This window comes from Saccopteryx bilineata, chromosome 3 (assembly GCF_036850765.1).
Source record: "Saccopteryx bilineata isolate mSacBil1 chromosome 3, mSacBil1_pri_phased_curated, whole genome shotgun sequence".
Classification (NCBI taxonomy): Eukaryota; Metazoa; Chordata; class Mammalia; order Chiroptera; family Emballonuridae; genus Saccopteryx; species Saccopteryx bilineata.
In genome coordinates, this window is record NC_089492.1 from 309,865,163 (window position 1) to 309,994,031 (window position 128,869).

Sequence of the window (128,869 nt, forward strand, 5' to 3'; positions counted from 1 at the left end):
GCCCATCCATCCTGACTTTACTGTGATTGCATGGCGGGCAATGCTACATAAGCAGTGGAGAAAAAGTGATTCCTTCCAAAGATGTGAAAATGACCAACAAGCACATGAAAAGAAATTCAACGTCATTAGTCATTACAGAAATGTAAATCTCATGCACAAGATACCACTTCACACCTATCAGGATATTGATAATCAAAAAGGGGGGGGGAGTAACGTGTTGGTGTGGATTTGAGGAAATTGAATCTCACACAGTGCTGGTGGGGATGGGAAATAGTGCAGCCACTGTGAAAATCATTTCAGCCATTTCCCAAAACTCTAGACAAAGAGCTTTCGGCAGTTCCACTTCTAGGTGTATATCCAAAAGAACTGAAAACAGGTGTTCAAACAAAAACTTGTACGTGAACATTCCTAGCAGCATTATTCATAATTGACAAAAAGTAGAAATCATCCAGATGTCTGTCAAAGGATGAACAGATAAAATGAATGGACATATCCATACTATAGATATTATTCAGCCATAGTAAGGAATGAAGTTCTGATACGACAAGGGTGAGCCTTGAAGAAACTGTGCTCCCCATGTTCATCGCAGCCTTATTCACAGTGGCCAAGACATAGAAACAACCAAAGTGTCCCTTGATAGAGGATTAGATAAAGGAGATGTGGTACATATGCACAATGGAATACTACTCAGCCATGATAAAGGACGAAATATTGCCATTTGTAACAACATGGATGGACCTTGAGAATTTTATCCTAAGTGAAATAAGTAAATCAGAAAAAGCTAGGGATTATATGGTTTTACACATAGGTGGGATATAAAACTAAGACTCATGGGCACTGATAAAAGTGAAGTAGTTACCAGGGGGAGGTGGGTGGAAGAAGGGGAGTAAATGGGCAAAGTATATAGTGATAGAAAATGTTTGAATTTTGGATTATAGGCACGCAATGCAATGAATAGTTCACATGCTATGGAGATGTATACTTGAAACCTGTGTTCCTATGGGTCAGTGTCACCCCATTAAATTTAATTTCTTTTTTTAAAAGATTTTACTTACTGATTTTAGAAAGAGGGGCAGTGAGAAGCACCAACCTGTAGTAGTTCCTTCTCATATGTGCCTTGACCAAGCAAGCCCAGGGTTTTAAACTGGCAAACTCAGCATTACAGGTTTATGCTTTATACACTGTGCTACCACAGGTCAGGCTAAATTTAACTTCTAATAAAAAATATCCCTGGCCAGATAGCTTGGTTGGTTAGAGCATCATCCCGATATGCAAAGGTTGCCAGTTTGATCCCTGGTCAGGGCATATATAGATCATTGTTTCTGTCTCTCTCCCTAACTCTCTCTAAAGTCAATAAAATAAATATTAAAAAATAAGCCTGACCAGGTGGTGACACAATGGATAAAGCATCAGCCTGGGACACTGACCCAGGTTCAAAACCCTAAGATTGCTGGCTTGAGCGCTGGCTCATCCAGCTTGAGTACAGCTCAGCAGCTTGAGTACAGGGTTGCTGGCTTGAGCATAGGATCATAGACATGACCCCATTGTCGCTGGCTTGAGCCCAAAGGTCATTGCCTTGAAGCCCAAGGTTGCTGGCTTGAGCAAAGGGTCACTGGCTCGGCTGCAGCCCCCTGATCAAGGCCCATATGAGAAAGCAATCAATGAACAACTAAGGCACCACAACAAAGAATTGATGCTTCTCATTTTTCTCCTTTCCTGTCTATCTGTCCCTCTGTCTCTGTCTCTCTCTTGCTAAAAATAAAATAAAATTTTAAAAATTCTGCTCTCCAAAAGTGACTATTATTTCTTTTTAGAGTACATTTATTACAGCTGGAGACAATGAAACAAGGAAGGGTTTAGGATAGAAGAAGCAACAGGAAAGCCTAGGTGGAGTTGCTTTGTCTCCCTGGGAAGTCAGAGAAAAGGGGCCTTGGAGACAGGTTCAGGGGGTTAGCCCAGGACAAGCTGCCATTGCCCACTGCTCTCCAATTGCAAGTCTCATAAGGATGCTTACAGTTTGGGAGATACACGCTTATGGGGGGGGGGTATGGGTATACTACTGAAAGGGACAGTGCTAAAAAGACACTAATAAATGAAAAGGTAAGCTACACTAAGGGAAAATATTTTCAAAACACATATAGAATAAAGGAGTAGCCAGAATATATTAAATTTTGTAATTCAATGATAAGAAAACAATCCATTTTTAATTTTTAAAATTATTTATTTTATTATTATTATTTTTTTTACAGAGGCAGGGATAGACAGGGACAGACAGGAACGGAGAGAAATGAGAAGCATCAATCATTAGTTTCTCGTTGCACATTGCGACTTCTTAGTTGTTCATTGATTGCTTTCTCATATGTGCCTTGACTGTGGGCCTTCAGCGGACCGAGTAACCCCTTGCTGGAGCCAGCGACCTCGGGTCCAAGCTGGTGAGCTTTTTGCTCAAACCAGATAAACCCGTGCTCAAGCTGGCGACCTTGGGGTCTCGAACCTGGATCCTTCCGCATCCCAGTCCGACGCTCTATCTATTGCACCACCGCCTGGTCAGGCTAATTTTTTTAATTTAATTTTATTTTTAATGTACATGAGAGAGCCAGACATACAGACAGGAAGGGAGAGAGATAAGAAGAATCAATTCTTTGTTGTGGCACTTTAGTTGTTCATTGATTGCTTCTCATAGTGCCCTGACCAGGGGGGCTCCAGCCAAGCCAGTGACCCCTTGCTCAAAGTAGCAACCTTGGGCTTCAAGCCAGCGACCTTTGGGCTCAAGCCAGCGACCATGGGATCATGATGATGATCCCACACTCAGGCCAGCAACCCTGCACTCAAGCCAGATGAGCCTGCACTCAAGCTGATGACCTCAGGGTTTCAAACTTGGTACCTTGGCATCCCAGGTTGACGCTCTATCCACTGCACCACCACTGGTCCAGCAAATAATCCATTTTTAAAATGGGTATAAGTTTTGAACTGGCACTTCACCAAAGAAGCCATATAGACGGTAATAAGCACTTGAGATGTTCACATCATCAATCATGAGAGAAATGCAAATTAAAAGAAAATGAGGTACCACGATAAACTTATTAAATTGGCTAATTACAACCACTGATAATAGCAAGTGCTACTGAGGATACAGAGCAACTAGAACTCTCGTGCATTGCTAGTGAACATGCAAAATGCAAATGGTGCAACAAGTTAGGAAAAGAGTTGGACTGTTTCATATAAAGTTATGCATACACTTATACAACCCAACCACTGCAATCTTAGGTATTTACCCAAGAGAAACAAAAACGTATGTCCAATACTCACAGTTCTCACAAATCTATTCTGGATTTGAGTGGCAGCTCCTTGGCTTGTCTAAGTTTTTGCTGCACAGAAGGAACCAAATCCGTTTTTCAAGTTTGGGCTGTAGTTTTTTTTGGGTTTTTTGTTTTGTTTTGTTTTGTTTTTAATAGAGAGAGAGTCAGAGAGAGGGATAGCTAGGGACAGACAGACAGGAACGGAGAGAGATGAGAAGCATCAATCATCTGTTTTTTCATTGCGACACCTTAGTTGTTCATTGATTGCTTTCTCATATGTGCCTTGACCGTGGGCCTTCAGCAGACTGAGTAACCAGCGACCTTGGGTCTAAGCTGCTGAGCTTTGCTCACACCAGATGAACCCGCGCTCAAACTGGCGAGCTCAGGGTCTCGAACCTGGGTCCTTCCGCATCCTAGTCCGACGCTCTATCCATTGCGCCACCGCCTGGTCAGGCTTGTTTTTTGTTTTTTGTTTTTTAATTGAATTTATTAGGTGACACTGGTTAACATAACTATGTAGGTTTCAGGTGCCCAATTCTACAACACATCTCTGTACACTGTATTGTGTGTGCACTCCCAAGTCTTCCTCCATTACCATCTATCCCATCTCCCCTGCCCTTGGCTGCAGCTTTGAGCAGCATTCACAGCTCTGTCTCTTCCAACCCCACCTGTCCTTGTAATATATCAGTTCCGCAAACTTCAGTCACAATGCGCATGCGTTCCTGAGTCCTCATTCCACTCTCCTGCCTCCTTTTCTCTGATGACCTGCAGCCTGTATCTGCAGTGTTCTTTTTGTATACACTACGCCTCTCTTTCAAACAACCCCCTAGCTTGGGGTTTTAGTGGTTTACATATTCTCCCGCTGATGGTCACTGGCCCTGACCCACATCTGAAAACCTGGAGCAGACAACTTGGGGGGCCTTCCTGGATCCGAAGCTGGTGGATGCCACAGCTGTTCCACACCCTCAGCAGCCCCTCCAGGGACCATAGATGAGTAGATCATGGCTGCCCACTCCACTGCCCACTCTTGGTTAATAGACACCCAGACAATGGGCTTGCTGCTAACCTGTCATCTCTCCTAAGAGAGAGTATCTTCCACCTTCACAATAACCCAGTTAAATGTGTGGTTTCAAAAACAACAACAAAAATCAGCACCAGGACAGGTGGAGCGGTTTTTTGTTGTTGTTGTTTTTAAGGACAGAGAGAGAGAGTCAGAGAGAGGGACAGACAGGAACGAAAAGAGATGAGAAGCATCAATCATCAGTTTTTCGTTGTGACACCTTAGTTGCTCATTGATTGTTTTCTCATATGTGCCTTTACTGTGGGGCTACAGCAGACTGAGTAACCCCTTGCTGGAGCCAGGGACCTTGGGTTCAAGCTGGTGAGCTTTGCTCAAACCAGATGAGCCCACGCTGAAGCTGGCGACCTCGGGGTCTCGAACCTGGGTCCTCTGCATCCCAGTCGGACGCTCTATCCACTGCGCCACCGCCTGGTCAGGCCAGGTGGAGCATTTTCCTTTGTGGTCACCAACTGTCAGGCGACGGAGTTAGAACACTCATGACTAGGGTCATGGAATGAAATGAAATAGGTGCATAGAGGGCAAACATACAAGTAGTGAAGTTTTTTTGTTTGTTTTGTTTTGTTTTTTTAGTGAGAGAGACAAGAGAGAGGGACAAACAGGAAGGGAGAGAGATGAGAAGCATTAATTCTTTGTTGTGGTGCCTTAGTTGTTCATTGATTGCTTCTCATATGTGCCTTGGTGGGGGGTCAGGGGACTACAGAGCGAGTAACCCCTTGTTCAAACCAGCAACCATGGACTTCAAACTAGCGACCTCATGCTCAAGCTGGTGAGCCCATGCTCAAGCCTGCGACCTTGGGGTTTCGCACCTGGGTCCTCTGTGTCCCAGTCCGACGCTCTATGCACTGTGCCACCGCCTGGTCAGGCCAAGTAGTGAAGACTTAACACAGAAACTTAAGACAGCATTTTAGGGTAATTCCTCAACAGTACTCAGCCTCCTTTTCAGGTAAGGGATGTTTGGTTTCCAAACTGGTTTATGTGTGGAAATGAAGCGAGAGGTTTTAATTCTCTCGTAATTCTCTTTTTTGATGGTTCATGTCAGATTTCTATCCACCAGGCCTGAGTTTTCCTGTTACATAGTTATTTCAACAGAGATAAATTAATACAAGGGCCTCAGAAAACTGGAAAATGAGTAGAAAGAAACAAAGCACAGAAATAGTACGTGTAGGAAGCAGATTTCACCCCAGGACTGGGGAGACAAAAGGAAGAAAATAGTTATCAGAACCTAAGCTCTGGGAGCTGAAAGCCAGACTAGAAAAGGAGGCTGGCTGGTTGCCTGGAGCTGGTATGACCGAGGGCAACACCAAACTGAGTGCAAAAAGCTGCAAGTTGATACCAGCTACTGCTGGCAGAGGAAGCACTGTTCTGGAGCCATGCTCTGTAACCAGAAGCAGACAGGAAGGAGTTCGCTTTCCCCTCCTCTTCCCCCTCCTCTTTCTCCAGTCATCGGTCTCTCTAGCACCCCCTTTAGGCAGAGCCTAGTAGAAACCCAGCAGGCAAAGCAGAACTGGTTGGCCTCAGCCCCACCATCACAGAGCCTCGTTTTAAAGGGCCAGTGTAAAGCTGAGAGACAGTGTGCCACTGAGTTCCTAGGATTTTGTAGCTTTTGACATTTCCAAATAGAAAACTGGTGCTTTCCAAAGGTTTTGGAGTCAGCCCATGTTTCTATTCAAACTCAGCCACTTTGTAGCTGTGTGACCTCGTGTGAGTCACTTATCTGTGCCTCAGTTTGCTTATTTGCCAGATGGAGACAGTAGTACCTACTTACATGGCTGTAGTGAGAATTCATTGATTTTGTATGTGTGGAGCACTAAACACAGTGTCAAACACATAGCGTCCTGTATGTGTTAGCTGTCGTCGTCATTGCTACCATTGTCATTATTATTACAACTTGGGTTAGGGAAAACTACTTCAGAGAAATCTGGTTGCCACACAACACTTGACAATGTTTCAAACTCACTCCATACCCAAAGTGGGAGATAGGTGGAATTCCTCCAATTTGGAGGAAGGATGTTTTGGTTTTGATTTCTGGATGTGTTGGTTATTGGTGGATTTCTTGCTATTTAACTAATAATTGCTGTCAGTACAGCCCTGTCATTACCAGTTTAGTCTGTTATGGGTTGTTTCGTTAAAGTGCATGTATAATGATGCATATTTGCTGCAATTCCATGTGTGCGTGGCCTGTAATTTTCCTCTAATTAGACTTTTTAGAGACACATATGCAGTTATCTACTCAAATTTGCATCATCTGTTCCCCTGTTGCCAAAGCAGATGCACACAGTGCCCACCCATCCCCACTCCAAGAAATAATTTGCTTTCACCAGAGTTCTTTTTCTGCTGTAAAGTGGGAAGTAGAGGGGTGCAGATGGTTCTTGTCCCTCTGAAGTGAGAGCCATCAAAATAGTGTAGACAAGAGGGGCTGGGCCGGAGTCAGATAGGAATAGTGGGGCTGAAAGGAGTTCAAGGACAGACCTCAGGTCCCTGAAATATAGCAGCAAACAGACCAAAGACCTCAAACCACTGCCAGCTTCAGCCCCTATAGCAAAAAGGATCTAGACACCACCATTTTCCCACGAATCGAGCATCGAGAACTGCTCCTCTCAAATGGCTTTATTTCCCCAGTGTGGGGAGCTATTAGTGGGGTCTGTGGTCCCTGTACCCCTAGGACCCTGTGGCCTTCTTCTGCCCAGCAGGCTGTGGTAGAACATTCAGAGGGGCCATGCCTGGGCTCCAGAAGCTGATCCTTCCAGAGTAGAGCTGTTTTTTAAAGGGGCTGGGCTTCCTGTGGTTCAAATGAATAAGACTCCCTGTGGTGGTCCCGACAGCAATCCAGGTGGCAGTCCATGGCACGGGGCCCACCTCAAGACAGGCCACCACTTGCAGGTGTCCAGGAGGCCTTACTCTGGGAGCATAAACTATCCGTGGGGCTCCTTGAAGTCCGCCAACAGGGTTCAATCTAGGGGAGAGAGAGAAGAGAGAACAGGTGGTGGGCTTGAAAGGACAGAAAAAATGTGAGACTGGCAAAAAAGGAGAAAGACCATGGGAAGCCCAAAGGAAACCAAGAGAGTGAACCGAACCAGGGACAAAGAAAGGCAGAGATACGGGAACAGTGACCTGGAAAGCAGGAACACAGAAGCAGGTAGTGAAGAGACCGGAAATACACACAGGTAGACCCTACACACTGACCTTTGGGCCCAGGTGAGGTCGGGGGCTGAGGCCCTCCTGGGGGAAGCAGCGCAGAGCGGCTCAGGGCCTCGGCAACCCAGCCTAGGACTCGGCTACAGTGCTGAACCTGGGAAGCAGATGGAACATCAGGGCACCAAATGGAAATACACTTCCACCCGGCCCACACTTCCCCGTCCTGGGCTGGAGTCCTCACCTCCCTTTCCAGCCCTTTCAGTCGCTGCTCGTACTCGCGGATCTGTCTCAGCTGCTTCAACGCCATGTCCACCCTGGGCATACAGGACTTCAGGCCAGTGGCGGCAGCTCACCAGCCCACCTACCAGAAGCCCCGTCCCCTGGAGCTCCGCCTTCCTTAACATTCCAGGACCCGCCCACTCAAGTTCACCTCTAGCCAGGTGCTTTGCAAACCTCAGCCAGTTCTTCCCTCAATCTCTGTCACGGGACACACCCCCAGAAACTAGAAGTCCCGCCCCTGGCCAGGCCCCGCCCTCACTTGTGAGATGTGCGCTTCAAACGCTCAGAGTCACTTTCCCGCTTGTCCCTGGCACGTGCCAGCAGGAAATTCTCCTTCTGCACCGATTCCCATGTCAACAGCTTCCTCTCATCTTCCTTAGGGAGGTGGACCCCTGGAAGGCAGTCAAGACAGAGTAAAGAGCCCACCGGTCCTCGGGCCACGCCACAGACCCAGCCTCCCCACTCAAAACCCTGAGTGAGCTCTCCCAGACTACACCCCCTGACAGCCTAAGCCTTGCCCACTGGTGCTTCCGGACATCATCCCATCCTATCCATGTCTGTTTTTCTCTCCGGGTCCCACCCCTTGTGTTTCTCTCTTTGGGGCCAAGACCCGCGCTCACAAAAATGCTGGTTGGTGGGGGACGATGGCAAACTGGCTCTGTGCCTGTGCAATCGACGGATGAGGAGGCACACATGAGAGATGATGATGAGAGGTGGGGCCAGCGCAGGCCGAGAGTGAAATTCCCGGATGAGGCTATAGCGCTGCGCCTTCCAGTAGAGGTCACTGTTGCCCTGTACTTTGCCAAAGGTGTAGCTGTGGGGACCAGAGATCAAGGGTCACCAGAGGTCAAAGAAAAGTCAGGGGTGATGGGTCAAGGTTAGATGTCAGGCAATGTGTTTGAACTCCAAAGCAGCAGGCAGATGTCAGGAGCAGTTATGTCAGAGGTTATTATAGGATGCAACTAGTAGTTAGGATAGGCTGACCAAGCATCAGAGGTCAAGCTGGGATGGTGTCATGGATTAGGGCAGAGGTTGCAATCAGGTTCAAAAGTCAGTCTGAACAGCCTGACCTGTGGTGGCACAGTAGGTAAAGCAAAGACCTAAAATGCTGAAGTCATGGTTCAAAATCCCAGGCTTACCCAGTCAAGGCACATACAAAAGAATTAACTTCTATGAGTTGATCCCCCCCTTTCTCTCTCTGTCTCTCTCCTCTAAAATAAATAAAATCTTAAATATGTTTAAAATAAGTTAGTCTGAACACACATATCTAAAGTCAGAAATAAAAATGGGAACATTACTACCAACCTTACAGAAATAAAAAGGATTAGCCCTGGCAGGTTGGCTCAGTGGTACAGCGTCGGCCTGGCGTGCAGGAGTCCCGGGTTCGATTTCCGGCCAGGGCACACAGGAGAAGCGCCCATCTGCTTCTCCACCCCTCCCCCTCTCCTTCCTCTCTGTCTCTCTCTTCCCCTCCCACAGCCAAGGCTCCATTGGAGCAAAGTTGGCCCGGCACTGATGATGGCTCCATGGCCTCTGCCTCAGGCACTAGAATGGCTCTGGCTGCAGCAGAGCAATGCCCCAGATGGGCAGAGCATTGCCCCCTGGTGGGCATGCCAGGTGGATCCTGGTAGGGCGCATGTGGGAGTCTGTCTGGCTGCCTCCCCGTTTCCAACTTCAGAAAAAAAAAAAAGGATTATAAGAGTATACTATTGCCTGACCAGGTGATGGCACAGTGGAGAGCATCAGACTGGGATGCAGAGGACCCAGGTTTGAAACCTTGAGGTCATCGCTTGAGCACGGGTTCACCAGCTTGAGCGCAGGGTCGCTGGCTTGAGGCCAAAGGTCGCTGGCTTGATCCCAAGGTTGCTGGCTTGAGTAAGGGGTCACTCACTCTGCCATAGTCCCCCAGTCAAGGCACAAATGAGAAAGCAACAATAAACAACTAAGGAGCTGCAAGAAGAACTGATGCTTCTCATCTCTCTTCCTGTCTGTCTGTCCCTATCTGTCCCTCTCTCTGCCTCTGTCTCTGTCACACACAAAAAAGAGAGAGACTATTATCAACAAAAGAGATAATTTAAATGAAGTGGAAAAGTTTCTAGAAACACACAAATTACCTAAACTAACACAAGACATAGGAAATCTCGAAAGACTCATAACAAGTACAGAGATAACTAATAAAAAATATACAAAATAAAAAAGTCCAGGACCAGGTTTCACTGGTGAATTCCACCAAACATTTACTTTTTTTTTTTTTTTTTTTTTTTTTACTTTTTTTTGAGAGAGAAAAAGAGAGAGGGATAGACAGGGACAGACAAAAGGAACGGAGAAATGAGAAGCATCAATCATTAGTTTTTCGTTGCACATTGCGACACCTTAGTTGTTCATTGATTGCTTTCTCATATGTGCCTTGACCGCGGGCCTTCAGCAGACCGAGTAACCCCTTGCTCAAGCCAGCGACCTTGGGCTCAAGCTGGTGAGCTTTTGCTCAAACCAGATGAGCTTGCGCTCAAGCTGGCAACCTCAGGGTCTCGAACCTGGGTCCTCCCGCATCCCAGTCCAACGCTCTATCCACTGCGCCACTGTCTGGTCAGACCAAACATTTATTTATTTATTTATTTTTATTGATTTTTAGCAAGAGAGGAAGGGGGACGATGATATCAATCTCTCTGGGGAACAAACCAGCACACTTCCAGACAATGCTCTAACCAACCGAGCTATCTGGCCAGGGTTCCACCAAACATTTAAAAAACACCACCAATCCTTTTCAAACTCTTCCTTAGAGCTGAATAGGAGAGAACACTTTCTGACTTATCCTATGAGGCAAGCATTACCATGCTATCAATACTAAAAGAAAAGAAAATACAGATCAATATTCTTTATGAATATACATGCATATATTCTCAACAAAATACTAGCAAACCTAATTCACAAGCATATTAAAAGGTTTATACACCACGACCAAACAGGATTTACCCCAGGAATGAAAAGGCAGTTCAACATATAAAAATCAACCAATGTAATACACACCTTAATAGAACAAAGGGAAACAATCACATAACCATCTCAATCAACAAGAAAAGGCATTTGACAAAAATCCAACATCCTTTCAAGATTAAAAAAAAGAAAAAACAAGAAAACCTCAGTCCTGACCAAGTGGTGGCACAGTGGATAGAGCATTGATTGACCTGGAACACTGAGGACCCAGGTTTGAAACCCTGAAGTTGTCAGTTTGAGTACAGGCTCATCCGATTTGAGTGTAGGCTCACCAGCTTGAGCTCAGGGTAGCTGGCTTCAGTGTGGGATCATAGACATGACATGGTCGCTGGCTTGAGCACAAAGGTCACTGGCTTGAAGCCCAAGGTTGCTGGGTTGCTGGCCTGAGTCCACTTGAGCAAGGGGTCACTCACTCTGCTGAAGCCCCCCCACCCAGTCAAGGCACATATGAGAAAGCAATCAGTGAACAACTAAGGCACAACAAAGAATCGATGCTTCTCATCTTTCTCTCTTTTTGTCTGTCCCTCTGTGTCCTCTCTCTCTCTCTCTCTCTCTATTTCTCTGTCTCTCTCGCTTAAAAAACAAACAGGCAAAAGACACGAATAGACATTTCTCCAAAGATATACACATCTTTATTATATGCAGCTTAAGTGTCTGTTTGTCGCCGATAGCTTATTGGTTGCTTGTGTAACTGTACTAGCCAATGGGGTGAAGTTGCCATGGCTGAACGCAAATTGAGCGGGTCAGGGGGAAGGTGAACATTTGTTTGCATTGGCAATCATCTATTTTACATAAAAACTACGTCTTAACGTAATTTATTTTAAGAATGCCTCCTAGAAAATACAGCACTGAAGAGGAGAGAAAAGGAGCTAAATCTGCACAAAAACGGCTTTCTCGACAAAAAGAAACCACTGAGCAGAGAAAGACAAGGCTTGCTTCAGTCGCAGAGCAAATGCGTCTTTCAATTGAGACGTAGACAATTTCCTGTAAAACTTGCCTTTGCTATGACCATCAATAAGTCTCAGGGCCAAACGCTTAAGCGTGTTGGCATTTTTTTTACCTGAGCCTGCATTTGGACATGGTCAACTTTATGTTGCCTGTTCAAGAGTTCGTGAAAGAACGGACATAAAATTAAAAATAATTGATGGTACTCTGCAAGGCGAGCTTAAAAATGATGGAAAGATCTACACAAGAAATGTTGTGTACAAATGTTGTGTACATCTTTGACATGTGAATTAACATTTTATTATTTAAATCACCTTTATTTATTGAGCTAGCCGTGGCTCTTAAGAAATGTACCGCCAGTGGTTTCCTTCATTGCACTCTACTTTAAGCAATTAAGCAAGTAGAAGGGGGAAACCCCGTGGGGCACTAAGCAAAGGGGCGTCCTCACCGCCTGCCCTGGGTAATTCAGTTTAAATTAGCAGACACCTTTGCACAAATCATTTTAATTACAATTTATAATATCTAAAACAGCGGTCATTTCGTATGACTGCCGGGCTTTCTAGTGAGATAATAAGCACATGAAAAGATCCTCAACATCATTGGTCATCAGGATATGCAAATCCAAAGCACAATGAAATAACTAGTTAATACCCACAAGGATAACAACTTTTTAAAAAGCAAAGAAAGCCTGACCAGGCAGTAGCGCAGTGGATAGAGCATCAGACTGGAATGCGAAGGACCCAGGCTCAAGACCCCAAGGTCGCTGGCTCAAGCACTCGGTCTGCTGTAGCCCCCAGTTTCGCAACAAAAAACTGATAATTGATGCTCTCATCTCTTTCCGTTCCTGTCTGTCTGTCCTATCTATCCCTCTCTATGACTCTCTTTCTGTCTCTGTAAAAAATAAAATAAAAAGCAAAGAAACTGTTGGCAAAAATGTGGAGAAATCAGAGCCTTCATATATTGTTAGTGGGGATGTAAAATGGTGCAGCTTCTGTAGAAAACAATTTGGTGCTTCCTCAAAAAGCATACACGCCTGACCTGTGGTGGCGCAGTGGATAAAGCATCGACCTGGAAATGCTGAGGTCACCAGTTCGAAACCCTGGGCTTGCCTGGTCAAGGCACATATGGGAGTTGATGCTTCCAGCTCCTCCCCCCTTCTGTCTCTCCTCTCTCTCTCTCTCTCTCTCTCTCTCTCTGTCTCTCCCTCTCCTCGCTAAAATGAATAAATAAAAATTAAAAAAAAAAAAGCAAACACAAAATTACCACATGACCCAACATTCTATTCTAGAAACATACACAAAAGATATAAAAAAAACAAAGACTGCCTGACCAGGCGGTGGCACAGTGGATAGAGCGTCGGACTGGGATGCAGAGGACCTGGGTTCGAGACCCCAAAGTCACCAGCTTGAGTGCGGGCTCATCTGGTTTGAGGAAAAGCCCACCAGCGTGAACCCAAGGTCACTGGCTCCAGCAAGGGGTTGCTCGTTCTGCTGAGGGCCCGCTGTCAGGGCATATGTGAGAGAGCAGTCAATGAGCAACTAAGGTGTCGCAACGCGCAATGAAAAACTGATGATTGATGCTTCTCATCTCTCTCTGTTCCTGTCTGTCTGTCCCTGTCTATCCCTCTCTCTGACTCACTCTCTGTCTCTGTAAAAAATAAATAAAAATGAAAAAAAAAGTGTTTGAAAAACCAAAGACTTAAACAGATACATGAATACCAATATTTATAGCAGCATTATTCACAATAGCCAAAGGTGGATACAACCCCATCTTCCATCAACAGATAAATAAACAAATTGTCTTAGATCAATATAATGGAATATTATTCAGCCAGAAAAAGGGTTGCTGACACATGGCACCAGATGAATGAACATTGAAAATTTTATGCTGGGCCCTGGCCTGTCGTCTCAGTTGTAGAGCATCAGCCTGACATATGGAAGTCCCGGGTTTGATTCCTGGTCAGGGTACATAGGAGAAGCGGCCATCTGCTTCTCTCTCCCTCCCTCTCTCCCTCCTTTCTATCTCTCTCTTCCTCTCCCACAGCCATGGCTCAGTTGGAGCAAATTGACCCTGGGTACTGTGGATGGCTCCATGGTCTCACCTCAGGTGCTAAAATAGCTGTTACCAGCATACGGAGCAATAGTCCTAGATGGGCAAAGCATCACCCCACAGGGGGCTTGTCAGGTGGATCCTGGTTGGGGCACATGCGGGAGTCTCTCTGCCACCCTGCTTCTAACTTTAATGTTTTTTAATTATTATTATTATAGAGACAGAGAGAGGGAAGGATAGGGACAGACAGACAGGAACGGAGAGAGATGAGAAGCATCAATTATTAGTTTTTTGTTGCGACACCTTAGTTGTTCATTGATTGCTTTCTCATATGTGCCTTGACCGTGGGCCTTCAGCAGACCGAGTAACCCCCTGCTTGAGCCAGCGACCTTGGGTGCAAGCTGGTGAGCTTTGCTCAAACCAGATGAGCCTGCGCTCAAGCTGGAAATGCTGGCGACCTCAGGGTCTCGAACCTGGGTCCTCTGCATCCCAGTCTGATGCTCTATCCACTGTGCCACCACCTGGTCAGGCATCCCTGCTTCTCACTTTAGAAAATTTTTTAAAAAAGAAAACATTATGTTGGCTCTGGCTAGATAACTCAGTTGGTTAGAGCATCATCCCAATATGCAAAGATTGCCAGTTTCATCCCCAGTCAGGGCACATACAGAAACGGATTGATGTTTCTGTATGTCTCTCTTTCTTCCTTCCTCTCTCTCTCAAGTCAATAAATACAAATATTTAAAATAAAACTTTAGGCCCTGCTCTGTGGCCTCTGCCCCAGGCGCTAGAGTGGCTCTGGTCGCAACATGGCGACGCCCAGGATGGGCAGAGCATTGCCCCCTGGTGGGCAGAGCGTTGCCCCCTGGTGGGCGTGCCGGGTGGATCCCGGTCGGGCGCATGCGGGAGTCTGTCTGACTGTCTCTCCCTGTTTCCAGCTTCAGAAAAATGCAAAAAAAAAAAAAAAAAAAACTTTAGGCCCTGGCCAGTTGGCTCAGCGGTAGAATGTCGGCCTGGCGTGCAGGAGTCCCGGGTTCGATTCCCGGCCAGGGCACACAGGAGAGGCGCCCATCTGCTTCTCCACCCCTCCCCCTCTCCTTCCTCTCTGTCTCTCTCTTCCCCTCCTGCAGCCAAGGCTCCATTGGAGCAAAGATGGCCCAGGCGCTAAGGATGGCTCTGTGGCCTCTGCCTCAGGTGCTAGAATGGCTCTGGATGCAACAGAGCGATGCCCCAGAAGGGCAAAGCATCGCCCTCTGGTGGGCATGCTGGGTGGATCCCGGTCAGGCGCATGCAGAAGTCTGTCTGACTTCCTCCCCGTTTCCAGCTTCGGAAAAATGAAAAAAAAAAAAAACAAAAACTTTATACTGAGTGAAAAAAGCCTGACACAAAAGGACAAATAATGTATAATTCCACTTATAAGAAACATTTAAAATAGCCAGAGTCGGCCCTGGCCAGTTGGCTTAGCAGTAGAGTGTTGGCCTGGTTTGTGGAAGTCCCTGGTTCAATTCCCGGTCAGGGCACACAGGAGAAGTGACCATCTGCTTCTCTACTCCTCCTCCTTCTCACTATCTCTACTCTCTCTTTCTCTTTTCTCCTCCCACAGCCATGGCTCCAAATGGTTTGAGCAAGTTGGTCCCAGGTGCTGAGGATGGCTCCATGGCCTCACCTCAGGTGCTAAAATGGCTCAATAGCAGAGCAGCGGCCCCAGATGGGCAGAGCATTGCCCTATGGGGGGCTTACTTGGTAGATCCTGGTCAGGGTGCATGTGGGAGTCTGTCTCTGCCTCCCTGCATCTCACTTAATAAAAAATAATAAAATAGGCAAAGTCATAGGGACATAAAGTAGATTAGAGGTTATCAGACTGGAGGGAGGGAAAAATGGAGAGTTATTGCTTGCTTAATGAATACACACTTCTGTTTGGAGTCATGAAAATGTTTTGGAAATAGCTGTGATGGTTGTAAAACATTATAAATGTAATTAATGCCACTGAATTATATACTTAAAATGGCAAAAATGGTTAATTTTATGTTATATCTATTTTGCCACAATAAAAACTTTTTTTTTTTGAAGTTGGAAACGGGGAGTCAGTCAGACAGACTCCCACATGCGCCCGACCAGGATCCACCCAGCATGACCACCAGGGGGTGATGCTCTGACCATCTGTGGCATTGCTCTGTTGCAACCAGAGCCATTCTAGCGTCTGAGGCAGAGGCCACAGAGCCATCCTCAGTGCCCGGGCCATCTTTGCTCCAATGGAGCCTCGGCTGCGGGAGAGGAGAAAGTGACAGAGAGGAAGGAGAGGGGGAGGGGTGGAGAAGCAGATGGGTGCTTCTCCTGTGTGCCCTGGCCGGGAATCAAACCTGGGACTCCTGCACGCCGGGCCGATAATCTACCACTGAGCCAACCGGCCAGGGCCAATAAAAACTATTTTTAAACATTCAGCCTGCCTGACCGGTGGTGATGCAGTGGATAGTGTCAACTTGGAACACTGAGGACCCAAGTTCAAAATCCCAAGGTCACTGGCTTGAGTGCAGGCTCATCCAGCTAGTGTGTGGGCTCACCAGCTTGAGCATGGGGACTGCTTGTATGAGCGCGGGGTCATCAACGTGATCCCATGGTTTCAGACTTGAGTCCACCCCTTCCCCAGTCAAGGCACATATGAGAAGCAACCAATGAACTAAAGTTCTGCAACTACAAGTTAGTGTTTCTCATCTCTCTCCCTTCCAGTCTCTCTCTCTCTCTCTCTCTCTCAAAACCAAAAAACATTCAGCCTGGGCTCAGGGAGAGGATCAGAATCCAAAGTCCAGGTCAGAAGCGGCATCTGGCTAGTTCTAGGGACAAGCCTGCATTAAATCTGAGTCAGAGTTCAGGGCCTAAAAAGGAATTGACTGGGCTGAGAGCAAGAATCATGCTGGGGTCAAGAGTCATGCTAGGGTCAAGGATCATGGAGGGTGACCAGATCAGAGAGGGCAGGGCCTCCTCACCTGAACATGGCAATGAGGAGATTGACCAGTAGAATGTTGGCCACGAGCAGGAAGATGACGAGGAGGAGCACCACCAGCCAGTTGGCATAAAGGGAGACGCAGGAGCCGGCCTGCACCCCTGATGGGCGTGCCCAGAAACCTTTCTCTGATGAGCAGTTGACATGCTCCATGAGGGCCACTGTGAAAGAAGACAGTCAGAGATGGGGACAGAGAGACAGAGAACTAATGAAGACAGACATCCAGAGGGGTGTGGAGGAGTAGAGACCCGGAGAGAGGGAAAGAATCCTAGAAAGCAAGGGGATGAGACCCAAAAAGACACAGGAGGGGTCAGAGTCCTAGAGACAGGGGACAGTGATACAGAGAGAGAAAAGGACAAAGTCCAGTAGGGATGAAAGGGGCAGGGAGACCCACTCAGACCCAGAAAGAGAGACAGAGACTCAGAGATAAGGATATAGAGACCCAGAGATGGGGGAGTAGAGAGGAGGGACTCCCAGGGAGAGTGTCAGCCCCACTCATTCCTTTTTACCGTCCATTTCCTCCTGGGGGATCTGGCCGAAGATCTGTAGGTAGGGCCGGTAGAAGATGCGGCGCAGAATTTTTGGGAGGTCTTGATCCCGAGGCCTAAGGAGACCCTCCGTGGCCACCCCATAAGCAACCAGCCACACGCCCAGGAAGAAGAGGAAGAAGAACACGTCCTTCATCTACAGGAGAGCAGAATAAAACTGAATTAGCCCTGCCCCTCATCTCTATGACCACGCCCCCTCATGCCCCACCCCCCTCACCATCTTGTTCACTATGACGATCTTGGGCCCCAGCTGCTTATTAACCGTGAAGATGTGCAGCAGGCGGAGGGTGAAGACCATGAAGTCGAGGCAGAGGACAGTACGGCCGAGGTCATACAGGCCCGGGATCAGCCTGGATGTGAGGATACAAGACAGTGGTCACTAAAGAGTCACAGGGTTCATAGGAAAACCTGCATCTTCCCAACACTAGGCTTCAGATGAGGCTGTGGCCTTCCCTGGGCTGGAATCTGGGGCCCCCTCCCGTTCACCCGGAATGTACCCAGATTTCACAGTGCCAACTGGGCTGCACCAGCACTGGCAACCATTAAATAGTGGCTGTTTGAACAAGGGCCTTAACAAAAAACTAGGAGGTCCCTGGAACAATCAAGTTGAAAAAACAAAAACTGCTGGAATATAGGTCCAACCTATGAAAGACAAAATATAGAGAGTTCTAGCAAACCAATAATCAGAAGACAAATGACCTAACAGGAAAGTGGATAAAGGCTGACACACTTCACAGAAGAAGGTCAAATGGCTAATCACATCAGCAGTCTCTCCTGGGAAAATAAAAATTATATTCCTATTTTGCATCATCGTGTACTTAAAGTCTGGATGGATAAAAACAAAAAACCTACAGTGAAAGGCACATTAAAATCTTAAAAAGAAAATAAAGAAGAATTTGTTCATGAGCTTGAGATAGGATAAGATGTCATATAAGGGGAAAAAAGTCTTATCTACAGGACACAAAATCACAAAGGAAAAGATTAATGAACTTGACTACTTTGAAATATAAGTTTTTTGTGCATCAGAGATGACATAAATATGATGACTAGAGAAAAGCAAACATTTCTGGCCAAAAATACATAACCTAAATTGGCTCATGAGGGAACATCAGACAATCCCAAATGGGGCAAATTCTACAAAATAACCAGCCTGGAGCACTGAAAAGTGTTAAGGTCATAATAGCAAAGAAGAACTTAACTGTCCCAGATTTGAAAATAAAAAGACATGCCAGACCTGATTGTCGGCTCATTGGATAGAGCTTCAGCCTGGCCTATGGACATCCCGGGTTCAACTCCCAGTAAGAGCACACAAGAAAATCAACCATCTTCTTCTCCTCCCTCTCCCCCTTCTCTTTCTCTCCCACTCTCAAAGCCAGTGGCTCAGTTGGTTCAAGCACTGGCCCCAGGTGCTGAGGATAGCTTGGTTGGTCTGAGCATCAGCTTCAGGCACTAAAAATAGCTCAGTACTCCAGCAGCAGCCCTAGACAGGGTTGCTGGGTGGATTCTGGTTGGATGTATGAGGGAGTCTGTCTATCTCCCCTCCTCTCACTACCTTCCAAAAAGACATGACAACCAAAGGCAATGTGGGGTCCTGAATTGACCCCTGGACCACAAAAAGAACATCAATGAGACTGTAAAATTTGAATATGATTTCCTGGTTTTGATAATGTAAGACGTTAACATTTGGAGGATCTGGGTGAAAAGTGTACAGAAATTCTTTACTATGTCTGCAATAATTTTTGTTTAGGGTTATTTCAAAATGAAAAGTTATACCCCTGGCTGGATAGCTCGGTTGGTCATCATCCCGATTGTAACAGATCAATGTTTTGGTCTCTCTCTCTCTCTCTCTTTAAAATTCAATCAATAATTGCCTGACCAGGCGGTGGCGCAGTGGATAGCATCAGACTGGGATGCAGAGGACCCAGTTTCGAGACCCCGAGGTCACCAGCTTGAGCGCAGGCTCATCTGGTCTGATCAAAAGCTCACCAACTTGGACCCAAGGTCGCTGGCTCGAGCAAGGGGTTAGTCGGTCTGCTGAAGGCCCGCGGTCAAGGCACATATGAGAAAGCAATCAATGAACAACTAAGGTGTCAAAACAAAGAACTGATGCTTCTCATCTCTCCCTTCCTGTCTGTCTGTCCCTATCTGTCCCTCTCTCTGACTCTCTCTGTCTCTGTAAAAAAAATTGATTTCAGAGAGAGAGGAAGAGGAAATGAGAGAACAAGACAGAGACAGAAACATCAGTCTGTTCCTGTGTGTACCCTGACCGAGGATCAAACCAGGAACCTTTGTGTATTGGGACAGTGCACTAACCAACTGAGCTCTCTGGCCAAGTGAGAGCTACAAAATTTTAAAGATTGAAAATATTTTGTCAAGCATGTTTTCAAGAGTATAGGCTCTTACCCTGATGGTGAGTGTTAAACAGGTGAAGCCATTTTACAAGGAAACTTATCCATATCAAGAATATGTACACTTTAGCCTGACCAGGCGGTGGCACAGAGGATAGAGCATCAGACTGGGACATAGAGGACACAGGCTCAAACCCCTGAGGTTGCCAGCTTGAGTGCGGGCTTATCTGGTTTAAGCAAGGCTCACCAGCTTGAGCAAGGGGTCACTTGCTCTGCTGTAGGACTCCTTCCCCATCAAGGCACATATGAGAAAGCAATCAATGAACAACTAAGGTGCGGCAACAAAGAATTGATGCTTCTCATCTCTCTCCCTTCCTGTCTATCTGTCCCTATCTATCGCTCTCTCTGTCTCTGTCACCAAAAGAAAAAAAAAGAGTACACTTTGGCCCTGGCTGGGTGGCTCAGTAGATAGAGCATCATCCCAGCTCTCCCAGGTAATGGGTTCAATCCTTGATTGGGGCACATGTGAGAAGCAACCCATGAGCACACAACTAAATGGAACAACAAAATGGAACAACGAGTTGATACTTTTCTCTCCTCTCCCTTCCTAACCCCTCAAATTGATGGGAAAAAATATATACATATTGACCTACAGAATTTAAAACTGGGGTGTAAACTTTTATTACTTTGGAATAATAAGAAATTAGAAACAACAAAAATATTCATCTGGATGGGATTGGCAGAACAAAATGATTTATTTATGCAATCCTGGAGATCACTGGAAAGTTCTCCACTGTATGCCAAGATCTTTGGATTTTCCCCCCGTGCAGTAATTCGTCTCTCCCCTAGAAGACAATGAGCTTGACAAAAATGTCTAAAATATCACTGGTATTTCTAGAGCATGGTAGCACATGGCATCTTTCATCTCAAAAGATACTTTATACAAAATACAAGAGATAAACACAAGTGTAATATTCTGCAAAACTCCCTTATATTGCTATTGGAATAAATTATTCGTGTCATATTTCTTGGTAGCATTTCTTTTTTTTTTTAAGATTTTATTTTTATTCATTTTAGAGGGGAGAGAGAGAGAGAAGAGGGGAGGAGCAGGAAGCATCAACTCCCATAAGTGTCTTTACCAGGCAAGCCCAGGGTTTTGAACCGGTGACATCAGCATTCCAGGTCAACACTTTATCCACTGTATCACCACAGGTAAGGCTCTTGGTAGCATTTCTAACACAGCATGGAAGAAGCATGCTTCTCAGTGTGTCAACTGAGAAAAGATTGGGGAGCTGGCCAGGTGGCTCAGTGGATAAAGGTTGTCTTGGTGGGTTGAGGTCATGGGTTCTGGCTCATGGCACATGTGAGAAGCAACTAAGGAGTGCACAACTAAGTGGAACAATGAGTTGATGCTTCTCTCTCTCATTCTTTCCCTCCTCCCCTCCTCTCTCTCTACCCTCTCTCTCTCTCTCTCTCTCTCAAATCGATGGTAAAATATTTTTTAAAGATTAGGGGGTATCCCTTGTAAACAGTCTGTATCTACATGCTCTTTGTCTGCTCTCCTCTAAAGGAACAGTGTCCTAACTGCTAGGACTTATAGAAAAAGAAAAAGACATCATCAACAGTGTACTGGACCCAGAGAAGCTAGTATATGATTATTATCTGGAGTAGAAAGTCAAAGAGACTTTGTGAAGAAACTTTAGGTCTAATTTCTATTCTATCTTTTAAAGATCAGAATTTTTGTCCCAATGCCCTATGAAAATAATTTATTCATTCATAAAGTTCTGGCAAGGAGAAGACTGTCTTGTCTGATCTTTAGCCAGTCATTCCCTTCTTCTGGAATCTGATGAAGCATGTTCAAAGAGTATGGCATATTTGCAAATACTGACGGAAAAAATGTAATTGTTGAGAAAAAGGAAAAGTTGCAGAAGAATACATCAAATATTTCATTTGTATATAAAAGATGTATTGTATCTGTGCATGTAAATGCACAGAAAAAGAACAGGCAGGATGTGCACCAAACTGTTGATGGAAATAACTGCTGAGAAACTGGAACACTTGAAAAGACTGAGGAAATCATTGGCTTCTGTTCTCTGTCCTTCATTTGTTTCCTCTTGTTCAATGAGAACATACTTTTGCATTTCTTGGGTAATAAATTATATTTCAAAAATGTTTTAAATTGAGATAGAGATAGAATGACTTCAGGAGAGAGATGGCACAAGCCATACTCAGAGTACCATTTGGAGTAATGTCAGGACATTAGGGGAACACGAAGGAGGGAGCCAGAGTCTGGAAAGGACAAAGGAAGGCTTCTGAGACAGAGACAGCAAAGCTGAGGCCTAAAGGAAGTGTAGGGGTTAGTTTGGCCAAGGACAGGAAGGGAAAGTGTTTCAGGAAGAGGGGACAGAATGTGCCAAGACCCAAAGACAAGATAATTTGTTGCCAAGGACATTTTGATGTGCCCTTTATGCCCTCTCTCTGGGCACCACGCAGTATAATCTGCAAACTATGGAAGAAATGAACTAACATTATACAGCCCATTCCTGGCAACAGACAGTATTTGTTTGAGGGGAATTCCTTACAACTTGTTTTTTATAAATCAGAGAAGAGATAGTAGAAATGGTCAATGTTTTTGTGGATTAAATAACTGGCTCCGTCTTCAAGCCTCCTGGTTCAGTCTGAATCTGGCATCTGCCCCAGGAAAACTGGCTGTGGAAGGAGGAACAGCCACAGAGCAAAACTCACACAGACTTGAAATTTGACAAAATTCAATATAGACAAAAACACGAACAATGAGCCAAATATACTGCTCACAAATATTAGGGGATATTTCAAAACTAATATGAAGGTATAAAATATCCCCTAATTTTTGTGAGCAGTGTATTTGTTGTAAAACTTAACCCAAATAATAATTAACCACATTGAAATAATTTCAGAGACGGAAAATAACTGAAGCTAGTTCAACTGTCCTGTATACAAAATTGATCAAGGAAGTTTCAAAATGCTTCCTTGATAAGAATTTTTCAGTACTGGTAAAATTTTAATTACAAATTTGTTAATTACGCAGATTCAAAATATCTAGGATCACGGTCAAAGCCCCCGGCCCCGTGATGGAGCAGCTTTCAGAGAGGCTGGAATGTAGATGAAAACAAAATAATAAATCAGGAGACAACCCTGCAGAGAGGGTTGGTCCTAGACCAGGCAGGGGCCCAACGCCAGGTCTGGGGGCTGGGGCTCTGTCCAGGGGCGCTGGGGAAGGGAGGGTGGGTCAGCTCGGGGTATGGCAGGACTCTTGTGGGAATGGACTATAGGAGAGAGCCCAGGACCCAGGAGGCTAGAGCGAGGGTCCAGGTGGGAGAGATGGCCATGGAGAGGGGGTGGGACAGAGAGTCAGGGGACAGGAAGACAGGGCCTGGGACTGCAGGCTGTAGAGGAAGAGGAGAGAGGGGGTGAGGGTAGTGCCCAGCGTCTGGTCTGTGTCTGGAAAGATCTCAAGTGCAGTTGGGACAGTGGTATTGATGCAGTGTCAGGTTTCGGGGCTCAGAGAAACTTCTAGTAACCTCTAGATCTAGCATCAACAGCATCAGAAGAAGTGAGGTTCTCACTTTGATCATATCATCCCTGAAGCCAGATACCCATGTGGGAGCAAACTGCTTCTAGACTATCTTCATGCCATATGTTCAATCAAGAAGGGGTTTCTGTGGGGTTTTTTTAAGAATAAGCAGAGTTAGGCCCTGGCCGGTTGGCTCAGCGGTAGAGCACCAGCCCAGTGTGTGGAAGTCCCAGGTTTGATTCCCGGCCAGGGCACACAGGAGAAGCACCCATCTGCTTCTCCACCCTTTCCCCTATTTTTTCTCTATCTCTCTCTTCCCCTCCTGCAGTGAAGGCTCCATTGGAGCAAAGTTTGCCCGGGCGCTGAGGATGGCTCCATGGCTTCCACCTCAGGTGCTAGAATGGCTCTGGTTGCAATGGAGCAAAGCCCCAGATGGGCAGAGCATCACCCCATAGTGCCGGGAGGATCCCTGTCGGGCGTATGCAGGAGTCTGTCTCTCTGCCTCCCCACTTCTCACTTCAGAAAAAAAAAAGAATAAGCAGAGTTAGCTTTAGCTGCTCTAGGGCCAAAGGTCTGAAGGCCACAGGGGCACTCACCGGCAACCCACGCCCAGGAGGAAGCAGGTGAGGGCCACCAAGTCACACTGGTTCCAAGTGTCCATGAGGTAGAGTTGAAGCCGGCGGCGCAGCGGGGTGTGGCAGGGGCCTGGCCCGGGCCCTCCGGCGGCCAGGCTGCCCCAGCCTCCCCCCAGGCCCTGGCGGAACTCCTCGCAGAGCAGAGTAAAGGCCCAGAAGTAGAGCAGCAGCTCCAGGGCGCCGGGCGGCGAGGGCTGGAAGTCGATGAGCAGCACCCGGGCAAACAGCATCAGGAAGAGAAGGTAGCTGACCACGTTTCCCATGAAGGCCGTCACTGGCGCCCCCCAGAACTGGGGCCAGCGCCGCAGGTGTGGGGAGCACCCCCTACGGCCTGGCTGACTCAACACACCCAAGGGCATCTTCTCAGGAGGGTCAGTTGGTCTGAGGGAGAAAGAGAAGGGAGGGAGGGCTCAGCCTGACCTCTGAACCTGACCTACACCATTATCAAGACCACTAACTCCTTAACCTGTGACCTTTGTATCCAACTTCTGACCTCTGTTACCTCCTACCATTAAAACTGCCTACCTTTCACCTCTGGCTCCCACCACCCTTCTGACCACTGGCCCCTAGGATGACACACACACCACTCAATAGCAGTAGTAATACTGACCCCCATTAGCGGAGCGCTTACCATGGGCCAGGCACTATGGTGTGATTTTGTAGACATTATCTCCATGGATCCTCCCAACAGCTCCATCAGGCATTGTGGTATACTGCACTACTGTTCACCAAATATTTTGGTTCCCACCAAAATACTGGGAGACTTAGGATCTAAGGAGTCATCACATGACTTTCTTTTGCCAATAAAATGTATGCAGAAGTGACACCTGTCACTTTCCTGTGGAGGCTTTTAGAGCCAGTACCTGGCTCCCCATGTCTCTTTTCCCTCTGCTGTGAGACCAGGAACAGCTCGGCTAGAAGGGGCGTGCTCACACCAAAGTGGAAGCCACATGGACAGAACCACAACCAACCCAAAAACGGAGTGTGAGTGAGAATGAAACTTCGTTGTTGCCAGCCACTGAGGGTTTTGGATGTTTTGTTGTTGCACCATCACCCAACCTAATCCGACTAACAGAGGGATAACTTTCTATGTACTATCTCTTTACAAAAAAGAACTCTAGGACTCAAAGGTGAAGTCACTTACAAAGTCAGAGTTAGGATTTGAACCCAGGTCTGCTTGACAGAGTCAAGTCCTTTAGCACCTCCACTCTGCCAACTTATCAGAAAATTGATAAATATTTCATTTCATTTCATTAGGCCCCATTTTGAAAATGCCTTTCACAAATACCACAGCAGAGAGATTAAAAGCAAAGGCCCTCGCCTGATTGGTGATGGCACAGTGGATGGAGCATTGACCTTGGATGCTGAGGACCCAGGTTCAAAACCCCAAGGTTGCCAGCTTGAGCATGGACTCATTCATCTTGAGTGCAGGCTTCGCAGCTTGAGGGCAGGGTCGCCAGCTTGAGTACAGGGTCACCAGCTTCAGTATGGGATTATAGACATGATCCCATGGTCACTGGCTTGAAGCCCAAGGTTGCTGGCTTGAGCCCAACAACAATGGCTTGAGCAAGGGGGTCACTGGCTTGGCTGGAGCCCCCCAGTCAAGACACATATGAGAAGCAATCAATGAATAACTAAAGTGATACAACTATGAGTTGATGCTTCTCATCTCTCTCCCTTTCTGTCTCTCCTCCCTCTCTCTCCTTCTCTCGCTTTCTTTCTCTTGCCTGCCTGCATACTAAAATAAATAAATAAATATTTTTTTTAAAGAGCAAAGTCTCGGAGTCAGAAGAAAAAAATAGGCAAAGGATCCCTAAGTGAACCAAATCCACCCAATTCCACTTGCTATATCGAGATGGAAGTACATGTGGATTGAAGCAAATTTATTTCCAATAAGGAACTCCTTGGTGGCAGAACCAAACCTTGAACCAAGCCTGAGCCTGTTCCTTTGGAAATTTCCTCAGCTTCCTCCTAAAGCCCCATTTCTCTGCTCTGGCCTCGCTCCAGGTGCCTGGTGCTCCTGCAGCTGCCGGGGGCCACCCTGCCCCATACAGTGCGGGTGCTTCACTCACCTGACAGGCCCCGCCCCATTGAGCCCGTCTATGTCGAACCCCAGGTCCTTCTGCGAGGATTCCTCATCTGACTTCCTGGCATGGAGGGAAGCACAGAGTGAGAAATAGAGAGAGGGGAGAGAGGGAGAGGAATTCTCCAGAGATACCCAACTTCTTTACCAGAGACATGACAAGGAGACAGAGCGGTGCCCGCCTAGAGTCAAAGGGAACTGCCCCAGAGCCATGCCAGAGGGCAGAAGAATTGCCCCTACAGATACAGAGAACCCCACCCCAATATCTCCCCTCCAAGAACATGCCCCATCTTGGGGAGGAAAAGAAGTGAACAAAGTGGGGAACTGGACAGACGGAAAGTGGACGAGAAGTGAGCAGGAGAAACTGAGCACCTCCCTCCTGGCAATGTAACCCTGGGCGACTGACCTGAAGGTGATGAGGTTGGTGTAGATAAGCGGAGGGCAAAAAAAGGCGAGAACCAGGGCCCAAATGGGTGTGGTGCTGTCCATCTCTCCCCACCACTTCTGCGTCAGCAGAGACTGTGGGGTGTGGGGAGAGCAGGAGCCTGAATCTCTCTACAGCCCCTCCCCAAAGAACCTGGCCAGGAATCAGGCCGCAGCTCCAGAGCTCAGAGCAAGGGCTCAGTGTGGGACCATAACTACTGGGGCAGGGAAAGGTGGTCAAAGGCGAGGCACCTTCCCCCAGGTTCTAGCTAGTAGAGTTAAACAGCCAACATTTATTAACACAACATGCCAGGAACTGGGCTAAGCACTTTGTGTAAGGCAGCTCACCTAACCCTCACCACACACCCCCCAGGAAGACAGGTACTAATATTTTCAACCTTTTCACAGATGGGGCACAGGGAGGTTAAGAAAGGAGCATGAAATAGACTCTATGAGTTTAACCACTATTTGAAGCAAAGAACTCTGGGTAATTTTTTGAAATGCCAATCAAGTCATCCCCACAGCTGAGGATGGGACTTCCTGTCAGGGTAAGCAGGACCTCCTGCCCTGCAGGCAGAAAGTGCCTGTGTGTTCAGGGGGGACTCTCTCTGTCCCTGTCAGATTTAGATTAAGGATACTGAGAAAGTTCTAAATGTTAGGATGGGAAAGACTGTAGGGGCAAGCAGGACTTCCCCCAAAAAAGCAACTCCTACAGGAAGAGTAGGATTTCCTAAACCAGAGTTGTTTTCTTTTCTTTCTTAAGATTTTATTTATTGATTTTTTTTTTTTAAGAGAGGAGAGAGAAGAGGGGCAGGAGCAGGAAGCATCAGTTCATGTTGCTTCTCCTATGTGCCTTGACCAGGCAAAGCCCGGGGATTTGAATCGGCAATCTCAGCATTCCAGGTGGACATGTTATCCACTGCGCCACCACAGGTCAGGCCAGAGTGTTTCTGTGTCCAAAACACTAGGTAATTGTCTGGTAAGGTCATTCTAAGTGTTGAGACCTGAACCCAGGGATCTCTTAAGGAACTGGGAAGGACTTCCTTTGGGTGAGAGTTGGGACTTCTAGGGGATCATCGGGAATTCCTGTATTGGGAGGGAAACTTTTTCGGAGGGCAGGCTTGCATGTGGGAAGGTTGCCTTCCTGGGGCGGGGGTGGGGCTTCTTACAGGAAGCGCAGCCTTTGAGGGAGAGGACTAAGACCTTCTGGAGGAGGGGCGGTCTCCAGGGGGAGGAGCCGGTCAAGACCGCACTGCAGGCAATGGCAGGGGCTTATCCTGCTAGCCCCAGGGTCCAGGTGGGGCTGTCCCAGATGTTGGTGTCTCAGCTGCTCACCTGTACTCCATCCTGGGCGAAGAAGGCACGGGCATCAGCCTGCATGGCAAGCTGCAGGCAGGTGGCATCCCCCCAGAACGGGCAGTGTCGGAGGAGTAGGGAAGCGGCCCGCTTCTCGCTGCTGCGGTAGCATTCGCCAAAGAGGTCTGGGAGCAGGGGATTTATGTGCGAGGGAGAAAAATGAATATGAAGATGATATGAGGGGAAAGATGAGGGGATTTCAGGGTTATGAGAGGAGTGAGGAGATACACACACCCCTTCAACCGCAGCCCTATACCCTGCCCCCAGGTGCCCCTGCCCCACGCACCAACACCCAGCCCCTCAAACTTGGTGGCCAGGTCCTTCCTCCGTGCAGCCTCCTCAGCCTCAGACTCCAGACGGGCCAGCACTCGGAGCAGCAAACAGGCCCCAAGCGCTGAGGCCACAGCGTTGGAACCCTGGAGGGACAATGAGAAAGGTCATGGATGGGGCCAGAGTTTGGAGTGTCACAGAAAGGTGAGGAAGGGGACAGAACGCCTGTGATCAAGAGAAGGAACAGAGCCAGAGGTCCGAAGTTAACCAGGGTCAACAGAAGCCAAGGATAAAGTAATGTTTGTAGATGGCTCTGGAAGAAACTGGATGTGAGGTGAACATGTCAGAAGTCAGAAAATTCTGACCCTGGCCAGGTAGCTCACTTGATTAGAGTGTCCTCCCAATACTCGAAGACTGCAGGTTCAATCCCCAGTCAGGGCACATACAAGAATCAACCAATGAATGCATAAATAAGTAGAAAAATGGATTGATCTTTCTTTCTCTCTCTCTCTCTCTCTCTTCTTTCTTTTCTCTCTCAAAGTCAATTAAAAAAAAAAAGTCAGATAGTTCAGGGGCTGGGCTGGTGTTAGAATAACATTAGAGGTTATTGACAAGCCAAGAAGCAGTTGGAGATGTCACCTAAAATGACAGAGCAGAGAACTTCAAAACTCCATCCCTCCACAAAGCCAACAAATATGCTCACAAAAACAGGCAGAATCAACTTTTTTAGAAATCTGAAATTATATAAACTTCACAACAAATAGGAAAATGCTTAATGAAGAAAGAAACTGCTGCCTGACCAGGCGGTGGTGCAGTGGATAAGAGCATCAGACTGGGATGCGGAAGACCCAGGTTCGAGACCCCTAGGTCGCCAACTTGAGCGCGGGCTCATCTGGTTTGAGTAAAAAGCTCACTGGCTTGAGCCCAAGGTTGCTGGCTCAGCAAGGGGTTACTCGGTCTGCTGAAGGCCTGCGGTCAAGGCACATATGAGAAAGCAATCAATGAACAACTAAGGTGTTGCAACGCTCAACGAAAAACTAATGATTGATGCTTCTCATCTCTCCGTTCCTGTCTGTCTGTCCCTGTCTATCCCTCTCCCTGACTCTCTCCCTGTCTCTGTAAAAAAAAAAAAAAGAAACTGCTAAATTTTTGTAAAAGAGCACTGTAACATTTTAATTAACCTGCTCACCACTGCCAACTCCCCAGAGCAGTGGCAGCCTTGTGGGCTTTTGGTACCAGCCAGAGCAATTCAGATCTTACTCTTAAATAATTGTGGTTGTGGGTCCTGGCCAGTTGGCTCAGCGGTAGAGCGATGGCCCAGCATGTGGAAGTCCTGGGTTCAATTCCAGGTCAGGGCACACAGGAGAAACGACCGTCTGCTTCTCCACCCCTCCCCCTCCCCTTCTCTCTCTCTCTTTCTCTCTCTTCCCCTCCAGCAGTCATAACTCTGTTGATTTGAGTGCATTGCCCGGACGCTGAGGTAGAGCCTCACCTCGGGCACTAAAAATATCTCGGTTGGGAGCATTGTCCCTAGATGGGGAATGCCAGGTAGATCCCAGTCAGGAACATGGGGGAGTCTGTCTCTCTATCTCCCCTCCTCTCACTTAAAAAAAAAAAAATAATAATAATTGTGGTTGTGTGTGTGGACCTAGCTGGTGGCTCCCTGAAGAAACAGTTTACGGGCTTGCCTTTGTTTCACTGTTCTTAGAGCTTCATTCTAAGAAGCTTCACTTCTCCAGGGCAGAAGTGGTTTCCCAGGTGGTGTGTGAAAGCCTTTAAAAATAAAAGTATTGACCTCAGCTGCCTGAAGCAAAGAATAGCAGCCTAGCCTAGTAATAGATCCACGGAGAGGACTGGGAGGGAAGGGGCCGAGGAAGGGACGGGGCACAGGGTATAGGGGTTTGTAAAGCTCCCGTGTGCACCAGGGGACTCAGAAGGCTACATGCATTACCAAGACTGGATGCTTGCTCAGAAAAGACTAGAGACATCCCTGCGCTTTCACTTCTGGCCGATCTTTACACAATGGAGGCAGAAAGTGACAGCTAAGGTAGAATTGTAAACAGCCTGCCCAGGTGTTTGAAGGACAGCTCCAGGACACAGTGAATATGCAAACCGGGCAAGTTTTGGGGTTCCCCCCCAGCTTTAAGGAAATCTCTATCAAGTCACTAGTAGTCCACTAAGCTTAACAGAACAGAATTTGAGTGGCCACACATAACAAAGAATACAGACTTTACAAAAACAGCTTAGAAAGGTCACCAAACAAACAATAACAACCCACAAAAAGCAACAAGAGGCCCTGGCAGGCTGGCTCAGTGGATAGACTGTTGGCTTAGTGTATGGACGTCCCAGATTCGATTCCTGGTCAGGGCACACGAGAGAAGTGACCATCTGCTTCTCTCCTCCCTCTCCTACTTCTCTTCCTTTTCCCCTTCTGCAGCCAGTGGCTCGATTAGTTCGAGCTTCGGCCGCAGGAGCTAAAAATTGCTCAGTTGAGGCCCTGGCTGGTTGGCTCAGCGGTAGAGCATCGGCCTGGCATGCGGGGGACCCGGGTTCGATTCCCGGCCAGGGCACATAGGAGAGGCGCCCATTTGCTTCTCCACCGCCCCCTCCTTCCTCTCTGTCTTTCTCTTCCCCTTCTGCAGCCAAGGCTCCATTGGAGCAAAGATGGCCCGGGCACTGGGGATGGCTCCTTGGCCTCTGCCCCAGGCGCCAGAGTGGCTCTGGTTGCGGGGCAGAGCATTGCCCCCTGGTGGGCAGAGCTTCGCCCCTGGTGGGCATGCCGGGTGGATCCCGGTCGGGCGCATGCGGGAGTCTGTCTGACTGTCTCTCCCCGTTTCCAGCTTCAGAAAAAAAAAAAAATTGCTCAGTTGAGCACTGGCCCATGAGAGAGGTTGCCCGGTGGATCCTGGTCAGGGCACGTGCGGAATCTGTCTCTCTACCTCCCCTCCTCTCACTTAAAAATTAAAAAATAAATAAGTAGCCTGACCAGGCGGTGGCACCATGGATAGAGTTGGACTGGGACACAGAGGACCCAGGTTTGAAACCCCAAGGTCACCAGCTTGAGCGCGGGCTTATCTGGTTTGAGCAAGGCTCACCAGCTTGGACCTAAGGTCGCTGGCTTGAGCAAGGGGTCACTCACTCTGCTGTAGCCCCCCCCCCCCCCGTCAAGGCACATATGAGAAAGCAATCAATGAACAACTAAGGAGCCGCAACAAAGAATTGATGCTTCTCATCTCTCTCCCTTCCTGTCTATCTGTCCCTGTCTGTCCCTCTCTGTTTCTCTCTCTGTCCCTGTCACGCACAAAAAAAATAAAAATAGGTAAGTAAATAAGTAAATAAAATGAAAGGAAATTTTGATACACATAGATAAACCATGAAAACGCTATGCTATGTGAAAGAAGTCAAATTTAAAAGGCCATATATTGCCCTGGCTAGACGGCTTGGTTGGTTGAAGCATCGTCCTGAAGTACAGAAGTTGAGGGTTCAATCCCCAGTCAGAGCACATACAGGAGCAGATCAATGTTCCTGTCTCTCACTGTCTCCTTTCCTCTCGCTAAAATATTAGTTTAAAATAATTTTTTTAAAGGCCATATATTATATGATTTCATTTATATAAAATATCCCAAATAGGCAAATACATAGACACAGAAAGTAGATTAGTGGTTACCAGGGCCTAGAGGGAAGGGGGAAGGGAGTGGCTGCTTAACAGATTCTGGGGTTCCTTTTGGGCAGAGGTAGTGTTTGCACCACATTGAGTGTACTCTAGACTCCTGAATTGTACTATTTTAAATGGTTTAAATGGTGCATTTTATGTTATATGAATTTTATCTCAATGAAAACAAGTCTATGTTTAACCCATGACCTGACAGGCTGAAAACAACCAAAGGCTGAAGGGAGTACTGTCAACGTAATTCTAAAAATAAGCCCTACCTTGGATCCTATTTGAATCCTATAACTTTTTTTTTTAACTTTGTAAATTTCTCAAAGGTGTCCCCACACCTCGATCCTACCTCTGCAGTCCACCCTCGCCCTGGCGGCCTGGAGGACACCAGCCTTACCCTCTAACCTGGCTTCCTGGTCTCTAGTTTTGCCCCTTCCACATGCAGCTGCAACAATGTACTTAAATTGCAAGTGTACCAACGTTTAAATGACTCCCTGCTGGCTGCAGAATAATGTCTAACTTCCTTGTACAGGCAACCATATTGAAAGAATGAGATTGATTCACATATATAAACAAGGGAAAAGGTCCAATATATATTGTTAACAGAAAAGAAATGCATAATATGGGGGGGAGGGGGATAAGAGGAAACAGCAGTAGCTGGAGCATTACATCAGGAACAGAGGACTGCATGGGGGCCAGAGTCTGGTGGGACTAAAGGACAGGGCCTGACCAGGCAATGGCACAGTGGATAGAGCGTCAGACTAGGACTGGGAGGACCCAGGTTCGAAGCCCAGAGGTCGCCAGCTTGAGTGTGGGATCATAGACATGATCCCATGGTCCCTGGCTTGAGCCCAAGGTCACTGGCTTGAGCAAGGGGTCACTTGCTGTGCTGTAGCCCCTCACCCCGTCCCCCCAATCAAGGCACATATGAGCACACAATCACTGAACAACTAAGGAGCTGCAACAAAGAATTTATGCTTCTCATCTCTTTCCCCTCCTGTCTGTCGCTATCTTTCCCTCTCTCTGACTCTCTGTCTCTGTCAAAAAAAAAAAGGACAGGGATGCAAGAGAGTAGAATCAGAGATCAAGTCAGCACTCACTATCTCCCAGAAGTACAAGGCCATCTGAGCCCTGTTCAGTAGCAGTGCCCAAAGGAACAGGTCACTCCAGGGGGTCTGCCCGAGGACAGCGTCCAGCATGAGTTCCGAGGTGGCCCTGACCAAGAGGGGCTGTGACTGCAGGCAAGGGAGGCGTGGTGAGAATTGGCCCCGCCCCAATCATCAGCCCCATCCGGGTTCCATCACACCCCATTCTCCGACCACACCCCCTACCAATGTGGCCCCGCCCCCAGGCCCTTCGGGGTCTCCCCTGCCGAGCATAGTCTGGTGCTTACACTCTCTTTGCCGCCATGGTCTCTCCCCCTGTGGCCATGGTCGAGGTGGGGATCCCCGGCGGCCCAAGCATGCTGCCTTGGCGCGCACATCTCACCGAGAAGCATCCGGAGCACCTGCTCCACGTCAGGGAGTCGGGGCTCCGCAGAGGGTTTAAGGGCTGGGGTTTTGGAGCCCGCACTGTGGGACACCTGGTCCAGAAGGCTGCGGATGAGCGAGCTGGGGGGCGCCGCGCTGTACAGTTGGGCCAGGCGCACCGGGGTCAGGAAGTGACCCAGGCTGAGGCCATGTGAGATCAGCAAGCGCACGAACTCGGGCCTATCACTCAGGAGGGCGTCCATGAGGGAGGCCTCCAGGTGGGCGGACTGGCGGGTGGGATGAATGGGGAAGAGATGAAGGGACACAGACAAAAGGCCAGGTGAGGTCAGAGGTTAAGGACAATAGATTGGGACACAGAGCTATGAGTGACGGATGGATGGATGGGGAGAGAAGGAACAAGATGGGGGCAAATGGACAATATCAGGGGAGAATAAAGAGAAGGCTGGACAGGCCATAATGGAAGGCTGGGCCAAAGGTCAGGGAGGGAGGAGAGTGCATCCCCCTCATCGGGATCCCCAAGCCCTGTACCCAACCCCTCACCCGCCATTGGATGTCACCCCGGAAGAGTTCACTCTGGGCGATGTCCACACGGTTCCAAGCCACAGCCAAACGCAACTCGTCCAGGTATGCAGAGGCCTCAGAGCTCCCACAGGCTGCAAGGGTGAGAGGGAAAGGGGTAAGGGGTAAGGGGGAGGGTGCAAACATTGGATGAATGTCTGTTTTGCTTCTATTTGGGATGCCTGCCATTTCGATTTCATATAAAGGGGGTGATGTTGGGCAGAGTCTGGAGTCTTCAAGAAGTCAGGCAGAAAGTCCCTCAGGGGCAGAATGCAGACTGGCTGTTTAGAGGCCCCAAGAAGGAACGGGAATCATTCATTCACTTAACATTTATTGAGGTAGGTTATGGACCAGGGAAGGGGAGGGATGGAGAGAGGAATTGGATACAGTCCCTGCCCTGAAATGAAGCTCATTCCGCAAAAATATGTCCTGGAACCACATAACTACCCTCAGAGGTGGGCATACCACGTGACTAGGGCCAGGGAAGGCCACAATCACAGAGGTTTGAGTGAACCGAGGAAGCCTTGCCCAGGCCAAGGCAGGGCTTCAGAAAGACCAGCAGGGTTTGAAGGTGAAGTATTTAAAGCAAAAGAAGCTTCAAGGCAGCAGGAGCAGCTTGGGCGAAGGCCAGGGTGCAGGGAGAGACAGGATATAATCAAACACGTACGTCACCCCAAGTGCCTGGAAACTGGGGTATGTGTGAGTGAGAGCAAAGAGGGGACAGTAGCAGAAAATGAGATTGGGGGGTAAATCTGAACAGTAGAAAAACTCCGGAAGACCCCAGGGGACCTTCAAGAGAGCTGGGAAGGTCAAGAGGCCTTTAAAACTTGGATCCGACAACTGAATGGACACAAAGCGCACACCCTCGACAGGGGCTGGGACAGTCTGAAGCATGCGGCGGGTCCAAGTAAAGCCACATCTGGATGCTGCTGGGTCTCAGGGCACTTGGCTGTGGAGTTGCTTTATCCTTCTGTCTCCACTTGCTCCACATCTATCTCCAAAGGACTTTTGTCTCATTTTGGTTGTTCCCAAACTTGGTAGGGCAGGGTGAGGTAGTCTGGTGGAGAGGAAATGAGTGGTGGGCTCTGAGGCCGTTCCAATCCCAGCTCCACCACCACCGGAAGGGCTTCGGGCAGGCCCCTGGACCTCGGGAGCCTGTTTCCTCATCTACGACATGGGAATACTAATGGTACACACTGTGGAGAAACACTATCAATAATAATCATAGGATTCCTGGCCAGGCGGTGGCACAGTGGATAGGGCATTGGCCTGGGATGCTGAGGACTCAGGTTCAAAACCCCAAGGTCACCAGCTTGAGCGCAGGCTCACCAGCTTGAGTGCAGGGTCGCCAGTTTGAGTGTAGGATCATAGACATGACCCCAGGGTCACTGGCTTGAGCCCAAAGGTCACTGGCTTGAGCCCAAGGTCGCTGGTTTGAGCAAAGGGTCATTGACTCAGCTAGAGCACCCTGGTCAAGGCACATAAAAGAAAGCAATCAATGAACAACTAAGGTGCCATTAGTATGAGTTGATGCTTCTCATCTCCCTTCCTGTCTGTCTGTCCCTGTCTATCCCTCTCTCTCTTGCTAAAAAAATAAATAAATAAATAATAGTAGGAAGAAGTTCCAAACTATCGTAGAAAGACTCTGCAGGCTGACTAGTGTAACCCCTAAAGTAGCAATATGTCTGGGACCACACATTATGTTTCTTTTCAAAACCCAGAAGCAAATTCAGAGTGGGATTTTATAAGAGTTGACTCTCCTCTACATTCCTCACAGTTTCAAGAGGAGAAAAAAATAGATGTATAAAATATTGCTTTATATTCTGCCTCAACACGTATCAGCTGGGCCTCCCCAGACCCTTCATGCTCACCCTGTCCCATACTGAGCCCAGGGTATGACTCCAAAACCGGCCTTCCCCGGCCCTCCATCTCAGGGGCAACGCCTTCATCCACCCAGTGAACGGGGCACAGCCCCAGGAGCTGTCTTGGTCCCTCCCCTCCCGTCATGTTCCATACCTCATCCGCCCCCACGCACTCTCTTTCCAGCCCCCTGGCCCTCCCCCAGCCCCCTTCTATACACAGAACTGACCCTGTCCATCCCATGCCTCTCAGGACAAAGTCTCAGTTGAAATCCTGGTGGTCTGATCCTGCCAGCCTCACTGGCTGTCTCATGCCACATGCTTCATACTATCCACGTGGGTCTCCTTCCTCCCCCAAACCCAGCTCATGGCAGTGGGCTTGAGAGTCAGACCTGAGTGAAAGTCTGACACCTATTCCCGTGTGGGTCCCTGGGCAAGTCACGTCCCACCACTCTGGTTCTCAGTTTCTACACCTGCAAAATGGGGAGGCAATCCTTGCAGGCAAGGATGGAGTGTCGGTGGCAAAAGTGCATGCCAGCGGCTCAGCACAGTGCCTGGCTCATACTAGGCTCTTAAGGAGCCTCCTTTCCCTTCTCCTCCCTTCCTCACCTATTGAAACCCCATCCATTCGACTCTGCTATCACCAACCCAGCCAGCCAGCTCGAATTTCGAGCAGAGCACGATCACTTCCATTCCTGCAGGCAGTGAGCTTGCAACACCCCAGCCCCAAACCACATCTTACAGAGCCACTATTTCTCTCCCAAGACGCTCGTACTAATTTCCATGAAGTGAATCAGATTTGCGTACTGTCCATCTCTCTTTAAGGATATGTTCCCACAAGAAATAGCATCACACTAAGAAGAGTTCTCATTCATTGGGCCACTCACTCAGACACCAGGCACTGCCTCATAAGCTGTTTCTCAGGCTCACAACACTCCTGCAAGGTATTATCTCCATCTTCTCAGAGAAAGAAACTAAGGCTCAGAGAGGGAAAGTCTCTTTCTCAAAGTCACACAGCCAGGAAGAAACTGGGGTGAGGGCCTGGGGCTGAAAACACATTATAAATTGATACTATGCCTCTTGGGAGTTTTTATCTAAGTCGGTGTTTTCCCTGTAAGATTCTTCTGACACCAGAAATGACCTTCCCCACACATGACCCCCAGGGAATCCCATTACCACTTATTTATTCCACCTCCCATCTTACTAAGTTCAAATTCTACCGACTCTTCATGCCCAAATTAAATACCACTTCCTCCTTGAATTTTCTCCCTTTACTGACCATGGTTCCTCCCCCAAGCTTTTGTATTAAGTTTTAGATTTTTTAAGGTTGTGTGCAAACAACGCTGGTAGATGCTAGAGTCCTTGAGAGCAGGATATGAACCTACTTTAACCTCAGGAGCCTAGGATGGTGTTTGCTGAATGAATGAATTCAGCTTCTAGCAGGTGGCCATCATGCTCCAGAATGGTTTTCATCATTTATTTCTCTAGTGAAATATCAGGAGTTCCTCACTGGGAGACAGTGCTCTGGTTCATCTCTGATTCCCACACCCTGCAATGCTTGAAACATACTGGAGGCACATAGAAGAGCAGATGGAAGGATGGGTGCATGAATGCATAGAAGGGCGAATGGATGGATGGATAAATGGATGGGTGAAAGATGGATGGGTGGAAGAATAATGAATCCACGGAACTGTCAATAGATGTGTGAATGAACAGGTGAAAGGATGATGGGTGGATGGCAAGATGGATGATTGGATGGATAGAAAAATCAAGAATAAGGGATAGATGGAAAAATCGATGTATAAATGGATGGATGGATAGAAAGAAGGATGATTGGGAGGATGGATGGATCGATGGATGGGCAGGTGGGTGGGTGGAAAGATGGATGGATGGATGGATGGATGGATGGATGGATGGATGGATGGATGGATGCAACGGTGGATGGAAGGGTAGATGGATGGGTGGGTGGATGGATGGAAGGAAGGATGGATGGATGGACAGACAGACGGACGGACGGACGGATGGATGGATAGATAGATGGATAAAGGATGAAAGGGTAGATAAATGCATCCAACAAAAAGAAAGCAATGTTGGAACACAATGAAAGTATCTTGGGAAACTACCCAAAAGTACATATAAAGCCTCAAGAAACAATGCAAAGGGGATTGATAAAAAGAAAGAGATAAAAAGGGACAGAGCCTTAGATTAGAGAGAATAGATAAAGTGCCCAGGTCAGGAAAATTGTCTCAAGTTGAGCAGAGAGTGGGAAAATTTGGGGTCCAAGTCTTACCCTTGACAAGAGCTCTCAAAACGATGGTCTCAAATTCCTCAGGACCATCCTCTGTTGAATAGACTGTCAGCAGCTCCTTTCTGGTCATGATCCTCTCCACCTGCAGAATACCAAATTCCTCATCCCCAGCCCAACTCCACCTGTGCCCTGTCTGCAGGGACACAGGGGCCTTCAGCACCCAGCAATCTCAGTGTCCGGCACCCCCTCCTCCCAGAACCCAGCAGTCCAGACCTCCAGGCCTCTCTTCCCTCCAATCCATGAGTCTGGGTCCCCACTACCCTCTTCCCTCAGATCCAGGATTCCAAGCCCTCAGCAAGTCCCTTCTTCTCTCAAGACCCAGGAGCCCAGGTCCCTAGCTGCCTTTCCATCTCAGGATCCAGAGTCAGGCCCTCAGTGTCATACCTGGGCCTGCAGGACATCGGGGTCCCCTTTGGGGAAGAAACGCCTAATTCGATCTCCGGCATCACCTCGCCTGCCTCCTCCATTCCCTGGAGCGAGAGTGTCTTCCAGGATCTCCGCCAGGCAGTCAGCAGCGCCCCCAGACCCAGCCACCAGAAGGCAGGGGAGCTGAGCCTGGGTGGCATTCTCTATCCGCTACACGATAAACGCGGGGAGCCAGGTCAGGGGAGGCAGTCACCCTGCCTGAAGCACAGATCCGGACCCCCTCCTCCCCTGAAACTCAGGGCCCGTGCCCCAGCCCCTTAGAGCCAAGCATCTGGGCAGCTATACCTTCAACATCTTCTCATCACCTCCAATCAGAAGGAGGAGGACAGGGATGTCGATTCCAGTCCCTGAGGAAAGAGAAGAGTCGTGGGCTTGGTCACCTCCCATCAGTCTTTTTGTTTTACAAGGACAGAGAGAGGGATAGATAGGGACAGACAGACAAGAACGGAAGAGATGAGAAGCATCAATCATCGGTTTTTCGTTGCGACATCTTAGTTGTTAATTGATTTCTTTCTCATATGTGCCTTGACTGCAGGCCTTCAGCAGACTGAGTAATTCCTTGCTTGAGCCAGCAAAGCTGGTGAGCTTTTTTTTTTTTTTTTTTGCTCAAGCCAGATGAGCCCGCGCTCGAGCTGGCAACCTCGGGGTCTCGAACCTGGGTCCTTCCTCATCCCAGGCCGACGCTCTACCCACTGCGCCACCGCCTGGTCAGGCACCTCCCATCAGTCTTTGCCAGGGTGGCAGAGACCCACATTTGCCATGAGTCCCTGGGGCCAGTGTTGGCTTCTGCCTCATCCTGTCTTGAGGCTCCTGGGAATTGTCCTATCTTTGAGCACATTGGGTGGGACCAGCTTTTGAAGACAATAATGCTCAGCTTTCCCCGGAAGGAAAGGGCTGGGGGCCTGGACTTCCGGGTCCTTGAATGAGATGGATGTTTATTCGAGGCATGAGTTAATCCTGTGATTGCTTAACTGCCCAGGAGTGGAGAGGATGAAATTTCAAACAGGAAATGAAGAAAATAAGGAAAAGAACACAATACAGTAAAGCCCAAATACAATAAAGAGCCCTGGCTGGATAGCTTGGTTGGTTAGAGCATCATCCCAAAGCACAGAGGTTACCGGTTTGATCCCCAGTCAGGGCGCATACAGGAACAGATATTCCTGTCTCTCCTGCTCTCTCCCTCTCTCTAAAATCAGTAAAATAAAACATTAAAAAAATACAATAGGCCTGACCAGGTGGTGGCGCAGTGGATAGAGCGTCGGGCTGGGATACGGAAGACCCGGGTTCAAGACCCCGAGGTCACCAGCGTGAGCAAGGGCTCATCTGGTTTGAGCAAAAAGCTCACCAGCTTGAGCCCAAGGTCACTGGCTTGAGCAAGGGGTTACTTGGTCTGCTGAAGGCCTGCGGTCAAGGCACATATGAGAAAGTAATCAATGAACAATTAAGGTGTTGAAACATGCAAGGAAAAACTAATGATTGATGCTTCTCATGTCTCTGCTCCTGTCTGTCTGTCCCAGTCTATCCCTCTCTCTGACTCTCTCTCTGTCTCTGTAAAAAAAAAAAAAAATACAATACAACAGCCTGACCAGGCACTGGTGCAGTGGATAGAGCATCGGAATGGGATGCACAGGACCCAGGTTCAAGACCCCAAGGTCGCCAGCTTGAGTGCAGGCTCATCTGGTCTGAGCAAGGCTCACCAGCTTGGACCCAAGGTCGCTGGCTCGAGCAAGGGGTCACTTGCTCTGCTATAGCCCCCGGTCAAGGCACATATGAGAAAGCAATCAATGAACAACTAAGGAGCCGCAACAAAGAATTGATGCTTCTCATCTCTCTCCCTTCCTTTCTGTTTGTCCCTATCTGGCCCTCTCTCTGACTCTCTCTGTCTCTGTCACCACAAAAAAAAAAAAAAAACCACAATAAAGATATTTACCAAAGCCCAATAGAAAAGTCATATAAGATTGTTTCCTATTAACTCTATTCCTATCAAAATAAGAAGAGATAGCATTACTATCAATCACACTCATTCGGGAGTAAAATAGTGAAGGAAAAAAAAGAAATTAAAATGAAAACTAGTGTTTTTTTATTTTTTAATGCTTTTATTTATTTTTCTTCGTTTTCCAAGTGAGAGGAGGGGAGATAGACAGACTCCCGCCTATGCCCTAACCAGGATCCACCTGGCAAAACCCCTCTGGGGCCAATGCTGTGCCCATCTGGGGCCATGCTCACAACCGAGCTATTTTTAGCATCTGGGGTGCTAAAATTAGTGCCCAGGCCTGACTAGGTGGTGGCGCAATGGAAAGAGCATTGGACTGGGATGCAGAGGACCCAGGTTCGAGACCCCGAGGTCACCAGCTTGAGTGCAGGCTCATCTGGTTTGAGCAAAAGCTCACCAGCTTGGACCGAAGGTCGCTGGCTCCAACAGGGGGCTACTCGGTCTGCTGAAGGCCCGTGGTCAAGGTACATATGAGAAAGCAATCAATGAACAACTAAGGTGTTGCAATGCACAATGAAAAACTAATGATTGATGCTTCTCATCTCTCTCTGTTCCTGTCTGTCTGTCCCTGTCTATCCCTCTCTCTGACTCACTCTGTCTCTGTAAAAAATAAATAAATAAATAAATAAATAAATAAATAAATAAATAAATAAATAAATAAAATTAGTGCCCAGGACTGATGCATTTGAACCAATCAAGCCATGGCTGCAGAAGAGGAAGAGAGAGAGAGAAAGAGAAATGGAAGGAGGAAGAGTGGAGAAGCAGATGGTCTTTCTCCTGTGTGCCCTGACCTGGAATCAAACCTGCGACATCCACACGCCAGGCCAATGCTCTACCACTGAGCCAGCCAACCAGGGCAAAAACTGTTATTTTTTAAATCTAGAAATTACAAAAAATTTATTTGAAAAAAAACACATGATTTATAGTCCCAGAAAGTTGTAAGAGAATTGATACAAGAGCCTGACCAGGATAAGCGTGGCACAGTGGATAAGCGTCAGACAGGGACGTGGAGGACCCAGGTTCAAAACCCCGAGGTCGCCAGCTTGAACACGGGCTCGTCTGGCTTGAGTGCAGGGGTCGCTGGCTTGAGTGTGAGATCATAGATATGACCCAAAGGTCTCTGGCTTGAGCAAGGGGTCACTGACTCTGCTGTAGCCCCCCAGTAAAGGTATATATGAGAAAGCAATCAATGAACAACTAAGGAGCTGCAATGAAGAATTGATGCTTCTCATCTCTCTCCCTTCCTGCCTGTCTCTGTCAAAAAAAAACAAAAAAAAAACTGATACAAGGGAAAAAAATTAAAACCTTTTTCTCAAACTCATTTTTTGATTAAAAAAAAGAAAGAAAGAAGTTGCCTGACCAGGCGGTGGCACAGTGAATAGAGCGTCGGACTGGGGAGCAGAGGACCCAGGTTCAAAACCCCAAGGTCACCAGCTTGAGCATGGGCTCGTCTGACTTGAGCATGGGCTCACCAGCTTGAGTGCAGGGTCGCTGGCTTGAGAGTGGAATCATAGACATGACCTCATGGTTGCTGGCTTGAGCCCAAAGGTTGCTGGCTTGAAACCCAAGGTCGCTGGCTTGAGCAAGTGGTCACTCGCTCTACTGTAGTCCCCAGGTCAAGGCACATGTGAGAAAGCAATCAATGAACAACTAAGATGCCCCAGCTGAGTTGATGCTTCTAATCTCTTTCCCTTCCTGTCTGTATGTCCCTATCTGTCTCTCTCTCTCTCTCTGTCTGTCTTTGTCACACACACACACACACACACACACACACAAGTATAAAACACTTGGGAATTAGTTCATCCAGAGAAATACTGTATCTTTATGAAGAAATTTACACACATTATTTAAAGACAAGGCCTGAATAAATGGAAAAACTGATGCCATGTTAACCTGTCACAAATAACAAATAAATGAAATGCAGTTTGAGGACAGAGGAGAGTTGGAGGAATTTGGAAGCATTTTCTTTTTTCTTTCTTTTTATTACAGAGACAGAGAGAGAGTTAGAGAGAGGGATAGACAGACAGGAACAGAGAGATGAGAAGCATCAATCATCAGTTTTTCTTTTTTCTTTTTTTTTTTTTTGTATTTTTCTGAAGCTGGAAACGGGGAGAGACAGTCATACAGACTCCTGCATGCGCCGGACCGGGATCCACCCGGCACGCCCACCAGGGGCGACGCTCTGCCCACCAGGGGCGACGCTCTGCCCACCAGGGGCGACGCTCTGCCCACCAGGGGGCAATGCTCTGCCCCTCCGGGGCGTCGCTCTGTTGCGACCAGAGCCACTCTAGCACCTGGGGCAGAGGCCAAGGAGCCATCCCCAGCACCCGGGCCATCTTTGCTCCAGTGGAGCCTTGGCTGCGGGAGGGGAAGAGAGAGACAGAGAGGAAGGAGAGGGGGAGGGGTGGAGAAGCAGATGGGTGCTTCTCCTGTGTGCCCTGGCCGGGAATCGAACCCGGGACTTCTACACGCCAGGCCGACGCTCTACCACTGAGCCAACCGGCCAAGGCTAATCATCAGTTTTTCGTTGCGACACCTTAGTTGTTCATTGATTGCGTTCTCATATGTGCCTTGACCGCGGGCCTTCAGCAGACTGAGTAACCCCTTGCTCAAGCCAGCGACCTCGGGTCCAAGCTGGTGAGCTTTTGCTCAAACCAGATGAGTCTGCGCTCAAGCTGGCGACCTCGAGGTCTCAAACCTGGGTCCTCTGCATCCCAGTCCGATGCTCTATCCACTGAGCCACTGCCTGGTCGGGCACTAGAATTAAGAAATTTTTGAGAAAGGACAGTGAGGGGGAACTTTTCCTAATATATATCAAAACATCTTTTAAATTTTTTAAATGTTTATTTTATTGATTTGAGAGAGAGAGGAAGGGAGAGGGAGAAACAGGAACATCGATCTGTTCCTGTATGTGCTCTGACCGGGGATGTAACCTGCAACCTCTGTAGTTCAGGACAATGCTCTTTTTCTTTTTTCCTTTTTCTTTTTCTTTTCCAAGTGAGAGGAGAGTAGAAGCCAAACTCACACATGTGCCCCAACCAGGATCCACCCAGAAACCTCAGTCTGGGGCCAATGCTCTGCCCATTTGGGGCCATGCTTGCAACCAAGCTATTTTAAGCACCTGGGGCAATGTGCTTGAACCAATCAAGCCATGGCTGTGGTAGGGGAAGAGAGAGAAAAGATAGAGAGAGAAGGGGAGGGGGAAGGGTGGAGAAGCAGATGGTTGCTTCTCCTGTGTGTCCTGACCTGGAATCGAACCTGGGACTTCCACACGCAGGGCTGATGCTCTACCGCTGAGTCAACTGGCCAAGGCCAGACGATGCTTTAGCCAACTGAGCTATCCAACCAGTGCAAAACATCTTTAAACTGATGTAATCAACATATTTTGGCATAGGAATAGGGAGGTAGAAGAGTAAAAGGTTCAAAAATAGATTTCAGTGTGTAAGGGAACTAAATATGTAACTGAGGTGGCATTTTAAATCATCTGGAAAAAGATAGTTTATTCATAAGCGTAGACTCCTTACCTCAAAAGATATAAAAATAATTTCCAGATGGATTACATTTTTAAATACAGAAATCTAAGTAAGATATTAAAAACAAGACTTAGGGAGCTTAGGGAGAATGTTTTTATTGAAATGAAGTGGGATGAACCTTTTTTTTTACAGAGACAGAGAGAGAGTCAGAGAGAGGGATAGATAGGGACAGACAGACAGGAACGGAGAGATGAGAAGCATCAATCATTAGTTTTTTTGTTGTGACACCTTAGTTGTTCATTGTTTGCTTTCTCATATGTGCCTTGACTGTGGGGCTACAGCAGAGCAAGTGACCCCTTGCTTAAGCCAGCGACCTTGGGTCCAAGCTGGAGAGCTTTGCTCAAACCAGATGAGCCCGCGCTCAAGCTAGTGACCTTGGGGTCTCGAACCTGGGTCCTTCACATCCTAGTCCGATGCTCTATACACTGTGCCACCGCCTGGTCAGGCTGAACCTTTCTTTTAAAAGCAGAAAACCTAGGGACTACAAAGGAACAATAAATATATCTAACCACATAAAAATGATAGCATTTGTATGGAAATAGAAGCCATATTAAAATATCTCTTAAAAAGTTTGTGATACATCTAATAGTCAAAGAGTTATTACCCATAGGATAAAATCAATTCATACAAAACACAAGAAAAAACACAATTTAATTTTTTTTTATCTTAGCAAAAGACGAAGGTAGAGAAAGAGAAAAAAAAACATTGATTGGTTGTTCTACTTATTTATGCATTCATTGGTTGCTTCTTGTATGTGCGCTGACCAGGGATCTAACCCACAACCTTGGCTTATCAGGACGATGCTCTAACCAACTGAGCAACCTGGCCAGAGCCAGAACCAGTTTAAAAATTTACAGAGGGGCCTGACCGGGCAGTGGCCCAATGAATAGAGCATCGGACTGGGATGCGGAAGACCCAGGTTCGAGACCCCAAGGTCACCAGCTTGAGTGAGGGCTCATCTGGTTTGAGCAAAAGCTCACCAGCTTGAGCCCAAGGTCACTGGCTCGAGCAAGGAGTTACTCGGTCTGCTGAAGGCCCGCGGTCAAGGCACATATGAGAAAGCAATCAATGAACAACTAAGGTGTTGCAATGTACAATGAAAAACTAATGATTGATGCTTCTCATCTCTTCATTCCTGTCTGTCTGTCCCTGTCTATCCCTCTCTCTGACTCTCTGTCTCTGTAAAAAAAAGAAAAAAGAAAGAAAAAAACAATTTACAGAGGGGCCTGACCAGGCAATGGCGTAGTGGATAGAGCGTCGGACTGGGATGTAGAGGACCCAAGGTCGTTGACTCAAGCAAGGGGTTACTCGGTCTGCTGAAGGCCTGCGGTCAAGGCACATATGAGAAAGCAATCAATGAACAACTAAGGTGTCGCAATGAAAAACTGATGATTGATGCTTCTCATCTCTCTTTGTTCCTGTCTGTCTGTCCCTATCTATTCCTCTCTCTGACTGTCTCTCTGTCTATGTAAAAAAAAAAAATCTGCCTGACCTGTGGTGGCGCAGTGGATAAAGCGTCAACCTGGAAATGCTGAGGTCGCTGGTTCGAAACCCTGGGCTCACCTGGTCAAGGCACATATGGGAGTTGATGCTTCCAGCTCCTCCCCCTTCTGTCTCTCTGTCTCTCCTCTCTCTCTCTCTTTCTCTCTCTCTCTCTCTCTTCTCTAAAATGAATAAATTTTAAAAAAAATTTAAAAAAAAATCTGTGATGGAAGTGAAAATTGCTACTTTTAGAAAGTTATCTAGTCTATCTGTTAATATATACATACAATGATACCACTCAGGGCACCTACTACAGAGAATTTAAAACACCTGTATGTAATTCTGTACATTTACACAAAGGTATTTATTCAGCATCGCTTGTCACGCCAAACACTGGTATAACATTACGTGTCCATTAATTTAGAAACATAAATAACAGATGGTACATACATGACCAAGGAATAACATACAACTATTATCAGAAGAAGATACAAGAGAGAGAAGTTGGGATCTAGAGGGATGGCCATAAGAAAGTGTAATGTGTGACCCTGGCTGGATAACTCAGTTGGTTAGAGCATTGTCCCAAAGCACAGAGGTTACAGGTTTAATCCCCAGTCAGGGCACACATAGGAACAGATCACTGTTCCTGTCTCTCTCTCTCTCACTCTCTTCTTTCCTCTCTCTAAAATCAATAGGATAAACATTAAAAAAAAGAAAGTGTAATACATGTATTGTATAAAAAGAAACACCATAAAAGTGGAAATATAATTGCACAGAATTTTATAAGCATAGAGAAAGGTATAAAAGAATAAAGTCCAAATTGTGTAAGACTGATTACCCCAGTAGAGAGGGTTGGAGGTAGATAGGAAAGATAATTAAATCTTTCTTTATATACCTTTGTATAATTTGATTTGTTCCAAAGGGCACACATTGAAGTTGCCATAATATATATGTTGAGTGAAAAGCCAGACTCAAAGGTTATGTATTATATTATTCCATTTATATGTGACCTTCTGGAAAAGAAAGAAATGAGAGGGGTGGTGAAGAGATCAGTGGTTGCCAGGGCCTGAGGGCACACAGGAATGAATGTCTTCAGTGTAACAGGACCGGTCTGTGTCCTGACTGTGGAAATGGTCATATGAATCTGTAATCACAGAATTGCACACCCCCAAAACTTAAGTTTTATGGTATGACAATTTTAAAAATAAAAGATTAAAGTCACTAAGTAAAGTTTAAGAATGAAGCAAAACCTGACCAGGCTGTGGTGCAGGGGATAGAGTGTCGGCCTAGAACACAGAGGACCCAGGTTCAAAACCCCGAGGTTGCTGGCTTGAGCGCAGGCCCATCAGCTTGAAGGCAGGGTCTCTGGGGTTGCTGACCTGAGCGTGGGACAATAGACATGACCCCATGGTCACTGGCTTGAGCCCAAAGGTTGTTGGCTTGAAACCCAAGGTCGCTGGCTTGAGCAAGGGGTCACTCACTCTGCTATAGCCCCCCAGTAAGGCACATATGAGAAAGCAATCAATGAACAACTGAGGTGCTGCAACAAAAAATTGATACTTCTCATGTCTCTCCTTCCTATCTATCTGACCCTCTCTTTCTCTAGCAAAAAAAAAAAAAAAATTTAAACAGAAATGTTTGCAAAAAACCAGATTTTCTTTTTAAGTGAAAGGGGCCTCTCTCTCTCTTCCCTTCCTGCAGCCATGACTCAATTGGAGCGAGTTGGCCCTGGCACTGAGGATGGCTCCATATTGCTTCCACCTTAGGTGCTAAGAAGAGCTCAGTTGCTGAGCAATGGAGCAATGCCCCACATGGGCAGAGCATCGCTCTCTAGTGGGCTTTCTGGGTGGATCTCAGTTGGGGTACATCCAGGAGTCTACCTCCCATCCTCTTACTATTTTTTTTTTTTATTTATACCCAGCAACTCAAGTCTGGGGCTGATGCTGAAATCAACCGCGCTATCCACAGTGCCCAGGGTAACACTCTGACCAATCAAGCCACTGGATGCGGGAGAAGAGGAAGAGGGTGGGGAAGAGAAGCAGATGGTCGCTTCTCCTGTGTACCCTGATAGGGGATTGAACCCGGGATGTCCACACGCCAGGCCAATACTCTATGCATTGAGCCAACTGGCCAGGGCAAAGATTATTTTTAATATTTAAAAAAGAAGCCACTCACCTCCCACACCTGTCTTCTGCTGGGCAACATAGGACTCGAAGCGCAGGCGGAAGCGGTTCTCACCGCCCAGGTGGCCGTGGGTGCCATCATCTACCAGGAAGAAGGCTGAGTAGTTGTAGTCGAGAGGAAACTGGACTCTATCCTCGGGGTCACCACGCCACGGGTACCTTGCAGGGAATGAGCCCTGGGGGACAGAGGGGCCAAACCAGGGAGTTTTTCCACCACAGCTGGGAGGACAGACTCCCACCCCTCCCCCACACACCAGGGATTCCAGGCCCCCGGCCCCTTCCCCCTCAGACCCAGGGGTCCGGGCCCACAAACTCTTCCTTTTCCAAGGCCTTGGGTCCTACCTTGGGGTTAGTGAGGGCCTCTCTATTTCGAACCACACCCCAGGGGGCCACGCCCATGGCCACCACCTTGGTGCCCCCAGTGCTGGCTGTCTGGTGGTCCCGCACAGCTACACCAACGTGACGGCCAATTCCTGTGTGCAGCCCCCCAGTGACAATCCAGGCCCCTACACAGAGACACAGAGTGGTGGCTAGGTCCAGAAACGAGTGTGGAGAGACAGAGAGAGAGGGAGAGGCAGAGGGTAGAGACAGACACAGCTAGAGGGGGGAGAGCACCCAGAGCAGCGGGGCAAGAGCGGCAGCCCCAGCCCAGGAGGCACAGCCCGCACCCAGCCCGGTCACCTGTGCTCTGGGCAGCCCGCACCAGCCCGCTGCGCAGCAGGTCCTGCAGCCAGGTCTGGAGGACAGAGCCCCCCGACCCCCCCAACACTGACACCACCAGGTTCGGAGCCCGGAAGCCCCATGTACGCGTGACCAGATTATAAACTGTAGCTGGATCCGTGCGGTCAGAGAGCCGGAGGAACTGTGGACACATGGGAAAAGGGGACACAGGAGAAGGACAGAGAGCAAGAAGGAAACAGAGACCCAGGGAGAAAGGAACAGAGACACAAAGGGTGGATGACAGAGACCCGGGCGTAGGGACAAAGACCCAGAGAGAGAAGGGTAGGGTGACAACAGAGACACAGAGTAAGGAGAGTGGGGTGAGACAGGGATGGGCAAATGGGGAGACAGAGTGTTCAGCTGGGGCGCCTAGACCCCATCTCTGAGCCCCTTGCATGAGGTCAGCCTCCTGCCGACCGGCCCGCCCAGACATGCAGGTCTCACATTGCTGGCCTTGCGGCTGGTACCCAAGAACTCCAGCTCCCCATAGGCATCGGTGGGCTTCTCTGTGGTGTGTAAGTCACTGTTCCAAACGGTCACCACGGCTGCCCCAAACGCATCCTCCACAGCCACTGACAGGTGGACACTCCGGGGACGCCCACACTGGCACAAGAGCCCTCTGAAGGGGAGCGATAAGGGGGACCATGAAACCCAGAGGTGTCCCCACCAGCCCCAAGCATTCTGGAGAAGTGTCCATTCTTCTGCCTGCCCCCCAGAGGTAGTCACAGTCCCTGCTGACCCTGGCCCTGCCCCTCCTGACTCCAGCCAGCCTAACGGAGACACTTGCAGCAGGAGGAGAGACAGTCAGTCACCTTGCTCACTAGAAAGGAAGCATGAGCAGGCCCTCACTGGACCCACAGGGCCTTCAGGGGTCCTCGCTGCCCCCAGTCCACGCAACCATATTCACCATGAAAAGAAAAACCAGAGACAGAGTTGGAGAGCACGCGTGTGGTGGAGGTGAAGGCAGCTGTGTAACTTTGGGCAAGTGGTTTCACCTCTCTGAGCTAACTTGCCTCCTCAGATGAAAAGACAATAACACAGCCTACTTTGTAGAACTAAGAGGAGCCAATGACATAATGCAAAGTTCCCTGCAATGGGGGCTGCATACCAGACTCTGCATGAACTCCACACAGAGCTTAAAATAACCTTGAATAACAAACACAGTGAGAAAGTTATTCCTTTTCCAGTCTCGATTACTGTCAAGGAGAGAGGCTCAGCTGGTGGCTGAATCTCTTGCTATGCTTTCTTTCTAACACAGAAAAGCCATCTCCAAGCTCAGAAAACTGGGCTGGCAACAGCATCTAGTGAGAAAGAAGGTCAATACTTTCATTTGCTTTTTACTATAATTGTCTTCTACGGCTTGTTTCTTTCTCACTGCGGCAAATGGATCACGTATGACACCATTTTCCCTAAATAAATGTACAAGCAGCCCTTGCTCTCTAAATGCGATCAGCACCCAAGTTTTAAAGAGCAAGGAGCACAGGTTTGGGGATGAGGGATTTAGTTGCAAATGTACCTAAATCTCAGATCCCTGATTCCAGAAAGAATTCAGAGTGAGGGGAGACCTGCACTTATGGAAATGGAGAGCTGTGACTCGCAGACCAGTTTTATGGGAAGGACAGCACAAGTGGCACATGGATTTGGTAAGAGCTGTGAAGACAAATCTTTGGTCAACAAAAGGATGGCTACCTGACCCTGGCCAGTTGGCTCAGTGGTAGAGCATCAGCCGGGCGTGAGGAAGTCCTGGGTTCGATTCCCAGCCAGGGCACACAGGAGAAGCGCCCATCTGCTTCTCCACCCTTCCCCCTCTCCTTTCTCTCTCTCTCTCTTCCCTGTCCGCAGCCAAGGCTCCATTGAAGCAAAGTTGGCCCGGGCACTGAGGATGGCTTCATGGCCTTCGTCTCAGGCACTAGAATGGCTTCTGCTGCAACGGAGCAACGCCCAGATGGGCAGAGCATCGCCCCCTGGTGGGCATGCCGGGTGGATCCTGGTCAGGGGAATGGGGGAGTCCATCTCTCAGCCTCCCAGCTTCTCACTTGAGAAAAACAAAAAACAAAAAACGAATGGCTGCCCAACCCACACGCAGGAAGAGCAGATACACTCAGCCCAGCTCTGGCACAGTGAAGACCACAGCGAAGGACACACTGTGCCTCCTTCCTGAGCCTCCCTCCAGGCTCCTGCCATGCCTCAGTTTACCCACTTGATCCTTTCACCCATCTCGACCCCATCCTTGATCTCCCTCCTTCCCTTCCATTTACTTGCCACTAGCCCTTCCTTGCAAAACTTATTCATGGAATCTTTCAGAACCTGAGCGGTCCAATACAGTAGCCCCTAGCCACACAGGGCTCTTCATAGTCAAATAAGTTAAAATTAAATACAATAAAAAATTCAGTCTGGTGCTCACTTCGGCAGCGCATATACTAAAAAATTCAGCCTGGCCTGATCAGGTAGTGGTGCAGTGGATAGAGCATCGGCTTGGGACGCAAAGGACCCAGGTTCGAAACTCTGAGGTCTCTGGCCTGAGCCCAAGGTTGCTGGCTCAACTGGAGCCTCCCCGCTCCCCCTCCCAGTCAGGGCACATGTGAGAAAGCAATCAATAAACAACTAAGATGCCTCAGCTGAGTTGATGCTTCTCATCTTTCTTCCTTCCTGTCTATCTGTCTATCTGTCCCTCTCTCTGACTCTGTCTCTGTCAAAAAAAAAAAAAAAAAAGAACATTTCCACCTTTCCAGAAAGTTCTGGTGGACAGTGCGGGCCAACTCCCCTCTCCACTTCTCACCTACCCTCCTTCCTCTCAGGGTGGCCACCCCAACTGAAATTGCTCCCGATAAGATCAGCAATTACCTGCATGTCCCCAAACACAACGGCCTCTATTCAGGTCTCATCTGACTATCACCAAGTGGCACTGGTCACAGCTGAAAGGCTCTGGTTCCCGAAAGCCTTTTCCTTGGCTGAGCACCCTTGCCCCCCCAGCGGTTCTGTCCCTCCCTCTGCCATAGCTTTCCTTCCTCCACACCCCACCCCACCCCCCGTGTCAGCGGACCCCAGATCCAGGACGGGTCTGAAACGCAGTGGCCCCAGGGGCCAGATATGCCACTTAAGGGAAAGAAGTATCAGGTGGAGAGTAAGCAGCAGTATCAGAGGCCATGGTGGCTTGAGGCATGTTGGGGGGGGGCGGGGGGAGACATCCAGAGAGAGGTTTTCTCATACTGCCTTTCCATAAAAAAATAAAATTTAGTCCTGGCCGGTTGGCTCAGCGGTAGAGCGTCGGCCTAGCGTGCGGAGGATCCGGGTTCGATTCCCGGCCAGGGCACATAGGAGAAGCGCCCATTTGCTTCCCCACCCCCCCCCTTCCTCTCTGTCTCTCTCTTCCCCTCCCGCAGCCAAGGCTCCATTGGAGCAAAGATGGCCCGGGCGCTGGGCATGGCTCTGTGGCCTCTGCCTCAGGCGCTGGAGTGGCTCTGGTCGCAATATGGCGACGCCCAGGATGGGCAGAGCATCGCCCCCTGGGGGGCAGAGCACCGCCCCTGGTGGGCGTGCCGGGTGGATCCCGGTCGGGCGCATGCGGGAGTCTGTCTGACTGTCTCTCCCTGTTTCCAGCTTCAGAAAAAAAAAAAAAAAAATGAAAAAAAATAAAAATAAAAAATAAATAAATAAAATTTAAAAATCAGTCAGAGAATTGCTAGTTTTCAACCTCCTTGACTTGACACTTTTCCTCGTAACATTTCACCTACTTTCAGTCTCCATGGCCACCGACAGCTAGGACTTCTCACATTCCAATCCCAGACCTTCCTCTGAGTCACCTGGGCCCTTCCAACTCACTAGATCTCTCTCTTTTTTTTTTTTTTTACAAAGACAGAGTCAGAGAGAGGGATAGACAGAGACAGACAGACAGGAACTGAGAGATGAGAAGCATCAATCATTAGTTTTTTGTTTCACATTGCAACACCTTAATTGTTCATTGATTGCCTTCTCATACATGCCTTGACCGCGGGCCTTCAGCAGACCGAGTAACCCCTTGCTTGAGCCAGCGACCTTGGATTCAAGCTGGTGAGCTTTTGCTCAAACCAGATGAGCCCTCGCTCAAGCTGGCGACCTCGGGGTCTCGAACCTGGGTCTTCCTCATCCCAGTCCAACATTCTATCCACTGCACCACCGCCCAGTCAGACCCAACTCACTAGATCTCACACTGTCTCCAAAACTTCCCAAACCTGCTCATCCTCCTGGGTCCCTCATGTTGGGGACAGCCCCACTGTCTCCCAGTCCTTAGGCCAAATGTCCAGGAGCCACTCTTCTACTCCCAAGTCCAGCAGTCTCCAAGCTCCTGCCCTTGTCCCTCTCTCAGTGTCCCCACAGTCCTGACCTGACTCAGGCCTTTTCCCCTCCCACCTGGACCCTTGACCAGCCTCTTCTCTGGCTTCCTGAAATCCTACCCATCCTCCCACAGCCCCGAGAAGGTCCTTCCACACCTAGAGTTGACCCTGCCGTTCCTGTGGCTCCCCAGCACCCCAGGACAAAGTCCCAGACCTTTGGGGTGGCATTTGAAATCCCCTGAGGTCTGGCCCAGCCGATCCCTTCAGCCTCCACTCATGACAACACTCTTGCACCCTGAAACTTGTTCCATTTTCAAGTTGCATCACCTTGTCAATAGAGGGCAATTTGCACATGCTGTTCCCACTCCTGGAATCACTGTCCATGTTCCTCTCTCCAGCCTGCCTTCAACTGTCAAACTCCACCTCATCCTTCAAATGTCATCTCACCAGCCACTCCTCCAAAAGATATTAGTGACACTGTCTCCTGCCTACTCTTAGCCAGATGCCTCCTCTCCACTTCCACGGGGCCTAGGGGCACTGATCTCCCTGCAGTGCCAACACTAGACCAGGGGTTCCGAAACTTTCCTGACCACACTCTAGTGTCCACCGGTAAGTTTTTGAGCACTCACCCCCATAAATATAAACCTGTTTGTTTTTATACATAATTACAAGCCAGACTGCACTAATATAATATGTTCACAACAAAACACACACTAAGGTAGGAATGTTGACATTTCCCACGCCCCAAAGATTGTCTTGAGAATAACTAGAAAGCCAGAACCCACTTGAGAGAGCATCACTGAAGGACAGCAGCTGCTCACAGATGGCAAACAGCCCATTGGTCTCTCGAGAAGTCCCGACACACAGCATGCTGGGCCTGCACGGGCAGTACTTGCGCCCTTCCCATGGGAGTGCAGACATTTCTCAGTGCTTACCCTGTGCTGGGCACAGTTCCAGAATTATCACAAGCATTTAATTCTCATGAAAACCCCAGGAGGTAGGGTCCGTTTTTATGTCCAGATGAAGATAAGGCCCAGAGAGGTGCAATGATTTGCCCAAAGCCACACAGCATGTGTCTTCCAAGCGAAATTTGAATCCCGGCAGGGCTTGTGCTTCTGTAAAGTATGCTGTCTTGGGAGCGCTGAGTGATGGTTTCTTGGATGGGTGGATGGGTGGATGGGTGGATGGATGGATGGATGGATGGATGGATGTATAAAACAAGAGACAGCCAAAAAAGAAAACCAGAAAATGACACAAGAGACAGAGACAGGGAAAGAGAGACAGAACCAAGTCCTGGCGCTTTAACACTGACCCTGAGGGGGAATATGGGAAATTGGAAGTATCTGCCTACACGCAAACCCTCCCCCAGGGACAGCGCCACCAGAGAATGCTCTTGGAAGTGTCCCCAGTGCCAAGAATGGGGGGGGCAAAGGGTGGGATCTGCGGTAGGCGGGGCCAACGGTCTGGGAACCTCCGGGCGGGTCCCCAGGGCGAACTCCTCACCCCGGATCTGTGGGGTCAACGATGAATGTCGTGCACGTCTTCTTCTTGAAGATCTTGGGGATCCAGCTCTGGGGACAGCGACAAGAGGTGGGGTGGGGGACCCCGTTTAGTTCTATGGGACACGAGTTACTCACCCTGTGTTCTGCCCAGCACCAGGAGTCAGCGACCCCAACGTCCTACTTCCCTAGACTCAGCAGTCCCCACCCCCACACACAGCCCCCCTCCTAGCTGCTCCCAGGGACCCAGGAATCCGTGTCTCTCCAAAACCCTTCTTCGTCTGACCCAAGAATCTGGGTCTCCAGCACCCCCCTCTTGGGAACCAAGAGACCTGGCTCCCAGCTTCCTGTTCCCTCAGATCCAGGGGTGCGGCCACTGTACCTGTTCCTTCTCCGGACCCACCATGCTGTCGCAGCCGCCGCAACCTATCCGGCTCCCCACATTCCACCCCACCAGCCCAGACTTCAGGTCCGCCCTGAACAAACCGGATCTGCCACTTCGCAGCCCATCCTGAGGCGGGCCAAGGTCGGGGGGGCGGGGCGTCTCGGACACACGTAAAGCGCGAGGCGGGGCAAAGGGCGGGACAGGACTGTCCGACAGAGAGCCAGAGAGAGACCCAGGGACCGGCGGGGGATGCAGTGCACAGACTTAGAGAGAAGGGCACAAAGACCGGGGTGGGGGGGGGAGAGACTGAGAGAGAGGGTACAGAGACCCAGAGAGGAAATGTCAGGTGAGGGAGGGGACACATTGACTCGGAGAGATCAAGACTTGGGTGGGGGAAGACACTCAGAGTGAGAAAGACAGGCTGAAGAGTGGGGCGGGGGCGGGGGCGGGGGAGGGGGCATAATCCTGAGGAGGGAGGACAGGGACCCTGAGAGAGTGAATGACAGAAACCGAGAGGCGGGAAACCATGAACAGGAATGGGGACCCAAAAAACTATAGTGACAGGATGAAGAGTGGGAGATATAGACACATAGGTAGGCAGCGCCACATGTCTCTTGTTAGCTCTCTCTGACAGGGACAGCTGCGGCCTCCTGGGTAACCTGAGCACCCCTGCTGTATTTATAGCCCTGGTCTGGCCCAGTCCCCTGCCCCCAGATCTGAGTTCCAGGGACAGGAGGTCATGGGTATGTGTGCTGGGGGCCGGTTTCCTCTTGCCCCTCTCTAAGGCCTTCCTGTTGGCATCCGTTCTCCCAGCATAGTACCCTATTCTGGCCAGAACCCTACACACACAGTCTAACCCCCAACCCTCATAGCAGTGGGCTCACCCCACAGATACATCCCTCCTGGTCCCCAGCTTCTCCAGGCTCCACCAACTTGGCCCGTTACAAGTCTAGCTGTTTTCTTTGCAGCTGCCAAACATGAACTTGCTGGTAGTCCAAAGTCAAGTCCCTTGGCCCCCCCTCCTGGCCAAGGAGAGACCCCTTCACCCACACTTTCCCAGCTGGGAGGAGGAGGAGGAGCAGGAGGGGAAGGGCAGAATAACTGACCCAGAATAACTCAGGGCTGAGGGTAAATTTAGCCACAGAGAGCAGAGGGGAGAGACCCTATTGGCTGGGAAGTGGGAGGGAGGGCCCAAGAGGGGGGTCAGGGGGGTCCTGAGACTGCCTCACAGGGGTGTCCAGAGCCGGCAGCAAGAGCTAGGGAAAGGCAGACAGGCAAAGAGAGACAGAGACACAGCAAAGGAAAGACACGGAGAGAAAGAGAAAGACCCAAAAAGAGACAAGGACCCTCAACGTTCATTCACACAGCCGTAAGTGTCAGCCAGGGCCAGCTGGGAGAAGTTCTGCTGCCCGTCCGTCCCTATGGGCCACTGTCGGCCATGGCTGCACACTTCTCTCCTCTGGGCTGCCGTGGCCAGCCTGCTCCTCCCCACCGCTATGACCCAGCAGCTGAGAGGGGATGGGCCTGGCCTCAGCAACTGGAACAGCAATACAGGTGTCTCTGAGCCCTCGGAGGATGTGTCAGGTGAGTTTGGCCACCCCACCCACAGCCATACAGAGGAAAACGAGGGTGTTTTCACAGAGAGTGGACATCAATTCTGGAGCCACAGAGACCATGGAGAAGAGGACGAAGATGTCTCCAGGGAATATGGTCACCAACTCCAAGCCCACAAGTACCAAGGCCGTGAGGTTGGAGACGAGAACATCTCTGATGAGGAGGTCTTCACAGAGCGTGCTCAGCAGGCCCGTGGGCACAGAGGCCATGGGGATGAAGGTGTGGATGATTCAGCAGAGCGTGGGCACCACTTTCACAGCCATGGGAGCCATGGTCATCAAGATGAGGATGAGGACGAAGTTGTGTCCAGTGAGTACCAACATCATATAATCAGGCATATGCACCGAGGCCATGGAGAAGAAAAAGATGATGATGATGATGATGATGATGATGATGATGATGTCTTTAATGAGTATGGACCCCAGGCCCACAGTTACCAAGGCCACAGGAAGGAAGAGGATGACGTGTCAGATGAACACCATCATGTCCCTGGCCATGGACACCAAGCCCACAAAGAAGAAGATGATGATGATGATGACATCTTTAATGAACATGGACCACAGGTCCACATGCACCAAGGCCACAGGAAGGAAGAGGATTACGATGATGATGATGATGATAATGATGATGATGATGATGTCTTTAATAAGTATGGACCCCAAGCCCACAGGCACCGAGATCATGGGAAGGAAGAGGATGATGATGATGATGATGATGTCTTTAATGAGTATGGACCCCAGGCCCACAGGCACCGAGACCATGGGAAGGAAGAGGATGATGATGATGATGATGATGATGATGATGTCTTTAATGAGTATGGACCCCAGGCCCACAGGCACCGAGACCACAGGAAGGAAGAGGATGATATCTCAGATGAACACCATCATGTCCCCAGCCATGGACATCGAGGACATGGAGACAGGGACAATGAGCATGAGGCTGTGTCTACTGAACATTGGCACCAGGTTCCCAGACATACCCACCATAGCTTTGGGGATGAGGAGGAAGAGATCACAGTCAAGTTCAGCCACCATGTTGCAAGCCACCAACCACAAGGCCACAGGAGTGCTGAGAAGGAGGACATCCCGGATGAGTATAAAACAGAAGTCTCTGGCCATCACCACCATGGAGTCCCCAAGGAGGAAGATGAGGACAGTTCTGCCAAGCTTGGTCATCAAGCTCCCAGCCATAGACAGCAAGGTCACAGAGATGAAGGGACTGGCCAGAGAGTGTCCATCAAGGAGGTTAGTCCCCAGCCCCCAGAACACACAGGGGTCAAAGATAAAAGCCATTTGGGAGAAAGAGATTCTGAGGAGGAAGAGGAGAAGAAAGAAGACCACGGCTCCCATGAGGAAGATGAAGATTCAGAGCAGAGAGAAGACACCCAACATGGAAGCCTGGACCAGGAGGATGAGGAAGATGAGGAGGAGGGTCATGGCCTCAGCATGAGCCAGGAAGATGAGGAAGAAGAGGAGGAGGAAGAAGAGGATGAGAGGAGAGAAGAGAGGGCTGAGGTTCAGTCCCCACTGAGCCAAGACCACCGGGAGGAGGAAGACGAGGAGGAGGGGCTAGAAGGAGACCAGCTTCCCTTCACCATTATCCCCAACCCACTGGCCAGGAGGGAGGCGGCAGGAGGTGGCTCCAGAGAGGAGGAAAGCAGTGAAGACACGGGTAGGTGATCTGGTCTGGTGGGAGCGGGAAGGGGCTGAGTCAGTATGGGTCACTGTTGCCCTCCTGTCCCCACAGGTCCACAAGATGCCCAAGTGTACGGGAACTACCAGCCAGGGTCCCTGTGTGGCTACTGCTCCTTCTGCAATGTATGTCCCCAGCCCAGTTCCATCCACCAAGCGGTCCCTGGAATTTGTCCCAGGGCCCTGGGGTGCCTTAGGAGGGCTCTGAGCAAAAGAAGGGCAAAGGCAGTTCCAGGTGAAGAGAGACACTTCTGGGGCATGTGGGGGACGGACTGGAGGCCAGGAGGCCATGGAGGAGGCTGTGGCGATCAATGGTCGGGGAAGGGCGGGTGAGGCCTGAGTTGCACCTGCGGATGTGGAGAGAGGAAGGTCCCTGACAAAGGGGGGGGCCAACCCCTGAGCGGGGAGATTGACAGGCTGTGGGGAAATAGGATAGGGGATGAAGAGTGCATCCTTAGGTCCAGCGTGTGGAGTCCCCCCGCCATAGGAAACCAATCAGGGAGAACTGGGTTTGGGGGAAGATACTGAGCTCAGTGTTGGAAGTAATGAGGGTAGGAGATGGGAGCAGGGCGGAAGACGGGCGGGTAGCCCCCCCCCAAAAGATTAGGGTTTCCATGTAACGAGGCTCCTCCGGTCTCCAGCGATGCACTGAATGTGAGAACTGTCACTGTGACGAGGAGAACATGGGAGAGCACTGCGACCAGTGCCAGGTGGGACATCCCTCGGACTCAGTGCTCCACCCAGCCTCAGGATGGCCCAGGACCGTCTGAGCACCCCCATCCCCAAATCCTGTCTTGTCCTCAAATTGACCAAATCCCCTTACCCCTGACGCAGCCTTGATTCCACACTGGATCCTGCCTCTGACCTTAACCTCCATCTAGCTAGCGTCCTGCCCGAGCCCCCATCCTGACTCTGCCCTTGACCACCTCCTGCCACTGACTCTGTCTCCCATCTCCGTCCCCAGCACTGCCAGTTCTGCTACCTCTGCCCGTTAGTCTGCGAAACTGTGTGCACTCCAGGTGAGCGTGGTGGGCCGGCTCAAGAAAAACCTGAGAAAGGGGCGGGCCCAGAGAGGCGAACTCTGTTGGAGACCGCCCCCCAATCTAAGAGGCGGGACTGGGAGGTTCTGGGGAGAGGTTAGGTGTGGAATCGCAGCCAAGGCTAAAATTCTGTGGGTGGGGCGGGGCGAGCACGGAGGGGCGGGGCCTGGGCCAAGAGAAGGCTGGGGATGGATGCTGAAGCCTGAGAGGCAAGAATGGGTGCAGGTTGAGAGGCTGACCTAGATCCGAGTGGGCGGGGCCAAAGTAAGAAGAATTCGAAGAACCGGGGCTACTGAAAAATGGGGACACCCCGAAGGAGGAATAAACAAGACATGCAAAAGAGTCCCAGTGGAAGGAATTCGATTTGCGGAAGAAATTTTAAAAAGAGGGCGGAGCCTGACCAGGCAGTGGTGCAGTGGATAGTGTCCGACTGGGACGCAGAGGACACAGGTTCGAAACCCCGAGGTCGCGGGCTTGAGCACGGGCTCATCCGGCTTGTGCGCGGACTCACCAGCTTGAGCGGGGGATCATAGACATGACCCCATGGTCGCTTGCTTGAGCCAAAGGTCGCTGTCTTGAAGCCCAAGGTCGCTGTCTTGAGTAAGGGGTCACTCGCTCTGCTATAACCCCCCGTTCAAGGCACATATGAGAAAGCAATCAATTAACAGTTAAGGAGCCACAATGAAGAATTGATGCTTCTCATCTCTCTCCCTTCCTGTCTGTCCCTATCTGTCTGACACACACACACACACACACACACACACACACACACACGGCTGAGCTAGCCTTGATCCCAATCTCAGAGAAAAGTGACTCCCTAATTGCCCGTGGAGTACCCCTCAAGCCTCTCTCTTCTCTCTCACAGGAAGCTACATCGACTACTTCTCCTCGTCCCTGTACCAGTAAGTGTGTAGAGAGGGTAGTTTAAGGGCCCTGTTTAGAGAGACGCTGTCCCGCTGAGTTGGACGAACCTGGGACTCCATTTCTCTGTCGGTAAAATGGGAAGGTTAAAGATCTTTCAGCGCCCTGGGGTGAGCTGTGGACACTTTTGGTATCTAACCTTTGCGTCATCCTCTCCAGGGCCCTGGCGGACATGCTGGAAACTCCGGAACCCTGATTCCACTGCGCGGTTGCGCACAGACATACCTCCCTGGCCCTCCAAACATCTTCCCACAAGCCATATTTATTTCTCTGAATAAATGTGCTCCCCGAAACCTCATTGTCAGGCTTTTCGGGGCACCGGGGAACGCTTGTGGTGGCTGGGGTCTTGGACTCCTGGGTCCTCCTGGTGGTTAGTTTAAGGTCCTGACAAAGAAATCAGTCAACACGGGAGCTTTTTGAAACAGTTCTCTTTACCCGTGATCACTGAGTGACGTCTGGGGCAGGGAGGCCGACCTAGAGTCTGGGGTGAGGGCTCCCCCACTGTCCTCCCTCCCCCCACGCCACGTCGCCCAGTGGCATCATGGAAAGAGGATTCTCCCATGCAAACCCCGGAGCCGAAGGGGAACGGGAAACGCAGTTCTGCGCTCCCTACCCCTGGGGCACGGACACGGCCACAGCACGGGGGGCGGAGGGGCCCCGGGGACAAGAGACACTGAGGAGAGGGACTCCGCCCACAGCTGATCCCCAACAATGGGCGACCGGAGGGGGCAGGGCGGGACTGAGTGGCACAGGGGGCGAGGCTTGTAGCAGCGAGTCCCCCTCCCCTCCTTTCGGATGAAGAAGGAAGACTTGGGCCCCGCGAAGGGGAGAAAGGGGAGGGGGCAACCTCTCCTCGCGAGCGGCCCGGAGGGAAGCCCCGCCCCCTCTCTGCGGGGAATGGGCAACCATCTCCCAACGGAAACTGATCAATAAATTACAAAGTAGAGAAAAGGGAGGTGGAAGTTTGGGGCGGGACTTCTTCCTGCCCTCTTCTTTCCCCCTCTCGGTCCAGTTCATGTGGTTTGGTCCAGGCCCAGTCCATTTGTGAGGCGGAGACGCGCGCTCCCCTCTAGTCCGTACAGATGGTCCAGTCCACTGAGCAAGCTCCCCTGCCCGGGCTACCCCGCGAGACCACACTCTGGGCAGGAGTAACAGCCCAGCCTCTGGAAGATTCTTCCATCCGAGTGAGGTCACCTGCATTGACGCCAGGCAGTACGTGGAGCAGTGAAGATCCATTGTGCTGCCCCGAACCCCCAAGATTGCCCAGTACAGTCCTCACCTGGAGGCCTGCACTAGCAGGAATAGGTCCGGACCGAAACGCCGTCTGCCCGGGAATTCCCAGAAGTGTGGCCTGTAGGGAGAGCGCGCAGTGGTTCAGCCTGGATCGAGCAGCGGTGCAGGGCACGCGCACATTCACACAGACACGTACACGCGCGCCCGCCCGCCCGCCCTCTAGCCCAGCTTCCCCAGGGTTTCTCCGATCGTCAACTCCAAGCGTCCTTCCTTGGAATTCCCCTTCAGAAATGACGACAGCTTGAATTCTCGCTGGCTCCCCCCCCCTTTCCCGCAGCATTGGATTCATCCAAGGTTCCCCAGATGACACTAGGCGAGTTCATTTCCCACCATGGCAAGGGGGTGGGAGATTAATCCATCGCACACTCGGAAGAGAGAGTTGGCATACTGGAGCGGTCCATTTGCCATGAGTGGGGGAGAATGGGCTAGGCCATTTTAGAACCTGCAGAGGGAGGCTTCTAGAATGTTGACCTAGTCCTTTTCCCACCCGAAGAAGGGAAAGAGAGGAAAGGCTGCCGCTTTGGGGAGCCGCCCACCTTCCGACTGCAACTTGCGAAGAGGAAGCCCCGGCGAGCCGAGGGCCCCTGCTGCGGCCGACCGAAAGTTGGGGGGCAACATCTCAGCTGAGTCGGGGGTTACACCTCGGAGGTCCTTCTCTCGGAACATCTTCCGCCAGGATGGAGAGCGGCTGAAGGACTTGGCGCTGTCCTAGGTATATGGGCCGAGCATCCAGTTAAGGGACCAGGGTCCGGTTATGACTCCGCCCCTTCCTTTGGCTCCACCCGTTTCCGTATCTCAGAGCTTCTTCAACCGCGTCCCTATTCTGGCCCCGCCCCCAGCCTCGACTCCTAGCAGTCAAGCCCGACCCCTTCAGCTCCGGCCCTGAGCTGCTGCTGCGCCCACCTCGTCCAGCCGCCTGTCTGTGCCCAAGGAGATGAGGTTACTGAATTCCTTTTCCAGGAGCTGCCGGGCCTGGGAAGGAGAGGTGGGAGATAGGTTGCAGCGTGCAGACTGCAAGGTGAGGATGCCCAGTATGACCCAGGCCAAGAGGCAGCTAGCTCACCTGTGCATTCTGTGTGGGGATTTGCAGGAGCAAGGCCAAGTCGGAGTAGTCAAAAGTCTCGTCCAGGGCCAGCAGCGCCCCATGCACCCCGCTCTCCATGAGGTTCGTGGCAAATTCCTTCAGTCCCAGTCCGGACACCCAACCCATGACCCGTTCATTGGACCACACCATCACGTCTGGGGACCAAAGGGACCCTCAGCTGCAGGACAGTCCAGTTTAGCCCATACGTTCACCCCTCTTTCCTCTTTCCTGGCCACGCCCCCTACCCTGACTCTATGGTAGGGCTCTTCGTCCCTGGCCTCCCTCCCCTCCTCTGATCACTCTCTCTCCAGCCCTGCCCCAAACCTCTCCACCTGCCTCCCAGAGGGACTTTTACTCTTCTACTCACCTCGGATCTGGGTCTGACTTTCTTCCCGCCTCCGCTCCAAGTCTTTCCGGTCATAGTTGAGCCGTTTCAGGCACATGATCCCATAATGCAGACTCACCCTGAGCAGCAGGGGAAGTGGTGTCACAGATGAGCCTCCATAACCTTAATGACTGTTACTCCTATTGGGCCCTCCCCATTGGCTGTGGTCTTCTGGGAGAGGTCAGGGAGTTGTTCCATTGGGTCAGTTCTAGTGATTGCTGACCTTCTCAAAGTTGGGGTACCTGTATTTTCAACAGGCAGTTCCTATTGGCTAACCTGGAAGGGCTGTGGAGTCAACTAGCCAAGCTGTCTCAAAATTTGGACTTTTCCTAGCGGACCATCTTTTCTTTTCTTTTCTTTTTTTTCTTTTAAAGATCTTATTTATTCATTTTGGAAAGGAGAGAGAGAGAAAGAAGAGGGGAGGAGCAGGAAGCATCAACTCCCATATGTGCCTTGACTGGGCAAGCCCAGGGTTTTGAGCCATCAACCTCAACATTCCAGGTTGATGCTTTATCCACTGTGCCACCACAGATCAGGCCCTAGTGGACCATCTTCTTGCTGTAAGGGACACAAGAGTCAATTTCCTGAGAATCCAGGATAAAGGGCCAAGGATAATCCAAAGAATTTCCCATCACCGGTCCCACTGGCAAAAGATTCACTAGAAGTGGGGCTTCCCCTTGGCTTGTCCCTATTGGCCAGGCAGCCCCCACCTGTGGAAGCTGTCCACCATCTTGAGCTGGCCGCGGAGCTCCTTTTTGTTAAGATGATCTAACATGCGGGCATCCACCAGCGACTCCATGAAGTAGCTGCGGTACTGGGGCAGCCCCAGGCTGGGCAGCCAGTCGTTCCCTACCCACTCGTGGTTCATGTCGCCATATGCCAGGATCTGGGGCCATGGGTAGGTGGGGAGGGGTCAGAGGGGTCATGTATGTATGAAAGGGTACAGTCTAATCCCCCAACCCAAGATTGCTCTTTTTCTAGACCATAGCAGGACAATGGTCAATCTCTGCTCAGGACAATGGACCAAACCAAAGTTGTCTCCTACTCCTTCGAAATGACAGAACAGCCCCTTGTTTAGTCAAAGTGTGGTCCTTGGACCCACAGCATCACTACACTATCAGCTGTGAATTTGCTGGAACTGCAGAATCTCAGACCCCGGGCTACTGAATCAGAATCTGCATTCTCACAAGATCCTCAGGGGACGTTATCTGGACATTAAAGTTAGAGAAACACTAATCTAGTATTGTCCCAACTCAAAACAGCAGATCAGTCCAACATGACTGTTCCCCCAAGTCAAGACAATGGGTTGGTTCTTCCAGCATAGTTCTCCCCACAACAGAGAGTAATGGATCCACCCATCTGGATTCCACCCTTGCACTGTCCGGAAAATACTAGTTTAGTGCTGTACCTGGCCCTGGACAATATTCTGAATCAGCCCCAAATCCTTCACTGACTTTAGCATAAAGAAACACTCCGTCCCTCCCCAGACTGGAAACAGAGCCCAGTGCAATACAGTTCTGCCACCCACCACAGAGAAGTTCATGCCTCCCCTTTCTTGAGAACAAAGTGGATCTCCTTCTCCACAGCTTCTCAGCCTCCTGTGCTGCCCCCTCCCAAAATGCTTTCCCTTTAGCCACGTACACTGGAACAGTCCCTTCTCCTCAACCAGCGAGAAAACGGGTGCACAGCAGCTCTAGTTATAGCAATAGAACAACCCCGGGAGCCCCCGCAACCCACGATAATGGAATGGCCGTTGCACCACGCTAACAGCTAACAATGGAACCACCGGGCTTCTACACGGACCCCCACCAAGACATAGTGGGGCAGTACAAAGCCGAGTTTGGGGCAGCGCCCCCGCGCGGTGATGATGGAATGCTTTGGGGAGGGGAGGGGCGGGGCTCGGAGAAGAAGGGGCATCCATGCAGCGTGCACAATCTGTTCATGCGCCCACATCCCGCCCCGCGCCCCCTACCTGCTCCCAGCTGATTTCCTTGGTCTCCTGACCCGTTAGTGGGAAGAGGGAAGAGAAGGGGTGGGTTAAGGGGCAGGCGAAGGAGGGAGGGAGGAACGAACAGACGGACAGACTGCCACAGACTAGCCCTCCCACCTCCTCGCCCCGCCCCTTGGAGAGTTAGTGCCACCCCCACGGCCGCCAGCAGGGGCACTCACAGGCTTGGTTGTGGCTGTAAGGGACTCCATCTCCTCGTGTGTCATCCACACGTTTCCTGTGGACTGAGGGGTGGGGGCTTTATGGAGAGTGAAAAGGCTTCCAGATAGGGAAAGGGAGGGAGGGGGTCGTGCTCCTGGAGGCTTAGGGCAGGTACATTTATATATATTCTACCTTCTGGCTCAGAAAGGCCAGTTGCTGCTGGGGCAAGACAGTGACAGAGAAAATGAATGGTCATTTATTGAGCATTTGCTGTGTACTGGAACTTGGACTTTGGGGTTGTACCAATTCAGGTTTCAATTGGGGGCCTGCTGGGCATTTTGCTGGGTGGCCCTGTGCCAATGGCGTCACCTCTCTGACTTCACAGAAATGTAAAGAAAGGATTCAGAGTGTGGTGGCAGATACAGCAACGGGGCAAATGTTAGGGGGAAGGAAGACAAGTGTTCACATTTTTTGAGTCCTGCTCTCAGCAACCCCAGCAGTTAAGGATTGGTACGTGGATTCAAACATTTATGAAGTGTCTCCTGAAACACAGTTGTAGGGTCTGGAACATGCCAGGGGAAATTTGAGTATAGACTGAATAGTAGATGACATCAACAATAGCATTAATGTTCTTAGGTATGACAAAGGCATGGTGGCTATGTAGGGTAAAGATGCCCAATGAAGTCATTTTTGGGACTAATTTGTTGTTGTCCACAAGTCACATTCGTCTTCAAATACACACATACATGTGTACACAGCAAGTATGGCAAAGGGTTAATTTAACATTGTTGAATTAGGCAGGGTACACATAATTTTCTGTGTGGAATGAAAGAATAAAATATTATTAGACAGTAAATGCTAAAGGGAAAAATAGGGCACTAATGTCCTGGGGTGACGGTCCTGTGACTAGTTTCGCTGTTGAGTTAGGAAGGCCTCTTGGAGGGGGTGACACTTGAGCTGAGACCTCCGAGATGAGAAGGAGCCAGCCTTGGGGAAAACTGGGAGGGACACTCCAGGCAAAAGGACCAGCTGGTGCCAGGAAGCAGAGTAGCGGAAGGAGGGAACAGGGGTCCCTCATCAAGGGCCTTGCAGGGAACCAAATGGAATTGGTTTTCCTCTAGGATGAGGTGCCTCTGGCTGCGGTGTTCAAAACGGACTGAGGGTTAGGGGACGCAGGGAGGCCTGAAGGAAAACTTCCCCCAGAGTTGATCCGGGTGGTTATAGGGGCGAGGTCCACGGGGAGGAGCTGGAGTAAACAGGCCCTGATTGGCTAGTCTGAGGACAAGAGGCGGGGCCTTGAGGCGACGAGGGCTGGGATTGGCCACCAGACGCTCACCGTGCGGGAGGAGGCGGGAGCAGACGGCGAGGTTAGCGAGACCATCTCCTGAATGGCGAGGCGCAGCTTGAGCCGGTGAAGCGGGTTGCTGATGCCGATCTCGCGCTGGATCTCCGTGTCCGACAAGTTGGCCATGATGGCACCACTCTTGACATTGGCCCGGCAGGCGGCCACATACCACGCAGGCATGCCTACCCACAGCTGAACCAGCGAAGAGGGGGGGGAGAGAGACAGAGATGAAGAAGAGACAGAGACAGTATAAACGGAGAAACAGGAGAGATGGGAGAGAGGCAGAAAGATAGGGAGAAACAGAGACAGCGATGGGGAAAGGCAAGTGGGGGAGAAATGGAAAGCCACAGAAAGTCCGCAATGGGAAGAAACAGACAGAGCAAGTCAAAGGGACGTAAGAGCCAGAGGAAGACACAGGGAGAAAAAGTAGGAGCGTAAGAAAGGTAATACCGAACTCAAAAGGGAAGGAGAGGGATGGGGAGAGAAGAGAGATAGACATGGGAAGAGAAAGGAGCAAAGACATGGGGAGAAATATGGGCAATGACAAGACACAGAGGAGGCGTGAGGCAGGCAAAGATACGGAATCAGACAGAAAACGGGAGAGAGAAGCAACAGGCAACCGCGATCAAGGTGGGCGTGGCCAGAGGAACAGGGTGAGGGGCAGAAGAATAAATAAAAAACAACAGAGAAATCAATAGGAAGCCTAACCGGTCCCAGAGCCCCCACCCCCACCCCATCGGGGCTAGGAAGATGGTGCTGGGTGGACCCAGCCAGCCCTGATATTGGGGTTGTCATAGGGGTTGGAGATCAAGAATCGGGGCATTTCTGGACCCCAGTACCTCCAGCCAGGAGACCACGGTGGGGCCGTCCCAGGCTGCAAAGGGCAGGCCCTGGCGACAGGCCTCTTCCAGAAGTTCATGCCTGCAGAGAGTGGGCAAGGGCAGGAGTGCTCAGAGGTGCTAGAGACCCCCATCCCTACTGGATGGCCCCCTCCACTATAACCTCCTCTTAAAACACCTTTTATGAGTAGAAACCATGGCAGAAGATGAAAATAAAAAGCATGTGAATCTTTGTAAGTCCTCCCCCCTCTCACACTCACTTCCTCTTGTTCCTTCGGTCCTTGTCTCCCGGACCTGTCAGCTTGGCTAGCCCCAGAGGGTCAGTAGCCAACGTCTCATCTGAGGGTGTTCCAGCTGCAGACAGGGAGGAACCAAAATTTGAGAGTCTCAAGGTGAAAACAGAATCTTTTGTGCTGGGGCTGGCGAGAAGGATGCCAGGAAAGCAGAGGCCCCAGGGAGTAGTAAATGAGGCCACAGAGAGGGAGTGATAAAGCCAGACAGGGAACAATGTCACCTCCCAGACAATAAATTGGAGACATCCCAAAAATAGAAGGTTCATTGGTCTGGCTTTGTTGGTAGCAGTGCTGTGCCGGTAAATGTTTAACTGGCTCCCTGAGGAGGAAGGATATATTCCTTGATTTGTAGCATTTGCCAATTTCCATGGTGTAAATAGTCCCCCTATGCCAATTTCAAGCTACTAACATGATGTCAAGCAGCTCACAAAATTCCTGAAAATTCAAATGTTGGCTCTCACAAGCCGATATAAGCTGGCTCCAGCACACCAGGTGCCATGCATTTAGGATGCTCCTTCTTTTTTCTGTTTAAAAAAATGCTAAATGGGCCCTGGCCGTTTGCTCAGTGGATAGAGCATCGGCCCAGCTTGCGAACCTCCCAGGTTTGATCCCCAGTCAGGGCACACAAGAGGAGCGATCATCTGCTTCTCTTTCCCTCCTTCTGCCCTTTCTTTCTTTCTTCCCCTCCTGTAGCCAGTGGCTCTACTGGTTTGAGCACTGGCCCTGGGCACTGAGGATAGCTCAGTAGATTTGAGCATCGGCCCCAGATGGGGGTTGCCAGGTAGCCCCAGTTGGGGTGCTTGTGAGAACCTGTCTATCTCCCCTCTTCTCACTTAAAAAAAATAAAGATAAATGAAATAACAAACTGACTCCTCTCTCCAGTCACCCAGGCATGCCACAGAGGGCTATCTCCTTGTCCCTCCTCTTTCTCTGCCAAGTCCTGTCCCTTCTACATTGTAAATGAATTACCAAGTCAATGAAGACCTTAATGCATGTCAAGAGCATATGTAAAGAAGAAGAAGGAAGAAACAAGGAAGGAAGGAAGGAAGGAAGGAAGGAAGGAAGGAAGGAAGGAAGGAAGGAAGAAAAGGAATGGAATCAGAGTATTCACCCAGAGAAGAACTGTCCCGTCCTGGTGGTCCCATTCGCCCCTTTTCTTTCTTGCCAAAGAGACGGCCTATGGATGACTTGATGCTCTTCTTCTTGGGGGCTTTGTGCAGGGAATCTGGGGTGCCCTCACTGGATGAACACGACAGAGTGAGGGCAGACCTCATCTGGGATGCCTCCTAGCAACCCAAGTCTCTGTCCACTCCCACTTCATCCTCCCAAGCAAGCCCATTTCGTTCCTATATCTTGCCCCTGCTGACCTTCCCCGTGAGGGCCCCCCATCTTCCAAGGATCCTGCTTGCAGTGCCAAGGCTTGGGTCATTCTCTCAAGGCGGGCAGAGCGGGGAGTGGGAGGTGGAGTATCTCCTGGGATGGCGGTCCCCTCTCCTCGTGGAGCCCCAGCTTCCTCCTTGGGGATGTGATTCTGGGGATAGAGAGGTAGAGAGGCTGTATTGAGTTAAAGGAGTCATGTTGGGGGCTTCTCATTCATTGAGATGTCTAGTAGGAGGTGTCTGAGATGCTTCTCGCTTGGGGCACTGCTTCTGAAGGTAGCCTAGATCAAGTAGGGGTGAGTTGTAGAAACAGAAAGCCAATGAGTACAGGAAAGCTACTAGGTTACAGGTCCTGAAAGCAGGAAAGATTGAACTTAAGGCAATAAAATAAAGGTAATATCTCTTATGCATCCCTCAAAGGTCAATTCTGAGGATCTAATGGTAGTTCTCAAATGTACGTGTAACCCTTGCCGGCTAGCTCAGCGGTAAAGTGTCAGCCTGGCATATGGAAGTCCAGGGTTTGATTCCCGGCCAGGGCACACAGGAGAAGCACCCATCTGCTTCTTTACCCTTCCTCCTCTCCTTCCTCTCTATCTCTCTCTTCCCCTCCTGCAGTCAAGGCTCCACTGGAGCAAAGTTGGCCTGGGCACTGAGGATGGCTCCATGGCCTCCACCTCAGGTGCTAGAATGGCTCCGGTTGCAATGGAGCAATGCCCCAGATGGGCAGAGCATCACCCCCAGTGGGTATGCTGGGTGGATCCTGGTCCGGCACATTCAGGGGTGTGTCTCTTTGCCTCCCACTTCTCACTTTAGGGGGAAAAAATGTACATTTAGTCACAGAAATATTTTTTTAAATCCCATGCAGAAACTTAATGCCTAAAATTGGTACACATAGACCAGATCTAACTAAAGTACAAGTTAGGATTCAGAAACCCAGTGGCTCAGCCTTCCCTTTGCCCTCTGAGTTGGAACTTTTAGGGAAAGCTAAAATTGCTTTTAAAAAAACCCTGGTAGCCCGACCAGGCGGTGGTGCAGTGGATAGAGCGTCAAACTGGGATGCAGAGGACCCAGGTTCGAGACCTCGAGGTCGCCAGCTTGAGCACGGGCTCATCCGGTTTGAGCAAAAAGCTCACCAGCTTAGACCCAAGGTCGCTGGCTCGAGTAAGGGGTTACTCAGTCTGCTGAAGGCCCATGGTCAAGGAACATATGAGAAAGCAATCAATGAACTAAGGTGTCACAACGAAAAACTGATGATTGATGCTTCTCATCTCTCTCTGTTCCTGTCTATCCTTCTCTCTAACTCTCTCTCTGTCCCTGTAAAACAAACAAACAAAAACAAAAAAATACCTGGTGTGAGGAGTTATTGTTGCTGTCTATTGGGGGACCCTGTTTCTGACCTCTTACCCACCCCACCAAGCTTAGGGGACCTCAGAACACTCACAGCTTTGTCTGTGCCCTCACGGGCAGGACTAGGGGGTGCCAGACGGGGTGTTGAGTGACCGGAGCTGGGAGGGGAAGGGCTGGCAAGAGTCGAGGTGGTGAGGGAGGGGGGCAGTGAGCAGCTACTGCGGTAGCGGCCCAGTGAGTCCAAACCGGAGCCAGACACCCGGCTCTCCAGCTCTTCTGCCCTTTGTTCCGTTGTCTCCTTTTCCTCTTGGATTAGCCTGAGGAGAGAAGGGGGAGGCTATGAGAGGACTGAGACAAAGAATGGAAGGAGTCTGGGATCCCAATGGGCCAAAAAGCTTAGGAACATCAAAAGAATCCTGAGGAACACATAATGAGGTTAAAGGGTCTTGGTGGATTTATGATGGCCTCACAGGTTCAACAGGAGTCAAGGGGTCATGATATGTTCAAGAGGTAATGGAAGTAGATTAGAAAAAGATGATCAGGGTTTGCATCAGGGTGACCCTGGGAAATCATAAAGGGATTTTTATGGTTTAGAGGTCAGGTTTCAAGGGGGACATCAAGAGCAACGTCATGATAAGATCAAGATGAGATCTGGGATTCTGAAGTCAACCTAGGATCTGGGAAGGTCTGAGAGTCATTCCATATGTGAGAGTCAATGACTCAAGTCAGAACAAGATTGAATGGAAGGTGATGATCATGTTGGTGTATTTGATGGGACCCAGGGAGCTATGTTATTAGAAAATTGCTGAATAAGGTAGGGCATCAGGGTGTATATATGATGAGTGATTCTTAATAAGTTGAGGATTCTTGTTATATTAGGTAGAAATTCTTGATATGAAGAGTTGTGGTTCTTTTTTCTTTTTTACAGAGACAGAAAGAGTCAGAGAAGAGGGATAGACAGGGACAGACAGAAACGGAGAGAGATGAGAAGCATCAATCATCAATTTTGTTGCGACACCTTAGTTGTTCATTGATTGCTTTCTCATATGTGCCTTGACCGTGGGCCTTCAGCAGACCGAGTAACCCCTTGCTCAAGCCAGCAACCTTGGGTCCAAGCTGGTGAACTTTGCTCAAACCAGATGAGCCCTCATTCAAGGGGGCGACCTCGGGGTCTCGAACCTGGGTCCTCCACATCCCAGTCCGATGCTCTATCCACTGCGCCACCACCTGGTCAGGCAAGAGTTGTGGTTCTTAATGTGTTAGAGTGAGGTTCTTGGTGATTTGGGATGGGGTGCTTGTGTTGCTGAGATTCTTAGAATTCCAGGAATCTCTGGGTACTGGTTGTGCGAAGCCACAAAATCCATGGTGTCTGGGAGGGTGTTGATGTAATGAATTGAGAATTTTGATGTTTGGAGGTGTAGAGTCTTTGCTGTATCAGGAAATTGAGGAAGATCATAGATGATAGATGGATGGATAGATATATAGATGATAGATAAATAGATAGATAATAGAGATAGAGATATATAACATATAGGAAACTTCTGGGTGTATCCTGGGGGACTCCTGGAAACTGGAGGAAGCATTGGGCTGGGAAAACTCCTTGAGGATGGTGGGAGAGGAGATGGGTTCTGGTCTTCACATCAGACTCCACAGCCAGAGGGCTGTGGAGTCGGCTCGGGTGGGGCAGTGAAGCAGGACTGGGCTGTGCTCACTTGATCTCCTTGTTGATGGCTTCCAGCTGCTCCTGAAGCATGATGGCCAGTGTCTGCACATCGGCCTGCCCACTGGGGGACAGCAGCTCAGCCCCAAACATCCCTTCTGCCTCCTCCTCGTCTGAGCCATCCAGCTCCCCAGGAAACGGGGGCGGCATGGACCCCGCAGGGGCAGATCGTTCCCACTCCTGTCTCTGTGTGAAAACAGAGGGATCACAGTTGGGCGAAGGCTGAGGTAGGCCCTGGGTTGTCCTTCAGCTCTTCTGACCTTGCCCGCCCTTCATGACCTGGCTCATGTCCTCTGACAGTGACTGCAGTCACTATGTGATCAGCCCCCACACTTTTTCCAGCCCACTTTTCTATCTTGACCAAGTCCCTTTTCCTGATCACCCCTCCCGAGTTCACTGCTTCCTTGGACCCAGCCCACTCACTCTCCTCACTTACCCCCGCACACTCAAAGATTCCGCACCCTGCCCACCACCCCCAGACCCCATCCTTCTCCCCATCCCATCATTCCTCTAAAGTTCTCACCAGGCAGCGGGATGTTCACATGAAGAGACATCCAGCAAGCAGGGATGACGGAGTTGTGGGAGAAGAGAGAAGAGAGCATGAGCCCAGGAGACCCTGCTTCTCAACCCAGCCCCCTTGCAGAGCCCTATGAAACACACCCCTTTCCCACTGTTGCCCTCCCGTGCCCTGCTCAGTCCAGGCCCCAGAAGTGGCTGCTGACCTTGGAAGGCTCATCTTTGACCCCTGACCAGCGGCTCCTCTTGCCTGCTCGGCCACTGCCAGCCCCATAAGGGTCCAGGTGGGCTCCAGAAGGTAGTGTAGGCGCCTGGGAATAACGGAGCTCCAGGGCACTGCCAGGGAGAGACCTGTGGGCATGGCAATCAGAGACCAAGGGGTCAGGTAAAGGAAACAGATAAGAGGACACAGGGAAGGGCCCAAGGTCAGAGAACTAAGAGAGGGATCTAAAGTCAACGGTCAGGAAAAAGAACCTGGGGTCAGCTGTCATGAAGTCAGGGGTCAAAAATAAGAGAGAGCAGTAGAAGTATCAGGAAGACAGGCAGTGAGGGGTAGGAAGAATCTGAGGACCAGAAAGAATAAGCTTGGCCAAGGAGGTTTATAGGTAGAGGTGTGAGGTGAGTCAGGAGGGTGACTGTCACCTAGAGTAGGAGGATGGTGGCCTCCCCCGCAACTGGTCAATCTCCATTTGCATTCGCTCCATCTCTGCCAAGAGCTGCTCCTGTGGAGAGGAGAATAGAGGTGTCAGGTCAGAAAATGTGCCCAAAGCCTGACCAGGTGGTGACACAGTGGATAGAGCGTCGGACTGGGATGAGGAGGACCCAGGTTCAAGACCCCGAGGTCGCCAGCTTGAGCGCAGGCTCATCTGGTTTGAGCAAAGCTCACCAGCTTGGACCCAAGGTCGCTGGCTTGAGCGAAGGGTTACTCAGTCTGCTGAAGGCCCACAGTCAAGGCACATATGAGAAAGCAATCAATAAACAACTAAGGTGTCTCAACGAAAACTGTCTGTCACTATCTATCCCTTTCTTTGACTCTCTCTGTCTCTGAAAAAAAAAAAAAAATGAATGTGCCCAAAGAAACAGCCCCTGCCAGCTGATTCCAACCACATCGAATCCCGGCTCCACTGCCCAGGTCCTCCCTGCAAGCTCTTCCCCTTCCAGCCCTGCCCCACCAGGCCCTGCCTCACCAGGCTCTCCCTACCTTGTTGAGCAGCAGCTCGTCCTGAAGCTTCTTCATGTTGGCAATCTCCTCACTCAGTGAGTTCTGTGGAGAACAGGGGAGCAGTGAGTGGGGAGAACCTGAAAGTGACATGCTCTGGGGACCTGAGAGGAGCGGGGTAAATGAGTTCAGCATGACTGATGAGCTGGAGGGCATGGGGGTTGTAGGTCCTAAGATGCAACAGGGTAGGGGAGTCGCTGGGAGCCCCAGAATTCTGCATCCTATGTAATCAGAGCATTCAGTTTGAGGATCTATAGGGTAAAAGGGATCAAGAACTCAAGGCACTGGTGCCCCAGAATTCAGCTCATGGGGTATTTAAGTGAAAGAGTTGTCCCTGCAATACTGCAGGAAGGTCTGTCGGATTCAGGATGGCCAGGTTTAGGGAGATATCAGGTAACGGATCTGGGAGAAAGATCTGGGGCCCAGGGATCTGGGCAAGAGGTGGTCCAGGATGCAGGGTATTCAGAGTGCTGGCTTGGAGCGCACCTTCTCCTCCAGTGCCCCCATCCGCTCCTTGAGGTGAAGCTGTAACCGTTCATTGGACTCACTCAGCAGTTTGTCTACTGTCTCAGACAGCCGCTTATTGTGGTCATCGTTCATCTTCTCCCGCTGCCGGGCCTGCCCAAAGGAGAGGGGATTAGGGGAATTCAAGCCCACCTGGTACATAGCACAGCCTGTGTTGTAAGCCCCCGCCCCTAGTCCACACTCTCAGCTAAGCCCCTCTCCCAGACTCAAAGCCCCGCCTTCGCTGCAGTCATCCACTCCCTCACCCGCTGCAGTTCTTGGTTCTTCTCCTCCAACTGTGCCTCCAGCTGCCGAAGCCGCTCCTCAAAATTCCCATGACGTTCCTCAGCCTAGAGGATGGAACCCATGACATCTGAGTTTGCCCCACTAGGACCCAGTCAGGCTCCAGTCCTGGCCCCCAGAGCTCCAGACTCCTCTTGGGCAGGACTCCAGACCTTGCAGCTGTCATTCAGGCCCTGCCCCCATCTACAAGCCCTGTTCCTTTCTCAGTTGATGTTCCAGCCCACTCATCCTTTCAGTCTAAACTAGAGAACTCTCCCATAAACCTCCAGGCCCTGTCCTCATTCCAAGTCCCATCTCTACCCTAGACTCCAGGCACCGCCTTTTTACCCAGAATCCGGGCTGCAGGTCTCCTATCCCTCCAGACTCAAGGCCCGGCTCCTTCAGGCCCCGCCCCTGTCACGCCCCCAAAGCTCAAGGCCCCGCCTCAGGCCTCTTCTCACTTTATTAAGCGCTGCCACGCGCTGGGCCAGCTGCGCCTCTATCTCGGGCAAGGTCTCAGCCTTCTGCAGCGTTTGCTGCAGCTTCTGCTTGGCGTCGTCCAGCCACTCAGCCAGCTGACGGCTCTTCTCTTCACTCTAGAGGTAGGACAGAGACAGGGGAGAGGAGGAGCCAGGTCATTTAGGCCACGACCACGTCTCCTTCGCCCCTTTCTGGCTGCGCCCCCACCTGTCGGTACAGCGACTCCTTGCTGGCCAATTCGTTCTCCAGCTTGTCGTTGGCGTCGTGCAGAGACGTGGCCTCGCGCTGGGCACTCAGGTAGCGCTTCTCCAGCGTTGTGATCCGCTCCTCCATATCCTCCCGCTGCGCCAACGCCTGCAGAAGTAGCGAAGTGACAAAGGGCCGTATGGACTACAGCTCCCAAAAGGCCGTGGGGGTAGTCTAGGCTTAGAACCCCAGATCAGGCACCCCAGGGTATCCTGGGAAATAAAGTCAGGGCGTCAGAATGGTGGAACCAAACCTGCCAAAGGCTCCCAGGAATAGCCACTGTTAGGTACTATGCCACTTGAGAGTTAAAATAGTAGTACCATACTTTCCTGAGTTTCTAGGGCATTACTGGTTTAGACCCTCCCCATATGGATGGACCTGAGGCTTATGGGACAGGAAGTCTCCTCCACTCTTCTTGGACCACTTGCCTCAAAACTCCAGGACTTAGATGTTTCAGCAACTTCTGGCACAGCTCAGGCTTAGAATCACAGAGCAAGTGCCCTAGAGTCTTCTGGGTAACAAAGGTTCATTCCATTTGGGAGGCAACATATCTCCCAAGATCCTTCGGGTACCACAGGCCCAATAATATGCTCTAGAGTCTTATGAAAGATGGACTTCCATCTGGGAGCCCTCGTGGTGGTAGACCACATTTCCAAACAAACCCCATTCAGGTTTAAAATGTGAGGTAAAGGCCCTAGCAGATGATGAAAACTTAGTGCTCTCTCTTCTTTCTCATCCAGGGCCTTCAAGAATCTATGCCTAGCCTGACCAGGCGGTGGTGCAGTGGATAGAGCGTCGGACTGGGATGCAGAGGACCTGGGTTCAAGACCCCGAGGTCGCCAGCTTGAGCTCATCTGGTTTGAGCAAAAGCCCACCAGCTTGAACCCAAGGTCGCTGGCTCCAGCAAGGGGTTACTCGGTTTCTGAAGGCCCGTGTTCAAGGCACATATGAGAAATCAATGAACAACTAAGATGTTGCAACACGCAGTGAAAAACTAATGGTTGATGCTTCTCATCTCTCTCTGTCCCTGTCTATCCCTCTCTCTGACTCACTCTCTGTCTCTGTAAAAAAATAAATAAATAAATAAATAAAACTTAAAAAAAAAAAAAAGAATCTATGCCTACATTTCCCAGCAGTCCCTGGGGTGTGGGAGTTAGGATCAAGGGGCCTAAGCCAGAATGGGGTGAAATGCAAAGAAATTCAATTTAGAGGCACAAGAGAATTTCCCAATGATAACATAACTACAAACAGTTACTGAAAGCCTACCATGTATGTTCCTGGTGCCAACCCTCAAACAAAAGTCATGTCCCATTTTACAGGTGAGGAAACTGAGGTTCAGAGAGGGAGAGAATCTACAGAGCTTACTAACTGAATCCAGGTTCCACCATTCACGAGCTCTGTGACTTTGGGCAAAGCAAAGGGAGGTAGAGAGGGTTAGGGGGAGGGAAGGACAGAGGGCAACCCACCAGGGTCTCTGGCCTCACCTCCTTGAGGTCGCGCTGGAGCTTGGCATTAGCTTCCTCAGCCTTACCCAGCTCACGGTGGGCGGTGCCCAACTCGTCCTCCAGCTGGCTCATCTGGCGGCACAACACCGCCAGGCGCTCGCGCAGCTGGCACACCTCCGCACGCTGCCGCTCCAGGGCCTCCTCCAGTTCAGCCGTGCGCCGGTTGGAATCCCCGCCAGGACCCAGGCCATTGGCAAGGGTCTGGAATGGGAACAGTGAAGAAGGAAGGGACAGAATCCAGAGCAGGGAAACAAAGATATAGAGAAAATGCAAGGAGAAAGCTGATGGGGGGATGAGTTGGTGGACGAGTGAATCAAAGATCAGTAAGGGTCATGGAAGTCACAGAAGTTAGCTAGAATGTAGCTGCTACATGACCTTAGGAGTCTAAGAAGTTCAGATGTCCTAGGATCAGTGAGGATCATATCAAACATTAAAAGGACCGTCACAGAGTTAAAGGACAGAGTGGTGGCCATAGGGATGAGGATTGATGAAAAGCAAGCGGAGTGAAGGACTTCTACCTCTCACCTGCCCGTCCCCATCCTTGCCAGGCTCCTCCAGCCCTGACCGGCGCCTAGACAGCTGTTCTCGAAGGCTCAGAGTCTGGGAGCGGGAAAGGGAGATCAGGGCAAAAGGAAGATTACTTCCTTCCCACTGGCACCAACCCTCTAATGAGAGGTTTTAGGCACCCCCAGTTCTGCTGGGGTGACCATTAGACCCTGTGCTTTCATTACAACTTTCCTTAGCTGCCCCGCAGGGAGAGAGTCCAGCCTTACTTCTGTCCTCGTTAGCCCCGACTTTTCCCACCCAACCACGTCCTCAGGAGTGGGTTCCTGTTAGCCCCAGCCCCTGGTTCTCATCCTTATTCTCACTTTCCCTGGACAGTTCTCCTCTAGCCTTGCTCAGTGAGTTCCTCCGTAGGAACCCCACTAGTTCTCTCCAGAGTCCAACCCCATTGGCCCTCTGCTGTATCCGGCCCCCAATAGATTCTGAAACCAAGAATCAGCTCCACTCCTTTGGGAGCTCCTAAGGGCCTCCCTTCCATGCTTGGCCCCACCTCCTGGTTGCTCATCTCCAGCTCCTCCTCTAGCACTGCCACCCGCTCCAGTGCCATCCGCAGCCGCTCCCGGACCTGGGAATGGGGCAGGACAGGAGTGAGATGGCGATCAGATCCAATCTAGGACAGTTGGCGATGAAGCAGGACACCCCTGGAACGAGCCTTACACGGCCACGTTAGAATTCCACTATCTATAATGGATGTGCATCCTCAACCCGCCACCAAAGCAGCCCCACCCACTGATAGCCCCACCTCGTTTATTTTTCCATCATCAACTAGTCAGGTCTCAGTCTGCATTGCCAGTCAATCAGAGTCAACTTTTTTTCCCCCCATTTAGCCACCACGGGTTTCCCTTCTGTACGCAGGCTCTTCCATTCTCATACCTTCTCATCCAGGGCCTTGTGGTGCTCGAAGAGGGATTTTAGAGCCTTGAGCACTTCGACCTCGGAAGAGACCCCACCCGGGGACTGGGCCTGGCGCTTCACCACGGTCATGCGCAGTGACCTCTCGTGCCTGGACACCAGGCACTCCAGGTGTTCCAGTAGAAGCTACAAGGATAGAGCACCCGGCCAAAGAGGCAAGGGAAGAGAGGTAGGGAAGAGGGAAAGTGAGAGGGTTTTTTTTTTTAGATTTTTAAATTTATTTTTTAGAGAGAGGAAACAGAGAGAAAGAGAGACAGAGAGAGAGAGAGAAGGGGGGAGGAGCAGAAAGCATCAACTCCCATCTGTGCCTTGACCAGGTGAGCCTGGGGTTTTGAACCAGCGACCTCAACGTTCCAGGTCAACGCTTTTACCCACTGCACCACCACAGGTCAGGCGAGAAAATGAGGTTCAGACATGTGGGTCGGATACATGGATAAAGTGGAGCCAGCCTAGGAGTAAGAAACCAAGACAGGTCAGGAAAAGAGAGAGGGATATCTAGTAGGCGCGGGGTCAAGGAAAGAGTGGTACAGGAATAGACACCATTATGGAGATAGGGGAAGGACATGAAGGAAAGAGGGGACCAGAGGACACCACCCAAGAAGTGGGAGCAGGCAGAAGACAGGAAGGCGAGATGGGTCAGACAGAAACACCACTTAGGACCCGCCGGCACCACTTGGGCCCCGCCTTCAACAGCCCTCACCCGTGTGTTGTTCCGCTCCGCCTTCAGCTCGGCAATCTCTTCCTCCCGCTCCAGCAGCTGCTCCCGACATAAGTTCAGTTCCTTTGTCAGAGCCGCAAACTCCTGTCCAGGTATGGGTATGATCAGGACAATCAGATCAATCTTTTCTTCGTTTCCCTCGTTGCACAAGACTAAATTTGAAGGTCCCGCCCTCCCAGATAAGCCCCGCCCCTTCTAGGACTCAGGTCCCGCCCGTTATCGGCAAAGCCAGCCCCCTGACTCCTCCCTCCCAACCGCTACGTGCTGCCCATTCCGGACCGCCCTCTCCACGCCTTCACTGTTGGAGGCCCCGCCCGGGCCCCGCCCAGACCTGGGGCAGCGCGATGCTGAGCTGTCGCTGCAGCGAGTCCTTTTCGTGGCCCAGCTCGCGCAACCGCAGCTGCGCCGTAGCCAGTCCGTCCTGCGCCTCGCGCAGCGTCTCCAGCAGGCGCTCGCGCTCCGTAAGCATCGTGACCATGAGGCGCTCCAGCTCGCCCCCCGCCTCATCCGGGCCCAGCGCCGAGCCCCGCCGGCCATCCTCGCTGATGGTGGGCATCACCTCGCACATCATGGCGGCGGTGCTGGCCTGCAGGTGCGGGGAAGGGGCAGGGAACAGAGACCGGCCTCGTCACGACATAGGCAGAGAAACTGAGACATGGCCACTCTGATACTGCATAGAGGAAACTGAGGCAGGGCCAAGCAGGCATTGAACAGAAGAAACTGAGGCCTGTCCGTTCCGATCATGGCACAGGATAAACTGAAACCCATTGCTCTTAGGAAACCAGTACTGGCTATTTGGGTGAGAACATTTGGGAAAACTGAGCTCAAACTCCATCAGGCACTGACAGCAAATCTATGCCCAGCCTGGTCCAAGAAATCGAAGCGTGGTGATCCAGGCGCTGCCTGAATTAACATGGAATAATCAGTCTCTACCTATTCTGGCCCTGCCTGGCATCTCACTCAACCCACTGCATGAATGAGAACACTGAGCCCCAGCTGAGAACCATGACTTCAGGAGGACACAAAACTGGGGTCACAGAATTAGGTCATTGGTACGTAGTTACCTACTGTCCAGCTCAACTACCCTCTCTTTCAATTTCTCATCTGGACCTCAGCTCCAGAAAAATACACTCCACTTGGGGGTGGGGGAGAGCATGGTTGAGGGCAGGGTAGGCTACAACGCTGGTGTCCAAGATCCAGCTCCCTTCTTCCCCAGGTCACAAGAGTTCAAATCCTGGAGTCCCTTCCCCCAGATGCAGGAGTCTGAGCCTCTACCCACTCCTTCCCAATCCCAGGAGTCAGGGACAACCCCTCGCCCCATCCCCTGGGATGTGAGTCTGGGTTTTAAACTTCCAACCTTAGACTCAGAAATCCCAGCCTTCAGGCCCCTCCTCCTCCAGAGCCCAGTAGTCCAGGCCCCCAGGACCCAGGAGCTTGGGTGCACAACTGTGGGCGGAGATAAATCGAGTTCTCCCGAGCCATTCCCTCGCACACAGGTCGGACAGGTCCAGCTGGCCCAGCCGAAAGCAGGAGGGACTTTCACTATTCACTCCTTTCCTTCTCTCCCTCTTGGAAGTGGCATAACTGGTTCTGAGAGTAGATAATTCGCAGCCCCACCCCATTTGCGTACTGTGTCCAAAGCCTGGGGCTGAGTCCTTGAACTCTTGTGAGAAACAGAGGGATCTGAGAACTCTGGGACCTGGGAAAGGAGGCAGCTTAGTCCCTTGGGTCTTTGAACAGGTGCATTTGAGAGTCTAAACACCCGAGTCCCAGCACTCTGAGGCCAGATTCAGGAATACATTTATAAAGGGCAGGTCAACCTTAGGCCCCAAACCAACCTGTTATCTAAAACCCAGTACCTACTCAGGGGATGTAACACAGGATGCTGTTCTAGAACTTCCAATTCACTGAGAAGGAAAGCAAAACAGCAGGTTTGGGCAAAAATCTAGAAATCCTTTGGTACATACTGTACAGAGTGCAAAAAGGACAAATGCACCTACATTTACAATGTGAGCCGGGCACAAGAGATGCACATAGGGCATATTCTGGAAGCGAGATCTGGAACTTTGAACAAGCCAAAAGCAATCAACAACTTAAAGAACAACTCAGTGACCTCAAAATGATATCTAAGAATATACCGAATGCAATGCACAATAGCCCTAGTCAGGAGACATTATCTAGAACTCACAACCTACCAGGGATAAGGGGATAACATTGAGTATAGCAGGGGTTGTATTTTTGGTTTTATCATGTGTCTAGATAATGCTAGAACTCAGAATAAAAAAGGTATGCTCTAGAATTCAAAATATGCCCTGGAAGTGAAGAAAAACCTAGAAAGTAGCAAGGAGCTTAGTCGTGCCTGGGGGAAGATGTAGAAGGATGCATGCTGGGAATTTTACTGGCATAAGGACTGAGCTGGCAAAGGCGAGATGAAGTGTTCTGGAAATGAGAACATTTCTAGGCTGAAGGTTCCAGAAGAGGGAAGAGTCTAGAGCATTCTTAGAATGCCGAAGTGGCAGATAGAGAAGGAAGCCCACAATTCATCAGGGGACAAGTTCTCACACTAAGAAAAAGGTGATCAGAGATGGTGAGAATGGATTGGTCTAGAACCCAGACCCTAAGGAAGGGAGACATGAGTAGAATGCTTTAGTGGGAATCCCGTCTAGATTGAAAACTAGAATTGGATGGAACCTAAACCAAAAAAGTGCACTCTAGAATAAATAGCACAATTCAGAGAAAGACTAGAGCGCACAACTGGAAGACACACATTCTAGAACTTAGAATTCCCCTGGGAAGAGAATGGAATGGAGAACAATGCCAAGGATGTGGCTGGAACCTAGAACACACCTAAAATGAAAGTTTAGCAGAGAATAAGCAAGGACGGTTTCTAAAGTTTTGGAACACGTCTGAGGAGGTGGTGGGATCAGAATTTGGCTTGAGGGAATTATTTAGATATTTGAATTCATCTGGAAAAAGACATGCCTAGAATTTAGCATCTAGCCTAGACCTTAGAACATGCCTTGGATGAAGCTGGAATAGAGATGTTGACTGGGGGAGGTGGGGTTCCAGGATCTAGAAGGAATCTAGAATCTGGAGCATTGCAGAGGAAATGCTTAATTGGAAATGTGGAAGGCAGTGAGTAGGTTCTAGATCATCTAATGAGCCTAGATCACAGAACACATTTGGAAGAAGGTGTGTATGTTTGGCCCATAGCCTGAGAGAGTGTACCCAGAGGATGGGGCCTCAGAAGGCAATGGGGTGCTAGAAATACCACAAGAAGCTGGGTCTCAGGGGGAAGAACAGAAGCCAGGGAGCCCAGGAGCTGAGATGAAAGGGAGCTGAAGCAGGAATTTGTCAAGGCCCCTGGGAGATGTCAAGTTGATGGGGGATTGTGAGGCTGTGGGGACCTGGGACCCTAAGAGTAAGAGATGAAGAGTTAGGTGCCTGGTCAGGAGGAAGGTAGAGCTGGGGGCCTGGATTCCTGAATCTTTGTGGAGATGTGGTTGGGAGGGAGGGCTGGGGCAGATGGCCTCAGTATAAATTGGTGGCCAGTACAGAAGTTAGGATCTGAATGCCTGAGTCCCTGAGGGGATGCACGACTGGGGACAAGGCATCTAGGTCTCTGGGGGGTCCAGTGAGGGCAGATGCCAAAGAATTGCATTAACAATTGCATCCTGAGTCCCTGAAAGGAAGAGAGTCATGGCGCCTGAATCCCTAAGGGGTAGATGCTGGGGTACTAGGAGGCTGAGTATATAATAGCCTGAAGAGCACGGGGGCTGTTGAGCTGGGTTTTGAATGGGAGCAAAGGCTGAGAACCTAGATCCTCGGATGCCAAGGTCCCTAAGGTGGACGGGTAGGAACATTCAGAAGCCCTGCCTCCTCAGGAAGGTGCTGGGGTCCCGGAAATCTCGGGTGCTGAGGACAGGGCGGGGAGCCCGGCCAGTGGAACGCTGAGGCCCGGGCGTTCGGGTCGGGGAGGGCCCGGGTATCCCCGGGTCAAAGGCGCAGCGGGGGGGATCCCCGCGCCGCCGGCGCCCCCTCTCTGGCGGTGGCAGCAGGAGGTGGGGGAGGCGAGGCTGCCGAGTGCTCTGACCATGGACAGCTCCAGAGCGGGCCTGTGTCCAAGGCAGTCTCCAGCCGGCCTGGACAGAGGGACGCGGCCGGCTGCTCAAGCTGGAGAGCTGGAGCTGGGTAGACGAGGTACCTGAATGGGGGACTATGCGGACGCGACCCAGGAACGGGTGGCCCTCGCCAGGGGAGTGTGACACAGCCGCGGCGGGTGTCTGAGCTCCCGGGCCTGAGCCAAGGAGGAGGATCTAGATCCAGAGGGTTCCTAGGGTTGAACTGAAATCCAGGCTCCTGGGCCCTGGAGGAAGCGCAAGGCAGCAGTACGTCTGGGATTCTAGGGTTCTGTTGGGGACTCTGAGAGCCGGGAGGGGCACGCTTGACTCTATGGGGTTGGGCTGTGAAATCTGGGCTCTGGGGTCTCCGAGGATGAAGAAGGGATTCCAGGATCTCGGGGAGGCAGGCGAAGCTCGGCGAGGGGTCCCGGGGGTGGGCGCTGCCTGGCAGGCCAAGCCGGGCTCTTACCTACCTGGTCCGCGGCAGCTGCGGGCGGAGCTGGGCTGCAAAGAGGGACGTGGAGTGGGGTGGGGGGGACCGGGCGGGGCCCCTGGCGGCGGCCGGGGCCCGGATCTGTAGCTCCGGAGCCCTGTCTCCGCCGTTCGCGCGGGCTCCGCGTCTCTTGCTCCGGCTTGGGCGCTGGGGACCCCCCCTCCCTCTCACAGTCTTAGCTCTCTACCCTCTAAAATAGCCCCCTATCCCTGACACCGTTCAGCCTCCCCCCACGGGGCCGCAGCCGCCAGATCCAGGGGTTCCCACCAGCGCCCCCAAAAATCCCACCTTCACCCCCCCAAAATTTCCTCCTCCCTCCTCCCTAACAGCTCCCGGGCGGTCATGGCCCCTTTAACAGGAGACTGACAGACAGCTGTGAGTGGCCAATGGGAGGCAGCGTCAGCGCCGGCCGGAGGCTAAACCCCGCCTCCGTACGGGCCGGGAGGGGTCGCGCGGGCGGAGAGCGAGAGGCGGGGCTCAAGACATGTCGACCAATAGGCTCGCGGCGTGAAGCAGCTGGGGCGGAAGGCGGAGCCCAGCAGGGAGATGATGTCACCTGGAGCGAGTCGCGAGCGGCGTGGAACCCCAGTCGCGACCCCGGCTCCCGGCGGTGGCGCGCGCCGGCCTTGGAGCCACACGGGACAGGAGGGCTGGGCGGGCGGCGAGGTGGGAGTAAAAGTTGTGTTTTAAGGTGGGGGCGACTCCCGGAGACGCGCTGGGGTTGGAAAGGGAGTTAGTGCACCTTATTCTGCATTCCCTGCACCCGCCTCGGGAACTGCACGCGGCACCCCCGCCCCCGTCTTTCACGTAGGGTTCCCCGAGGGACAGGGTTTAATGGTTCGCTCCGCCCCACCCACACAGAAGACACCCACTGGCTCCCGCAGCGTTTTAGAACTCCTGTGTCAGACAAGCAACAGAAGGGGCTTGGCGTCCACCCTCAGACTCTCATAAGTGTAGAGGGTGTTGTCTTCAGGTCTGAGCTCGCACTCATACCCAGACTGGGTCCCAGCCTCCGCCCTCGGAATTGTCCCTAGGAAGCTGAACAACTTCCACCTTCAGACCTGGGGAAAAGTCTCTACCTCTGCTCTGAGACTCTGAAAAGGGCTTCTTCAGGGCCTGGTCTCAACCTCAGTTTCTCTCCCTCCCCCACATCTCAAGATCTTCTAACCCCAGGATGCAGGACAGACACACAAACACTCAGTGAGGGTCAAAGATCTTTAAATAAGGAGCTGGTAACAATAAATACTGTACAGGGGAGGGGAAGAAGGGGGGTCCAGTTCTGTGATTTCAGCCTCTGGACTCCAAGGACCTGCAAGGAGGATGAAGAGAAGGGAGCCAGGGTAAGGGACCTGGGGAGCGACAGGTAAGAGCCAGGGCAGGGGTCCCAGAATGAAGGGCTCATGGAAGTGGATTGAGAAATTACAGGAAGAGTAGGTTCCAGATCTTGGAATGGGAGTCAGCTAAGAGTCCCCAAGGGTTTTAAGCCAGAATGGCTTGGGGTGAGAGTCTAGGTCAGGGTCAAGAGTCAGAATCCCAGAAGAGAAGCCATGGTTGAGGATGGCAATCAAGGTTTTCGGGATCATTGGCCTGGTTTGGGAATCTGGGGATAAGGGAGGTAGTGGAGGTCCCAAGGGAGTGGTGGCAAAAGGCTCACGAGTAGCTCTGGTGCTGCTGGCGTCTGCGGGCAGAGCGCATCTTCTCAAAGCGGGCCTCCATCTCCTCCAGCACACGGGGTGTGTAACGCACCACCAACTTCACGGAGCCCTGGGCAGCCTTCAGCAGCTCCACAGCCTTTTCATGCTGCTCACCCTCAACGCTCTGCAGAACAGTGCACAGAAAGCTGGGCCTGGGGCCCACAGCCCACACCCAGTCCCCACCCCAACTGTTAGTGAGTGACCTGCTACCAGCCCTGAGATGTCCTCATGGGACAGTCCCCTTCCTCCCCACAATCAGCTAGTGCCCAGCCCCTTTCCTCCTGCCCAGACTCCCTCTTCTTTGTCCCTACCATGCTGGCCCCAGCTAGGCCTTGTGCACTCCACAGTGGACTCTCAAACTAGTCTCCTCCCTGGCCTTCTGGTCTCCAGTGTCTCTCCTCAGCCCACCCCCCACAGAGTCCCAAAGGGGTCTTTCACCTCCAAGCTGAACCTATCCTTGCCCTACTCAGGCCTCCTGTGAAACAAAGTCCCAGCTTCTTAGGCTGGTTCTCAGGCCCTCCAATCACCCATCTAGTGCCCCCATCTACTCTAACTAGTGACTTAATTACCCGCATGCCCAAGTCCTCCATCAGAAAGAACCAAGCCCTTTCTCTTCATCTCACAGGAGTGTCATAGCCCCAACCAACAACACCCTTGGTGAGTAACAACTTCACCTTATTTGCCTGGATAACTCCTACTCAACCTTCAGAATCCAACTCAAATGTTCCTTCCTCTACAAAAACTTCTTTCATCTACCCTGGTCTGATGCAACATCACAGTGCTTTGGGCTTCCTCATTATTATCTCCCTGGATTAGGATTATTGCACTCAGGGTCTATCTCCCTCATCAGAGGGAGAGATCTTTTTTTTTTTTTTTAAAGATTTTATTTATTCATTATAGGGGGGGGGGGAGAGAGAGAAAGAGAAGGGGGGAGGAGCAGGAAGCATCAACTCCCATATGTGCCTTGACCAGGCAAGCACAGGGTTTTGAACCGGCAACCTCAGCGTTTCCAGGTTGACGCTTTAACCACTGCACCACCACAGGTCAGGCTCAGAGGGAGAGATCTTGAAGGTAAGAGCTGAGGTCAGCTTTTTCAGGGTCTGCAGCAGTGCCCAGCACATGGCTGGATATAGAGGCAGTGCTCAGTCAGTATGTATTGAATAAGTGTCAAAAACAGAAACATTGTGACCCCTGCCCTGCCTCAGTCACTCACTCACCACACCATTCACGGAGAGCAGCTGGTCCCCACGCTTAAGGCCTCCATGGCGGTCAGCCACACCTCCAGGAATGACACGGGAGATATAGATGGGCGAATTCTGCTCCTTGCCCCCCATGATGTTGAAGCCCAGGCCTTCATCTGTCTTGGGCAGTTCCACTACTCTGGGATGTGCGTGTCCCTCACTGGCCGTGAAGGCAGCAACTGTGGCCTGGGAGAGACAAAGCACTGTGAGGTGAGGGTCCCTCCATGGTGGGCATGTGGACTGGGGCAGAGGATCTAGACCAGGAAGACCTACGGAGGTCAGTTAGCTTTTCCCAAGAATGAGGTGCCTGTTACAGACCAAAAGATTACTCCATTATGACTGCATGTCCCTTTTGGTTCACTTTGGATGGTTCAGACATGTCAAACAGAAAAGTCCCTATTTGGTGTGACTGTATCTTGAATATGAAACACTTGCCATTTTCACTCTTTAACAGAGAAGAGCAAGGCCTAGAGGAGCTGAGAGCCTCCAGAAAGCAGGAAGAAATAGTTTCTAACTAAAGTTCAATCAGATTTCAATGTTTATTGATATTGCATTGCTTTCATTGTATAAGTGTTTAAGGTTATCTTCTAGGCAGGCTTGTGGTACTATTTTCTACAATTAGTTGCTAAAAATGTCTTTCTTTATGTGACATTTAAGTTAAAAATGTGAGATTACTTAAAATAAATGACAAGTAAGTAATAGTAAATGGAGGTACAGAGATTTGGCAAAAATCATGGAGGAACCAGGAATGACTGACATTAGAAGTTCCGTGGATGCCATCAGCGATGGGGTAGGGGGTGCCTACCTTGGCTGTGGCGTGGGCCCGGATCTCAGCGCTGCCGGTGATATCTAGCGTGTCATAGAGCTGCTCATACACCTGGTGAGGACACACAGCATCAGACAGCCGTCAGCCCTCCCCTCCCTTCAACACAGGAGTCCAGGCCTGCAGACTGGAACCGTCCCGCCCCCGCAACCCGGGGAGAAAACTACAACTCCCAAAGAACCCCTGAGCTGACGCACGGGCACCCCAAGGCGGGCAGCCCCGGACGCTGCTGGGAAACGTAGTCCTCGGGCTCCGGACGACCAGGAGGAAGACAGCGGCTACCCGGCTCGTAGCGCGGCGCTGCGCAGCGCTCACCTCCCGGATGGCAGAGCAGAAGCGGCTCTGCAGGACGCGCTGGAGGGCCTGCAGCTTCTGCGGGGGCAGCTCCCCGCTGCGCTGGAGCCGCTCGAGGAGCTCCACCGCCCTGGACACGTCTGCGGGGCGGGGGCGGGCGCGTAGACACAGAGTCAGAGACGCCAAGACGCAGAGAAGCACCGAGAGATCCGGCGAAAGACCGAGTCAAGGCGAACGCAGACAGACCCGGGGAAGGACAGCCGAGTCCCGGTCGGACACCCGCAGAGTCGCCGATGGCAAGGGCGCCCTGCGTCCCCGGAACCCTCATACACACCCAGACAGCGGTGTGCAGCAGGCGTCCCTTTCCGGCCCACGCGCCCACGAAACCTCCCACACCCACTAACCTCCAGACTCAAGACGCCCCGCCCCGCCTACCCCTGCCAGTCCGTCCGCCCACCGCCCGGGCTTTGCCGGGGGCGGAGCGGGATTAGGGGTCCCGGACGCAGACCGCAGCCGGGTAGGCAGGGCCCCTTGGCGCGCTTACCCCGCTCCAGCCCCAGAGGCTCCACCAGCGCAGCCATGTCCGCGCCACCGCTGCGAGCCGCCGGCTCGCCCGGTCGCCAACGAGGGGGCGGGGCTTCTTGAGGCCACGCCCCAGGCGACGGGCGCCCCCTGCGGAGGCGCGGCAGGGCTTGCGCTTGTGTCCCAGTGCCCGGACCGCCGCACCTGCTGCAGCGTCTGTCTGGTTGCCTTGTCCTCAATGTCCTTTTTGCGACCCCTCCTATTGAAGCCTCCGTCTGCACCTTCCATCTCAGTCTATTTGTCCTGCCTACCATATCTGTCTGTCCCCTCTCTATCCCTTTTCCCACATTCACTGAACAAACGTTTGTTAAACATCTGGGCCCAAGATGATGAAAACGATGGTGAGCAGTGCAGACAAGTCTACTGCCCTCACGGAGCTTAGGCTATGATGGAGGGGAGGTAGACAACCAACGATGACTGTCATCAGAACTGGGAGTGGGGAGGTGATGATCTAAGAGGGGCATTAACATAAGAGTTCTTGGAGGTAAGATTATCACGAAGTGAGGTGGGATGAGGTTCACTTTCCAGGCAGAAAGGGCCCCTGTGGCTGGACAACAGAGTAGAGACTGCAGTGGATTATGATGGTGAAAAGGTGAACAGGATACAGTGTAGCCATGGACTTGTGTGTTAACACATGCATGTTGAGGATTTTGAACTTAATGATAACTCTGAGGAGTAAAATGTGATGTTCAAATGTGTATTTGAGCTCTGGCCAGTTGGCTCAGCGGTAGAGTGTTGGCCTGGCGTGCAGGAGTCCCAGGTTCGATTCCTGGCCAGGGCACATAGGAAAAGCACCCATCTGCTTCTCCACCCCTCCCCCTCTCCTTCCTCTCTGTCTCTCTCTTCCCCTCCCGCAGCCAAGGTTCCATTGGAGCAAAGATGGCCCGGGCGCTGAGGATGGCTCTGTGGCCTCTGCCTCAGGCGCTAGAGTGGCTCTGGATGCAACAGAGCGATGCCCCAGAGGGGCAGAACATCACCCCCTGGTGGGCATGCCGGGTGGATCCTGGTCGGGCGCATGCGGGAGTCTGTCTGACTGCCTCCCCGTTTCCAGCTTTGGAAAAATGAAAAAAAAAAAGTGTATTTGAAGATCACTGTGGCCACCATGTGGCGACTGGATTGGATGGGAGCAAGAGTATAGGCAGGGGGCCAGTATGAGTATCCCTTGATGGCGGGGACCAGGGTAGAGGCGTGGATATATTTAGAAATGTCTGGACATGTCTTGATGAGTCACTATATAAGAGGACTAGGAGGTGGAGGAGAAGGGAGTATTAAGGGGCTTGTGGGGCCTTTTGCTCAATCTACACTGGAGGAGGGATATTGTACATTTTGAATTTCAGGAGCCTGTGCAGTACCCAAGGCCAGCAAGCATTTTTGAGAATTTGGGCAAAGGTGGTTAAAACCACAAGAGTGGACAGGAATACTGAGGGCAAGACTATAGAATGAAGAGGATCTAGGAATGAGTCCCACAGACTCCTAACATTTCAAGTCAAAAAGAGGCCTGACCTGTGGTGGTGCAGTGGATAAAGTATCGATCTGAAACACTGAGTTTGCTGGTTTGAAACCGGGGCTCACCTGGTCAAGGCACTTATTGGAGTTGACACTTCCTGCTCCTCCCCCCTTCTCTCTCTCCATTCTAAAATAATGGATAAATAAAAATAAATAGAGTTAGAAAGAGGACAAAGAATGGCCAGAAAAGGAGAAAATTAGGTGAGAGAAACCATGAGAAAAGCTTTTGTTCTTTTGCGAGAGAGAAAAAGAGAGACAGACAGACAGGAAGGGAGAGAGATGAGAAGCATCAACCCATAGTTGCAGCACCTTAGTTGTTCATTGATTGCTTTCTCATATGTGCCTTGAACAGGGGCTCCAGCTGAGCCAGTGACACCTTGCTCAAGCCAGTGACCTATGGGTTTGTTGTATCTATGATCCCATGCTCAAGCTGGGGACCCTGTGCTCAAGCCAGTAACCTCAGGGTTTCGAACCTGGGTCTTCAGCATCCCAAGCCGATGCTCCATCCACTGTGCCACCACCTGGTCAGGCAAGGTTTTTATTATTTTTTAAAATCTTAACATTTTTAAAAGTTGATTTGAGAGAGAAACATCAATATGTTGTCCCTCTTATTCATGCATTCATTGGTTAATTCTTGTATGTGTCCTGACCGGGGATCAAACCCACAACCTTGGTGTATTGGGATGAGGCTGTAACCAACTAAGTCACCCAGCCAGGGCGACAAAAGAGTTTTAAAAAGAAAGTGGACAGCCTGACCTGTGGTGGCTCAGTGGATAAAGTGTCAACCTGGAAATGCTGAGGTTGCCGGTTTGAAACCCTGGGCTTGCCTGGTCAAGGCACATATGGGAGTTGATGCTTCCAGCTCCTCTCCCTTCTCTCTCTCCTCTCTCTGTCTCTCTCTCTCTCTCCTCTCTAAAAAATGAATAAAAAAAATGCAAAACTCTGGGCTTGCCTGGTCAAGGCACATTGGGAGTTGATGCTTCCTGCTCCTCCCCCCTCTACCCTCTCTCTTTTTCTCTCTCTCTCTCTCCTCTCTCTATAAAATCAATAAATAGCCTGACCTGTGGTGGCGCAGTGGGTAAAGCGTCGACCTGGAAATGCTGAGGTTGCCGGTTCGAAACCGTGGGCTTGCCTGGTCAAGGCACATATGGGAGTTGATGCTTCCAGCTCCTCCCCCCTTCTCTCTCTCTGTCTCTCCTCTCTCTCTGTCTCCTCTCTAAAATGAATAAATAAAAAATAAAGAAAAAATTTTGAAAAATAAATTAAATGTTTTTTAAATAAAATAAAAATAAAAAGAAAGCAGACAGTTGTATCAGATGTTCTAGAGAGGCGAACAAAATACAGGAAATGTAGACAAGGCTGTGAAGTCTGGCTGTGCCCCACTGGCTGGATGAGGGTATGGAAACCAGAAAAGGGCTTTTGCAAAGCCAAGGAAGCTTGCAAGTTTGTCTACCCCTCTCTTCTTCATAGTATTTTTCTATTTTAACAAAAAAAATAATCTATTTGATTTTAAAAACAAAATCAATACAGCAGGGCTAATATTGAAAAGCAGTAGCCACCTGACCAGGCGGTGGCGCAGTGGATAGAGTCTCGAACTGGGATGTGGAGGACCCAAGTTCAACACCTCAAGGTCGCCAGCTTGAGTGAGGACACATCTGGTTTTAGCAAAGCTCACCAGCTTGGACCCAAAATCGCTGGCTCGAGCAAGGGGTTACTCGGGCTGCTGAAGGCCCACGGTCAAGGCACATATGAGAAAGCAATCAGTGAACAACTAAGGTGCTGCAAGGAAAAACTGATGATTGATGCTTCTCATCTCTCTGTTTCTTTTTTTTTTTTTTTTGTATTTTTTTTTTTTTCTGAAGCTGAAAACGGGGAGACAGTCAGACAGACTCCCGCATGCGCCCGACCGGGATCCACCCAGCACGCCCACCAGGGGGCGATGCTTTGCCCCTCCGGGGCATCGTTCTGTCACGACCAGAGCCACTCCAGCGCCTGGGGCAAGGCCAAGGAGCCATCCCCAGCGCCCGGGCCATCCCTGCTCCAATGGAGCCTCGCTGCAGGAGGGGAAGAGAGAGACAGAGAGGAAGGAGAGGGGGAGGAGTGGAGAAGCAGATGGGCACCTCTCCTGTGTGCCCTTGCTGGGAATCGAACCCGGGACTCCCGCACACCAGGCCGATGTTCTATCACTGAGCCAACCAGCCAAGGCCTCATCTCTCTCTGTTTCTGTCTGTCTGTCCTTATCTATCCCTCTCTGACTCTCTGTCTCTGTTTTCTCCACTGCAAGAAGGAACAATTTAATAGATGTTTAATCTGCTATTCGCTTCTATATCTAAGTAACTTGCTATTTCTCAATTTCTCAATTTTCATTGTAACATATTACCTATTGATTTTCTGCTCTCACAACCTTTCCTCTCTCTTCCCATGGTACTTTTATGGTACCAGGGGTTTTTCTTTTCTTTCTTTCTTTCTTTCTTTCTTTCTTTCTTTCTTTCTTTCTTTCTTTCTTTCTTTCTTTCTTTCTTTTCTTTCTTTCTTTCTTTCTTTCTTTCTTTCTTTCTTTCTTTCTTTCTTTTTTTCTTCTCTGTACCTTTCCAAAGCTGGAAACGAGGAGAGACAGTCAGACTCCCGCATGTGCCCGACCGGGATCCACCTGGCACGCCCACCAGGGGGCGCCGCCCTGCCCTGACCAGAGCCACTCCAGCGCCTGGGGCAGAGGCCAAGGAGCCATCCCCAGCGCCCGGGCCATCTCCGCTCCAATGGAGCCTTGGCTGCCAGAGGGGAAGAGAGAAACAGAGAGGAAGGAGAGGGGGAGGGGTAGAGAAGTAGATGGGCGCCCCTCCTATGTGCCCCGGCCGGGAATCGAACCCGGGACCTCTGCATGCCAGGCCGACGCTCCACCACTGAGCCAACCGGCCAGGGCTTATGGTACCAGTTTTGAGAGCAATCAATAAAGTACTTGCATTATGTCTAAGTATTTGTTTACTGTAGAGCCCAAGTAATGTTCTGTGATTACAGTTTTTGTTTTTGTTCTACAGAGATGGAGAGTCAGAGAGAGGGATAGATAGGGACAGACAGACAGGAATGGAGAGAGATGAGAAGCATCAATCATCAGGTTTTCATTGTGACACCTTAGTTGTTCATTGATTGCGTTCTCATATGTGCCTTGACCGCAGGCCTTCAGCAGACCGAGTAACCCCTTTGCTTGAGCCAGCGACCTTGGGTCCAAGCTGGTGAGCTTTGCTCAAACCAGAAGAGCCCACGCTCAAGCTGGCGACCTCGGGGTCTTGAACCTGGGTCCTCCGCATCCCAGTCCGACGCTCTATCCACTGCGCCGCCTGGTCAGGCACATTTCCTTTCTTGAACAGCTTTTTTTGCCCTGTGATTTTTTAAAAATTATTTTTATTTATTCATTTTAGAAAAGAGAGACAGAGAGAGAGAGAGGGAAGAGGGGAGGAGCAGGAAGCATCAACTCCCATATGTTCCTTGACTGAGCAAGCCCAGGGTTTTGAACCGGCAACCTCAGCGTTCCAGGTCGATGCTTGATCCACTGCGCCACCACAGGTCAGGCCCCCACTGTGATTTCTATCTACTTTTGTGTTTCTCACCACATTTTCAATTTCTCTCCAACTGTCCATCACAACAGGTATCTTACTGAGGTTTTTTTGTTTTGTTTTGTTTTTAGAGTGAGAGACAGGGAGAGTGGTCAGAAGCATCAACTCATAGTCTTGGCACTTTGTAGTTGTTCATTGATTGCTTCTCATACGTGCCTTTACTGGGGGCTAAAGCCAAGCCAGTGACCCCTTGCTCAAGCCAGCGACCTTTGGGCTTAAACCAGTGACCATGGGGTCATGTCTGTGATCCCATGCTCAAGCCAGCGACCCCACGCTCAAGTTGGTGAGCCTGCACTCAAGCTGGTAACCGCAGGGTTTTGAACCTGGGACGTCAGTGAACCAGGTCCACGCTCTCTATCCACTGCACCACCACCAGTCAGGCCTGAGTCTTTTTAACCTGAAACTCCTTGCAAACTTCAGTCCACTAACTCCAATCTGGACCAAGTGCTCTCTAGAAAACTGCCACCAGGACTTGACTGTTTTGCTGAACTGAGTTGTTTTCTCTTTTAAATTCCTCACTTTGAAGTATATTCTCAGTGCCTGACCCGTGGTGGTGCAGTGGATAAAGCATTGACCTAAAATGGTGAGATCACCTGTTCAAAACTCCGGCAGCCCGGTCAAGGCACATAGGGGAGTTGATGCTTCCTGCCCCTCCCACCTTTTGTCTCTTTTCTAAAATAAATAAAATCTTTTATGTTTTTTTAAAATAAAATCTTTTTAAAAAAAGCATATTCTCAGTGAACTTCCTAAAGAGATTATGAAATTTCTCTTTCATCTAATTATTATTCCTTAGCACTTCTAGTTTTAACAGGAATGTGTCAGGTTATCTGACATCTAATCAACTATCAGATATAGATACATTTTATCTTTTTTTTTTTTTTTTTTTTTTAAAGACAGTGTTAACCATTTTTATTATAAGATTTTATTTATTCATTTTAGAGAGAGAGAAGAGGGGAGGAGCAGGAAGCATCAACCCCATATGTGCCTGACTGGGCAAGCCCAGGGTTTTGAACTGGTGGCAACCTCAGCATTCCAGGTTGATGCTTTATCCACTGCACCACTCAGGTCAGGCCATTTTTTCTACTAAATTTTTAATTTCACTTGTTTTCCAGTTCTAAAAGTTCAACTCATTCCTGGGTCTGCTTCTACTGTCTTTTTTTCCTGTTGTTTTCAGTAATTTAAGTCCTCTAATATGCCTGATAACCTGAGTAGACGCTGAGCACTGTATACTAAAAATCAGACTCTGAATACCTTCCAGAGAGGGTTTTCTTCTGGAAGGCTGATCATCTAAATCCTGGTGGGGCCTGGTCTATCTCACTGTGGCCTTATTCCAATATTATGGCACTCTGAGGATCCCAAGCAGGCCTTGAACCCCACCCTGTCTCTCTCAGACTTGCATGGCTTCTGAGATCTCTGCTCAGTTGCTTAGCCTCCATTATTACTTGCTGATGAGCATCACGGGTCCTGGAATGACGACGAGCAGCTTGAGTTGGCAAATACCCCGACAGAAAATTATATGTAGATTTGGGGGCTCAGTGCCGCACAAGGAAACTTTGTCTCCAAGCCCCAGCAGCCTCATGCACCTTCTGTGAATTCAACCCTGTGGAGAACTGCCACTTTGTGTCCCCATGTTAAACTGGCAAATTCCAAGGGAAAAGCCAAGGTACATATGAAATTCACCTGCATGCTTTCCGTTTCTTAGGGGTCAACCTCAATAGCGCCCGCATTGGTTGCCCACTAATGCTTTTTCTTGAGCTATTTTTTACTTTAGTTTTTTAGTATTTATTTTATTGATTTTAGAAATAGAGGAAGGAGAGACAGGAACATCAATCTGTTCCCTGTATATACCCTGACCAGGGATCGAACTGACAACCTCTGTGCTTCAAGAGGATGCTCCAACCAACCAAGCCATCCAGCCAGGGCACAAGTTGTTTTTTTTATATATCTCATCCAGCCTTTACAACTGGTTTGTGTCAGGATAGTCCAAAATGGGCTATTCTTCATAGCCAATTCCTGAAGTCTAGTGGCAACATATGGAATATCTATGAAAATATACTAGAGGCCTTGGCTGGTTGGCTCAGCAGCAGAATGTTGGCCTGGCGTGAAAAGGCCCAGGTTCAATTCCCAGTCAGGGTACATAGGAGAAGTAACCATCTGCTTCTCCATCCCTCCCCTTTCCCCTTCTCTCTCTTCTGCTCCCACAGCAATAGCTCGAATAGTTCGAGCAAGTTGGCCCCGGGCACTGAGGATGGCTCCATGACCTTGCCTCAGGCACTAAAATAGCACAGTTGCTGAGCAACAGAGCAGTGGTCCCAGATGGGCAGAACATCACCCATAGGGGGCTTTCCAAGTGAATCCCAGTCAGGGTGCATATGGGAGTCTGTCTCTCTGCCTCCCACTTAATAATAAAACACACACACAGGCCTGACCAGGCGGTAGTGCAGTGGATAAAGCGTTGGACTAGGATGCAGAAGACCCAGATTCGAGACCCCGAAGTTGCCAGCTTGAGCGTGGGCTCATCTGGCTTGAGCAAAAAGCTTACCAGCTTGGACCCAAGGTCTCTGGCTCGAGCAAGGAGTTGCTCAGTCTGCTGAAAGCCCGCGGTCAAGACTTATATGGGAAGGCAATCAATGAACAACTAAGGTGTCGCAACAAAAAACTAATGACTGATGCTTCTTATCTCTCTCCGTTCCTGTCTGTCCCTATGTATCCCTCTCTCTGACTCTCTCTGTCCCTGTTAAAAAAATAAAACACACACACACACACACACACACACACACAGATATTTCTTCAAATGCCTGTGTCCTTTGGTTGTATGTTTATAAAGACCAAGGCAGTTAGAAAGCAAACTAGGATTCGTGAGTATGTCAGTCAGTTGTAACTGACAAACTGCCTCTGGGTTATCAGGCCAAATTTGTCTTTCTTTTTAAAGATTTATTTACTGATTTTAGAGAACAGAAGGAATGGGAAGTTATGACTTATCAACTCATAGTCGGTTCACTTTAGTTGTTCATTGACTGCTTGTAGTATATGCCTTGACAGGGGAAGCCCAGAATTTCGAACCTGCCACCCTCAGTATTCCAGGTTGATACTCTATTCAGTGCACCACCACAGGTCAAGCCTAAGTCTTTAGGCTGAAAAACTTTTTGCCTGACCAGGTGGTGACGCAGTGGATAGAGCGTCGGACTGGGATGCAGAGGACCCAGATTCGAGACCCCGAGGTCACCAGCTTGAGCATGGGTTCATCTGGTTTGAGCAAAAAGCCCACCAGCTTGAACCCAAGGTCGCTGGCTCCAGCAAGGGGTTATTCGGTCTGCTGAAGGCCTGTGGTCAAGGCATATATGAGAAAGCAATCAATGAACAACTAAGGTGTTGCAACGCGCAATGAAAAACTAATGATTGATGCTTCTCATCTCTCTCCGTTCCTGTCTGTCCCTATCCCTCTCTCTCTGACTCACTCTCTGTCTCTGTAAAAAAACAACAAAACAAACAAACAAACAAAAAAACCCAAACCTTTTTTTTTTTTTGTGAGACAGAAAGACAGAGGGACAGATATGGACAGACAGGAACAGAGAGATATGAGAAGCATCAGTTATCCGTTGTGGTTCCTTAGTCTCCTTAGTTGTTCATTGATTGCTTTCTCATATGTGCCCTGACCAGGCTGCAGCAGTGACTGTGCTCTAGCCAGCTACCATGGGGTCATGTCCATGACCCCATGCTCAAGTCAGATGAGCTCACACTCAAGTCGGCGACCTCAGGATTTCGAACCAGGGTCCTCTGCATCCCAGTCCGATGTTCTATGCACTGCGCCAACTGCCTGGTCAGGCCAGGTAGGAAAACTTCTAAGGTAGGGTTCTCTCTGTGAAGCATACTGGGTCTTTCCCTGCCTCCTTCCTCTGAGCCTTTTCCTTAACCCTCTCTCTCCCCTTCATTTGCTTCTGTAACTTGTTTCCTCAGTTCATTTCTTCTACAACTCTCTTCCTCTACCTCTGTGATTTTTTTCCTAAAGTTGGAAACAGGGAGGCAGTCAGACTCCCGCATGCGCCCAACTGGGATCCACCCGGCATGCCCACCAGAGGGCGATGTTCTGCCCATCTGGAGCATTGCTCTGTCACAACCAGAGCCATTCTAGCTCCTGAGGCAGAGGCCATGGAGCCATCCTCAGCGCCCGGGCCAACTTTGCTCCAATGGAGCCTTGGCTGTGGGAGGGGAAGAGAGAGACAGAGGAAGGAGAGGGGGAGGGTGGAGAAGCAGATGGGCGCTTCTCCTGTGTGCCCTGGTCGGGAATCGAACCCGGGACTCCTTCACGCCAAGCTGACACTCTACCACTGAACCAACTGGCCAGGGCCTTACCTCTGTGACTTCCAAGATAAACTTTCTTATAGTTTGAAAACAAAAATACTTCTAAAACACAAAAATAAGTCCTAGCTTGTATAGCCTAGGCAGCGAATATTCCGCTCCCACGCATCCTGAAATGTTAAAACAAAGGGCCACTGTTATATTCAAATTCCACCTTGTCTCCCACCTTCTCGTACCTGGAGCTGCAGCCTTGAGCCTCTACGTCCAGCAAGGGTGGCTGGCTTCCCTCTCAAGGGCTCCTCAGACTGCAGTGTTCCGTTGTCTTTATTTAATCTTTTGTTCAGAAATGTGCTGAAATCTCAACTGCTGATGAAACCTCATTTCTTGTTATTACTCTATTAGGAAGTAGGACGTAAGACACAGGTGAACTTGCCATCATGAACTTAAGACTGTTCCCATCCTGGCCCTGTGTGGACTCCCTGCTCCACCTATCTTCTAACCCTGTCTCCTGTTTCATTTCTTCACCCTTTCTATGCTTTGGTCCAACCCAGACAGCTTCCCTCCCACATTCAGAGCTGCAGCTTCCACTGAGTCATCAAATGCCTAGAGCTCAACACACCCCTTCCCACAAGCTAGGGGTATGAAAGCCCACAGGTGAGGGTTATGCATAGAGGAGGTAAACAAGGGGGGGGTTACACAAAGGGATCAAGGACTTTATTTTTACAGAGACAGAGAGTCAGAGAGAGGGATAGACAGAGACAGACAGGAACGAGAGAGATGAGAAGCATCAATCATTAGTTTTTCATTGTGCGTTGCAACACCTTAGTTGTTCATTGATTGCTTTCTCATATGTGCCTTGACCACAGGCCTTCAGCAGACCGAGTAACCCCTTGCTGGAAGCCAGCGACCTTGGGTTCAAGCTGGTGGGCTTTTGCTCAAACCAGATGAGCCCACGCTCAAGTTGGCAACCTCGGGGTCTCAAACCTGTGTCCTCTGCATCCCAGTCCAACGCTCTATCCATTGCGCCACCGCCTGGTCAGGCGGGATCAAGGACCTTTACAGAGCACTTCCCCAGCCCATTTTAAACCGATTGGTATGCCAGGCATCCCCAGCCTCCGGTCACAAAGCTCAAAAACACAAGCCAGAGTTGGGTTATCAAGTCAGGTGTCAGCCTTCTGGGGAAGACACTGGAGTAGTGAAGAAACCAAGGTGGCCCATTAACACGAAATTAATTTTATTTTTAAATCCAAGGAACCAGAAATAAGGAGACTCCTACTCTTGGATGGCAAACTTAGGTGGTGGTCAAGGTTGGGGGGTAGAGGATAACAGCAACAGGGCGGGTAGGAACACGTCCAAACACGTGAGGCCTCTTCACTCTGGTGCGGCCTCCATCAAATACCCGTTCTCTGGAGCAAGATACCCGTCGCCTCCTTCCGACTCCATGTACATGTCTCGGCCGTCATTGCCCAGACCCTCCAGCCCGTTGTCCTGGCCACCCCCACCCCCACCCCGGGCCTCGTCCCTGCCCCGTTCGCCACCCCGCTCCCCCCGCTTGTGCTCGCGATCCCGGTCTCGGTCTCGGTCCCGGCGCCGATCCCGTTCGCTCCGGTGGCTCCGACGTCGTTCCCGGTCACGATCCCGGCCCTTCTCCTCTGGGCCATCAGGGCCATCTGGCCCCAGCTCCCCCGGAGGCCCGTCCTCAGGAGGCGCGTCCCCAGCCTCAGAGGGCTCTGCCATGTCGCCGCCCCCTCCGCCACCACGCAGCTCCTCCTTGCGCTCCCGCTCCCGTCGTGCCCGCTCACGACTTCGGCTGCTTCGCCGCTTCCGTTCCCGGTCCTTGTCCTTGCTACGCTCCCTGGAGCGCCGGCGCTCATCCTTGTCGCGACTTCGGGAGCGCCGCCGCCGGTCCCGAGAGCGGGAGCGTCGCCGTTCTCGTTCCTTGTCTCGCTCGCGACTTCTCTCCCTACGCTCCCGCTCGCGGTCCCGGTCCCGGTCTCTGTGGGGAAGTGGGGAGGGGCCCGGCCTGGATGAGGGGGGTAGAGGTGTGCAGCAGAGCTCCCCCACATGACCACCCCCCTTCCCAGGAAACCAGCTGCCCGATCTTACCTCTCATCATAGCGGGAGGTGTCATCCCGGCCTGAATGCCGGATGTTGACATCAGCCCCACCTCTTCTGGTACCACCGAGGCCACCTCCTGAAGGTGGGCAGAGGGACAGAGGGTCAGCCCGTGCAGGTATAAAGGATGGGAAACAAGCATCGAAGAGCACAGGAACAGACATCTCTGTTGGTGTCTACGAGACCAAGTACTGTGAGGACACTTGTCAGCCCTCTCCTAACCTGCCAATGTGCTTTAGAGATTAGATGACTTCCACAAAGCGTTACCTGGGAAACACCTGTAATTAGGCTCCAAAACTCATATTCTTAACCACTGTGTAAGGTACACAGTGTCCCGTCAAACCCTCCCTTCAAGTCACCCTCACCCAAACCGAAACCCAGAGCCACAGTGATCCTCCTAATTGAGAACCTAACCTGCCTCAGAGCCTTCAAAGGCTTCCCATTGCCAACAGTTTAGCTCCCCCTCCGGCGGCACCCAGTGCCTGTGGGCGGGCCCTGCCCATCTTTCTCTTTATGTTCGAAACATTTTTTCTAATCTCATACTCTCCATCTACTGCCCCAGTTTGGGGGCTCATTCGCCTCGTTCCCTGGAGTCCCCTCCTCCGTCTCATTGACTTCTCACCCATCACACGTCAGCCTAAACACCGTTCCTCAGAAAGCCATCCTTGCCTAACCTGTGGTGGTGCAGTGGATAAAGCATCGACCTGGAATGCTGAGGTGGATGGTTCGAAAACCCGGGCTTGCCTGGTCAAGGCACATATGGGAGTTGATGCTTCCAGCTCCTCCCCCTGTTCTATCTCTTACCTCTCTATCTCTCTGTCCTCTATCTTTCTAATAAAAATAAATAAAAATCTAAAAAAAAAAAAAAGAAAGCCGTCCCTGACCTTCCAGACTATGCTGTTCTGCACTCTATTCCTACATATCCTCACAGACCCAACACATTTCCTTCTCAGAACTTCAACTGTGATTTCAAACTGTATACAGGCATGTGAGCTGATGACCACCTGCCTCACCCACAGAAGAGCCAAGACTAGGTTTGGCTTTGCTCACCATCAGGTGGCGCAGCACGCAGGACATAAAGGTGCGTGTGCAGTAGTCAACTGACTGAACAAACCCAACAGGCAGTAGGCAGTCTCATTCTTCAGATGGGAAAATAAACTCAGATGAAGCCACCTGCCCATGGTTACATGGCAAGGAAGGGGCAGAGTTCGGACGTGACTCCCAGCTACCTCCATGTACTCTCCCATGGCTCACTGCCGGAAGAAAACTTCGTGAGGACCTGGAGCTCCATGGGAAGGATGCCTTAGCAGCAAGGGTGATTAAAGGACTGAGGCTGCTTGGCTATCAGAGACATTCAAACAGAGACAGCTGGCTGACCAGATGCCCAGTCCGACACAGCTATGGGGCAGAGTAGGTAGCTTTCCATTTCCAGGTCCCAACCCAGCAGTGGATCACATCATCAATTTGTTGGGTTGCAACCGGTACATTAAAAAAGCCAGTAAGCCTGACCAGATGGTGGCACAGTGGATAGAGCATCGGACTGGGATGCCGAGGACCCAGGTTTGAGACCCCGAGGTCGCCAGCTTGAGAGCGGGCTCATCTGGTTTGAGCAAAGCTCACCAGCTTGGACCCACGGTCACTGGCTCGAGCAAGGGGTTACTCGGTCTGCTGTAGCCCCAGTCAAGGCACATATGAGAAAGCAATCAATGAACAACTAAGATGTCACAACGAAAAACTAATGATTGATGCTTCTCATCTCTCTCTGTTCCTGTCTGTCCCTGTCTATCCCTCTCTCTGTCTCTGGGAAAAAAAAAAAAAAAAAAACCCAAAGAAAAAAATAACAGAATACAGTATAAAGTATTAGTATGTACTATTCACAGAAAGGACAACTACTGCCTCACAGAACTTGTTTGGGTTGTATGCATGGAAAAATATGTATTTTTAAATTTATTGATTTTAAAGAGAAAGGGAGAGAGAAAGAACAACATCGACCTGCTGTTCCACCCATCCACACACTCAGTGGTTGACTCCTTCCTGTATGTGCCCCTTCCGGGGACTGAACCCACCACCCTTGGTGTACTGGATGACACTTCAACCAATTGAGCAACCCGGCCAGGACTGTATGCATTTTTACACAGATATCAGGTCAGGATATACCGGGTACCACCATCAGAAAGTCTGAATGTCAACCAAGCTAAATCCCAGATTCCAGGATTGCTGCACAGCAGAAAACGGCAGTTTCTGAAGAAGCCACCACACCCAGAGAAACCAGAGAGTAAGACCTATCATGTTCAGAGACGCAGCAGGTGAGTGTGTGGCCTACCAGCCCAGGCAAGTCGAGTGAGAACAGAGGGTTGGGAGGTAGGAGTGAGGGCAGACGGCACCAGACACACTCTGGGTGTCTACCCAGGAAAGGCCATCTTCTCTGAGAGCTGTCACTCACCCTCACAGCAGTCAGTCCTCAACAGGCTTCTCTGGATGGCAGGACCTCAGCCCCAGATCCAGGTCAACTGCTGAGCCAACCAGACCCACCCACCCCAAAGTGCAGATTCATTCTGGACTGAGTGTCAAGCGGGCCAGGGTGGGAAAACACCAAAACGACCAGTCTACATGGGCAGCGGACAAGGCAGAAGCAAGCTGCACATGTGCCAGAAGGAGCTCTTGACAGCTTTCAGATCTGGCTACCAGGCCCTCCTGAGGGCCATTGGCACCACTAGTCTCTGGGTTCCAAAAGACACTCAGGATTCTGTAGTGAGGAGACCCCTTTATACAGAAAGCTCACATGTACTTTTGATCATGCAAACAAATCGACCTCAAATGAGATGGTGAATGACGATTAGAGACAGACTATGAGGGGCAGAAGCTGTCTATGTACGTCTTGCTCCTGACTAGAGAAGCCTGATACACAGCTGGTGACCTAATTGGCGTTTACTAAACCAATGAATCAATGAACGAACAACAAGCAAGCGTGGAGTCAGTGGATGATGAGAAAGTGACATTTACCAGGCCCACCATATGCCACTTGCCAAACTGGGCATCTGAGCTGGGCTCAGTGAACTCCTGAACTCCAAGATTGTTCCCACTTTCCAGGATGAGGAAATTGAGACATAAAGAGGGAAAAGCCACCAACTGGTAACTAGCAAGCTGGCATCTGGTGCCATACTGGCCTCTCCAGGCCCCATTTCTGTTCCTCCTCAGTAACTCAGGATGAGAACAGACACCAGCACTACGAGGGTGATGGAAGAGGACACACTGGAGAGGGAGGAGGATGTAAGTAGCCAGGAGGAACGAGGGAGAGAAGACAGAAAGCAGAAAGGGTGCAGAAGAAAGAGGTAAGAACAAAGCCACCAAGCACACAAGCCTCAGAGCCCAGTGTGGGCAGGATGCACTCACCTAGCCGCCGGGGCCTCCAGCCCTTCACAGTCCGGCCCCTTTCCACATCCACAAGGACTCTCCTGCCGTCAATCTTCTTGCCATCTGCGTGCTTGTAAGCGGCTGCAACAGATGTGGGGAGGGGTTGGGGAGGAGTCCCCAGAGGGTCCTCTAGTCAGGACAGGGCCCAGCTCTGCAGCAACCCCAGCCCCATATGCCTCCATCGAGACACTCGCACTCACACACACATGCCCACCAGACAGCCAGGCAACTACAGCCAGACCAACCTTCTCCCAAACCAGGGAGGGGCCTGCTCCATCTCAGAGCCTGCTTCCTTATCACCCCACAATCATGGGGGATAGTGGCATGACCACCCCCAGATGCCATCTCCCAGGCCCCTCCTATTCCCAAATGACAGAGCAGCCCCCTCCCGCCAAGGCGGCCGAAGTCGCTGCAAAGAAACTGAAGGTTAACTGAAGGCTGGACCCTGCTGTGGTGGAGGGCTCCTCCACAACCCCAGGCATGCACCCTAACACATCATGATGGAGGCCGAGGCCCATCCGGGCCACTCCGCACCCCAGTTCACACCGATTTTTGGGGGGGCGGGTGGTGAGTGTGGAGGGAACAGACATCAGAACAGAAAATGAACCAGAAGGGATGGGAGAAATCTTTAGGAGATGGTAGGGAGCAGAGGCAGGTTATGGTGCTCCCAGGGGCCTGGAGGGGCCCTGTACCGCAGGCGGGACAGAGGGAAAGTGGAGGGAGGCATGGGAGACGTGCGGTGCTACTGACAATTCCTGCCTTACCTGAGACGACTGACTCTGCCACCCAACCCCGGGCTCTACTCCATCTCTCCCTCCACACCCTCAGCCCATCAAATGCTGGGTGGCCAACCCCAGCCTGCGCGGCTCAGAAAGATGGGGAGTGGAGGAGGAGATGTAGGGAGGCACGATCCTGCTCTCGGGCAGGGCAGTGAAGGGCAGGCCCAGTCCCCTGACCTGTCTTACAGGGGCTGTAGGGAAGGCCAAAAAAAGTCTGTTTCCCACCCCCAGCCCTGGCTTAGGGGGTTGTCCTCAACCAACCACAATTCCCTGCCCCGCCCCAGCCCGCTCCCCCCCAAATAACAACCAGATGAAGAGAAAAAGGTGCCATTTACCGATGCCGGCCTTGCGGGTGTCCAAACCGAGCGGGATGGGGGGGGCTCGGCAACTCCTGGGGGCCTGGCGAGGAGGCGGGCTTCCCGGGGGGGGGACACGGGACCGCTTACCTGGAGCCCCCAAGCTTACCTGAGCACGCGCACCAACCCCACACCCACCACCATGAGGTCAGCTAAAGCTACGGGGCAGGGAAACGAGGGGCTCTAGGGAAGTGTGGAGAGGGAGAAGAACCACATCTCCTGCACCACCTGGAGACAGGCAGAGGGAAGTGGTGGACCCCAAAGAAACCTCACAGAGGCCTTGAAAAAAGGGGATGAGGAATAAAATCAAGTCTGGGAGCTGGGAAGCCCTGGGCCTACTCCGCTTATATTTACAAAGAAGGCTAGGGAGGCCTTAACAAGCCTGCCACCCTCACCTTTTCCCCATGAAGTCCAGGTAGACTAGGCACACGCCCCGCCCCCTCAGCACATGGAATGGCTCTTCCACCTCAAACTCCACACTCCCTCCCACCACCTGTTTCAGCCCAAAGGCTGGCACACATGGGGACAGCCTCAGGGGTCCAGGAGATGGAGTGCTGCCCATGATCTGAGAAGGGGCCGCTTGGCCCCTGAACCCAGAGGAGGGTAGTCAGGGAAGGAATTTTAAGGACTGGGAACAGTCAAGAAAAGGAACCCTGCTCTGGTTCAGTGTCCCAAATCCCAGAAGAGGCCCAACCCGAGTAACAGCAAAGAAAACATTTGACGTGTGTACTTCTAGGCTTCTCTCTCTCTCCCTCTCTTAGGTCTCTAGACAGTGGAATGGTCTTAAGTAAAATCTACAACACCTTCAGCTGTTTGCAGCCTGTCATTTGATCCCTCCCAGCCCCGTTCCCTAATTCCATGCACTCTGGAGAGCGGCTGGGCACCATGGCCCCTCGAGAGGCCTCAACCATGATAAAGCAGACAGGAATGGGGGAGAGCACCCCAAATCTAGCAACCAAAAAGATTCTCCCAGGCCACCACAGTGATAACCCCACAAAAGGCAGAGGGACAAGGAGTGAAGGGTTTAGGGTTCCACATGGAGCCCTGGCCCTAATGCACCCCTTCTTCAATATTCCTACCACCTTGTCTCTGACGTTATGAAGCCAGGTAAGCTAGATGGGATGGAGCCCAACTGGACAGGCCAGCTGCCTCTCCCATCAGGGTTCATCCTTCCCCTCCTGGGATCAGCATACGGATCAGGGATCAGGAGGGACAAAGGGCACCCAAACAAGGAAAGGTTCTGGGTGCAGGGAGGCTGAGAGGGACACTGGGGATGGGAGAAGGGACGCCTCGCTGCTCCTGAGCTGCCTGGCTAAACTGGACTGGTGTGCGGTGCTGAGTGATCTTACCCATGATACAAACCCTTATACCAACCATACACTGAGGTGTTGTAAGGGGAGCGTAAGCATCAGCTGCAAGCCAGCTGCGTGGTGGCTGCAGTGACAATAAGAACAGTCAATTAATATGGCGGCCCCTGGACACGCCGCAGCCATGCCCACCCCCACCCACCCATCCCTGCCCATGTGGATGCTGCTGCAGCCTCAAAGAGGGCTTTGGAGTTGTGGGGGTGGGCGCTGAACACGCCTACCAGCCCACTGCCGGATGAGAAACAGGGTGGGGGGCCAGGGATGGGGAGGCGGAGGGTCGGGTGGCCCAGCCCCAGCTTGGCTGGAGGGAAGAGAAGGCTGATTCAAAGGTCAGTCCTCATTCCAACCTAGTTGCCCCCAACTCCGGTGGGGGAAGTGGGGAGAAGTTCCCCGAAATCCGACCCCTCCCCCCCACCTCCAGCTGGCCCCAGCCCGCACCCAGTTCCCTCCTTGCCCCTGAGGTTCAACGTGTGACACTTACCTCCCTGGGTTCACACACATACACACACACACACACACACACACACACGTTGTAGGGGATTTTGATTTTTGTTTTTTAAAAAACACGTAAAAAAAAAAAAGATATATCAGAAACGGAGAAGAGACATTGCTAATTGTCAGGTTTGGCAGGATGGGAGGCAGGGACAGACGACAGGAAGGGACTGGGGCAGCAAAGAGAGGGTCAGAGGGCCAGGCTCAGATGGGAGGTACTCACAGTGCATATCTCGCTCGTGTTCATACTCGATGAAAGCATAACCTCGGGGCTTTCCTGACCTCTTACTGTAGACCATGTGTATCTGAGGGCAGGGGGTGGGGGTGGGGGGGTTAGTTGTGGCATAGGGAAATCTCATTCCATCAATCACACAGGGTATGTGCCAGGCTCTAGGTTTGGTGACTCCCAAGACAGATGCCTCAGACCTTGTCTCTGTCCTTCAGTAGCTGAGAGTGACTGATGCTCTAACAGTGCTGGGCTTAGGAATTTAAGTGCATGATGACCTCAACCCCTCACTACGGCCCAGAATAATTAAGTGACATTTAAATTAAATGAAGAGCCCCTGGCCAGCTGGCTCAGTGGTACAGCATCAACCCGGTGTGTGGATGTCCTGGTTTGATTCCTGGTCAGGGCACACAGAAGGAACCATCTGCTTTTTCTCTCCTTCCCTATTCTCTCTCTCCCTCTTCACCTCCTGCAGCCATGGCTCGATTGAGTTGAGCATGTTGGTCCAGGGCACTAAGGATGGCTCTGTGGAGCCTCTGCCTTAGGTGCTAAAAATAGTTCAATTGCAAGCATCGGCCTAGGACAGGGGTTGCTGGGGAGATCCCGGTTGGGGTATATACAGGAGTCTGTCTATCTCCCCTTCTCTCACTTAAAAATTAAAAAAGTAAAAAATAAACTAAATGAAACACTGTCAGTTAAATATAAAGCCTTGCTCTGAAACAGGAGTCAGCACACATTCTCTAAAAGGACTAGACAGCAGGTTATTTCCAGCTCTGAGAGCCACACAGCCTCTGTTGCATCTATCCTACTCTGCCTGACAGCAACAGCAGCCACTGACCACAGTAAACAAATGGGCCTGGCTGGACACCATAACACATTCTTTATAAACAGTAAATTTGTAACTTGGCCACCCCTGCTGTCAACGAACAAGTAGTCGTCATGTCTTAAATTTTCTTCTACCCAAAGTCAGCCATGTGAAATGAGGTACTGCATCCTCGGGGCTGGGAGCCAGTGCCCTCGCTGCCTCCATTTTCCCCAATTCAAATACCCCTGCCCCAGTCCACTCACTCTTTTGATGGGTCCATACACTTCAAACTCTCTCCGGAGCTTGGATTCTGTTGTGTCATAGTTCTACAAGGAGAGAAGTATAGGGGTAAGTAGGAGAAGTGAGCTGTCTCAAAGCTGATCCTTCAGGACATTCCCGGTCCCCAGCCTATTATTATCCTTTGTCCCATACCCAAGCCCTCAGCAGCCTGGGTTCCAGCCTCCTTTGGGGCCTCAGGACTTGGGACTCACCACTCTAGCGACAAAGAGAGTCTTGAAGGCATCACCCTGAGCATTGGCATCATTGTGAGGGTCCCCTGTGCAGGAAGAAGAGAATTTGTAAGTAAAAGTTATCAGCAGCCTTATGTAACAAGACAGATACAGACAGATGGGCAGAGATGCCCATTACTTGGAAGAAAACTGTTGGTGACCTGGAGACCTTGGCATGTCCTTCTGAACCCTGGTTTCCTTGAAGCACAGAAGCCTTTGCCCAAGTGGCTGATTTAGGCAGAAGCGGGAGAGGATAAGGCTGACTTCAGGCTGACAGGATGGGGGTGGGCCTAACTGCCATCTCAGATCTATATACCCTAAGGCCACATCCCTCCCAACTGTGAGTAACTAAACTTGACTAGGTATCATTGAAGAGGCCAAGCTTCCTCCCTTACCGTAGGGCCACACTGCCACCCACTGGCACAGCCCAAAACTACAGCCCTCGGGAAACCCGAGATACACTCTTGCTGGGAGTGGAGTGTAGGAGAGCCCAGGCCGTGCTTTCTTCTCAAAGCCCTGTGGTCTCAGAAAATAGCCCAAGGTTGCTAATGGAGCTCACAAGAGGCAAAATCTACCTCACAGCCTTACTACCATAATGAAGGAAAAACAATCTCCACAGACAAGAGCCAGAACCTATTACAAAACCAACTGCACAGGTGATTGTGATGGGTCAAGCCTGGGAGGATTATCATCATTGTACAGATGGAAACAAAACAAACCCGAGGCACAGGAGAGGGGAAGCAGAGGAGCAGAGACCAAGCCTGACTTGACAGCCCAGCCTAAGCCCAGGCATTCTCACTAGCAGGCCCCCATGCCAACCCTGGAGCATGAGCTGCTCAGGGTGGTTTGGATGTTGCAAGAAGCCAGAGAAATAAAGTCAAAGATCTGTTTCTGGTGAGAGGGTTTGGCTGCAGACACAAACTAAGTTTCAGATGACTTTAGAGAATTTCTTAAAAGAAAGCCTGTGCCCAAACTGAAGGGACAAACTACCTGAAATTGACAGTAGTCTTTGGAAACAATTCCAGGCTGACCTGTGGTGGTGCAGTGGATAAGGTGTCGATCTGGAATGCTGAGGCCACCAGTTCCAAGCCCTGGGCTTGCCCAGTCAAGGCACATAATGAGAAGCAACTAAGAGTTGATGTTTTCTGCTCCTTCCCCTGTCTTTCTCCCTCTCTCTAAAAGTCAATAAATAAAATCTAAAAAAACCCCACACATCTCTATGCCTGATCCCCTCATTTCCTCACCATACCCCATATCTCTGGGTTGCAATTCCGTGTGCTCAGACCTCTCAGTCTGCACTGGGTCACTCTCATCCATTCATCCAACACATATCTGTTAAGAACTTGAATGGGTCTGGAACTGTCCTAGGTATAGAGGAGTCAAAAGAGAAAAGAAAAGCTCCCTGCCTTCTTGTAGCTCATACACTAATGGATTGAGGCTGACAGTAAACCAGGGCAATACAAAAATCACCGAGCCTGACCAAGCAGTGATGCAGTGGATAGAGCGCTAGACTGGGATGCAGAGGACCCAGGTTCGAAACTCTGAGGTTGTCAGCTTGAGTGTGGGCTCATCTGGTTTGAGCAAGGCTCACCAGCTTGAGCCCAAGGTCGCTGGCTTGAGCAAGTGGTCACTGGCTTGGCTGTAGCCCCCGGTCAAGGCACATATGAGAAAGAAATCAACGAACAATGAAGGATCTGCAATGAAGAATTGATGCTTCTCATCTCTCTCCCTTCCTGTCTCTTAAAAAAAAAGTCATTGAGTTCTTTCAGATTATTACAGAGATGAAGAGTTTTACTGGGAAGGTCAGGAAAAGGCCTTACTGAAATGACACTGGACCCAAGTGAAGGTGTTATAGCAGCAAAAGGAAATCCACCTTGCCAACACCAGGCAAAAGCTATGGCAGGAATAGTTACATGGAACCAGTGATTGCTGCTGGGGAAGTAAATGAAGGCCAAACAGCAAAGAGCTGAGAGCTTCCTGACAGGTAGCAGGAAGGGGGAACTACCCAGGCACGCACATGAGCCTGCAGTTCTAGCATACCCAAGAGGTCCAGGAGGATGACTAAATTTTTTTTTTTTTCTGAAGCTGGAAATAGGGAGAGACAGTCAGACAGACTCCCGCATGCGCCCGACCGGGATCCACCCGGCACGCCCACCAGGGGCTACGCTCTGCCCACCAGGGGGCGATGCTCTGCCCCTCCGGGGCGTCGCTCTGCCGCGACCAGAGCCACTCTAGCGCCGGGGGCAGAGGCCAAGGAGCCATCCCCAGTGCCCGGGCCATCTTTGCTCCAATGGAGCCTTGGCTGCGGGAGGGGAAGAGAGAGACAGAGAGGAAGGGGGGGGGGAGCAAATGGGCGCTTCTCCTATGTGCCCGGGCCGGGAATCGAACCCGGGTCCCCCGCACGCCAGGCCGACGCTCTACCGCTGAGCCAACCGGCCAGGGCCAGGATGACTAAACTTAAAAGCTAGCGCAGCCGAGCCTGACCAGGCGGTGGCACAGTGGATAGAGCATCACACTGGGATGCGGAGGACCCAGGTTCGAGACCTCGAGGTCACCAGCTTGAGCGCGGGCTCATCTGGTTTGAGCAAAGCTCACAAGCTTGGACCCAAGGTCGCTGGCTCGAGCAAGGGGTTACTCAGTCTGCTATAGCCCCGGTAAAGGCACATATGAGAAAGCAATCAATGAACTAAGATGTCGCAACAAAAAACTAATAATTGATGCTTCTCATCTCTCTCCGTTCCTGTCGGTCTGTCCGTCCCTATCTATCCCCCGCTCTGACTCTGTCTCTATAAAACAAAAACAACAACAAAAAAAAAACCAGAGATGAGGGAGAGGTTACAGCAAACACCACAAAACACAGAGAACTGTCTATGGTGGCAAACTGTGGAGGTTGAGGTGCCATATTTGATGAACCAAGGTTTCTGCATTTCCTTCTAGGTTATCGAGTTAGGTGACATCGCGACCTTCTAGTGTGCCTGTGTATTTCTGGGGTGTCTGTTATAACTTTTCTCTCATTTCTGATTTTTGTCAGTTTTGCTCCCCTGCCCCAGACAACCAGCTCAACTGGGCCAGCTCTTGGTTTCATAAATTTCTTTTATCTTTTTTTTTTTCATTTTTCCAAAGCTGGAAACAGGGAGGCAGTCAGACAGACTCCCGCATGTGCCCGACCGGGATCCACCCAGCATGCCCACCAGGGGGCGATGCTCTGCCCATCTGGGGCATCGCTCTGTTGCATCCAGAGCCATTCTAGCGCCTGAGGCAGAGGCCACAGAGCCATCCTCAGCGCCCGGGCCATCTTTGCTCCAATGGAGCCTTGGCTGCGGGAGGGGAAGAGAGAGACAGAGAGGAAGGAGAAGGGGAAGGGTGGAGAAGCAGATGGGCGTTTCTCCTGTGTGCCCTGGCCGGGAATCGAACCCGGGACTCCTACACGCCAGGCCAATGCTATTCCACTGAGCCAACCGGCCAGGGCCGGTTTCATCAATTTTTATTAAAAAGAAAGAAAAATACTCAGCCTTGACAAGCCTCCACTTTCTTCATTTTTTTTAAATTTTTTATTTTATTTATTCATTTTTAGAGAGGAGACAGAGAGGGAGAGAGACAGAGAGAGAGAAGGGGGGAGGAGCTGGAAGCATCAACTCCCATATGTGCCTTGACCAGGCAAGCCCAGGGTTTCGAACCGGCGACTTCAGCATTTCCAGGTCAACGCTTTATCCACTGCACCACCACAGGTCAGGCCCTCCACTTTCTTCATTTTATTTATTTATTTATCCCCCCCCCCGAAGCTGGAAATGGGGAGGCAGTCAGACAGACTCCTGCATGTGCCCGACCGGGATCCACCCGGCACGCCCACCAGGGGGTGATGCTCTGCCCATCCGGGGCGTCGCTCTGTCGCAGCCAGAGCCATTCTAGTACCTGGGCAGAGGCCAAGGAGCCATCCCCAGCGCCCGGGCCATCTTTTGCTCCAATGGAGCCTCAGCTGTGGGAGGGGAAGAGAGAGACAGAGAGGAAGGAGAAGGGGGAGGGGTGGAGAAGCAGATGGGTGCTTCTTCTGTGTGCCCTGGCCGGGAATCGAACCCGGGACTTCCGCACACCAGGCTGACACTCTACCATAGAGCCAACCGTCCAGGGCCCACTTTTTTCATTTTAAAAACAAGGGTAGGGCCTGACTTGTGGTGGCGCAGTAGATCAAGTTTCCACCCGGAGTGCTGAGGTCGCTGGTTTGAAACCCTGGTCTTGCCCAATCAAGGCACATATGAGAAGCAATTACTATGAGTTCATGCTTCCTGCTCCCTACCCTCTTCTTTCTAAAATCAATAAATAAAATCTTAAAAAAAAAAAAAAAGAGTAGGGGGAAGGGAGTAAAGAGGGACAAATATACGGTGATGAAAAATGACTTGACTCTGGGTGATGGGCACACAATACAATCAACAGTTCAAATGCTATAGATGTTCACCTGAAACCAATGTACTCTTATTGATCAATGTCACCCCATTCAATTTAATTTCTAAATAAAAAATAAATAAATAAAAACAGGCTCTGGACGATTTGCTCAGTGGATAGAGCATCAGCCCAGCATGTGGACATCCTGGGTTCAATCCCCAGTCAGGGCACATAGGAGAAGCAACCATCTGCTTCTCTTCCCCTCTCGCAGCCAATGGCTTGACTGGTTTGATTATTGGCCCTGGGTGGGCGCTGAGGACAGCTCAACCAATTCAAGCATCAGCCTCAGATGGGGCTTGCCAGGTGGATCCAAGCGGTCGGGGCGTATGTCGGGATCTATCTCTCCTCTCACAATCCATCCTTCCATCCATCCATCCATCCATCCATCCATCCATCCATCCATCCATCCATCCAGGAGTAGCCCTAACCTGTTGGCTCAGCTGGTTAGAGCATCAGCGGGATGTGTCAGGGCTGCCAGTTCTATCTCTGGTCAGGGCACATACAAGACAAACCAAAGAGCCTGGCCTGTGGGGGTGCAGTGGATAGAGCATTGACCTAGAATGCTCAGGTCGTCAGTTCAAATCCCTGGTTTTACCAGGGCAAGGCACATATGAGAAGCAACTACAAATTGATGCTTCCCACCCTACCCTCCTGCCCACCTTTCTCTCTGTCCTCTTGCATCATTCTGATATGCAAAGGTTGTGGGTTTGATCTGCAGTTAGGGCACATACAGGAACACATTGATGTTTCTGTCTCTCCCTCTCTACAGTCAATCAATAAATTAAAAAGCCTAGAAGTAATAACCCCTGCTGCTCTTGGGAGTTATGACAAGTCAATAACATGACATAGATCAAATGCTTAGGAAGGCACATGGCAGCTGTAATTGCAACAACGCACAGCAAGCCTCTGTAGTTCTCAGGGACATAAAAACCCCACTGTACCTGACTCACTCTACATTCTCTGTCTATTATGGAAAACTTCAAACAATTGAGAAGTAGAGAACAGTATAATGAATCCCTATGAACCAACTTTAGTTATCTACACACAGCACACTGATTTCAGCTCTAGACCATCCCACCAGAGTATCTGACATACCACTTTAGTTTCTAATAAAGACTTACAGACTGACCGGGCGGTGGCGCAGTGGATAGAGCTTTGTACTGGGATGTGGAAGACCCAAGTTCGAGACCCCGAGGTCGCCAGCTTGAGCGCGGGCTTATCTAGTTTGAGCAAAAAGCTCACCAGCTTGGACCCAAGGTCGCTGGCTCGAGCAAGGGGTTCCTCAGTCTGCTGAAGGCCCGCGCGGTCAAGGCACATATGAGAAAACAGTCAATGAACAACTAAGGTGTCGCAATGCTCAACGAAAAACTAATGATTGATGCTTCTCATCTCTCCATTCCTGTCTGTCCCTGTCTATCCCTCTCTCTGACTCTCTGTCTCTGTAAAATACAAAACAAAACAAAAAAACAAACTGGGTATCAGGAACTGAGGTCTTGCAAATCTGGATGACCCTGTCCCAGGAAAGTAAATATCCAAAGACGACCAGGTAGGTAGGGAGGGGAAATCCTGATTGTGGTTTGGACACTGAGTCTGGGATGCCTTTGCAGCCTCAGAGAAAGGACACGAAGGCAGGGGCAGTGAGAGCCAGGACTCAGAGAGCTCTCAGCTGGACACCCAGGTATTTAGGTATCAGACATTTGCAGAAGCACCCAGAGGACCCTCCAGGGAATAAGGATGGAATGAAGTGACTCAGCAGCGCCTCAGGGGTGGAGAACTCTAACAAAGAGCCATCTGAGGTTGTGAAACCTGTTTAATGGCTACTATTTACCTGTACCTGCTCCAATTCCAGAACCTAGAAGGTATGGGCTATCCCCAGCCCAAGGGTCAAGGAGCTCAGGTGGAGCCAGGACCACTTCACTGACTTGGCCTATGAGACCCAAAGAACTGCGGCAGTTCCCCAAGGGAACTCCCCTGCAGTATTAAGGCCGAGAGCCCAAGGCTCTCCCTTCCTTCCAGCCCTTACTCCACACTCTCCCGCTTAAGTGCCCAAAACAAACACAGTGCTTGACAAACAGTAGGGACTAAGAAGTGAACTAACAACCCCACTTTCCTGAAAGAGGGTTCTGAGGTTGACCTGAAGGAGAGAAACACAAAAGGGTTTGACAGAGAAGAGATATGAAAAGGAAAAGAAACTTACACATTTTTAGCTCTGTCTCCACTTCCTGCTGTCGCCGCTCAATTTTTTCCCGTCTCTGTCAGGAGAAAGGTGGACAACTGAATACAGATAGAAGTGCCTGATGTCAAGGAACACCCCGGAGAAAGGGGCAAAAAAAGACACAGAAAGCAAAATTACATACCTTCCTCTCCATACGTTCCTCCCGAGTTTCTGCTCGTGTTGGGGGAGGGGCATCTCGAGGGTCCTGGGAACAAGAAGAGAAGTGACAAAGTGGAGGGACTGGGGGAAATGACAAGGGACACCCATCCAGAAAATAATAAGCACCTCAGCCATGCATTCACACTCTCTTTCATACGGAAGCAAGCAAGCAACCAACGACAGTTGCCAGGCCAGTGGAGGTGTGGGAGTGGCATGGATCAAAGGGTGGTCCATGGACCAATGCTATTCATACACTGTCACTGCTCTGTGACAAAAGAAGTACAGAACTCAGGAGTAAGTAGTATTCAGAAACTCTACAGCAATCTGAGTTGTTTTTATACTCATAGAACTTAACAAATATTTTTTAACTTCCTATTTTGTATTCTTTGAAAATGCTAGTCCCTGGCCAGTTGGGACTATGTTCTATCTCAGTGGATAGAACATAAGCCCAGTGTATGTACATCCCAGGTTCAATCCCCGGTCAGGGCACACATGAGAAATGACCATCTGCTTCTCTTCCCTGCCTCTCCCCCTCTCGTAGCCATTGATTGGTACAAGTTCAGCCCGGGGCATGAGGATAGCCCAGTTGACTTGCATCAGCCTGACCAGGTTGCCAAGTGGATCCTGGTGGGGGTGCATGTGGGAATGTATCTCCCCTCTTCACTTAAAAAAAAGAAAAAGCTAGAAAAATAGGCCTGGCCAGTGGCGCAGTGGAGATAGAGCAGGGGTCAGAAACCTACAGCTCACGAGCCAGATGTAGTTCTTTTGATGGCTGCATCTGGCTTACAGACAAATCTTTAATAATAAAAAAAAAAATGTTAAAAATATAAAACATTCTCTTTTTTTTCTTTTTTTTACAGGGACAGAGAGAGAGTCAGAGAGAGGGATAGAGAGGGACAGACAGGAACGGAGAGAGATGAGAAGCATCAATGATCAGTTTTTTGTTGCAAGATCTTAGTTGTTCTTTGATTGCTTTCTCATATGTGCCTTGACCGTGGGCCTTCAGCAGACAGAGTAACCCCTTGCTCAAGCCAGCCACCTTGAGGTCTCGAACCTGGATCCTCTGCATCCTAGTCCAACACTCTATCCACTGCGCCACAAAATGGTCAGGCATAAAACATTCTCATGTATTACAATCCATTCATTTCCTACTGCTCAAGTTCATGGTTGCGAGTGGACAACACCAAATTTTTATTGGATAATGCGTAATGTACACGGGCCGTTGTATGGCTCTCACGAAATTACATTTTAAAATATGTGGCGTTCATGGCTCTCTCAGCCAAAAAGGTTCCTGACCCCTGGGATAGAGCATCAACTTAGAATTCTAAGTCTGCCAGTTCAAAACTCTGGGCTTGCCGTGTCAAGGCACATACAATGAGCAACAAGCAAGCAATGAACAACTAAACTAAAACAACTATGAATTGATACTTACTTCCCGTCCCTTTTTCTCCTCTCTTATTTAAAATAAGTAAATAAAATCTTTTTTTTTTTTACAGAGACAGAGAGTCAGAGAGAGGGATAGATAGAGATAGGGACAGACGGGAACAGAGAGAGATGAGAAGAATCAATCATCAGTTTTTCGCTGCAACACCTTAGTTGTTCATTGATTGCTTTCTTTTTTTTTTTATTTTATTCATTTTAGAGAGGAGAGAGAAAGAAGGGAGAGAGAGAGACAGAGAGGGAGAGAGAGGGGGAGAGAGAGAGAGAGAGAGAGAGACAGAGAAGGTGGGGAGGAGCTGGAAGCATCAACTCCCATATGTGCCCTGACCAGGCAAGCCCAGGGTTTTGAACTGGCGACCTCAGCATTTCCGGGTCGACGCTTTATCCACTGCGCCACCACAGGTCAGGCCCATTGATTGCTTTCTCATATGTGCCTTGACCAAGGGCCTTCAGCAGAATGAGTAACCCCTTGCTTGAGCCAGTGACCTTGGGTCCAAGTGGGTGAGCTTTTTGCTCAAACCAGATGAGCCCATGCTCAAGCTGGCGACCTCAGAGTCTCGAACCTGGGTCCATGCATCCCAGTCCGACGCTCTATCCACTGCGCCAAATCTTTTTTAAAAAGGCTAGAAAAATAGTCCTGGCCAGATCACTCCACTGGTTAGAGCAGGGGTCCCCAAACTTTTTTCACAGGGGGCCAGTTCACTGTCCCTCAGACCGTTGGAGGGCCAGACTATAAAAAAAAACTATGAACAAATCCCTATGCACACTGCACATCTTTTTTTTTTTTTTTTTTTTTTACTTTTTTTTACTTTTATTTTTTGTATTTTTCTGAAGCTGGAAACGGGGAGACAGTCAGACTCCCGCACGCACCCAACCGGGATCCACCCGGCACGCCCACCAGCGGCGACGCTCTGCCCGCCAAGGGGCGATGCTCTGCCCCTCCGGGTTTCGCTCTGCCGCGACCAGAGCCACTCTAGCGCCTGGGGCAGAGGCCAAGGAGCCATCCCCAGCGCCCGGGCCATCCTTGCTCCAATGGAGCCTTGGCTGCGGGAGGGGAAGAGAGAGACAGAGAGGAAGGAGGGGGTGGGGGTGGAGAAGCAAAGGGGCGCTTCTCCTATGTGCCCTGGCCGGGAATCGAACCCGGGTCCCCCGCACGCCTGGCCGACGCTCTACCGCTGAGCCAACTGGCCAGGGCCTGCACATATCTTATTTTAAAGTAAAAAAACAAAACGGGAACAAATACAATATTTAAAATAAAGAACAAGTAAATTTAAATCAACAAACTGACCAGTATTTCAATGGGAACTATGCTCCTCTCGCTGACCACCAATGAAAGAGGTGCCCCTTCCGGAAGTGCGGAGGGGGCCGGATAAATGGCCTCAGAGGGCTGCATGCGGCCAGCGAGCCGTAGTTTGGGGACCCCTGGGTTAGAGCCTTGACTCAATGTGGCAAGGTTGCAGGTTCGATCACTTGTCAGGGTACATACAGAAGCAGATGGATATTTCTCTGTTTCACCCTTCTTTTCTCTCTAAAATCAATTAACCCTATGAGTAGTGAGTTCTTTTCATGCTCGCTGACCCCCAGGAGTGAGTTTTTCAAAGTATGAAATTAGATCATTACAGTTTTATTAACTTAAAATTATTTTTATTTATTCATTTTATAGAAGATAGGCACAGAGAAAGAGAAGGGAAGGAGGAGCAGGAAGCCTTAACTCCCATATGTGCCTTGACCAGGCAAGCCCAAAGTTTCTTTCAAACTGGTGACCTCAGCCTTCCAGGTCGACGTTTGAGCCACTGCGCCACCACAGGTGAGGCCAGTTTTATTAACTTAAAATCATGTCTGGCCCTGGCCAGTTGGCTCAGTGGTAGAGCATCAGCCTGGTGTGCAGGAGTCCCGGGTTTGATTCCCGGCCAGGGCACACAGCAGAAGTGCCCATCTGCTTCTCCATCCCCCCCCTCTCTCCTTCCTCTCTTTCTCTCTCTTCCCCTCCCGCAGCCAAGGCTCCACTGGAGCAAAGCTGGCCTGGGCACTGTGAATGGCTCTATGGCCTCTGCCCCGGGCACTAGAATGGCTCTGATTGCAACAGAACAATGCCCCAGATGGGCAAAGCATCGCCCCCTGGTGGGCATGCCGGGTGGATCCTGGTCGGGCACATGAGGAAGTCTGACTGCCTCCCCATTTCCAACTTCAGAAAAATACAAAAAAAAAAAAAATTATGTTTGATAATCAATTTACAGAAACAAGAAGAACATACATTTGCCTTTTTTAATGTTGCCTTACACATTTTTAAAATAAATAAATCGAGCCCTGGCTGGTTGGCTCAGTGTTAGAGCGTTAGCCTGGCGTGCAGGAGTCCCGGGTTCAATTCCGGCCAGGCCACACAGGAGAAGCGCCCATCTGCTTCTCCACCCCTCCCCCTCTCTCCTTTCTCTCTGTCTCTCTCTTCCCCTCCCACAGCCAAGGCTCCATTGGAACAAGGTTAGCCCAGGCACTGAGGATGGCTCTGTGGCCTCTGCCTCAGGCGCTAGAATGGCTCTGGTTGCAATAGAGCATCGCCCCCCTGGTGGGCATGCCGGGTGGATCCCGGTCGGGCGCATGAGGGAGTCTGTCTGACTGCCTCCCCGTTTCCAACTTCAGAAAAAAAAAAACCCATAAAAACATAAAATAAATAAATCGTACTCTGACGGTCAGGAGGCACAAGAATATACATCAGGGGTCCCCAAACTTTTTACACAGGGGGCCAGTTCACTGTCCCTCAGACCACTGGAGGGCTGCCACATACAGTGCTCCTCTCACTGATCACCAATGAAAGAGTGCCCCTTCCGGAAGTGCGGCAGGGGGCCGGATAAATGGCCTCAGGGGGCCACAGTTTGGAGACGCCTGATAAACATCAACATTTGTACTATTAAAAGGGTTAAAAAAAATTTTTTTTTTTAAATTTTATTTATTCATTTTAAGAGAGGGGACAGAGAGAGAGGCCAAGAGAGAGAAGGGGGAGGAGCAGAAAGCATCAATTCCCGTATGTGCCTTGACCGGTCTAACCTGTGGTGGCACAGTGGATAAAGCGTCAACCTGGAAACGCTGAGGTTGCCGGTTCAAAACCCTGGGCTTGCCTGGTCAAGGCACATATGGGAGTTGATGCTTCCTGCTCCTCCCCCCTTCTCTCTCTCTCTCGTCTCTATAATGAATAAATAAAAAATCTTATAAAAAAAAAAGAACAGCCTGACCTGTGGTGGCGCAGTGGATAAAGCATCGACCTGGAATGCTGAGGTCGCCGGTTCGAAACCCTGGCTTGCCTGGTCAAGGCACATACGGGAGTTGATGCTTCCAGCTCCTCCCCCCTTCTCTCTTTCTGTCTCTCTCTCCTCTCTCTCCCTCTCTGTCTCTCTCTTCTTTCTAAAAATGAATAAATAAAATATTAAAAATTAAAAAAAAAAAACAAAAAAAAACAAAAAACCATATGTGCCTTGACCAGGCAAGCCCAGGGTTTTGAACCGGCAGCCTCAGCGTTCCAGGTCAATGCTTATACCCACTGCACCACCACAGGTCTGGATAAAAAAATTTTTAAATGCTAGAAAAATAAATAAATAAATAACCCTTTTGTGTTTATCGAAAGCCTCAATCTACAATGGATCTGTCCTTTATCACAGATCAGAACTAGGACCAGGCCTTAAGTAAAGACCCAACAGTCCAGTGCTCAGGAGCAGACAACTGGACACTGTTTGGGGGCCAGGGCAGGTCTCTCCAACCACTCATTAAATAATAACTGGCACGTGACCGTTATCACCAAAGGGTGCCGCAGGCCTGCAGCCATTAAATTAGTTTAACTAGCTAGTAATATTCCCCAAGTGCCGGTTCACTAAGGGTGGCAAATCCTATAAAAAGCCAATCTTTAAAAAAAAAAAAAAAGAAAAAAAAAAGCCAATCTTGCCTGACCAGGCGGTGGCAAAGTGGATAGAGCGTTGGACTGGGATGCAGAAGGACCCAGGTTCGAGACTCCGAGGTCGCCAGCTTGAGCGCAGGCTCACCTGGTTTGAGCAAAAGCTCACCAGCTTGAACCCAAGGTCACTGGCTCGAACAAGGGGTTACTCAGTCTGCTGAAGGCCCGCGGTCAAGGTACATGTGAGAAAGCAATTTACGAACACTAAGATATCACAACGCGCAACAAAAAACTAACGATTGATGCTTCTCATCTCTCTGTTTCTGTTTGTCCCTGTCTATCCCTCTCTCTGACTCTCTGTCTCCGAAAAAAAAAAAAAAAGCCAATCTTCTATTATTGCTCTACTAATTTAACCTCTGTGACTTCCTCTACCTCCAGCTGTCCTTTCCAACCCATGCCAGAACTTTCCTCTTCCAACTTCTGGTTACATGCCAGCATTTCTTAGGGGGTGCTCTGATGCACCTTAAGAGGTGAATGTTGTTATCTCAATTTTACAAAAAAAGAAAATAATAAGGTCCAGGAGCCTAACCTGTATATTTGTTTATCCTGAAAGAGCAGAACTGAATTCTCAAGCCCACAGTATTAAGCACCCTATCACACGGTGCTAACCCTTTATGAACATCACCCTATTAATATCAAAAATGGTAAATCCAATAACAAACGTCAACATTTGCTGAATGCTAGGCCTCCTAACATACATTTTGCAATTAATTTCCTGTCAACATTCTGAGGGAAATATTAATTTTCCCTTGCTATAAATGGAGAAATCAACACACTGAGGACAACCCCACTTGTCCAAAGCCACACAGCTGATAAACGGTGTGTGTGTGCCAAGAACCACCTGATTCCAGAGCCTAAATACTCGACACTAGTTACCAAATTTTCCCAAAAACCCTACAAGGAAGATATTATCAACTCCACTAAGACAGGGAAACTGAGGACCAGAAAAAATAAGTCAACTGCCTTTATCACACAGCCAGAAAATGGCCAGAACTTGGATCCCCAAATTCAGAACCCCCTCCCAAACCTCCAGAACTCAAAACACTCAAGTCTGCTCAGTAAACTCACCTCAAACTCTCGGATGTAGGGCGCGATGCCACAGTAAGGTTGATTGTGATGTTTCTCATGTGGCAGTTTCTCCAGGGGTGGCAGGTATGGGATGGGGTCGCGGGGAGCAAAGAGGGCCAGAAGGTTGGGCGGCAGGAACTGAGTCATCTTGCCAAATCTGAAAGCAAAAGCAAACCAGCCTTATGTTAGGCTGGGCTGGTAGAGACGAAGCCCCTACAATCCCTTCACTCCCCAAAAGAGGGAAATAGGAGCAAGGTCTCAGTATTAAAATAGGTTCTGTAAGGACACACGGTGATCTACCGTCACAGAAAAAAAATTGTAAATTCTTGGGAGAGGCTGTGTGAGGGCGGGGCAAAGCCTGTAGGGGAAACAAATACTGGAAAAAAATAGTTAAGTCTCAGAGTCCTGAGCACCGTGCTGTGGGGTTGACAGGATTCCTGGGAGGCTCACAGGGAAAATCAATGGAGACCCAGAGGAGTGACGGCTGGAGGTCCCATACCGTGGAGAACAAGGCAAGGGTCGCAGAAAGTCTCCGTTCAGTAGCAGAAGGTCATTATTAGCAAAACCCTAAGTCCAGAGGCTTGTGGGTAATAGACCTAGGCCCCTAAAGGCGAATAGAATTATGGGTAAGGGTCCAGGACGCCGCTGAGATGGAGGGAAAAAAAGGCAACGCCGCAAGGGCCTGTGGGTAAGGGACCGCGGGAGGGCTTTGGGAAGCGGGCCTAAGCGCCCAGAGCACTCTGGGAAAGGGGTATGAAAGGTGCTGTGGGGGTGCAGCGAGAGGGGGCCCGGCACCGGGGAAGGGAGCGGAGCCCATCGCAGGGGCTTGTGGGTAGCAGTCCCACACCAGGTAGGGCCAGTCAGTCACACTCACCCGCCGCGCGGCGCCCTCCTCGACCTGGCGACGGTCCAGGGGCTCGCGTCGGCTACAGCGACCCCTCAGTAGCAGTACCACCACTCTAGCTTCGCCTCCAGCGGGGTCCGGTTCAGTCTGCTTCCCTCGCCTACCCAGCGCGCGCACCAGGCCGCGCTGCTCAGGAACCCGCGCGGCTTCGGCTCCCGACAGGGGCAAGAGGTGGAACCGGTATCAAATCCCTCCGCCGCCGCACTGCGCACGCGCCTAGCGAGTCGAGCCTTACCAACATACAGACTCGGCCCCCTGCTGCGGGAATTGCGCACGCGCGAAGTTACTGCCTAGCCTTCCGGCACCTCAAACCGCCGCGGCAGGCTAGACCTCGCAGTGCGCACGCGCGCTCAGCACCAAGCATTTCCCCCTTCGCCTCATCATTTGTACTCCAACCGCTTCTGTCCGCGAGTCTTCTCGATGCTCCTCCCCTTTCTCCTAACACACTTCCTGGATATTGTACGCATGCGTGTATTATCAAATTTTTTGATGTAGCCCTCCGCCTTCTGGCAAAAAGTCCCTATGTGATGCCCTGGCCGCCTGGCTCGGTGGTAGAGCGTTGGCCTGGCGTGTGTAAGTCCCGGGTTCGATTCCCAGCACACAGGAGAAGTGCCTATCTACTTCTCCACCCTTCCCCCTCCCACTCCTCCCCCTCTCCTTTCTCTAGCTCTCTCTATTCCCCTTCTGCAGCCAAGGCTCTATTGGAGCAGAGTTGGCCTGGGTGCTGAGGATGGCTCCACGGCCTCTGCCTCAGGCGCTAGAATGGCTCTGGTTGCAACAGAGCGACGCCTCAGATAAGCAGAGCATCACCTCCTAGTGGGTTTGCCGGGTGGATCCCGGTTGGGCATATGTTGGAGTCTATCTCTCTGCCTCCCCGCTTCTCACTTCAGGGGAAAAAAAAAAGTCCTTATGTGAATAGTATGATGACTGTTAAATCAATAACTGTTTACTTAGCGCCTGAAGTATGGTAGGTATTGCTTGGGCTCTGGGAATATAGCATGTGACTAAAGCAAAGTCTTTTCCTTCTTGGAGCTTACATGGCATGGGGAGGCCAATAAAGGCATTCTCAAGAATACAGATGCTTCAGATTGTTCTAAGATTTCTCAAACAAACAGCATCTGGCCCAGCATGCCCTGTATTTCTCGCTAAGTGACACCAGCCCAGCACCAGCAGCAGCTGGCCTTGGTTCAAAGCTTGGCCTCCCTTAGACACTGCCAAGCCCAGCACAAGTAGCAGCCATCTACATACTGCTTTCTAACTCATGCCAGGTGACCAAGGGCAGAACACAGGTGGTGGCTGACCTTGAGCTGCACCTCCCAGGAGGCCCCAGAGCCAGTGCACCAGGTGGACAACTTCAGATCACTTGGAAGCATAACAAACCAACCACCTGCACAAGCAACACACCTAAGGGGCGAATTCAGTGGGCACCTGCACGGCTGCTCCTCCACCATGGTGGACAGTGGTTAGAGCAGGGGTCTCAAACTCAACTCAGCATGTGGGCCACAGAGCAAGATCACAGCCGTTTGGCAGGCCGCACTAGGTCTACAAAAGGCAACTGTTACGCAACACTTTTCTCACTGCAGTTGAAAACAAAAAAAAAATCAGTACAACAAGCACAATCGTACATGCAGTTTACTCAGTGTCACAAAACGACTAGAAACTGTAGTTCGCATCACAACTGCTGTTAACTAAGCTAATATCTAGCTAGGATGCTAGAGAAATGAAAAATACAAGTAGGCCCCTAGGCTTACTTAATTTTATTCAAAATATTTTGAACTTCGTGGATTAGTCTGCGGGCCACACAAAATTGTTCGGCAGGCCGCATGCAGCCCGTGGGCCACGAGTTTAAGGCCCCTGGGTTAGAGGCTAGTGGTTTCAGCCACCCTTGCAGCTGATTGGCCTTGGGGTAAAGCCTTTCCATTGACGTGACAACAGCAATCAAGCCTCAATTACAAAGAGGAGAGCTGTGCACAGTCCATATGGTGCAGGCACCTCGAGTACCCAGCTTGGGTGATGGGTGAGCCTGTGTCACAGGACCCTACAGAATACTTACATGAGGCCACTCTACCAAGCCTGGAAGATGTAGCACCTGTACCTAACTCATACAAACAAACAGAGAGGCTGCCAAAAGGAGACAAATAAATGTGTCAAATGAAAGAGTGGAACAAAACTCCAGGAAAAAGCCTGACCAGGCGGTAGCGCAGTGGATAGAGCATCGAACTGGGATGCGGAAGACCCAGGTTCGAGACCCCGAGGTCGCCAGCTTGAGCGCGGGCTCATCTGGTTTAAGCAAAGTTCACCAGCTTGGACCCAAGGTTGCTGGCTCAAGCAACAGGTTACTCGGTCTGCTTAAGGCCCACGGTCAAGGCACATATAAGAAAGCAATCAATGAACTACTAAGGTGCCGCAACAAAAAGCTGATGATTGATGCTTCTCATCTCTCTGCGTTCCTGTCTGTCCCTATCTATCCCTCTCTGTCTCTAAATAAATAAATAAAATCTTAAAAAATAAACAAACAAAAAAACAACTAAGTTTAAAAAAAAACTAAGTTTTAAAAAAAAACTAAACAAAATAGAGACAAGTAATCTACTAGATGCAGAGTTCAAAACACTGGTTATGGCCTGACCTGTAGTGGCGCAGTGGATAAAGCGTCGACCTGGAAATGCTGAGGTTGCTGGTTCGAAACCCTGGGCTTGCCTGGTCAAGGCACATATGGGAGTTGATGCTTCCTTCTCTCTCTCTGTCTCTCTCTCCTTCTCTGTCTCTCTCTCTCTCCCCTTCTCTCTCCTCTCTAAAAATGAATAAATTAAAAAATTAAAAAAAAAAACACAAAAAAAACACTGGTTATAAGGATGCTCAATGAACTTCGTGAGAACCTCAGCAGCATAGAAAAGAAGCAGTCAGAAATAAAGGCTACTAACTGAAATGGAGAATAATTAACAGGGAATTAACAGTAGAGCAGATAAGCCAAGAATCAAATTAGCTATCTGGAATATAAGGAAGCATAAAACAAAGACTTCCTTCTCCTCTTCCTCCTTCTCTCCTTCACTTCCACTTTTTCCTCTTTCTGTTCTCTCCCTCCTCATCCTCTTCCTCTTGCTGTGCCTTCTTTTCTTCCTCTTTCTCCTCCCTCCCCCCCCCTTTTTTTTTTTACTTTTTAAAGACAGAGAAGAGACAGAGAGACAGACAGGGACAGGCAGGAAAGGAGAGAGATGTGAAGCATCAATTCTTCCTTGAGTCACCTTAGTTGTTCATTGATTGCTTTCTCATATGTACTTTGATGGGAGTGGGGCCACAGCCACAGCAGAGGGAGGGACCCCTTGCTCCAGCCAGCAACCTTGGGCTTCAAACCAGCGACCATAAGCTCATGTCTATTATCCCACGCTCATGCCAGTGACACTGCGCTCAAGCTGGTGAGCCTGTGCTCAAGCCATATGAGCCCACACTCAAGCTGATGACCTCCGGGGGTTTTTCTTTTCTTTTTTTTTTTTTTTTTTTTTTTTACAGGGACAGAGAGAGTCAGAGAGAGAAATAGATAGGGACAGACAGACAGGAACAGAGAGAGATGAGAAGCATCAATCATCAGTTTTTCGTTGCGACACCTTAATTATTCATTGATTGCTTTCTCATATGTGCCTTGATTGGTGGGCCTTCAGCAGACCGAGTAACCCTTTGCTCAAGTCAGGGACCTTGGGTCCAAGCTGGTGAACTTTGCTCAAACCAGATGAGCCCGCGCTCAAGCTGGCGACCTCGGGGTCTTGAACCTGGGTACTTGGGCATCCCAGTCCGACGCTCTATCCACTGCGCTACCGCCTGGTCAGGCCGGGGTTTTTTTTGTTGTTGTTTTTTTTTCTTTTTTCTTTTTTTTTCATTTTTCCGAAGCTGGAAACGGGAAGGCAGTCAGACAGACTCCCGCATGCGCCCGACCAGGATCCACCTGGCATGCCCACCAGGGGGCGATGTTCTGCCCCTCTGGGGCGTCGCTCTGTTGCATCCAGAGCCATTCTAGCACCTGAGGCAGAGGCCACAGAGCCATCCCCAGCACCCGGGCCATCTTTGCTCCAATGGAGCCTCAGCTGCGGGAGGGGAAGAAAGAGACAGAGAGGAAGGAGAGGGGGAGGGGTGGAGAAGCAGATGGGCACCTCTCCTGTGTGCCCTGGCCGGGAATCGAACCCAGGACTCCTGCATGCCAGGCCGACGCTCTACCGCTGAGCCAACCGGCCAGGACCTGTTGTTGTTGTTTTTAATTTATTTATTTTTTACAGAGACAGAGAGAGAGTCAGAGAGAGGAATAGACAGACAGGAACGAAGAGAGATGAGAAGCATCAATCATTAGTTTTTCATTGCGTGTTGCGACACCTTAGTTGTTCATTGATTGCTTTCTCATATGTGCCTTGACCACGGGCCTTCAGCAGGCCAAGTAACCCCTTGCTCAAGCCAGCGACCTTGGGTCCAAGCTGGTGAACTTTGTTCAAACCAGATGAACCCGCACTCAAGCTGGCAACCTCGGGGTCTCGAACCCGGGTCCTCTGCATCCCAGTCCGACGCTCTATCCACTGCGCTACCACCTGGTTAGGCTCTTCCCTTTCTTCTCCCTCTCCCCCCATGACTCCTCTCCCAACATATTCCCCTTTTCTCTGATTCACAGCTCTGCTCCCTTCATAAACCCCATGCAAAAACAGAAGGCAATGAGCTTGACCTGCGGTGGCACAGTGGGTAAAAGCATTGAACTGGAACACTGAGGTCGCTGGTTCGAAACCCCAAGCTTTCCTGGTCAAGGCACATATGGGAGTTGATGCTTTCTGCTCCTCCCTCCCTTCTCTCTCTGTCTCTCTCTGTCTCTCTCTCTCTGTGTCTCCTCTCTCTAAAATGAATAAACAAAATATAAAAAAATAAAAATAAAATAAAAAACAGGAGGCAATGAACTGTCATTGGCTTGGCTGAAGTGAGGTTAAACACTGCAGCCAGTGTTTTCCATAAACATATGAGGATAGTATAAGGAACCTCTGGGACTTCAACCATACGAACATTCACAGGGGTGTCGGAAGGAGAAGAGAGAGCGAGTAAAATATTGAAAACCTATTTGAGCCTGACCAGGAGGTGGCGCAGTGGATAGAGAGTCGGACTGGGATGCAGAGGACCCAGGTTCGAGACCCTGAGGTCGCCAACTTGAGCGCGGGGCTCATCTGGTTTGAGCAAAGTTCACCAGCTTGGACCCAAGGTCGTTAGCTTGAGCAAGGGGTTACTCAGTCTGCTGAAGGCCCGTGGTCAAGGCACATATGAGAAAGCAATCAATGAACAACTAAGGTGTCGCAACGAAAAACTGATGACTGATGCTTCTCATCTCTCTCCATTCCTGTTGTCTGTCCCTGTCTATCCCTCTGACTCTCTCTCCGTCTCTGAAAAAAAAAAGAAAGAAAAGAAAAAGAAAACCCATTTGAGCCCTGCCTGGATAGCTCGCTTGCTTAGAGCATTGTCCTAAAGCAGAGAGGTTGCTGGTTCAATCCCCAGTCAGGGCACATACAAAAATCAACCAATGACAGCGTGCAATAAGTGGAACAACAAATTGGCATTTCTTTTCTCTCTATCTTCCTTCCTTTCTCCCTAAAAAATCAATTTAAAAATGCAAAAGGTGGCCTGACCTGTGGTGGCGCAGTGGGATAAAGCGTCGACCTGGAACACTGAGGTTGCCGGTTCGAAACCTTGGGCTTGCCCGGTCAAGGCACATATGGGAGTTGATGCTTCCTGCTCCTCCCTCCCCTTCTCTCTCTCTCTCTCCTCTCTCTCTAAAAATTAATAAATAAAATATAAAAAAAAAAAATGCAAAAGGTAAAAAAAAAAAAAATTAACGCAAAAGGTGCCTGGCTGACCTGTGGTGATAGAGTGGATAAGCATCGATTTGGAACGCTGAAGTCACCAGTTCGAAACCCTGGGCTTGCCTAGTCAAGGCACATATGAGAAGCAACTACTATGCATTGGCTCTTTCCACTCCTCCCCACACCCCACTTTCTCTCTTTCTTTCTCTCAAATCAATAAATAAAAACTTTTTTTGAGAGAGGAAAGGAGAGAAATGAGAAGCATGAACTTGTGGTTGTGTCACTCTGGTTACTCATTGTTGCTTCTTACACATACCCTGACTGGTGGGCTCAAGCCAAGCCAGTGACCCCTTGCTCAAGACAGTGACCTTGGGCTTCAATACAGTGATCTTTGGGCTCAATCCAGAAAATAACCCCTAGGAGAAATTAAGGAGAAAACTAAGATAATGTGGGATTTTGAATTAGATTCTAAACCAGAAACAAGAATATTCACGCCTTGGCAGGATAGCTCAGGTGGTTAGAGCATTGTCCCAAAGTGCGGAGGTCACCGGTTTCTATCCTTGGTTGGGGCACGTGCAGGAGCAAATTGATGTTCCTGTCTCTTTCTCTGTTCCTCCCTCCCTCCATTCTTCTCTCACTAAAATCAATAAACATTTCTTAAAAAGAATATTCATAGGAAACAGGTGCAATTCAAACAAGATCTATAGTATTATTTGTTAACAGTATTATTATATTGATGCTAATTTCCTGACAAATAACTACACTTTGGTTATTTAAGAAGTTGAGCCTGGCCTGACCAGCGGTGGCGCAGTGGGTAAAAGCATCGACCTAGAATACTGAGGTCGCTGGTTCGAAACCCAGGGCTTCCCTGCTCAAGGCACGTATGGGAGTTGATGCTTTCTGCTCCTCCCTCCATTCTCTCTCTCTCTCTGTCTCCTCTCTCTAAAATGAATAAATAAAATATCTAAAAAAAAAAAAAAAGAAGTTGAGCCTGGGCCCTGGCCGGTTGGCTCAGCGGTAGAGCGTCGGCCTGGCGTGCGGGGGACCCAGGTTCGATTCCTGGCCAGGGCACATAGGAGAAGCGCCCATTTGCTTCTCCACCCTCCCCCCTCCTTCCTCTCTGTCTCTCTCTGCCCCTCCCGCAGCCAAGGCTCCATTGGAGCAAAGATGGCCCGGGCGCTGGGGATGGCTCCTTGGCCTCTGCCCCAGGCGCTAGAGTGGCTCTGGTCATGGCAGAGCGACGCCCCAGAGGGGCAGAGCATCGCCCCCTGGTGGGCAGAGCGTTGCCCCTGGTGGGCATGCCGGGTGGATCCCGGTCTGGCGCATGCGGGAGTCTGTCTGACTATCTCTCCCCGTTTCCAGTTTCAGAAAAATACAAAAAAAAAAAGAAGTTGAGCCTGACCAGGTGGTGGCGCAGTGGATAGAGTATTGGACTGGGATGCGGAGGACCCAGGTTCGAGACCCCAAGGTTGCCAGCTTTAGCGTGGGCTCATCTGGCTTGAGCAAAAGCTCACCAGCTTGGACCCAAGGTCGCTGGCTCGAGCAAGGGGTTATTCGGTCTGCTGAAGGCCCACGGTCAAGGCACATATGAGAAAGCAATCAATGAACAACTAAGGTGTTGCAACAAAAAACTGATGATTGATGTTTCTCATCTCTCTCCATTCCTGTCTGTCTGTCCCTGTCTATCCCTCTCTCTGACTCTCTCTCT

At 50.4% G+C, this 128,869-nt stretch overlaps 5 protein-coding genes across 12 annotated transcripts; 1 reads left to right on the forward strand and 4 right to left on the reverse strand.

The window, feature by feature from the left end:
• Window positions 1-6,969: 6,969 nt before the first annotated feature.
• TRPM4 (transient receptor potential cation channel subfamily M member 4) lies at window positions 6,970-54,544 on the reverse strand. Of its 5 annotated transcripts, none has more exons than XM_066271596.1 (25): window positions 54,404-54,544; window positions 54,026-54,093; window positions 48,654-48,828; window positions 48,171-48,351; window positions 47,832-47,995; window positions 47,482-47,665; window positions 38,584-38,645; window positions 38,257-38,448; window positions 37,855-37,954; window positions 33,688-33,800; window positions 33,051-33,239; window positions 32,758-32,892; window positions 28,013-28,142; window positions 27,706-27,851; window positions 26,354-26,466; window positions 25,937-26,011; window positions 23,826-24,245; window positions 17,546-17,678; window positions 17,290-17,464; window positions 16,764-16,941; window positions 8,415-8,608; window positions 8,054-8,186; window positions 7,757-7,829; window positions 7,564-7,669; window positions 6,970-7,333 (listed from the first exon to the last, which is right to left on the reverse strand). In XM_066271596.1, the coding sequence occupies exons 1-25, from the start codon at window positions 54,425-54,427 to the stop codon at window positions 7,329-7,331; spliced, it is 3,468 nt and encodes a 1,155-aa protein (XP_066127693.1). In that variant the 5' UTR covers window positions 54,428-54,544; the 3' UTR covers window positions 6,970-7,328. The 5 variants fall into 5 exon arrangements, with proteins under 5 accessions (XP_066127693.1, XP_066127692.1, XP_066127694.1 ...); XM_066271595.1 differs by having other exon boundaries at window positions 33,051-33,413; XM_066271597.1 differs by lacking the exons at window positions 48,171-48,351; window positions 48,654-48,828 and having other exon boundaries at window positions 33,051-33,413; window positions 54,404-54,526.
• Window positions 54,545-55,613: 1,069 nt separating this feature from the next.
• Window positions 55,614-59,965, forward strand: HRC (histidine rich calcium binding protein). Its single transcript, XM_066271604.1, has 6 exons — window positions 55,614-57,691; window positions 57,767-57,837; window positions 58,353-58,421; window positions 58,676-58,730; window positions 59,617-59,653; window positions 59,832-59,965. Exons 1-6 carry the CDS (start codon window positions 55,828-55,830, stop codon window positions 59,866-59,868), a joined length of 2,133 nt encoding a protein of 710 aa, XP_066127701.1. The 5' UTR covers window positions 55,614-55,827; the 3' UTR covers window positions 59,869-59,965.
• Window positions 59,966-60,723: 758 nt separating this feature from the next.
• Window positions 60,724-83,458, reverse strand: PPFIA3 (PTPRF interacting protein alpha 3). Of its 3 annotated transcripts, XM_066271601.1 has the most exons (30): window positions 83,047-83,458; window positions 78,784-79,038; window positions 78,435-78,536; window positions 77,696-77,860; window positions 77,313-77,387; window positions 76,784-76,858; window positions 76,238-76,459; window positions 74,715-74,861; window positions 74,489-74,623; window positions 74,012-74,095; window positions 73,728-73,859; window positions 73,224-73,286; window positions 72,665-72,744; window positions 72,229-72,373; window positions 71,499-71,686; window positions 69,881-70,103; window positions 68,428-68,591; window positions 68,172-68,299; window positions 67,028-67,121; window positions 66,768-66,849; window positions 65,920-66,120; window positions 64,604-64,666; window positions 64,407-64,433; window positions 63,145-63,320; window positions 62,417-62,514; window positions 62,029-62,204; window positions 61,869-61,937; window positions 61,502-61,673; window positions 60,952-61,023; window positions 60,738-60,866 (listed from the first exon to the last, which is right to left on the reverse strand). In XM_066271601.1, the coding sequence occupies exons 2-29, from the start codon at window positions 79,021-79,023 to the stop codon at window positions 60,965-60,967; spliced, it is 3,585 nt and encodes a 1,194-aa protein (XP_066127698.1). In that variant the 5' UTR covers window positions 79,024-79,038; window positions 83,047-83,458; the 3' UTR covers window positions 60,738-60,866; window positions 60,952-60,964. The 3 variants fall into 3 exon arrangements, with proteins under 3 accessions (XP_066127697.1, XP_066127699.1, XP_066127698.1); XM_066271600.1 differs by having other exon boundaries at window positions 60,724-61,023; window positions 83,047-83,457; XM_066271602.1 differs by lacking the exon at window positions 64,407-64,433 and having other exon boundaries at window positions 60,724-61,023; window positions 83,047-83,457.
• Window positions 83,459-84,267: 809 nt separating this feature from the next.
• LIN7B (lin-7 homolog B, crumbs cell polarity complex component) lies at window positions 84,268-87,737 on the reverse strand. The gene is made up of 6 exons (XM_066265276.1): window positions 87,663-87,737; window positions 87,140-87,258; window positions 86,807-86,878; window positions 85,978-86,187; window positions 84,721-84,884; window positions 84,268-84,375 (listed from the first exon to the last, which is right to left on the reverse strand). The coding sequence occupies exons 1-6, from the start codon at window positions 87,697-87,699 to the stop codon at window positions 84,354-84,356; spliced, it is 624 nt and encodes a 207-aa protein (XP_066121373.1). The 5' UTR covers window positions 87,700-87,737; the 3' UTR covers window positions 84,268-84,353.
• Window positions 87,738-98,333: 10,596 nt separating this feature from the next.
• Window positions 98,334-121,642, reverse strand: SNRNP70 (small nuclear ribonucleoprotein U1 subunit 70). Of its 2 annotated transcripts, none has more exons than XM_066271606.1 (10): window positions 121,316-121,642; window positions 120,442-120,598; window positions 113,977-114,039; window positions 113,817-113,871; window positions 107,162-107,226; window positions 106,934-106,996; window positions 105,863-105,944; window positions 102,625-102,726; window positions 99,223-99,310; window positions 98,334-99,112 (listed from the first exon to the last, which is right to left on the reverse strand). In XM_066271606.1, the coding sequence occupies exons 2-10, from the start codon at window positions 120,586-120,588 to the stop codon at window positions 98,488-98,490; spliced, it is 1,290 nt and encodes a 429-aa protein (XP_066127703.1). In that variant the 5' UTR covers window positions 120,589-120,598; window positions 121,316-121,642; the 3' UTR covers window positions 98,334-98,487. The 2 variants fall into 2 exon arrangements, with proteins under 2 accessions (XP_066127703.1, XP_066127702.1); XM_066271605.1 differs by having other exon boundaries at window positions 98,334-99,139; window positions 121,316-121,634.
• Between the last annotated feature and the right edge of the window lie 7,227 nt (window positions 121,643-128,869).

Excerpts from the sequence above, each read along its gene's own strand:
- SNRNP70 (XM_066271605.1), bottom strand. The coding sequence starts at position 120,588 with ATGACTCAGTTCCTGCCGCCCAACCTTCTGGCCCTCTTTGCTCCCCGC. Across the intron at positions 107,227-113,816 it reads GGAGACAGAGCTAAAAATGT|GGGACCCTCACAATGATGCC; the intron begins GTAAGTTTCTTT and ends CTTCCTGCACAG. Across the intron at positions 105,945-106,933 it reads TGTATGGACCCATCAAAAGA|ATACACATGGTCTACAGTAA; the intron begins GTGAGTGGACTG and ends CCCTGCCCTCAG.
- TRPM4 (XM_066271595.1), bottom strand. The coding sequence starts at position 54,427 with ATGGTGGGTCCGGAGAAGGAACAG. Across the intron at positions 28,143-32,757 it reads CCTTGTACTTCTGGGAGATA|GGTTCCAACGCTGTGGCCTC; the intron begins GTGAGTGCTGAC and ends TTGTCCCTCCAG. Across the intron at positions 17,679-23,825 it reads CTCCTGGGCGTGGGTTGCCG|GCTGATCCCGGGCCTGTATG; the intron begins GTGAGTGCCCCT and ends CCTCACATCCAG.
- PPFIA3 (XM_066271600.1), bottom strand. The coding sequence starts at position 79,023 with ATGATGTGCGAGGTGATGCCCACCATCAGCGAGGATGGCCGGCGGGGC. Across the intron at positions 73,860-74,011 it reads AGAACCAAGAACTGCAGCGG|GCCCGGCAGCGGGAGAAGAT; the intron begins GTGAGGGAGTGG and ends TCCTTTGGGCAG. Across the intron at positions 64,434-64,603 it reads TTACAGCCACAACCAAGCCT|GAGACCAAGGAAATCAGCTG; the intron begins GTGAGTGCCCCT and ends CTAACGGGTCAG.
- HRC (XM_066271604.1), top strand. The coding sequence starts at position 55,828 with ATGGGCCACTGTCGGCCATGGCTGCACACTTCTCTCCTCTGGGCTGCC. Across the intron at positions 58,422-58,675 it reads AGCACTGCGACCAGTGCCAG|CACTGCCAGTTCTGCTACCT; the intron begins GTGGGACATCCC and ends CTCCGTCCCCAG. Across the intron at positions 58,731-59,616 it reads CGAAACTGTGTGCACTCCAG|GAAGCTACATCGACTACTTC; the intron begins GTGAGCGTGGTG and ends TCTCTCTCACAG.
- LIN7B (XM_066265276.1), bottom strand. The coding sequence starts at position 87,699 with ATGGCTGCGCTGGTGGAGCCTCTGGGGCTGGAGCGGG. Across the intron at positions 86,879-87,139 it reads TCTGCTCTGCCATCCGGGAG|GTGTATGAGCAGCTCTATGA; the intron begins GTGAGCGCTGCG and ends TGTCCTCACCAG. Across the intron at positions 84,885-85,977 it reads TGCTCTCCGTGAATGGTGTG|AGCGTTGAGGGTGAGCAGCA; the intron begins GTGAGTGAGTGA and ends ACTGTTCTGCAG.